The sequence below is a fragment of the Pinus tabuliformis genome, chromosome 1_2 (genome assembly GCF_031772625.1).
Source record: "Pinus tabuliformis cultivar Carrire ecotype Pingquan chromosome 1_2, CPIR1, whole genome shotgun sequence".
Classification (NCBI taxonomy): Eukaryota; Viridiplantae; Streptophyta; class Pinopsida; order Pinales; family Pinaceae; genus Pinus; species Pinus tabuliformis.
In genome coordinates, this window is record NC_142298.1 from 957,171,164 (window position 1) to 957,315,342 (window position 144,179).

Genomic DNA, 144,179 nt, shown 5'->3' on the forward strand with positions numbered 1-144,179 from the left:
CACTAATCAAATCTCAAAAACTGACTCACCCCCCTTGCAAACATCTATATATGGATCCCTCATCCCAGAGATCCAGGGGCTGGAATTTTGTATCTTGTAAGGAAGTTCTGCTGGTTTCTTGGTGCAACATCATAGTGTTGGGTGATCTAAGATTTTCATGAGGTGAAGAAGGGCTTTCTTGCTGAGAGGATGACGCTGGGTCAGAACAATTGGTTGTAATCCTCTTTGCTATTCTTGATTATTAATAAAGCTATTCAAGTTTTCCTCCACATTCTTGTATGATTGATGATATATGCATTTGTGTGGTCAATATATATCTGGTCCTATATTGTTTATGATAATAGATCTATGTTCTTGGATAGTGTTATGCTGCTTTGATTCTACAGGTGCTATTTTAAGCTGGGTAGATGAGGAAGCGAGTAGCAAAGATCTATCAGAAGGGAAGGGAATCAAGCAAGGAACCAAGCGCAAGACAGAGGTTGGTCTCCTTTATTCCCCTCTTATCTATTTCTCATAAAGGAAAACAAAAGTAGTTTTAGTTTGTTTGTTTCTAAGGTAGCTACTAGCCTTAATGGGACTAGCAGCTCTACATAGACACTAGATTTCCTGATAACAGGAGTCTTGACTGCCGCTTGAGAAATTTCAGCAGTTTCTTGAGGGTTTTCTGCTGTTGGTTGAGGGATTTCAGTAGCTTCCTGGTGTGGGTTGTTAAGGGGACGAGGGTTCTGTAGGGCAAAGCCCCTCAGGATTAAGAGCTGAACTAGGTGATGGTGAGTAATGGAGAGGAGTGGGTACTTTGCATCCTTGGAATAATGGGACATATTCTTTAGACATCCAAGCAGATAGTATGGCATATTTAATAAATGACCATGTCTTAAATTATTCAACAACACAAAGTCATGTTGGTACACTACCTAGTAACGTCCTTCGCAGGTAAGATAGTGCTTGACAAACTCTGCAACCTTTTTCCATGGAGGTGGTAATGAACGCAGTGCAACACCTCTGCCTTTAGGTTCGACCCTCTCCCCAGGTAGAAGAAAATCTTGCTGTGCATTCAGAATTATGTGTTTACGGCTGAACCAGTGGATGCCATTGGCCGGTAATCCTGAAACCTGCGCTATATCCTCCTCTGTTACCGGAATTTGCACTCCCCAAACAGTAGAATAATCTTCCTTTAAATTACGTGCGAATTCCAGGAGTTGCTAAGAATCAAATTCCTGGAGCCTTCGGAAGTAATCCACCTAGCCCACTTGTAGAAAAATTTGATATGCTTCTGGGTAAAGTTCCAATAGAGCTGTTGAACCAGGTTCATTTCAGATAGTGTTACCTCCCATAGTTACTGGTTCGGTAAAATGCACAATACAGAGTCGAGTTACCGTAGCCGAGACAGAGTAATATATTGCAAATGGGGTTATGACATAATAAAACAGAGATGGGGTGACGAGACTTGATCGTGTTAAAAAATGACGGTGATTACCATATTGGTTAATGATTGCAAAACTTTGATATTCCCCCCAACTGCGGCTAAAATGATAAATTTTGAGTGTACGACAATTTCGGCAATCATATCAGAATCTTCTCATTAACTATAGTTTAATATTTATACATTAACATGCATACCTCATGTTTTACCTTCGATTGCTGTGCTGAAAGTATATTTTGTCGTTTAGTGGATCACCAATGGTTACTGGAAAGGGTTATAAGATATGAGGGTATTTATATAAAAGGCTTTCTCTATTCACATGAGGTAATGGTGAAGGAACTCAATTATCAGGATGAATGGTTGATTCTCTGAAAATGGAAAATGTTATGTATTGATCGTTTTTGAGAGAAGTTGATGCCTCAATTACGGGAAAAATGGGAAAATTGACGCTTTTTTGGAAAGATGGAAAAAGTCGGTGTTTCAGCAATGGAGAAATTAGTGTATCAGCAATGGAGAGAATGGGGAAAAACAGGGAAAATGGGGAAAGATTGGTGTTTCAGCAACGGGGAAAATGGGGAAAAATTGGTGTTTCAGCAACAGCAGAAACTGGTGTTTCAGCAACGGCCGAAACTGGTGTTTCAGCAACGGGAAAAAGAGATGCTGCTATTAAAGAGATAGGAAAATGTTGCTGATGGATAATGAATTGAAATGGAATGGCCATGTTTCCCAAACTGAAACCTGATCCTGCTTGTAATGCAATTATTCCTTCAACCAGCCTCCGAATTAAGACCTGCAAAATAAATTGTAATATGGCAGCCCTTGACAGGGATTATTAGTTAAGTAATCTAATCTAATACTAATACAAAAATAATGCAGAGATTAAGTGCAATGAGGGGCAAGAGGCTCCCCCAAAAAGATGTAATGTGAATCTGCCATGCAAGTGGCCTTAAAATCCTCCTTAGAAATTGGTTGCTAGTACGGACGAAGCTGATAGCCATTTACTAGCAATGGAGTTCTAGAACCATCAATTATTAGGAGACTTACTGTTCCATTGGGAAAAACAGTATCTATTTCGTAAGTTCTCAGCCACCTTGTTCATAGTTTTCCTTTAAAATTTTCAAACCTGGAATCATATAGTAAAGCCCAATTACCTTTTTGGAACTGCTTATGTTTAATAGTTTTGTCATGCCACTTGGTTCTTTGCTGCTAAATCATAGTTGTTTGATGGATGGCATCCAACCTTTTTTCATCCAATTCTTGTAGCTGCTGCAACCTAGCTGTCTATGCATCAGTCAAATCAAGGTTAACAGCTAAAGCAGTTCTTAAATTTTTAATTTCAAATTCCACAGGAAAAACAAAACTTTTACCGTAAACCAATTCATAGGGTGAAAAACCTGTAGTGTTCCTCCAAGTAGTTCTGTAAGCCCATAATGCCTCAGGCAGTCTTTGAGACCAATCTTTCCTATTCTCCTTCACAGTTTTTGTTAAAATAGCTTCTATGACTTTATTTGTACTTTCCACCTGACCATTAGCTTGGGGGTGGTAAGGTGTAGTCATTTTATGATTGATATGATATTTTTGAAGCATATCTTTGAAACCATGTGAATTGAAAGGAGGTCCTCCATCTGTGACTAATTCTCTAGGCACCCCAAATCTAACAAAGATTTCTTCAAATAAAAAGGTTAAAACAGATTCTTCATTAGCTTTGATTAGTGCCTTAGCTTCCACCCATTTAGTCATATAATCTGTACAAACCAATATATAAACTCTTTGGTTGGATGGAGGGTTGATGGGCCCTACAAAATCTAGAGCCCATATTTCAAAGGGTTCAAGTATTACCTGAGGGTTCAGTGGCATTTCATCTCTATGATTGGGTTGGCCCATGCTCTGACAGCTGTCGTAGGCCTTGACATATTTCTTTTCATCCTTGAAAAGTGAGGGACAATAATAACCCATCCTGAGAATTTTATGTGTTGTTCTCTTATCAGCAAAATTCCCACCACAAGGGCCATCATGAAAAGCCTTCAACATGTCATAAACCTCATCTTCTCTAATGCATCTTCGGATCTCCTGATCAAGTCCTATATGAAAAAGACACCCACTTATCCAGCTGTACCTAGCACTTTGTTGAATGATCCTTCTTTTCTCCCTATGTGATAGGTGTGATGGTAACTTCCCTGCAACCAGATAATTGGCAATTTCTACATACCATGGTGAGTGAGAAAATACTACAAACAAATATTCATCAGGAAAGGAATCATCTACTGGAGTATTATCATCAGTTTTTATCCGAGAAAGGAAATCAGTAACTACATTTTCTTTACTTGGTCGATCCACAATTGTAATATCAAATTTTTGTAGTAACAATAACCACCTGGTAACTCGAGCATTTGTAACAGATTTATTCATTAAATACTTGATAGTTGAGTGGTGAGTATGAACAAAAGTAGGATAACCAGTAATATAATGTCGAAATTTATTAATAGCATAAATAACTGCTAAAAATTCTTTCTCGGTAACTGTGTAATTAATTTCAGCAGGGGTCATATTCTTACTAATGAAGTAGATAACATAAGGAAGATTGTTTTCTTCTTGACCCAAGACAGCTCCAATTGCAGTATCCGAAGCATCAGAGGATATGTGAAAGGGAAGTGCCCAATCAGGTCCCCTCAGAATAGGAGCTGTAGACAACTGATGCTTAAGTTCATCAAATGCTTTCTAACAGGCATCAGTCCACTTAAATTCAACATTGTTCATAAGTAACACAAACAAAGGAGAAGCTATTTTAGAGAAATTTTTGATAAATCTTTTGTAATATCCAGCATGTCCTAAAAAAAATTCTTATATCAGTTTGTGTTTTAGGAATAGGAAGGGTCTGAATTACCTGTACTTTGGATGGATCCACCTGAATCCCAAGGAATGAAATGAAGTGCCCTAGTACAATTCCTTCGTTCATCATCATATGACATTTTTCAGTACTCAAGGAAAGATTAGCTTGTATGCATCGTTTAAGTACTTTCTCAAGGTTTTGTAGCGCAACTTCAAAAGTCACACCATAGGGAGTGAAATCATCCATAAATATCTCCAAAGAATCATTAAGCATATCAGAAAAAATTCCTATTACTGCTCTTTGAAACGTTGCTGGAGCATTACATAGTCCAAATGGGAGAACTTTATAAGCAAAAGTTCCCCAAGGACTAGTAAAAGTGGTCTTGTCTTGATCTTGAGGTGTAATTCCGATTTGGTTATATCTACTAAAACCATCTAAAAAGGAAAAGAATTTCTTCCCTGACAAACTGTCCAACACCTGATCAATAAAGGGTAAGGGGAAATGATCTTTTTGGGTGGCTTTGTTTAAAGCTCTATAATTTACACACACTCTCCATTTCCCATTTTTAAGTACTATCACCAATGGAGAAACCCATTCACTGTCAGATATGGGATATATAAACCCTGCATCAAGAAAATTTTGAAGTTCTTCCTTAACAATTTTCCTCAAGTTGGGATTCATTCGTCGCTGGGGTTGACAGACTGGTCGGGCTCCCTCCTTAATATAGATACGATGAGTACATAATTTAGGAGAGATCCCCTTCATGTCTGTATAGTCCCATGCGAATGCTTCCTTGTTTTCACGGAGCAACTCCATTAGCTGTTGTGTTTCAGCATCAGATAAATTGGGGTTTATGTTTAATGTTTTGCCAGGTTCAATTTCTACTATTATGCTTTTAGAGGAGATAGCAGTTGATGTTTGAGGTAAATCTTCAGATTTAAGCTTTTGCTGTGTTTTAGGATCCAGAATTGCAATTAACTGATTATGTGCTTCAGAAGTAACTGAGGAAGGTTTGGAAATAAAATTACTAATTACTTCATCTTCTGTGGTATCTTTAAGAGTTAAGGCTTGTCCAATGGTCAAGATGGGTTGAGTATCATTATCCTCATAGTCTAACCATACAGAATCATCATTATTAATCATAGGTGTAGCATGAGGGTACAACGTAAGCTGCTTAGTTTCACAACCATTAGAAATTGTCATTGAACCTGATCTACAGCTGATAAAAGCATCTGCTGTAGCCAGCCAGGGTCTCCCCAAAATCAGAGGATGCCCCCCCAACTTTGCTTTAGTCTGTAACACCACAAAGTCAGCTGGGTAATTCCAGGATTCAACTGAAATGATCAGGTCTTCAATAACCCCCTCTGGTTTGATTGTGGAATGATCAGCTAATTCCAGGATAGTTGGTGTTTCTCTAATTACATTTTTCAATTGTAACAGCTGTGCAGTTTCAAGGGTCATAATGTTTATAGAAACACCTAGATCTACCAGAACTTGTGAAACAATAGTTTTTCCAACCTGCACTGTGACCATAGGGTGACCAAGATCACCATATTTTACAGGAGGAACTTTGCCTGACATTAAAGTAGCTAGATCTCCCATCACATGAATTGTAAGGGGATCTTTAGCCTTCCTACCAAGTTTCTTGATGCAAATGTCTCTAACAGTTTTGGCATAGATTGGTACATCTCTGAGTGCTTGTAAAAGTGGAATTTTAACCTACAGATTCTGCAATTCCCCTAAAAGGTTAAAAGCTGGTGACTCAGGTGTCTTAGTGAGAGCCAAGCGCTCAGGGAACGGTGGTTCTGTTGTTTCAGCAGTTCCATTAGAAGATGGCTTGACTGTTTCAGCAGTTTTATTAGAGGGTGGGTTGACTGTTTCAGCATCCTTATTAGATGATTTACTCTATTCTGCTTCTTCTTTATCAGAGTCGGAAGAGGTAATATCATCTATAATTGGCTCGACTACTCTCCCAGATCGTAAATGAATATCATTACATTGCATAGGAGATGTAGGCAGGTTCTGAATGTCGATAACTTGCACAGCTTTATTGTTATTAGGGTTAGGGTTCGGTTGTACAGGCAGCTGAGGCTTCATGGTCTGATTATTCGGCGGGGTACCTGATGGAAGAGAAAGTTGTTGCTGGAACTGAGGAAATTGGTTTGTGAATGGAGTTCGTTGAGCTCTCCAGTTTGGGTTCCATTGGTTAAAATAGGATTGTTGTAGAAGCCAGGGAGTCCACATTGTAGGGTCTACAAAGGGAGGGTTTGTTTGCTGCATGGGTGGGAAATTCATTTGATTAAAGGGTGGGTATTGCATTTGGTTAAAGGGTGGGTAATTTTCTTGATTAAAAGAAGGATAATTATTCCAACGATTAAATGGCATACTAGAATTCGTACCTTGTCCTCATGGTTGCCATTGCCTCCTTTGTGTCAACAGATAAACTGCTTCAGCTTCTTCCTCCGTTGGTTGTAACGCTGCCTTTATCCCTAGTAAAAAGGGGCATTGTTGAGTTTCGTGGTCCTTTTCTCAAATGGTACAGATTGGCACCTTGTCCAGTGGGCATTCCCTCAATGGATGTTTTTCCCTGCATTTAGAGCAGAAGATGGCGAAAGAAGCTTTTGCCTCTGCCTGCTTCTTTTTAACCTGCAAGGTATCAATCTGTGAAGCAAAAGAACTTAACATTTCAGTCTTGAATTCCTTAAGTAGATTACCTATTTCAGCCCTTGTTGCTCCTCCACTAGCTGATTTCTGGACCCTTGAATAAGTACTATCCCTGCTCTTTGATTTATTTGAAGCTCCTCTTGAACACATCTTACAAAGGTTAACAATTTTGTCATACAATTCTTTAGATATATCTCCTTTACCAAGCATATTTAACATATCTAAACAATCATCCCTTACCCCTTTCAATAATATTGTTTTGAGAATATCTTTACTTACATCAGGATGCTTAGATCTCTGCAGATTATACGGGAGTCTTTCCACAAAGTCCTCCAGATTTTCATCCTCCTTCTGAACCATCTTGAATAATTCCTCCCTTTTTTCTCTCGTCCAGCAATAGTCTTGGTATTTGGCCAAAAATTTCTCCTTCATCTAATCCCATGTTGTGATCACATGACCTCCCAAGCTCATAAACCATCTTAGTGCATTTCCTTTTAATGTTGCTGGAAACAACTTCAATTTTTGAGCATTATTAACATAATCATAGCTTCTACACAGTCTATCAAATTCGAAAAGAAACTCATCAGGGTATTTGGAGGATAAACCATGGAAATTGGGTAATGCTGAAAGTGGGATATTCTTCATAGAAGTTGTTCCTCTAGGGAGTTCACTAATAGGGAATTCCAGGGTGGAGAGAGAATTCTCTCCCCTTCCTTCTCCTCTACGACCTCCACCGAAGATTCCTTCATTGTTGTCTTCCATTGGTTTTTTTCTTGATGCACTTGCCCGGTCTTCAGTGTTTTCTGTTGGACTCTCAATGTCTTGAACTGGTTCCTCAACTTCAATATCTTCTATTGGTTCTTCAATATTTTCTACTGGTCCTTCGACTTCCTCCACTGGTTCCTCAGTGTGTTCTGTTGTTTCTATAATCCTTTCAGGTCCCACTACTTCCTCTGTTTGATGGTCCATTTGGAAAGAGTGCTGGGTTTGTGGCCTTCGAGAGCTTAACCTCTGGGATGTCTTAGCTTTTGAAATAATATCATTGATGAAAGTTTTTCTTCCTTCTCTTCCTTTTCCCTTGCCACCTGTAGGATTAGTTTTCTTGCATTCTGCATATCTACAGAAAAATCATCAATACTTTTAAAATCTATAATTGCCTTCCCCGGCAACGGCGCCAAAATGTTGGTCACTTTAATTGCTTATTGAATTAAACAACAAAGTGCGACATTAATTGTCAACCCAAGGAAGTCTTGTTATTTCAAAGGCAACTGCATACTATATGCACTCAATTTTAAAAGCAACAGAAGTTGTAGTACAAACAAATCGTTCCTTAAATTAACAAACTGAAGCTCCACTCTGTATTACAGCAATTACACTCTGTTGCAGATAGCTATCAGAAAAATGCTTAATTTCACGCAAAGAAATGGAAAGAATCAATCTGCAAAAGAAAACAATGGCTGTGCTGTAACAGAGAGTCAGGACCCTATCCCCAGAGCGGGAATCTCCAGCACCTGCCTCTGATTAACTAGCTTGCCAATTCACTCTGTAACTTAATCACCGGTGAAACACTCATACAACAATCAATTGAGAAAGAAACAGAGTTTCAGCAAAGGTATTATAAACAATGTTCAACAAATAGTACTTGTTAACAAGGCATGAATAAAAGACACACTTAACACACTGTAGAAATGTAATGGGTGAATCTTGTGATGAAGGTGGGCCTTGTCCTTCTCACAAGATTCCCCAGGAAACAAGAACTAGAAAAAGATGTTCAGAACAAAACTTTATTCATCCATCAATATGTCATATTACAAAAAGAGTTCTAGTCCTGTTCCTTCAGCTAAGCCTTTTCCACAGTCTGTTCATCCCCTTCTAATGTAGATGTCTCCTCTTTATAAAGAGGAGACATCTATTACAAAAGATTTACATTGTTTTAACCCATTATACAAAAATAGGGAAATCAATTCCCTGTCAACAAAATGTTGTTACAATAATGTTGTCTTTAGATATAAGCATTACATCCAGTGTAACAGCTTCCTCGGTGATCAGTTCTGGTTCCTTTGCTACTGTCAAATTTAGAAGACAAATCTCAATTGTTTCAGCATCACGATTCGCGTGTTGTTTCTGTTGTTTCAGCAACTGCAAAAATAGTCTTCCAGGCTGTTTCAGCATCACAGACTGCACATCATTTTTTAACTGTTTAGCACTTAATAATTCAAAGATTAACTATGAATATGTCGTGATTATATGCTAAATAATTAAACGTATAGTGATGAGAAGAATCATTACATACCTTTGAGATAATTGGGTTAAAATACTAACAAAGGCTTTTAAATATAAGTTGAAAGGGATGGTATCATAGCAAAATATATGGTCAAAAAGGGACAATATGAGGTCCTAACAACCATGATGATGAGAACAATGATGCTGATTTTGATGATCACTCTGAGGATTGATGACTCATGAGTCATGAGCTACCTACTGCCTTGAGGCTTGTATACTTGTAATTGTTTTGTATTTTCTATTTCTATTTTCCATTGGCATTGCAGTACCTATGTAACACATTTTGAATTTGATGAATTAATAAGAAAACTACAGTTGTTAGTATCTTTATCTTACTATATTGTCTTTCTTCTATTGAATCATTGATAAATTGAATATGTATTATGAATTCAGAATTTATGATTTATAATTTATGTGACATGTCACAAATTACAATTGTATTTGTATGTACTATGCATAATGTTACTTTGTAAACAGTAAAATTTACATCTAGATGAAGATCTCTGTTTGAAATCAATGAATTTGTATCATGAATGAGAATTTGTCTAAGAAATATCTAAGTTTTAATATATATATATATATATATATATATATATATATATTCAAACGTGTCCTGTTCCAGGGGGTTAACGTGTCTGTATCTGACACTCGAATCCTTGTATCCATCGAATCCTAAATCCACGTGTCAGGTGACTTAGATCATTAGATAAATCTACCCTCCTTATATCTCTGATTATTCTTCTGGAACCCTAGAAAGGTTCATTGTGAAAACCCTAACTTAAGGGTATGTCAATGATTATGTGAGATACCCTAATATGCTTTGGGTTATTGTTAAAATAAAATGTTTGATGTTTTGATGAAGTCATGTTTGGGATTTCGGTATGGATATGGAAACCCTAACTTGTTAGGGTTGAACGATAATGTTTGAAATCTTGAACCTTTTATGTATTGATAATTTAGGGTTTGTTATGTTTTTTATTGAAACCCTAGAGCATTAGGGTTTGGTAGGATGTATAAACAATACCCTTATAATGCCTGGCATGTTTGTGTTTGTTCGATCAAACCCTAGTCTAATCAAGTTTGTTATATGTCTAACTCTTATTGATATTTGGGTAGTTGGGTTTGACTAACACATGTTATGATGTGTCGTTGCATGATGATAAAGTCCTAGATATATGGGTTGACATAATTATTGATGGTCATAAACCCTAGGGTTTGGGACTAAGCCTTAGTCAAAGTTTGAATCTCTAGGATGATACTAGTTGTGAATTCTAGGGTTTTGTAATTAAACCTTAGTAGAGGTCCAAATATATGACATACTATGACAAGTGATAATGTGATATTTGTGTAAGATTGTTGAAATATGAGTTTTATTTGTGATTGATGTTTAATTGAGAAAATATAGGGTTTGAAACAAACCCTAGTGGAAGCTAGTCATGTTGTTGATTGAGCTATGATTGATTTTGATTATTGAAATTTCATGTATGAAACCTAGGGGTTGTATTAAATCCTAGTAGGAAGTCTAACATGTGAATCCTGAAGTTGTTAGATATTTTTTGGATCTATTTTTGTTTGAATCAGTTCTAGGGTTTGCTATATGTTGTAGTAGGGTATGTCATACCTTTGGAAGAAACATTGAAACCCTAGATGTAATGAAATTTGTTATTGTGTGGGCTCGGAGTCATCTTTTTTCCCGCCGTGAATTTGCATTGAAGCCTCATTCTTCTTCTTCTTCTCTATTTTATGGCCTTAAACACTAGAGGCTCCCATTTGTTAAGTTGTACTACTGCATTGCATTTTGACTACTTGTACCTCTTTTGGGCTTACGACGACTTCATTTGGACTCGTGTATAAGCCACTTTTGACCATGACCTTTTGAAAGTTCAAACCATGCATTCATTAATTTGCAACTTGAAACCTATTTTTTCCATGGAGAGAACATCCCCCAAGTGTCGATGACCAACATCTGCCACCTTGCATTGAGCATAGGATTGTTCCAGTACCAGGAACTAGTAAGCATAGATTGTTCCAGTACTAGGAACTTTCCTTTGACACTCGTTCTCTCCATTGTACTATAGGAATTATTTTATTGTTTTTTAGGCTTTAAATATGAAAAAAAAAGTTTCCAAAAAGGGCAGGAATGGTACATTTTCTTCATCATTTCATCGCAGCTAGAGTCAGTCATGTCAACCTTGAAAAAAGCACTTAAAATGAGTCTTTCCTCCATTGGGATGGGACATAGTCTGGCTTCAAGGAATCCTTATCCTTGTTCACGACTTAATCCTCCTCAGGTTGGTTATCTCTTCGAATCATATGGAGAGTTTATTAATGCCTCCTACATTAGAAACTTATACAAAGTTATCTTATGCTTCCATAAGGTCACATTGAGTCATGCTTTTGTTCAAGGGAAGTAAAGTTCTTGTTGTCCATTCTGCAGTGTCTCTTGACTCATTTATGTCAACCATACCCAATATGTCAAGTTATCTTCAGTATCACATCAGTTATTTGTTCCTTCACTCATGCTATTTACAGAGGTCCCCATTTACTTCTTACTGGTGGGTATGCTTTTATCGACTATGAAAAATTGCTCTGAGAATATACCTCGAGTCGCAGCCTAGCCCTCTTTACATCATTAATAGGTGGCCTAGTGCTCAGCATTGATCAATATAATGGGGCTTTGACTGAGTGGTTCTCCTTGTGTTCGACATTAGTTTACATTATCACACATTGGGACACGTGCAGTACCTTGGTTTCCATTTGACCCTATTGGTGGATTCCTCAAAATAATAAAGAAAATATTTATTATTATTATTATTATTGTGACTTATTAAAGCATGGGTTTCATGATTAGGTCACCATGTTTTATGTCAAATTACCCACAGAGGACTTCTAGGATTTATTCTGAGTCAATAGAGTAATTGTACTTTTAAAGAGACCCTTCTTGGGCTTTTGAATCATGTAAAAAGGTTAAGTATTGAGTCAAATATGATTTATGTATCCTCCACACCAAGTTGGCCTAGAAGAGATCAAGTCAACCTAAGGACACTAATTCTACCTCACATGGAGCCAATAAATACAAGAAAATCGAATTCATTAAGAGCACGATATCTCTTGTAGTTGGGAAAAGTGCAAAGTATGTTGTCGAGAAACCAAAGGAAGTACGAGTTGGGTGGATTCTAAGGAGAAGAAGAAAATAAAAATTTTGGCACCTCTTTCTCTTTATTTCGTGCCCTAGATTGGGAGATCGAAGTCTTCCAAGTTTCACTATTTCCAGAAGTTCTTGCCTAATCGAAGTTGCTAGAAAGGGGTTGAAGATCTAGGAGGCAGACTTGGTTTTGAGGGAAGGTCTGTTCTTTGTCTAGGGTGAAGAGTATCAAAGAATACTATTGAAAGGAAAATTTTATTGACAAGGTTTTCCCCTCAAGGGGGTTTTTACCTTCGCATAGTGCTTACATTTGGTGTCTATTGTTTTATGTGTTTCTACTTTCATAATTGCTTGATGAGCTAAAAGAAAGAAGATATAAAGAATCGTAATAACAAGAAACATCACAAGCAATTATCAAGAATAAGAAAACATTTTTTCCTTTCTAATTTTCTAACATGGTTTTAGATCTTTGGTGAAGAAGAAAGGAAAAGGCAGTCTAAAGCACTTGATCAAGGAACCATTCAAAAGGATTATCTCAGGGAAGGAATCTACTATATTCAAGGAATATGTCTAACACAATCAAGGGAGAGAATAAATTTGAAGGAGCCTCAAACTATAGGTCTTGGAAGAAGAGGATTGACCTCATCCTTGAAAAGAACAAGGTACTAGACTTGGTCAAAGGAAAATTAAAGAAGCCTACAAAGGATTCTAGTGATGTTGATAAGGTGAAATTCAGGGAACTAGAATTGGTGGCCATGACTCTGATGGTAGAAGGAATAAAGGACAACCTTGTTCCATTCATAGCTAACATCGATCATGCTCAAGAAATGTTTGAAGCCTTGTCAAAGTTATTTAATGTTAAGAACATTGTTCAAGTAGCAATTTTTAAGAATGAGCTAAGGACCACAAAGATGACTAAAGAAGACACAGTGGCATCCTTCTTTGTAAAGAGAGAAATAATTAGGGATGATATTTTGGCCATTGATGAAATTGTTCTAGACAAGGAACTCATGATCACTGCACTATTAGGATTTCCACCTACTTGGGGTGCATTTGATGCAAGACATAACAATTGGAAGGTATCTCCCACCTTTGAATAACTATGAACTACCTGCAGTCAAGAATAATTAAGGATATCATTAGTTTCCAATCTTGAAGGAGTGTCAAATGCCTACATTTCTCAACATAAAGGAAAGAAATCGAAAGGACCAAGGAAGAAAGTTGATATGTCTAGGGTAGAATGCTATCAATGTCATAAGAAGGGCCACTATAGGAGTGACTGTCCTGACAATCCAAGAAACAAGAAAAGAGAAAGGGATCAAGCCAACATTGTCGAAGAAGGAGACCCAAAGAAAGTCAAGCCTGAAGAATCTGACATTAGGGACTTACACTACTAATTCCTTTGCTTGTAACCTTAGATATCTTATTTTATATTTTTTATGTTTTAGAATTTATAGTTTTTAACATATTTTGAAAAAGACATTTTTATTGTTTTTATAAGTTTGTAGGTATCCCTCAATTTTTGGAGGGAGCCCCCCCCCAACAACTCCCAAAGTATCTCATTTCCTTTCAATTTTTTTTTTTCATGTACTCATTTAGTTTTGATTATATTAAATACTAATCACCATTCGCCCTCTATTGTCTTGATTAGGAAGACATTTTCTATATCCTCAAGGAGTATGGAAGGAAGCCACTCAAGATAAGGTTTGTCAAGAATTAAAGGTATGCCTTAAACTACAATGACATTGACTTCTTTTGAAAATGTTTATTCATTTGGAAATCTATTACTAATATTGTTGTGTCTAGCTATATTGAATCATATTGATTCTTATTTTGGGTGATTCATCACTTGATAAATCTACCCTACTCCTATTGTTAACTAATTTTATAGAACCCTAGACAGGTTCTCTGAAAAATCCTAACCTAAGGATATGTTAACAATGTTTGAAACCCTAGCCTACTTAGGGTTACTGTGAAATGATATTTGAAGTTCTTGTTGATAAAGTCATGTTTTGGATTTTGGTATGATCAACATAACTTGTTAGGGTTGAATGATAAGGTCTAAAATCCCAAACCTTTGAATCTTTGATAATTTTTGGGTTTGCTGTGTTCCTATATTGAAACCCCAACTCATTAGGGTTTGGTGGAATGTGTAAGAAAGACCCTTATAATGTCTTATAATTGGTTTCCTTGGTATATGTGTGTTTGTTCGATCAAACCCTAGTTTAATCAAAATTTTTATATCTCTAACTATTATTAATATTTGTGAAGTTGGGTTTGACTATCACATGATATGAAATGCCTTTGCATGATGATGAAACCCTAGGTATATATATGTGTGTCCTTTTGGTTAAAACCCTAGCTTAGTCTAAGTCAATATATTTCTAATGTATTTGGGCATATGATATTCTTATGCATGATTAATGAATTAATAGATACATGTATTGACCTGGTTATTCATGGTATTAAGTTTCAGGATTTAATATAATTCCTTGTATGAGATTCTAGGATGATTATATTTAGAAATCTAGGGTTTTGCAGCTAAACCCTAGTAGGAATGAAATTCTCTAGTATGTGTGATATAAAAATTTGAGATCTATTTGTATAAGGATTGTTAAGATTGTGAAAATGAAATTCTAGGCTTTTAAACTAGTGTTCCACAGGGACACGTCCCCCAGGGTCGGGTGCGTGCACCCCTCGCACCCCATGTACCTGGGATAGGGGGACATATGGGGAAATGTTTCCCCAGTGTGGGGGATGCGACTCCAAAAAAGGGGGATGCCTGGGTGCCCCCCCTTAAATTTGCTTGTAAACAATGATTTATGAGAGGGAAAACCTAGTATTTGACCATATTTCCCTACTAATGCTATGCAATTCATGGTAATTGTTAAATTCTTAAAGTAAAAGTGACATTCTCCTTTATCTTTCATTTTCATCCTTTTACTTAAATTTTTAATGTTACCATGAATGACTCAGGATGTTTGAGAGTGGTTCCGACCTCATTGGATTTCATATGGAGAAAGTAGAATTTTAGATCTCACTCAAAATACAGTAGAGTTAATAGTTTTTTTAGGAATTCAGAATTCGATGGATTGCAATATTTTCATTGCATTTTGTCATGTACAAGGGTATGGAATTAGTATTTAATCAAGAGCACCAAGTCCTCTGTGTAATTTAGAGTGACTTTTAGACTCATCACTCCACTGTTTTTGAGTTTTAGCTATATCGATTTACTATTCCAGACTTCAGATTTCAGTATCTATTATAGTCTATTTTTCTTAGTACTAATTATATTCTAGAATGATGAATGATGAATTTTAATTTTAAATCAATTTGAATCTAGAATGGTGAATAATGAATAATGAATATGGATCAGAGTATTTCATTATTGAATCTCGTGGTCTATGGATGAATCATGTATGTATTAGTAAGGATGATGAGTATGGATCAATGTATTTCATGATTTAATTCAAATATGTATGTCTTATTGTATTTATGCTTTCATTATTGAATATGAATTTGATATATATATATCTATATATATATATATATATATATATATATATATATATATATATATATATATATATATATATATATATATATATATATATATATATATATATATATAGATATATAGATATATTAAAAAGGAAAAAAATTATATATAGAGGAGGATATATATTAAAAAGGAAAAAAATTATATATAGAGGAGGAATGACCTGTTATAGAGTTTTGTGAACCCAACATTTCAAACTACCAAGTGAGTCCATCATTAGGGGATGCATCAATAGATATTCTCTAGATCTTAATGATGTATCCTATTATAGAGAATATAGCTCTTGTATACATCATTGAGATCTGGAGAATATTTATTGACGCATCCCCTGATGATGGACTCACTTGGTAGTCCAAAACGTTTGGTTCACAAAACTCTATAACAGGTCATTCCTCCTCTATCTAAAACTATCTTCACCACATGGATTCATTATTTAAAAATTATATACCCTAACGTCCCCCTGTCCCCCCTAAATTTCCCTAAAAGTTGAGGGTACTCCCACACGTCCCCCTTGTGTGTCTCCCCACACCTGCATCTCCTCATCCTGCAGTCTTGGTGGAACAATGTTTTAAACCATAGTATAAGTAAAATATCTTATGTATGATGATAATATGATGATTTGAGATATGTGAAATATTGTTCAGATCTAAGTTTTGGTTGGGATTGATGTTTGATTGAAAATATAGGGTTTTCAACTAACCCTAGTGGAATTTGGTCATGATAACGACTAAGTTGTGATTGGTTTTGATTGATTTTTTTGTATGAAATCTATGATTTGTATGAATCCCTAGTGAAAACTCTAACATATGAATTTTGAAATTTGTTAGATGCCTTTTAGATCTATATTTGTTTGAAATTTTTCTAGGGTTTTCTATATGTTGTAGTAGGGTATACACATTTGAAAGAAACATTAAAACCCTAGATGGAATGAAAGTTGTTATGAAATAGTTTAGGGTTTATGACAAAGTACTTAGTAAGAAGTTGAAGAGTATATGTCTCTTGTTTGTAATTAAATTTGGGTATTGTTAGCCCTGCTATGCAGCGCTGACTTTATAATGTCAGAGAAAAGCTTGGTCTGTTTGGTGGTGTCTTTAAAGGGGCTCACATTGGTCACTTTCTCCTTTTCCTCCACCCCGTTTATTCTCCTCTATCTCTGTTTCCCTATTTGCCTCATAAACTCGACAAAGTAACCCCTTCGGCTTGAGCCCCAAGCACAAAACCCCAAACCTACTATAAGATCCTACCATATGTCTTCACGCATTCATAACTCATCGCGCCTCATCCCCACCATTAATCACCCCCGCTGTTCGAACGGCTCCCGTCGCACCCAATAAAGGTGACCCACTCTACCACTCCCCACCATTATACCATTTTCACCGAGATCTAACAGTCTTTGCTTTCATCGCACTAGCAATCTGATCAAGTGATGCGTGATGAGAGCATTTTTTCTCTCTCATCCGCTGCTACGTGTCGCTCGCTGAATGGAATCACGCGACCTCGGGCATTTACCACTTTATGCCTGAAAGTGGTGCGATGAAGACCTTTACCGCCCAACCAAACCGCTCACGCTCGTTAAATGCCCGTGCAACTCTGTTACCCGATGACCGTCTGATCTGTCCACTGAAGATCCAACAACCCCAACTCGCCCCACTCTCACCTTGACCGATAGCCTCTTCCAAGCCATCTCCGTTGTCCATTTTCCTGATCCGACAGTCATCCTTCTCTCTGATCCTGACTTTCTATTTGCCCATGCATCCCACGTCCTTAACCATTCTGTTTCCTGAAGAGGGAGATGACTAGCTCTGGCGATATCAGTCAAAGTTAGACCCCCAGCAACCATATTAAACAGAAAGCATGGCCAAGGGAGAAAAGGACAAGCATGACCCTGTAACTGAATTTATCAGTCATGGACTTCACTAGTACGAGCACTCCAACCGCCTAAACGGACAACACAACACCTGAACAGATCAGATTCACTCACTAAAGCAAAAAAACACGTTCAGAGACCCCATCAAGTGGTTAAATGCAGTTGGTGGTCAATTATGACCCCTCCATACCTAAACGGCCAAGTGCCCTTATAATGTAAATCTATAAATATCCAGAAGTAAGATGTAATATAGGTTGGCATTTGATGTAAGGTTCAACTTCTGGCAATTGTAGACATTTTGTCACTTGCAGCATCTCGCCTTCATTTTTAGCTAATACAAGCTTCTTTTGCTTTTACTGCTCACTTTCCATTTTCCTCTGTTCCAAGCTTGTACCTGATATGCTGTGTTCTTGATCTCTTGATGTTTAGCACTAGATAATTGTCATCTTATCTCTGTGTTAGAATCTTGTATGCATCATTGAATAGGTTTCCCAGGTTTCTTTCTATCTAATGCAGGAGAGCTTTCATCCTGTCTTTGCATTAGCAAATTAGATTTATAGGTTTATTTACTAGTTGCAGCCGGCCATCACATGGTCTTGTGCATCTGCTGGTGTGGTTAGTATTCTCCATATTCACCTAATATCTAAAACTGTGAGAATTGGTGGTCTAAAGCCTTGTAGTTTGAGGGTGTTCACGCATGTCTGGAGTGAAACAAAGTAGAAGTGGTTATCTGGCTTGAACCAAAACATCATTCCTTCCATTAAACCTACAATAATAGTTGAATTTATATGTTACCAGGCATCTCTGAGCTACAACCTAGGAGCTTTTCTTGGAAACCTAACATAATTGGCACCATTGCCGGGGAGAGGAGACCGAAGCTCAGCTTCCCTGGGAGAATGACACAGATCTAGCTTTGATGATAGACAAAGCCTAGACACATTTCTTGTTGTAATAATCTATCTGGCGACTCTACTGGAGGCCGAACCTCTTGACGACTCCACATCACAGTTCTGACTCAGTTTGTGAGACACACTCAGAGAAATCCTCAGAAATCACCAGCTGACCTAGTGCCTAACCCTGAGAAGATTGTCAAGCAAATCAAAATATCACGAAAAGGAGCATTAGGAACAGGTAAGCCTAAACAATCTTATGTATTTCTGCAAGAAAGGCTTGTAACTGAGCATGCATATTTTGAAAATATAGAGCCTAGCACTATCAATGAAGATATACTCTCAAATATTCGTAAAGCTCCTTGATCAATAATTTCCCCTTTGGATCTCAGTCCAAAGAAAACCTCCCCTATAGTCCATTAGTTTCCTTCCACCTTGTCATCCATTTCTCAACTCCCTACCGCTCAAACTGCCAGTATCCTTCCATCCACCCTAGTCATGGCAGGCCCACAAGTACCCACAAAAATGGAAAGAATCATAGCTGCTAGGTATGATCCCTGGTCCTGCCTATTCCTTTGAATGCCATGCCTACAGGAGAATATCAGAAATACATGCCTAAGTTCACTGCTACAGAAAGAGTCACAACAGAAGAACATCTTGAGTCCTTCTATAGCTATGCTGATAATCTAGATATTAGTGAAGATAATGTTTGGATGAGGGTATTTGTCCAAAGCCTAGATGGATAAGCTAGGAAATGGTTCAGAGAATTAACCCCTAGGTCTATAGCAGACATTGAGGCCTTAGATGATGTGTTCCTAAAGCATTGGGGGGATAAGAAAGATCTACTCTACTATCATACTGAGTTTGGGAACTTACAGAGGGAAAATGGTGAGCTACTATCTGATTTCAATAACAGATTTAACTGCATGTACAACAAGATACCAACTGAAGTGAAACCCACCCCTACCTCTGCTAAGCTCCCCTATGCCAATGCCTTCGATTCTTGTTTCTGTTTACTATTGAGGGAGAGAATATGTGCTTCTTTGGCTGATATGCAAGATGCAGCCCTGGAAGTAGAATCAAACATCATGGCTATAGAAAAGCTCGAAGGTAATGTTGATAGAAGAAGACAGAGGGGTGAGCCCTCATCATCCTTAGATCCTAAGATCGATAAAATGGCTAGGATGATAGAGTCATTAGCCTCTGAAGTTTCCAAATTAAAGGTTGAGTAGCATTCAGGGAAAGGACGGGCTCCTAATACCTTTGCTCTTCCAAATCCAAATCCATATAGAAGAGCAAATGAGCAGTTGCAGATTTTGCAAAGAGACAAAGATGCCAATGAAGACCAAAGGGTGAAGACCCTTTTTCAGAATATAGTCATGGAAGAAGAGCAGTTTGAAGAAGATGATGAGATCCATGGTATGGAAGACAAGGGCAGTGCCCCTTTTTTAACCAGAGCTGCCTATGAGAAGTCATCATTTGATGGTCAGATCAACCAAGAATGGGATGGTAAAGCTATTCCACAAACTGTTGATCAACACTAATATGATATAAGATCTATGATGAATAATGTCAAAAAATCTCTTGCTCATAAAACTGTTGTCCCTTCAAAACAACAAGCTAATAAGTAGAAGAAACCAACATTCGATCCCATCATCCTCAAAGCTCCAACCATAGAGGTAAGAGGCCTTGACAAGCCCCCTTCTTCTTTAAGTTGTCAATCAGAAGGTCAGAAGCCAAGAATACCCATGCCTCTGATTGAACCAGTGAAGAATGAGTCCTTCAAGAAATCTATCCTTGAAGATCCTGAGCCTAAAGCCAGCCAAGCTTCCAATGACTATGCAAATCTGCAAATTGACCAACCTGCTGTTATTCTCAGCCCAGTGGTAAAAATTTGTGAAGTCAGCTCCCCATCATCTTATGTTTCTCTGTCTGTTCAAGAGACAATCCCTCATAATTGCCCCCTAGGCACTGGAGCCAGCCATAATTCAATGACCAAGGCTGACATGGATAAGCTCAGCCTTGACATTACGAAGCCTGCCCAGTTGGCCTCCACACAGCCTGAAAAGGCAGTTTTCCAGATCACAGAGGAAGAAGGCTCACAGATTTGGGACACCTCCTTTGATGGGACTTGTTCTAAGAAAGCTACAGGAGCAGGTGAAGTCTTTGTGTCCCTAACACAAGAATACATTGATTCACCATTTATATTAATTGTTCAGGCCACAAATGACACACCCGAGTACACAACAACATTTATTATTCAGTAGGTGTGCAAAAGCTTCCACGAAAAACATCCAAGGATGAGAGCATATAGAGAGGGGGTGAAATATAAACCATCTCCGCTTGATAAGGTCAAATGCCCTAAAATTTTTGAGGTAGGTGATCAAATCAATAGGCTTTTACAAGTATTTGATGAATTGGTTGACATGCACATTGACCAGGAGAAAGAAACCCTTCATAGAAAGGTAAAAAGGGTCAATTCTCAATATGATGATTGTTTTCTCCAATGGGATGCACTGAAGGAAAGGCAAGGAGATCCTGGTAAATTGAATGCTCTATGAACATGATCATTCGTCATTGCTCAGGTTCAAGGGAACAATACTTTCATGCTGCAAAAGTATGGAAGAAGGAACAATTTTTGATGGCCCAGTAAATGGGCGGTTTTTGAAAGTTTATGTTGTTTAAGGCCTTTAGGTCTCAGCATTGTAAATATGTTCTTTTTCAAGTTTCAGTGTAGACTTAATTAGACTCCATGCCCAATGGAACACTAGGAAATATTGCTGATCTTGTTTTTGTATGAAAGGCAATGGTCTACGTTTCTTGAAACCTCACAGGGAGGATTTCATACCCAGAAGGAGCTAGTGTTAGCCTTGCTATGCAGCGCTGACTTTCTAATGTCAAAGTAAAGCTTGGTCTGTTTGGTGGTGTCTTCAGAGGGGCTCACATTGGTCACTTTCTCCCTTTCCTCCACCCCGCTTATTCCCCTCCATCTCCATTTCACTATTTTCCTCCTAAACCCGATAAAATAACCCCTTCAGCTTTAGCCCTGAGCACAAAACCCCAAACCTACTATAAGACCCTACCATATGTCTTCGTGCATTCATAACTCATCACGCCTCATCCCCACCATTGATCACCCCGACCGATCCAACGGCTCCCGTCACACCCAATAAAGGCGACCCACTCTACCACTCCCCACCATCAGATCATCTCCACCGAGATCTAACAGTCTTCGCTTTCATCGCATCGATAATCTGATGGAGTGATAGCAATCGATGAGAGCGTTTTTCTCTCTCATCTGCTGCTACGTGTCGCTCGCTAAATGGAATCGCGTGACCTCGGGCATTTACTACTTTATGCCCAAAAGCGGTGCGATAAAGACCTTTACTGCCCAACCAAACCACCCACACTCGTTAAATGCCCATGCAAGTTCGTTTCTTGATGATTGTCAGATTTGTCCGCTAAAGATCCAACGGCCCCAACTCGCCCCGCTCTCACCTCGGTTGATAGCCTCCGCTGAGCCATCTCCTTCGTCCATTTTCCCGATCTGACGGTCATCCTTCTCTCTCATCTCGACTATCCATTTGCCCATGCATCCCATGTCCTTGACCATTCTATTGCCCGAAGAGGGAGATGACCAGCTCTGCCAGTATCAATCACAGTCAGACCCCCAATAACCATATTAAACAGAAAGCATGGCCAAGGGAGAAAAGGACAAGCACGACCCTGTAACTGAATTTATCAGTCATGGAATCCACTGGTACGAGCACTCCAACCACCTAAAAGGACAGCACAACACCTGAACAGATCGGATTCACTCACTGAAGTAAGAAAACACGTTCAAAGACTCCATCAGGCGGTTAAATGTAGTTGGTGGTCAATTATGACCCCTCCATACCTAAACGGCCAAGTGTCCTTGTAATGTAAATCTATAAATATCCAAAAGTAAGATGTAATAGAGGTTGGAATTTGATGTAAGGTTCAACTTCCGGAGACTGTAGACATTTTGTCACTTGTAATGTCTCGTCTTCATTTTCAGCTAATACAAGCTTCTTTTGCTGTTAAATACTCACTTTCCATTTTCCTCTGTTCCAAGCTTGTACCTGATATGTTGTGTTCTTGATCTCTTGATGTTTAGCACTAGATAATTGTCATCTTATCTCTGTGTTAGAATCTTGTATGCATCATTGAATAGGTTGCCCAGGTTTCTTTCTATCTAATGCAGGAGAGCTGTCATCCTGTCTTTTCATTAGTAGATTAGATTTACAGGTTTCTTTACTAGTTGCAACCGACCATCACATGGTCTTGTGCATCTGCTGGTGTGGTTAGTATTCTTCATATTCACCTAATATCTAAAACTGTGAGCATTGGTGGTCTAAATCCTTGTAGTCTGAGGGTGTTCACGCATGTCTGGAGTGAAACAAAGTAGAAGTGGTTATCTGGCTTGAACCAAAACATCATTCCTTCCATTAAACCTACAACAATAGTTGAATTTATATGTTACTAGGCATCTCTGAGCTACAACCTAGGAGAGTTTCTTGAAAACCTAACAGGTATCTGATATGTATAAAGTTGAAATGCTTCCATGATTCTAATATGGCTAAATTCATGATTCTATAGATTTGGTTGTACTTTCTATCCAAGTTGTGAGGGTACACAATATTTAGTATGGTGAAGATGTTTGTTGATGTGATAAGGATGATGAGGATGATGATAACTCTGATGAAATAGTTGGAAGCCAAAAACTATTCTCCGATGAAGAAAAGATGAATTTGATCTCCCTAAGAAAGCTTGAATAAAAGAGATCTCCTTAAGATTAAGAGGGAGTCTAGATAAATAGATGATCCCTGTTTGAGAGGGAGGGCATAGCCTGGTTTTGATTGAATAATGAATTTCGAAGGATACGTTGTTGCATGAGAAGTAGGAACTGAAAAACCATGATTAAGGAATCTTCTTCTAGAGATTCGGTTGATAGTCCTACTATGAAAAGCTAAGAAGCAACATCAAGTTGTCTGGAAGACCCGAAGGTTTGTATTTTATAATGTACATATGATAGTATATTATTTATTGGGGTTTTGTTTGTATAGGTGAATATCTCGACGGTTTTGATAACATAATGGTTACCAATCAGTTTGATTGGGAGATATTGGTCATTCGTGTTCTGTTGGATGAAGGAGTGTTGAGGCTTTGTGAGTGAAGCATTTCCTAGGAGGACATCTGGCCAACACTTTTGTGTTGATGTCTAGATCCCGAAGTTGGAAATGGTGGTATTAATTATAGAGATTTTTTTTGTATATATGCCTGAATCTTTGGTTTGGTGGTTAGCAAGTAATCATGATAATACCTATAGGGGTTGAAAGCTTGAGTCCACCTTATTCCCACTTGGATAGATTTCCTTGGTCAAGAATCTAGTCCATGGCATTGGGATGCCTAAATTTCTTCATTGTTTATATAGTTTGAGATCTTCCATTGTACTTCTATATGATTAATACCTCCCTAGTTAAGAGGGAGTGTTGGAAAATGTAATTAGGTTCAGTCTTCATTTAATGTATTTGAGTCATCTTGTAAGTTACTTGTCAAAAGAATAAAGAAAAGAATTATTATTATTATTATTGTAACTTATTAAAGTATGGGTTTCATGCTTGGGTCACCATGTTTTAGGTCAAAGTCCCCATTGAGGACTTCTAGGATTGATTTTGAGTTAATAGAGACTTTGTACTTTTAAAGAGACCCTTCTTGGGTTGTTGAATCATGTAAAAAGGTTAAGTATTGAGTCAAATATAATTTATTTAGCCTCCACACCAAGCCATCCTAGAAGAGATCAAGCCAGCTTAAGGAAACTAATTCTACCTCACATGGAGCCTATAAATGCAAGAAAATCGAATTAATTTGGAACACACTCTCTCACAAGAAGTTTGATATCTCTTATAGATGGGAAAAGTACGAAGTCTATTACCAGGAAGCCAAAGGAAGTGCAAGTTGGGTGGAGTCTAAGGAGAAAAATAAAATAAAAAATTTTGTGTCCTTCTCTCTCTATTTCATGCCCTATATTGGGAGATCGAAATCTTCCAAGTTTCGTTGTTTCCGGAAGTTGCTGCCTAGTCGAAGTTGATGTAAAGGGGTCGAAGATCTGGGATGTTGACTTGTTGTGGAGGGAAGGTTTATTCTTTGTCTAGGGTGAAGGGTCTCACAGAATACTATTGAAAGGAAAATTTTCTTGACTGGGTTTTCCCCTCGAGGGGGGTTTTTACCTGGCATAGTGTCTACATCTGGTGTCTATTGTTTTAAGTGTTGTTGCTTTGGTAATTTATTGATGAAATAAAAGAAAGAAGATATAAATAATTGTAATAACAAGAAACATCACATGTAATTATCCAGAATAAGAAAATATTTTTTCCTTTATGATTTTCTAAGATGTGTTAGATTTCATTATTGATTGGTTCAAAATATTTCTATCGTGCACTAGCTACATCTTGTGTACGCCAGAAATGTACTTCGCAATGGTTACTTCATCTCTCTCCATACAAGTTTTTCCAAATTATTGGCCTGCTGGTTACATGAATGATGGTTGATGTGGGATTCCTAATGCCTTCCTTCCAGCAGATATTTCCCCATCGACTTCGATGCATTGCTCTAGGGATAAGGTATAGAATCATTTTTTCAATACGTTAAGTTTGCAATCATTAGTCACAGACTCCTTCACTATCGATAATGAGAATACATCAATACCTCCTGATTGATGGATTCTTTCAAGTGTTCGACTTCAACACATTTATTCGCACTTGTTATATTGTACTGGGGTACCTTGATACTCATTATCGTTATTGGTGAGTTGACGATTACATCAATGACCGGTACTCAAACGATTTATCACATGTTTGACTTCAACTCATTTATTCCCATAGTGTATAAATGTACTAGCTGCGCTCAGTGAAGACCTTAGGTTGTGTCATCATTTTTGTTCACTTGGCAACTCCTTTAGTTTACTGCCAGTGACACCTTCCATCCTTATATGTTGTAGTACTTCACAACATAATCTTATATGTTGGCACCCAATTTTATGCAGTACCACTATTCCCTCTATATGAATTGTTACTTTTATGAGGATCAGTTATGCAACATCATTGATAAGACATTCTTCTTACATCGTTGATTGGATTTTCTTCTATATGTGATATTAAGACATAGCTCCATTGTGATCCTTTGTGGCTATGATCTCATGATCCATTATGTATTTTATAGCTCTTTATGTTCACTTATGTATACATTCTAGGTCTGATTTATACTTGATCAACGAAAATTCTTTATTACTTCTGAGCATGGATATGCCCGCCTCAGACATGAGTTTTCTTTCTAACTCCTTCCACAGGGATTCGATGAGCTGGAATTTGGTGATCTCCTCCCGGGTTTTCGGATTCCTCCTCTATCTATACTTAATATATTTCCGCCATTGTGTACCCCTTCTGACCTCATATATTAGGGGGAATATGTTATAAAATCATTTATAACTCTTGTAGACTTGATGCTCTTATATGGCCCTGGGCAACCTTTTCCCATGTAGACTTGATCTTATATTAAAAAACAATATTTTAAATTCCATATGTGACTCTTCCCACACTAAAACGCATACATACGCGAGTTTTATAACTCTATACCTACGTATACTTTTTAAAATATGAAAAACTAAAATAATATGCTATTTTTTGGGTGGGGTTCATGGGTTTCATAGAGAGCCCACCTATAGGAGCCCGTAGCACAACTGAATTAACTAATTTCAGGTGGTATATATACACCCCTTGGGTATTCCTAAAAGAGATAAGAGAAGGGCTATTGACATTATACCCATTTTTCTCCTAGATCAAGACTTATTTTATCGTGCCTCCTGCACTCCTATTCTCTATGGAAATAATAGTTTCCTTTGTAAATATGTTCATAATCTTTATAGCATCTCCTTGCACTTGTTAGAGAGGTTGACTTCATGCCTCAAGCTAGATGGATCTGGAGGAAGGCTTTGTCAATTCTTTGGCTTGGATCAGGTTGCACCTTTCATGTACCTATTGTTTTTAATCAATAAAGAATCTCATGTCTTGTTCCTCATATGTTATTGTCTCATGAGTAGTAATTTTGATGCTTATATATGATGATGTAGCATATCTTTTATGTATGCACATTGAATTATCTATCATGTATATTCTTTTATGAATTGACTTGTAGGACTGATCATTCTAGAGGAAGCAGAGCATTTGGACCCTCTAGGAACATCATCAAACATAGTACCTCCGAGTATGTTTCCAAGTTCACATATAGTAATTCATATGCTTGGCATGTTTGCTTGACTTCTCTTTGTTGATTATTTTTCTGCTCTATTGAGGTTGTCAACCCTTACCTTAGGGAACTTTTCTGGCAAACACAAGGAAATGAGGAATTAACACTTGTGGATAGTGATTAACCACTAGTTTGAAAGAGAGCAACAACTTTCTGTGAGTGCAACGCATGTCTGTTAGCGCAACACATCCCCTGTAACCTTTGCGCTGTGAACCCCAAGTAATTCCCAACAAGTTCTCAATGGAAAAATGAATGGCTTTGTGGTATTTTTGGAAGTTAATCAAGCAATTAAACTCCTAAGGTGACTAAATTTTCATTTCAAGGGATATGATTGCAATTTTTAACTTCAATCATGAATGCGTAGCAACTGTCAGAATCACAACACATCTCCTAACCATTCTACTAGTGTGATGTCACAACACAATGTGACTTGACATTCTAACTGACCATAACAAGACAAGACACTTATGAACTCACTCATGACTTTTTTGTGAGACATGACCTTAGAATCTCCTAACTCAACCTATTTTACATAATTACATTTAATAATGAAAAAAGAAATACTAAACTAATAGCTTGATCTCTATAAGATCATAGAATGACCAATGTACATTTTCCAAAATAAATTGAAAAGATAAAACTTATTTTTCGACTGCTATAATATAATACACTAACATATGCCAGAGAGCAGGTCGACCTTTACAAAAACATAAAATGTTGATGCATTCCATAGTTCCATCGTTACCATTTGAAATATGGGCTATTACTAGGGGGGGGTGAATGAATATTTCTTTTCAATTGTTATTTTTACCAATTAGATCACTTATATTTAGAACACAAAACAAACAATAAGAATAAAAGATTTTATTAATTTCTTCTTTATAATAAATCAAGTACAATATATATAAGGCTCCAACCCTAGATGAAGACACCAATCTTCAATCTCCCAGGCTCCAACATGTATTTTTCCAAGCACAGACTTGGACTTTTAAGGCTACAACCTTATCAATTTAGAGGAACCAACCTTAAGGGCTCCAACCCTATATCTGGTTCAGGTTCCGACCTGGTTTCTTGAGGACTCTAATCCTCTAGGGATGCAACCCTATCTTCCAAGGCACCAATCTTGCCTTTTTGAGGCTCCAACCCTCAACTTATGTATTTTGTTTTACTTGAAGACTCCCAATGTCTTCTTCAACGAGACCTTCCAATCTTCGCTTCATCTTCACGTTAGTCTCCACATTCCATCATCAATGACAAACTTGATTTCTTCACATGAAGGTATCACTTTTGTCCTTCATGATACCCAATCAAATTCTTCAAGTTACCTCATGATGAAATCAGTGATGCATCGTGGTATTCAATGATATATCTCTTAAGGCTTCTCAAAATATCTTCAATTTTGTTCAAGGTCACTTCATAAATAATTCAATAAAAGTCTTCAAAACCCTTCACTAACTTTGATTAGTGATGGACTTACTTGTATGTCCTTGACCAAATTCTTCATTGTTCAATCAGCTCCAAAACTTCTTGATATTGACTTCACTATATCTTCACTGTACTTTGTCCACCATTTGACTTCAATGTTGCAATCTTAGTTCATATTCCTAGTTGGAGTGACACATCATGGTCCAACTATATCAAAGGCTTCAACCCACTGTACAATAGGCTACTTCATCATAGTCAAAGAATGCTCTTATGATTCGAATCACTGTGTGAGATAATTTATTTGAGTTAGTTGCCTTCACCACTGTTCGAGATCACTCGTTCAGGATTGATTACTGTAATGAGGTCTGATTCCGCCGTTAAGCAACATTGTCCTTAATCTAAGCCACAGAGAGGGATCCTGTCACTATAATGAGGGTTGAGTCCACAGTCAAGATGTTGCACAGTCTAAGAGAGGAGATGAGACAATAATCCTTTGTTTTTCATAAACTTGTTCCTGTAGCAGTTGTCCAAAGGTTTATCACAAAACAAGGTCCTGAAATATATTATAGTGAGCCATCAAAACAAATCTGAGCTACTGTGTGACTACAAAAGTCGCAGTCTGAAATTCTGAGTTAAGAGTAGCTGTATCCTTATTGAATTTCCCAAACAATGATTTGAAGCTACTTTTCCGCTTCCAATCTGTTTTTTTCTCATTCCTGTAATTTTGACCAAAAAAGATGTTGGAAATGGAGGTCTGCGGCCATATTTATATACATTATGTTATGAAAATGAAGGGACATGACCCTTGGAAGGAGGTTGACATGAAATATAGGGTACAAGTCGGCTATATGTCAAAAATATATTTTTTTAACTTGAAAATTCATTATCTCATCAATCACTGGGAGATTCGGGGAAAATAAGGGCTCAATAGAAAGGAAAAAATATAATCTACAAGATGGTATAAGATTCATGTTGATAGGATGCCTCCAAGATGCCCAATTTTATTTTTCTTTGTAACTGTCCTTGAATTTTTATGTGCAAAATGTGATTTGGACAACAAGGGTTTCTTCATTGTCATATGTCACCAAGTGTTTTTAAGTGAGGTCTCCACTTGTTATGTCTTTAATCATAACATGTCATCAAGTGATATCAAATTCCTTAATTTTCCATGTCATCAAATTTAATGTCACCATATACATCATCATGTGTGCCATTAATGTCACCATGTCATCAAGATAGTGCAGTGATATGTTATAGTGCAGCATCATTAGGAAAGTTCCAAACTAGTCTTCCAACCATCAAATGAGATCTTCCACATCATCATATAGTCTTCCAAACATGTCATCAAGACCATCATCAAGTGTGGTCATTCATCAAGTGTATGACATCATCATCTAGCACTAGACATCTCAAGAATATTTTCCATCTTGGTCAATGCCATATTGACATCAATGACAACCTTGATTAATAATCTCCCCCTTTGTCATTGATGGAAATATTCTTGCCCTTCCAACATTATCTCCCCCTTTGACATCAATGGAAAACGGGGTGCCCAAGTACTCCCCCTGTCAAGCTGCTTCTTTTCTTCATCAATAGTAGTTCTTCATAGGTATGTTACTCCCCCTGTCATGGTGCTCTTCCTTTTGGTGTAGGAATTTACAGGGTAAGTTCCTCAGACAGAACACCAAAGGACGCCACTCACAAACAGATCACAGATCAATACACTAGTATTCTTGACGTGATTAAAACCCTCAAAGAGGGAAACAGTCCACGGCCTGAGCCAACACGACCACTTCAGGAAATTTATTAATAAAAGAATGAAAATTTACATAAGCTTCTCTCATGAACAGTTACCCTACGAATGACCCTCCATGCTCTTTAAATAGAGATCATGGACCAATCGGGTGTTAAGCCATGGATCAAGTGTCGGTAATACCGAGGAGAGAATGAACCGTCAGATCACTACATATCGTGACCGTTTGATTGTAAGTTACAAAAGTACATAGTAAAGAAACACACTTTACCTAACTCTACACTAGACCAAGTTATACTTAACTATTTCCTACGTGTCAGAATATCCTAACATCCCCCCTCAAGAACAATTTGGGATAGGATTGAAGGATGTAAAAATATGAAACAATAGGAGAAGGAAGGAGGCATTAGAGCCTATCCCCCCTTAGTGACAACTTCCTGAACTCCAACCATAAATCGAAGTTTAGTAAACTTCGCCTTTGTGAGAGCCTTTGTAAAGATGTCTGCAACTTGATCATCTGTTGAACAATATTTCATTTCAAGAACATGGTCATGAATGAGCTTTCTGATGAAGTGCATGTGCAATTCAATGTTTTTGCTGTGTTGATGTTGGACTGGATCTTTGCATAGTTGAATGGCACTTTGATTATCACACCAAAGTGTAGTCGGATGCTGCTGCTAAAAGCCAAACTCTGACAGGATCTGACGAAGCCACAGGGCTTCCTTACTAGCTTCTACGACACCACGATACTCTGTTTCTACTGAAGAAAGAGAAATGGCACTTTGTTTCTTGCAAGCCCATGTAATAGGTCTTGAACCAAGAGTGAACACATAACCTGCATTAGACTTCTGATCATTAGGGTAACCAACCCAATCGGAATCAGTGAAACCAACCAATAGAGGAGATGCTTCTACACTGTAATGAATCCCAAACTGAACTGTACCTCGAACATAATGAAGTATTCTTTTAGTTGCTTTCCAATGACTTTCATGTGGGTTTTGCATAAACCGAGCAATAAGGCCAAAAACAAAGGAAAGGTCAGGATGAGTATGGGTTAGATACAAAAGTTTTCCTACAAGTTGACGGTATAAGGTAGCATCAACTTCAGGGGAAGTACAAGTGACTAAAAGTTTGGCTCCAAACTAAAAGGGGGAAGGGGCTAGCTTACAGTCTTCCATATGAAAATGGCGTAGAAGATCACAAGCATACTTGGACTAGGAAAGGGAAATACCTTCCTTGGATTGTAAGACTTGAAGACCAAGAAAATAATGCAAGTGTCCTAAGTCTGTCATTTCAAACTTCTTTTTAAGGTTGGACTTCACATGGTTTATAAGGTTGGGATCACTACCAGTAAGGATAAGATCACCAACATAAAGAACAAGAATGATAAGAGACTTGCCCACTTTCTTGGTGTAGACAATATTGTTAGAATGACACCTAGAAAAGCCAGTTTCTAAAAGAAAGCTATCCATTTTGGAATACCAGGCCCGAGGGGCTTGCTTGAGATGATAAAGGGATTTTTAAACCGACATACAAGACTAGAGTCTGTTTGTATAAAGCTAGTAGGTTGTTCCATATAGATTTCTTCATTCAAGTCCCCATGCAAGAAGGCGGGTTTAACATCCATCTGATGGACTTCCCATTTGAAAGAGGAAGCAAGGGAAAGAACAAGGTGGATAGAATTCATTTTGGAAACAGGGGAGAAGGTTTTAGTATAGTCAATACCTTCAACTTGTGAAAAACCCTTAGCAACAAGACGAGCTTTATGTTTATATACTTTGCCATCTGGTCCATACTTGGTTCTGTAAACCCATTTTCATCTAATAAGTTTTTATCCCTTTGGAAGAGGAACAAGATCCCATGTATCATTTGCCAATAATGAACGATACTATTCATTCATAGCTGCGTCCCAATCTGGATGGCCTGAAGCTTCTGCAAAGGTGTCAGGAATAAAATTCAATGAAGCTTGAGCCAGTAAAGAAGAGGCTCTATTGAACTGAGAATGTGTACGTTATTGATTTGTAGGATCACCGGCAAGAGCACCTGCTGCATCTCGAGTATCACGAACCCATTTTGGAAGTTGAGGAGCTGAAGGAGGATCCTGAGAAGGTGGGGAAGGATTGTCATCCTCATTGTCATCATCTGAAGAAGAAATATTTTTAGAAGTAGAAGGGATAGAGGGAGGTGGCACATCCACCGAACTAGGTTCATAGGTTAATATATTTTTAGCAAACTTTACATCTCTTCTAATGATAACATTTTTGGACGTAAGTGGAATAAGTCTATATCCTTTGACATCTTCAGAATATCCAACAAAAATACATTTTTCACTCTTAGGTTCTAAAGCTTTGTGTTTCTCATTTGGAATATGGGCCCATGCTTCACTTCCAAAAACACGAAAGTGACTTACATTTGGTTTAATTGAGCTCCATGCTTCTTCTAGAGTGATATTCTTTAAAACCTTAGTAGGAGTGCGATTTACTATGTAATTTGTATAGTTAATTGCTTCTACCCAAAAATTAAGACTAAGTCCTTTAGATTAAAGCATACAATTAGCCATTTCCTTTAAGGTGCGATTCTTCCTTTCAACTACACCAGTTTGTTGTGGAGTGTATGGAACAGTATGTTGCATTTGAATTCCATTCTCAATGGAAAAGTTGATGAATTTGTTGTTAACATATTCTCCGCCATTATCAAATCTTAGCTTAAGAATTTGATGTCTAGATTGTTTTTCAACAAAGGCCTTAAAGGCCAAGAACATGTTAAATACTTCACTCTTGAGTTTTAAGAAGTATACCCAAGTGTGTCTGGAGAAATCATCAATGAAATTTAAGAAATACTTGTATCCAGAGAATGAAACAACTGGAAGTGGACCAAATAAATCACTATGCACAAGCTATAAAGGTGTTGAGTCGTGCCAAGAGGCACACGTTTCAAAACTATCCTGATGATGTTTTCTGAGTACACATCCATAACAAACACCATCTCTGCAAGATACCATTGGAAGACCTATCACCATATTTTCTTTACATAGATTCTGAAGGGAGCGATAGTTTAAGTGACCAAATTTCTCATGCCAAAGTTTGCTCACTTCATCATTATGAGCAACAAATACTAAGGGAAGATTTGATGACCCAAAGTTGTTAAAATTATACAACCTTGTAGAATCATCAGCAATGCCAGTAGCTAAAATCTATCTAGGATCTCTTAGGTCATTAACTACAACATCGTAAGGTGAAAATTCAACGATTTTACCTTCACTTAAATGAGTTATCTAATATATAGATAGAAGGATGCAGGATAAGCTTGGAACACATAATACATCATTAAATTGACCATTGTCTAGATGAACAGTTCCAGTCCCTACAACACTAAGAGATCTATCATCACCAACATATATATTTTTGGTGTTACAATCATTTAAAGAAGAAAACATGGCTTTGTTTTTGGCCATGTGATAAGAAGCTCCAGAATCAATGAGCCACTCATGAGAATGAGAAGAAGAAGATACATTTAGTGCATAACCAGACCGAGATTCTTGATAACCACATAGAAAAAGTGTTATTCCTAAAGATGAAGTTGAAGTAGAAGAGTGCTCCAAATGGATGTTATGCTTCTTCATTGCTGCTTCCAAGGCTTCCATCTTTTTAAAGCATTTGGATTCTAAGTGGCCATCTCGATTACAAAAGTGGCAATGTCTATCAGTCTTCTTCCCTTTGTTTTTATTTGCCTTATCATTTTGTTGAAATGATTTTTCATTTTGAGGCTGAAATTGCTTAGGACCCTTGTTTGGTTTAGGACCATTCTTTTTAGGATACTGCTTCTTAGGATTCTTTGAATTTGGTTGCTGCTGGGTGGCTAAGACTTTCTTAGAAGAGTTTCCAAGATTAAGAAGACCAAGATATAAGATATTTTCTTATTCTCTTATGAAAGAATCAAAAAAGGCATCGAAAGAGGGGGACTTGTAGTCTTGTCCTTGAGAAACAAAGGCTTCTCTAGTAGAATGGAAGGTGGAAACAAACACAGAGTATGTTGGTCCCAACTTAGTAAGAATGGAATAGATAAGGCTACCATCTTCTTTCTTAACCTTAACACCTTGCAAGAGAAGTCTAAGGGTCTTGAACTTGGACAAAAAATCTTCAATGGAAGAAAAATTATTGGGGTCCAATGTAAGCAACTCATTTTTGAGTTGATGGGCTCCAATTTCATTTTTAATTCCAAAAACTTTAGTGAGTTTTTTCATTGCTTCATTAGGAGTATCAAGTTTTGCGATATGAAATCTAAGTTTATTTTTGCTTGTGGAAAAACCTGTGAACAGTTATTGAACCAACTTTCGGACTAGCTTAGTGAGTCCATCATCAGGGCAATGAGATTTGTATTTTGAGAAGAGAGAGCGTGAAATTTTGGAGCTATTAATAGTTGATTGAAAAAATATTCAATGTTTTTTTATTTTGTCGACTTTCAAATGACTAACTAATTAATAATTATTTCTTTATTAATTTATATGTATATTAATTAATTAATTAATTTATCTATATATTAATTAATTAATTTATTATTATTAATAATCTTATTATTAATAATTTATTTTTATTTAATTTATATATATATATATATATATATATAGGGATTGATTATGTATATATTTAAATTTATAATTAATTATTATTATTATTATTATTATTATTATTATTATTATTATTATTATCATTATTTTTTAATAAAATTAGTTTATAAAATTAATGTATTTGTCTTAAGAAATATTAATAAATATTAATCTGGGAAAGATCTAAAAGATTAATGTTAAAGGAATTACTTTAATATTAGTAATACATTATATAACTTAATGTATAAACAATTAAATAATCTATTAATATTAGTATATTGTTAATAGTTAATTAATATTATAGAAAATATTACTATGTTACTAACATAGCACTATAATATTATATATTAATACTTATATAATGTAATATAATATATCTTATATTAATGAAGTGTCTTAAATGAATTAATGGATTAATACCCCAATATCAAGATAATAATCTATTAATTTATTATGGAAATGTATTAATAAGTTATTGTATTAAAATTAATATAATAATAAATTAGTAAATTAATATTAATGAAATACAATAACAATTTTATTTAATTAATTATTTATTATTATTAATATTATTATTATTAATTATTATTTTAGATTTTACTGTTGTGTATTTAAGTTATTAATTAATTAATTATTATTATTATTAGATTTTAATGTTATGTATTTAAGTTCTTTGCAATGTATTAAATACTATACTAGTAATGTGCTTAATCAAGGTTTATTTATGTTGACTAATTAAATTTTGTCTAAAAAGGGTTTAAATTTTTATTTTATTTATTTATTTATATATATATTTTTTAATGAATGAATGATTGTATATTTGTGTTTACTGTTTTTTAATTTTATTTAATAAGGGTTTCCAGGTGTTACTTAATTTTAGCCCGTCGTCTCTATTCATGTTGTTGGAAGATTTTTCGATTTCAATTGCTTCTTTCACCCTTCTTTTTAAATAATGGTCTTCCTTATGAATTAATTTTGCTTGTTCCATACAAATGTAGTGTGAGGAGGAACATGCATGCTCTGCTAGACCTGATTTTTCCGACCTGTTTCTTGTAATATCATTAATGTGTTCTTTTAACCTTATGCCAAAGGATCTCCCTGTTTCACCTATATATACTTTTCCACATGAGCAGGGAACCGAGTATACTCCTTTGTGATTTTTTGGGTCTATTATGTCCTTGGCAGAGTCAAGCATGTTTCTTATGGTGTTAGGGGGCGTGAAGGCAACCATGATGTTATGCTTGGAGAGAATTTTGGCAATTCTGTCTGTGGTTCCTTTTATATAAGGTAAGGAGATTCTAGGGTTTTCAGGAGTTTTTCTTTTTTGGATATTGGTTGAGGATTCTTTAATTATTTTTTGGATAATGTTTTTCTGATAGCCATTGTTTATAAAGACCTTGTAGAGGTGGTTGAGTTCTTCTTCTAAATGTTCAGGGTCAGAGATTCTAGAAGCTCTGGTAGCTAGGGTTTTGATGACACCCACTTTCTGCTTCGGATGGTGGTGGGAATTTGAATGAAGATATTTGTCAGTGTGAGTTTGTTTCCTGAAGACCTGGTGGCTTAGTTTGCCATTTTTCTTGGTAAGGAGGACATCTAGGAAGGGGAGTTGGTTTTCTTTTTCAATTTCAATAGTGAATTTTATGAAATCTAAGGTCTAGAGAAATAGACATCCCTATCAACCCACGTGCTTGATCTTGCCTATCTTCCCATTTAGTTGCCTTATCTTCATCTTGAGGTTTGGTTTCTTGGCCTGAGGCTATTTTGTAAAGACCTTTACTTCTAAGTAAATCCACAATGTAGGACCACCATTAGAAGCAGTTGGTGATGTCAAGACTAACTTGGCATGGAATTTCCATTTTAAAAGAAATTGAAGCTGTAGATGCTGAAATTAAGTGTTCCAATGGAAAGATCTCGAAAAATTAGGATGATTAAAAAAAAGGGCTCTGAAAACGACTTCCAAATGAAGAAGTTATGGCTTTTTGAAGAAACGTTGTTGAAGATGCCGATGAAGTGCGTGAATGTGTGGAAATGAATGATAATGTTATATTTAAAAAAAATCCCCCTCTTTCCAAACATAAATCTAATTAGCTCACTTTTAAAAAAAAATTATGTGACTCACTTTTATAAATAAGTGAAAGTCACTTTTACAATGGTACTTTATGAGCTACCTACTAAATTGTAACTTAAATAAAATATAAAGAGACTTTAGAATTATAAGTGACTCACTTTTGATAATGGGTGAGAACACTTTTACATAAAGTAACTTTAAAACACAAGCTACATGTGCTTTTTGAAAAAGTAACTCAACAAAAATAAAGACCTGAACCCAAGACCTCTATTCTCATAAAGTAACATTGGACCAAGTGAGCTAGTTTAAATGGTTAGTAATTTTTGGAAAAAGGAAGGGTTTTTTTTTTTAGTCACTGAACCTTTGGGGTGTGTGCTTACTTGAGAAAGCTCTTTTTTTTTTCCTACAAAACCTTATGGTTTGAAGTTAGCTTCACCTGGAAACTAAAAAATTTCCTCAATGTTTCTGATTTTCTGAGATCACAGTAAGGCGCGGTAGGAAAGAGCATATGCATGAGAAAAATCCTTCCTTTTTGTTTCTGATTTTCCCAGATTACACAGAGTCGTAGGGAAAAGAACATACGTAGAAATGAAAGGTATATATCTGGTAATAAAAGAACAAAGAGATAAATAAACCGAAAAAAAACAGAGAGAAAATAACTAAAAAATGCAACTAAACACTATATATCTCCAGATCTTAAAAATGACATAGCTAGGGCTACTGAAAACCTTTTCGCGTGAAACGAAAGGGGTTCCTCACTGGAAAAAATGCTCCTAACACAATAGAGTAGTCCTCTCAACCCGAAAGCAGTCAGAAACAATATATCTAGGAAATGACAGTCAGATGCAATTTTGCTGGATTCAGATTTGGATCACCAATGGACGCAACCCTCAAATAGCTCTGATACCATGTAGGAATTTACAGGGTAAGTTCCTTAGACAAAAAACCAAAGGACACCACTCACAAACAGATCACAGATCAATACACTAGTATTGTTGATGTGGTTAAAACCCTCAAAGAGGGAAACAGTCCATGACCTGAGCCAACACGACCACTTCAAGTAATTTATTAATAAAAGAATGAAACTTTACATAAGCTTCTCTCATGAACGGTTACCCTACAAATGACCCTCCATGCTCTTTAAATAGAGATCATGGACCAATCAGGTTTCAAGCCACAGATCAAGTGTCGGTAATACTGAGGAGATATTGAACTGTTAGATCACTACATATTGTGACCGTCGGATTGTAAGTTACAAAAGTACATAGTAAAGAAACACACTTTACCTAAATCTACACTAGACCAAGTTATACTTAACTATTTCCTATGTGTCGGAATATCCTAACATTTGGCAATGTGGTCCATGATAGATGTGTCTACATTTCTTCATGTGATGAACCAACACCCCTTGTCTGCATAAACTCCTCTACCTCAAGAACGATTACTTTCTTAGTGATCAAATGGAAGATATCCTCATCAATAGTCCACTGGATGAGTAAGGGATCATGTTCTTCAATGGAGTTTCTCCCAAGAGATGATCTATTAGAGGATGATTTTCCATGTGTGACTCATCAAGAATTTCATAGGGCCTATTCACGGATAGATTCTGCAAGAATTCTCAAGAATCACAAATGCCCCCTAACTGTATGCATGGTCCTTTTCTTTGGAAAATTATCATCATCAAATACTTGGAATATCACATCTTTCAAGGATGCCTTCATGAAATCAACAACATGTGTTGTTGGCTGGAGTGTTCAAAAGACTTTCAGATCCAATTTTCTTCTTTCTCCATATTTGTGTAACTTTCTTTTCTGGCTGGGTTGTCATGGTTCTAGCTTATGTAGGGACCCAAGTCAAATTACAATTACGTGTCATATGCCCAATGTTATGGCAATTGAAGCACTCCATATTGTTTATGAATGAGTAATCATGACTTCTTCTTGAAAAATTGCTTCTAGGAGATTGACGGGGACCATTATATTTGTCTTTGTGATATTCCCTACAATATTCTTCCATGTGCCCAAAGTTTGTACAAGAATAGAAATAACCAAGAAATATAATTTGGTACCTGGGAGATGAAGATTCCTTGATGTACTTCTAAAGTCTTTTTTCCTTGGGATTCTTTGATGATATTCTTACCTTTTGTATTCTTGACACCATCTGTAGGTCTCCTTTGAGTAGGATTTCTTCCATAGTTGTCTTGACTCTTCTCCTTGCCTTTGTTGAAATAAGAGCATCAACATTTCTTCCCTACTTCCTCACATCCTTGTTGTTTAAAGCATTATCGTTCTTGCTTCAAGATTCACCTACATAGCCAAGACCTAATTGATCAAGGGGAGACCTTTGATGACTTAGGATGTCATGTAGGGTTTGAGAACTTTTCAAGTTCTTATTCAACAAGTCAACTTCCTTTTTAAGAAAGACAATTTTTTCCTTCATTTTCTTGCATTCTTCATCCTTATTTGATAAATTGATCTCCATTTCTTCCTTCATCTTGGTTGCTTCATATGATTGTGCCTTAAGTGAGGTATTTTTTTCTCTTAACTTGATGATGTCATCATCCTTTTCTTCTAGTTTGCATGTCATGATGTTTGTTATAACACAATGTTTAAAGCCATTAGTGAGATAAAACAGCCTGGAATTCAATACAATTAGGTAGATCATGTAGCTGACCTTATTAAAGCCAACTGTCAGGATTTTCAAAATTTTGGTAAGGATATTTGTTTTCTATATTTATTAATATAGATAGCTATGAATTCGAATCCACCAGTTGGGGAAGCAGACTTCACAAAGAAATGAAAATCCCTTATGCATAATTTTAGAATCTTTTCCAATAGTTGGTCGGGGAAAACAGTCTCTAAGCCCCAATGAAATTTTTAGGAATTGGTTATTGAATATTAAAAACTTCTCTAACAAGTGGAGAGCGTCTCAGCACATCCATCGAGCCCTACCCAAGATTTCACATATTTAACTATGCCTAGAGTATTCCAAAGTCTAGTATAATAATTTGCCTCAGGCTGATCCTCTAGGAACTCCCCTACAAGCCAACTATCAACCAAATATTTGATGAACTACGTCGTCAGTCCAAAACCAACTACAGTATTCCACTTGCAGTTTTTGAACCATCCCATGACATTATCACCCCCTTAAAAGATGTCTAATTCGAAGAGGAATTTTAGGTCGCTCTGTATATGCAACCCTTCAAATTTGACCTGTCGATACCCTTACCTGATTTCTCGCACAAGTCTGTCAGGAAAGAATCCATTAACCCCAAAACCACCCCATCTAAAACCAGGTCATCTCAATGGAAAAAAGTGCTCAAAACAACTAAACTGGAAGATCATAAAAAGTCGCAACATTTGGAAGAAGTCATTAAAAAACTACAGCCCAAAGAGAAAACAGACAAGAAACCTCACAAGTCTAGAGATCCTTCCATCAAAATGAAAATCCACGATGCCATAGAAAATGCCAAAGGAGCTCTCCCTAAGAACATCCAACACAAAATGGATGAAGTACTTCAAAAAGGTAAGCATAATGTTGGATCTTCTTCACAATAGTGTCAACATAATGGTCTTGCAAACTAATCTCATAATAAAAAAATCCAGTTTGCTACAGCCACTCAAATTGAATTAAAAAAGGATACTCTTGTCCATTATCTGTCTCATATTTCAGAATAAATAAATTAGTATGGCTAGGAGAAGTTTGAAGGGGAGCACTCTAGAGAAGAGAAAACTGACAAAGAAAATTCTGAAAAAGAGCAGCATGAGGAAGAGCAATCGGAAAAAGAATACTTCGAGAAAGAACAATATGAGATACATCAGCCGGAACAAGGTCACTTAGAGCAAAACCAGTTGGAGCACACTTATTCAGGGAAATACCAGTTGAATATGAACCAGCTGGAGGAAAATTAGTTGGATATTCATAATAATTCACAACATAATTCCAAAGATAATTTATTTGAGCAGACACAATCTAACGAAATTATCAAAGACTACAATTAGCATATAACGAGTGCTTTGACTCAATTCCAACAAGAAAAAGAAGAGGAGGTTCTTGTCATCAATAAAACATTTGCAAAAAATCTAGGTACCAAATCTATCCCAAATACGCAAAAAACTACGAAACTAGCTACAACAACCATTCCAACAACCAAAGACAAAAACAAGCCTATTGATATTACTACCAAATACACCAACATTAAACATTCTAGTGATAAAAAATTCTTTCAAGTCATTGAAAAATCTATTAAAATTTCCAAGAAATTATTGCAAAAGAGAAAAAAATATACTGACAAGATTCAACAATTATAGGAAAGAGAAATGGAGACTTGGTTGTCGTGTCAAAGCTAGGCAACAAAAAATTTACACATGCCAACTCCAGCCAATATTAAGGATAATCTCTTTGTTTCCAACAGATGGTAGAAGAAATGATTGACTACATTGCCCATCTTTATGCACAGGTGTCAAAGTTTCAAACCCGACCCACAGTTGTTGCAAATCCTAGCTTCAAAAAAGCTTTGCATAAAGCCTGTGGTGAGTTTTTAGCAGCAAAAAAAACTTTCGAAGCCCCACTTGATAGAGGAGTTATTATTACTACTACATTGAATAATAAGCTTGCCTATATGGATTTTGTTTATTCAAAGATAAGGGCTCGACGGATGCTTATTATAGATATATCATTTAGAAAATATTAAGATACTAGAGCCTAGCAGAAAAATAACACCCGATTGGAACAAGAATGGGAAAACTACTTACATCTCATGCAACAAAATCGCCAGTGGTTACAAGAAGGGAATAAGTCTTAACATGAAGCCTAAAATACATCTGAATTCTTGCAAAAAAATTCTTCAACAAGTTGTTAGTATTGAAGGAACCAAGACTTTTAGTCAGAAGATAGTAGACCACACATCTATGGAAGAAAATGTGTAATTTTGATTGATCTTACAAAGTCCAGTGTTAAAGCTAGAGTGGAAATTATAGAATGGTCGATATTTAATGAACACTTGCATATTTTTGCTCTAGTAATATACCAGACTGCTTTCCCAGGCACAGTTCCACTTCCAAAAGCACGTTTAGCATCACCACATCCAAAACAACCTACCCATCAATTATACACACCTAGTGTTTCAATGCTTGCTACCACTTCAAAACAACAATCTCATGAAGAGGAAATTGACCAATAAATGAACCCATTGTCTCAGCAAGCCTCAGAGAATTTGCCCTCAACAACAAAGGCATAGGGCATTGATCCACTAGTTGTCTTAATTTAATCTTTCTTCATTGTAGTACTTGTATTTAGAAACTATTTACTTGAGATGTAAAAATTCATTTTGTCTTTTTTCTTTTTGTTTTACTCCAACTCTCCCCTTCCTCAGGACCAAGAAGGATTTGATGGTGGGGAAGATGTTGGAGGAGCTAGTCAATTTAACTGACAAGTCTGATTGAAAAAGGCTAGTCGACCTTGCCAACTAGCACCAATAAAGATGATAGTCCATAATGTGATGTAAGGTTAACTAACGAAAGATTAATTAGCATGATTAGTTAGACAGTTGGACCTGTATAATTTTTCTATAAGACTATATATTTTTTTTGCATAACAACGTAACAGGGTAATTCAATACATAATAAAGAATATATTTGTGTGTCTTAGCTATCTCTCCATTAATTTATTTCTTGTACCTTTATATGCTTACTGTGTAATTTCTCAAAGTCTGTATGTTGGTAACAATGTATGCTTTCCGCTAGATTACAGCATGAACCTTGATGTAGGACGATGATAGTAATGTGGTTGATGGTTTCTCATGTGCTAGTGATGGTTATGTTCATGTTCATGACATAGTGCATGATTCCTTCCTAGTGCAGGAATTGGAGGATGACTTCTTGTAGCAGTGTGATGGTCCGATGATGATGATGGGGATGTGCTTCAATGTGTTACATATGTGTTACAACTTGTGCAGGTGCTAGAGAAGAGTAGAGGACTTGTTGGAAGTCATGTCAACTCTTGATTATTGGCCTTTAGTTCAATTTGGCAGTGGCACATGGGAGACATGTTTGATCCATTTATAGAGGTGTCAAAAGGCTTAGCATTAGATTGGAGGCATTTATAGGAGATGGAGAAGGTGACCATTTAGGTGGCATAGTTTCTAAGCATAGGTTTTTTTTTAAATTAGGGTATGTTCTATGCTTAGAGAAGTTTACTTCAAATCTTTTTATTAGCCACTGTTTAGAAATCACATAAACATAAATTAAAGTGTAGATAGAACATTAAACAATCGACAGAAAACAAGACAAGACAAGAGACACAAGATGTGGCGGCTAGCCAAGGACAAACCCCAATGTGGGGAAACCCTTTGATGAATTCTTCTTTAATCTTCAATAGTTCAGTAGAGAGAAATAGTACAATTCCGAATTCTATAATTTTATAACAACAACAGCAAACCCTAAATCAACAAAGTCAAACTTGGTCAAAACAACCCTGGATTGACTTCTAGTCAACTTGAAGAACTTGGCCTTCAACAGCTACCTTCAGCAGCCCAAAATAGTATGCAATACTCAGTCAAATAGCAATCAAAGTTCAACAATATGTGGTCAGCCCTAACCAGTCAATGTTGCTCAAATTTCAGGCCAACGCAGCCCCCGAAAAGCCAGCACAGGTCAGCCCTTGGTCAACGCTCCATAAAATAGCCCAACACTTGGTCAACGCAGCCTTAGAAAATTCAACGCTACCCAGAAATTAAACACTTCCCTAAATCAATCAATGCTACCCTAATTTATTCAACACTGCCCCAATTATTCCTTCTTCTTGCACATGTGAGAGAAGCTGCTCCTTTGCTGGCCCAATAAGATGAGGAGAGAGAAGATGAGTTGAGATGATATGAGTTGATAATGAATCAACCTCACTTGTACTTATATGATTTGCTGGGCATGTGTGCCACACATTTAGCTTTTGGCCGACCTTGACAATTTGTCAAGTAAATATAAATAAATTCATATCTCCATAAATACTTATCGGAATCAGATGATATTTACATCATCCTACACCTATTGACAAGAGGAATCTAGGAAAAATATCAGCTGCCATAAATAAGATGACCCACATGGAGTTTGGCTGTAGTTTCCAGTTTTAACACTCCCTCTCAACAGGGAGAACTCCATCTGCTAATTTGTCTGACTGTTGTTACTATTCTTGCCATCAAATGCACTGCCTTGCACTGCTTGGCTCTGCTATGCTCTTCTCTGCTCTGCTCTGTTGAACTATGAAGAGAAGAATGATCGAGGATGTATCATACCATCCTCCACTGACCCGAAGTCAGTCTCAGAGTGTGTCATACCACTCTCACTAATCCTAGATCAATGGAGGTCATCCTAGCATAGGGAGTAAGGTAGATACAACAATGTGTCCATCGATAGTACTACTAATGGTCCCTAACCCCATTTCCCTAATCATTGATCAAATGAGAGGTACTTCCCATGAGTCCCAGACTACATGGGTAGGATGCCTCGACCGTAGAACTAATCATCCTATCCACAGGAGAATGAATCATCCTATCCAATAGTTGCCATGGGAGAACTAATCTTCCTAGTCCATAGGAGAACTAATCATCCTGTCCCTTAGTCACCACGGGGTGTCATAGGGGAAGGTTGAACCTTTCACCCTGTACATAATGCACCACCAGGGGAGGGTGAGTCGCCCTGTGGTCGCATGTCACTCCAAGAAGTACCACGTGCCCCTAGAGCTCCCAGAGCTCAATGTATGCATCATACATGACCCTCATAAGAGGGTCTCTCAATGACACCAAGTCGTTCTTGGAAAGTCAAGAATTTGACGTTTCCTAGGGGCTTCATCAAAATGTTGGTGGCCTGCTCATATGTACCAATATGTTGGAGACTTATTACTCCCCGCTGCACCATATCCTAGATATAGTGGTACCTGATATCAATATGCTTGGAGTGATCATGAAATATGAGATTCTCTAATAAATGAATCCCACTTTGGTTGTCACACAGGATCACAGTAGTATCCAATGTAAATCCAAACAGCTCATTGAAGAGCTTTCGTAACCAGACCGCCTCATAAGAGGCCATACTAGAAATAATTTACTATGCCTCAGCGGTGCTCAAAGCCATCGACTTTTACTTCGTGCTTATCTAGGATATCGAGGTAGATCCCAAAGAGAAACAACTCCCGGAAGTTCTCTTTTGGTCCACCACACTACCTGCCCAATCAGCATCGGTATATCCATATAGTCTCACATTTCTGGTAGTGTATCTCAACCCATGAATGATTGTGCCACGAAGATATCTCAACAAATTCTTGGCACCAATCCAATGTGTGTGGTGAGGCTCAACCATATGTTGACTCAATGTGTTTACTGCAAAACATATATCCGAGTGGGAGTTCACCAAGAACATGAATGCTTTGATGAGTTGACGATACTCAGTATCATTTTGTAAAATAGGTCCAACAATACTACTACTTAACTTCTTGAAGTCAAGCTCCATCGGGGTAGTCATGGGCTTGCAGTCTACCATACCAAATCTCTCCAAAATTGTCACCACATATTTCCCTTGAGATAGGAAAATCTCCCCTGGTTTTTGCCAGACTTCCAATCCTAGGAAATAGTGCATCAGTCCTAGGTCCTTAATTTTGATCTCAAAAGCCAACTCCCTCTTACTTCTGTGAATGAGAGGTTCTGCACCTATCAGAAAGAGGTTGTCAATGTATAACACTAGTATGAGAGGTTTGTAAACTTCAACCTTAAAGTAAAAGTTAGGGTTAGCTTCACTCCTAGTGAATCCCAGCTTCATCAAGTCACTATCGATCCTCTCATACCACGCTCGGGGTGCTTGCTTAAGCCCATAGAAGGATTTCTTCAACCTACACACATGTGATTCCTGATCATGAATCTCAAATACTTCGGGTTTCTCCACATAGACTTCCACTTCCTCTTTGATTAAACCATGAAAGAATGCGGTCTTGACATCCATCTAATGTAGGTTCCATCCTTGCGAAGCTGCAAGGGCCATGATTAAGCGAATGGTGGTATATCAGGAAACGGGTGAAAATATCTCATCATAGTCTATACCTTCCTTCTGAGAGAAGCCACGAGTGACAAAACAAGCCTTGTACTTTTCAGCACTTCCATCAGCTCCATGCTTTATCTTGTAAATCCATTTCGAGGTGACAACGACTTTGTCCTGGGGGTTGGGGAACACATCCCAGACATCGTTTTTCATGGTGGACTCATATTCCTTGGCCATAGCATTCTTCCAGACTTGATGCTTGACATCTTCTGCAAATGATGAAGGCTCATTTTGTATGATCGTGCTAATAATGGTCAAGTATCCTTGATACCTATCCGGCTTCTTACTTTCCCGGAAATTACCTATGGGTGCAATGTGTCCTTCAACATGATCAAGTGTCCCCCTAAGCCATGAAGGCCTCTTTCTAGAAGAGGAAGGCTCTTTCGGAGGGGGATCAATAGGATCCATAGGTTCTTCCACATCAGGCATCGTCTCATCTTCCTTTTCCTCTAGTTTCCTAGTGTCAGTTTCTTTAGATTCCCTTAGAGTAGGAAGATTGTCAACTTTACGAACAGCCATATCTTCATCAAAGGTGATATCATGGCTAATCTCAACTTCCCTTTGACCAGCCACATAGATTCTATAGCCCTTAGTATTTTCACTATAGCCCACGAAGATTCCTTTCTTTCCAGATGCACCCAATTTATTCTGTTTCTCTTTCGACACATGAAAATATATAGGACTTCCAAAAATTCTAAAATGAGATATGTTAGGTTTCTTACTAGTGAACATCTCTTGAGGAGTCTTGGAACCTAGTTCTTGATGAGGGCATCGTTTTTGCACATATACGGTGATATTTGCAGCTTTGGCCCATAGAAACTTCGGAAGTCTTTGATCATGAAGCATAGCACGGGCAACTTCCACAATTGTACGATTCTTCCTTTCCGCCACACCATTTTTCTCAGGAGTATATGGTGTTGTAGTCTTGGACTTAATGCCAGCCTCTTTGAAAAATTCATGGAACTCATTAGATTCATACTCAGTCCCATTATTAGTCCTTAAGGTCTTGATCTTCTTTTCGGTTTGATTCTTGTTCAAGGCTTTGAAGTGACGAAACCAAGAGAACACTTCATCCTTCTTTTTCAAGAAGTATATCCAAGTCTTGCGATAATAATCATCTGTAAAGGTGAGGTAATATCAATATCCTCCCAAGGAGTTCACAGGCATCACACCAAATATGTCTGAGTGAACCAACTGCAATATATCGAAGGTCTTGCTTTGGTTTGAGGGGAATGGTCCCCTTTTGAGATTTTTTGGCACATCCCGGACATACACCTTCTTGCTCTAATTTGTACTCGGGCATCCCGGTCACCATTTTTCTCACATCGGGTAGAGCTTTATATTGAAGGTGAGAAAACCTCTGATGCCATAGTTTAGACTCAAGAGATGTGTCACAAGACATGACACCCAATGGACTTCCTCTAACCTAATATAATGAATCAACTTGAAACCCAAGAGTGAAAGCATCTTTAAAGTTCTTTTTCCATACACATACCTTGCCATCGATGAAGGCCACCTTGTAGCCTTTGTCTTCCATTGCCGAAATGGGAACAAGGTTCTTTTTGAGATCAGGTACATATAGGACTTCTTGTAAATGTATTGTATTTCCCTGATTTAATTGAAGAGTGACATTCCCTATTCCTTTCATGGGATATTTTGAGTTGTCCCCAAGAACAATTTCCAGGTTGGTCTCCTTCTCTATCAGATTAGAGAGAGCTTCTTTGTAACCAGTGAAGTGCCTTAAGGCACCACTATCAATAAGCCAATTTCCCAGCAAGTCATGGGGGGCAGTAGTAGAGAGGGTTGCTGGTAGATAATATTCATATTGCTTATTGTTAACAACGTTAGATTCATACCTGGAGTTTCTTGCCTTCTTGAAGGGTTGACCTTTTCCTTGATTTCCAGCATTCCTTTTACCTCTGCCATTGGACCTGCCATTCCTTTGATTGCCTTGAAAGTGATTTTAATCATCGTCATGGTGCGAGTGCCTTTTATCAGGGCACTCCCTCGCATATTGGCCCATTTTGTTGCAATTGTAACATCATCCTTTTCTTCCACCTTTCAGTCCAGCCTTTCCTTTGGATTTAGCCCCGAAAAGGTTTCTTCTTTTAGCATGAGAAGAAAAGGCAAAGGGATTGCCTTTAAGTGCAGTCATTTCTTGCTCTTCCATGCTTGTTTCTTCTTGAATGCATCTTGCCATCAATTCCTCAAATACATGAATTACATTATTTTTTAGAAGAGTAGTCCTGAATATATACCATTCAGGTGGCAGCCCTCTGAAAGTTGTGATAGTCATTTCCCTGTAAGGAACTACTTCCCCAATAGATAGGAGGATCATTCTTGATCTCGGTGACCCTTAAGAAATATCATATTTTCCCTTCTTAATTTCCTTCAGCTTATTTCTAAGGAAAAAAACTTGATTTGCATCATTAACTTTAAATAAACTCACCAGTATATCATATATTTCCTTGGAGGTGGTCAGCTTGGAAACATATGCCACAAGGCACTTGTCGATAGAGTCCTAGATGATCTTCTTTTCTTTGACTTCTCCCCTCATCCACTTGTTCCTTGCAGCAATGGATGCATTTGATGGAGGCTCAACAATTCTACCTCTCACATGGTCCAACACTTCCTGCTCTTCTAATGTCAGATCGAGAGACATCTTCAATTCGTGATAGTCAGACTTCTCACAGAGTTTGTATTCAGCGGGGAAGTGTGCTGAGGACCCCATGACTTATTTAAGATTTCTTTAATAGCCTTCGATGATTGCTCTAGCTCTTGCTCTTACTTGGGCTTTGCCTTCACCTCACCTCTGATACCATGTTAAATTATGGTATGTTTTATGCTTAGAGCAATTTATTTCAAATCTTTTTATTAGCCACTATTTAGCAATCACATAAACATAAAGTAAAGTGGAGATAGAACATTAAACGATCGACAGAAAATAAGCCAAGACAAGAGACACAATATGTGGTGGCTAGCCAGGGACAAACCCAAATGCGGGGAAACCCTTTGATCAATTCTTCTTTAATCTTCAATAGTTCAGCAAAGAGAAATAGTACAATTTAGAATTTTGTAATTTTAGAACAACAGCAATAAACTCTAAATCAAAAAAGTCAAACTTGGTCAAAACAACCTTGGATTGAATTCTAGTTAACTTGAAGAAATACTTAGTCAAACAACAGTCAAAGTCTGCGGTCAGCCCTAACCAGTCAAGGTTGGTCAAATTTTAGGTCAACGCTAGTCAACGCAGCCCCCAAAAAGTCAGCACAGGTCATTCCTTGGTCAACGCTCCATAAAAAATTCCAACACTTGGTCAACGCAGCCTTAGAAAAGTCAACACTTCCCAAAAAGTCAACATTGCCCTAAGTCAATCAACACTACCCTAATTTAGTCAACGTTGCCCTAATTCATCCTTCTTCTTGCACGTGTGAGAGAAGTTGCTCCTTTGTTGGCCCAATAAGATGAGGAGAGAGAAGATGTGTTGAGATGAGATGATTTGATAATGAATCAATCTCACTTGTACTTATATTCTTTGTTGGGCATGTGTGCCACACATTTAGCTGCTGGCCGACCTTGACAATTTTTCAAGTAAATACAAATAAACTCATTTCTCCATAAATACTTGTCGGAATTGGATGATGTTTAGATCAATCCTAAACCTCTTGACAAGAGGAATATAGGAAAAATATCAGCTACCATAAATAAGGTGACCCACATGGAGTTTGGCCCTAGTTGCCAATTTTAACATTTTATTTATTTATTTTCCTTATGCTTTGCTTTAATCGCTAGGAGACAGACTCATGCATGCGATTGGAAGTCTCCAACCAAAATCAGTAGGGGGATTTTGAGGTCTAAAATGGGCATCGTAAGAAAAATGTAAAACCAAAATAAAATTTATAAGAATCAATAGGATTCAAGATGATGATGTCAACGATGGGGGATGATTCACCATTTTTGGAGTAAAAAATTAAAAATATTAAAAAATAATAACATACTAAAACTAATTTTTCAATTCATATTTTAAACTTATCTCCCTAAGGTTTTACTCAAATTTTGAGCAGGAAGTTGGATGTAAAATTTATTCCTCATCCAAGGATTACCCATGTTGCATACTTTCAATGGACCCTGCTACATGAAAAATGAGAAGTACATGAAAAAACATTATTACAATCACATTTTTCATGTATTTCTAATTTTTTGTGTAGCAAGATCCACTAAAAGTATGCAATATGGGTACTCCTTGGATGAGGATTCAAATTCTTCATCCAACAAGTGTTGTCGCTTGAAATTTGAGTAAACCCATAAGGAGATAAGTTGAAAATACGAGCTGGATTTTTTTTTTCTTTTTTCCCTCTAAAATTTGATGATGTAATCTAATATTATTTTATTATGTCTGCTATTATTTTATAATTTCCTTAGGAGTCCCATTTTAGACCTGAAAATTTTCCTAATGTTGGCAGGCTTGTGAGTACGGTTAGAACTGAAATCTGCTAGTTTTGTGGATGTGATTGAGGCTTAGAACGAAATTTTCTCTGCATTCCTCATGCAATTCCAGAGTATTTGACTTGTATGTTCGGATAATCTTATAAATTAATTATATAAGGTCAAAATTGGTTGATCAAGTCCTATAGTAAGTGTGAACACTTTAAGTGCACGAGTAGTGGTTATAATGGTTGGATTTCATCAACTTTGTGCACTCTTGATCCCATTCCAAAAGTGTAATCACCTTGTATTTTTTATATTCTTCACTTTGGAGTTGGGTGATGATTGTTTTAGTGACAGTGTGAGTGAAAGAAGGTTGCATAGACAAGGAATGGTTTAGACCAAGTTGCAAGAGTGATTGCTTCAGTGTATGAGTTCTAATGGTAGTGAATGGAGTAGATTGATGAAGCAAAGATATCAGTTTGTAGAGCAGAGTTGATGGAGTTGTAGTAGAGTTTGTTTTTAGTATATGGAGTAGATTTTTATAGCATAGATGAGATAGAGTGTAGAGTGTCTCATATTTATGTGACTGGTCCATTTATTTTGTAGATTTGTTGGTGTTTGTGGTTGATTATTTTGTTGTTGCAGATGTATTGAGGATTTGATGTTATGACTAAGTGTGAGCTATCTTCTTGCTACTTGTTGGATACGTTGTTGTATATTTGATGGATGTATTAGAGCCACTATTTTGCTGGAGTTGAGAGAATGTTATTTGTGGTGATTTTCACTGTTTTGTTGATGGTGTCTTGTTGCTAGAGATTGTATTGCAGATGAGTCTAGTTGAGCAGAGCATCTTTCATTGAAAAAATATATGAAACGAGGTATGCATAGAGTAGAGGAGCAATGAATTCATGAGGGTGGAGTAGTGATTCCATAGCATTTGTAAAAGGAACAATTTCTCCATCCAATCAGAGTTGGATAGTCCTATCATAGTTTGGCGAGGATCGGTGATTATGCTAGCTTTCAACAAATGGTGGTTTGTATATCCATGCAAGAACATAGTATTCTAACTTGATCAGTAGAATCAATTTTCTTTGATCTAAAATCTTTCGCTTATAGATGTGTTAAAGAATTACATGCATAAATTGTAGCTTAACATAGAAAACTTAATGTGCACATGACAGAAGAGGAGAAACACATAAAGCATGAAAGAAGACAACAAGACTTGAAAGCGGAGTTCATTCGACTTGGACTATGTCTCTAGGCCCTACTCGATTAATGGGGAGGTCTTCGTTGATTAAGTGGCATGAGAAAGAAGAGTACAAGCATCAGTTACACAAAAGGAGTTTTATACCTCCATACTAAAAAATGGCTGAAAAATGTAGAACTCTGATGGAGAAATGGACAGAACCATTGCATTCGTGGCGTCAAGAAGCGCTGAAACCATATAAAATTTGTCAAATTCTGACAAAGTGAAAATTCGGCCCTCCTACAAAATTCTGCCTCGAACTGCATGCACTACCTCCTTTGCCTGGGCGCACTGACAAACTGCGTTTAATTTTAAAATCGCCAGTGGATTCTTCAAGGAAATCATTGTAGGGTAGTTGGTTGGGGATCCGATTAATAGGGAGGAGGTTGGGTGGTCAAACCCCGCCTCCTCCTTTTTTTTTACATTATAAACCAATTTCTTTTTAAATAAATATTTTCTTGGGTTGGGCTCACCTTGGGCAGCCTGCCCACCATACCCATCTCTGCCATGGCCGTTGCATTTAATTTCATGTTGGTTTTGTTTTGGGTTGGGTCTATGCCCGAAGGGCTGGCCCACCCATTTATGATGTTTGTTGTGAACGCCGTTCCGTGGGACGGTTGTGGGGTGGCGGGTTCATGGCTGCCCAAACTCATTTTCTTGTGTTGTAACTGTTCCGTGGGAGGGGGAGGGGCTAGGGGTCATGTCCCACCCCTCCATTATTATGTGTTTGGTTGGGGTGGCAGGGTTGGTGGCCTACCACCCCCCTTTTTTAATATTTTTTTGTTTAAATAAAACAACTTGCGCATTTTTGAAAATTTGGTTTTGGATTGAAGGAGTATTTTTAACGAGGCAACACTTTTTCTCGGAATCTGGCTGGCGTTGGCCGCATTCCATCCACCGGAAAAAGTCCAAATTGCACCTTCATTAATCTTGCCCAGTCATCAAAAGTCAACCCAACTTTGACTGCTTCTATCTCCTTCATCCGGACTCGGATTGGAGTGCCATTCACATTGTTGGAATCAGGGCGATGAGAACTTTGATCTAATGTCAAGTTCAACACCTTTCAACCACTTTGAATTCATATATTCTTCCATGCCACTGTGTCTAGAGATCCACTCAGATCAATCCTCCCCATTGAGGAGCTTTTGGACCGCCAAAAGCTTTATCAGTCAATTGGCAAGTGAGGGAATTGTTCCCTCACTCGTTCTTTTTCTAACCATTTTTCCTTACTAGCGTGCATCCCCTTGAAACCAACTCGAAGGTATTCCACATCTCCTCGTCGTGAAGTCTTGGTTCTTTTGTCAAGGATGATGTCTTCAAGTAACTCATTGAGATAATCTAGTGCAAAGCCATCAACTGTAGGAACTGTGCCCACCTCCTCGGTGTCCATAATGAATGGTGGCTCATACAACTTTAAGTTTTCCACATTCACTACAGAGTACATCTGCATATATATTGGCAAATCGAGATGAAAGGCAATGTTTTCAATATTCTCCAAGATGGTGAATGGACCATACCAGATTGGTCGCAACTTCTTCCCTTCTCCCTTCATCCTATCCTTGCTGATATGGAACCACACTTTGTCTCCTACTTGAAATTGATGGTTGACTTGGTGTTTGTCATGTCGAGCCTTGTACCAGGCTTGAATTTTCTCCAACTATTCCTATACTGCTTGGTGAATCAACTAGATCCACTAAATGAACTGATGCACTTTGTCCCTGTCATCATGCCCACTGGAGTCATCTTCCCTCCCAAAGACCATATCAAAAGGTTCTTTTGGCAGGTAGCCAAAACATGTCTCAAATGATGAATGATGCGTAGATGAGTGCACTGCTCGATTGTAGGAATGTTGCACATATGGAAGATGCTCATCCCACAACTTAGGATGTGTCCCACAATAGCCTCGTAACAAGTGTACTATGGTGCAGTTGAAAGCCTCTGTCTGTCCATTAGTCTGTGGATGGAATGTCGTGCTTCTTTTCAACTTGGTGTCCATCATCTTCCACAAGCTAGTCCAAAACTCTCCGAGAAAGTGAGAGTCCCGATTTGACACAATCGATGCGGGAAACCCAAAATGGACTGTTTGGTCAATTTACTGTCCTAAATTTCTCTACATAAATTATCAATCCGGGTATAGTAAACTGATGAAGTGTAGTGCATTGTTTGTGCTAGATGACCCTTCTTGCTTCATTGTTTTTGTGTTTTATGTTGTTTTGGGGGTTTTTGGTCCTTTAATCCCTAATGATTTACAATGTAACTAACAAAATCTTAAATCTAACTTCTGTAAAGACTGCTAAGAACCTAAAGAAATGAGAATTAAAAGAGTTTAAGTAAGATTTGGAAGCAAATTTTAATCAAGAAATGAAAACATAGTTTCTATTTCTGCTCTTATCATTATTTCCAAATCATGAAATAAAAAAAATTAAAAAGTAAAATTGCAACTATTGTCTAATAAATTACAGAAACAAAACTAAATTAAATACTAAAAACGAAAAGTGAAATTTCAACTAATGTCTAATCTATTACAAAAACAAAACTAAATGAAATACTTAGTTACTCTGCCTCTCAATTTTGGGAGAAAAATATCCTTGTGATGATTTTTTGAGGAATTCTGTACTTCATTACTCTAAGAGAAAATAAATGCAAAAATGCAGAAAAGACTCATTGTATGAATGAAGTATTCAACCACTTAGTTTAAGATGAGTTATCAACTGGAAGGGCTCTTCAAAAAGATTCTTTAACACCATGAGCCAATAAACTAGTCATAAAATGGCATGAACTGTAATGGCACTAATCAGTCTAATTAAAAATTTAAAGACTGGTGAAACAATAAATGAAACAAACTATGTTACACTACTGAATTTCAACTTCTAACTACTGATAAAAACTAGAAATAAATTGAACAAAAAGAATCTAGATATCATTTTTGGGATTCAACTGCGTTAAGTAAGTCATTCAAACGTATGACCATTTCCATGAGAGGTAGTCGTAACTGACTAATTTCTCATGATTTTTGAATAGTTCACTTATTCTATATTGAAAGAAGCTATTTTGCATTAGTAAAGAAATGATAAAAGTTTTATTATAAACAAGGTTAGTACAAAAATGATTATGAACACTGTGAGAAGAAATGATGAATTTACAGTTTAACTAGAAAAGACAAAACAAAATAAAATAAAACCTCAGTCAGCGCAGGGGCCCTTTGCAACTGATTAGGTTATGTGTGCTTAATCAATCTCCAAGAAACTCTTTCATATATCCATAAAACATGCGGTCTTCATGTTATCGGGAAATCTAGTGTCCACTTGGAGCTGCTAGTCCCACTAAGACGGGTAGCTATCTTAGAAACAAACAAATTAAAGTTACTTTCGTTTTCCTTTATGAGAATTGGATGAGAAGAAAGCAAGAGTACCAACCTCTGTCTTTCGCTTGGTTCCTTGCCCGTTTCTTCTCCCTTCTGACAAATCTTTGCCGCTTCTTCCTGGCTTACCCCGATTCAAAGAGTACCTGTAAATTCAAAGCAGCATAATACTATCGAAGTACAAAGATCTACAATCATAAACAATATAGGACCAGATATATATTGACCACACAAATACATATATCATCAAACATGCAAGAATGTGGAGGAAAACTTGAATAGCTTTATTGATATAAAGATTAGAAGAGAGGATTACAACCCATTGATCTGACCCAACGTCATCCTCCCAACATGAAAGCCTTTCTTCACCTCATGAAAAACTTAGATCACCCAACACTATGATGTTCCACTCAGAAACCAACAACACTTCCTTACAAGATGCAAAATTCCAGCCTTTGGATCTCTGGGATGAGGGATCCATATATAGATGATTGCAGGGGGGTGAGTCAGCTTCTAGGATTTTTATTAGTGTCTTCTCTCTAATAGTTCTTGATTCCACTTGGAGATTGATGATCTCTTACTCATCCCTGGGTGAATTCAGAGAGGAAAGTGTCACAGGAGAAGTTTCTGGAAGATTCCATGATCATCCACTTTGCAAACTATCTCTGCCATTTGTCTACTCTCGCCCATCACACCCTACAGAAGGGATTTCCAGTATGCATTGCACTTTTTGCACTGAGCAGGTGAGATGCATCACACTCTTAGCACTGAGCAATCTGTATGGTCTAGTTTTGACCAGTTCTGAGTAGTTTTCTGTGGAGAATTTCTAGGAGATGATGTAATCAACTGACCTTGTTATTTTAGGGTATGAAACAACACTTTTAGGAACTCAGAAGCCCTTGGTTTATGGACATATATGATTGGGGTTGCAGTGCCCAAATATGTCTATAACAGTTACCCCCTAAAGCATGAGGTTGAAAATCTTTTGATGTCGGGTGAAATGCTTTATCATGAGGATCCGAGGTTTTTTGAACTGGAAGGCGACCTGTAATAAGATACAATACAATAAATTATCTTCATAACATTTTTCATGATCTAGCTGAGGTGGGCATTCTCATGCTTAGCTTTATAAATTCATTTTCATGTACATAGGACAGACAATCGTCTATGTGGCAGACTGATGATTCTGATAGAGCCATCATCCTTTGATTTGGATGATCATCTGTGCAACAATGATGTACATTTGATGTATTTATTTTCCTGAATATATCGCAGCCTGGATGGATGAAACTAGATCCGGGGTCTTAAAACTCGTCCAATCTTCGCCCGAAGTACAAGTTGATCCATGTGAAAAATGTTCTGGAGTCGAACATGGAAAGACATCGCCTGATTACCAGACAATGATGTAAGCTGTTAACAAGCGCAAGAGGAATCACCGATAATGATGATGACCCTCAAGGTACTATAGTACAATTCGCGTGGTGTGAAAATGGGACCTGGCGTCGAACACTACGCAAAATCTCTCAGTCGAAGGCCATTGATGTAAACCTGTCGCCGGAAGTGAGAAACTTGCCATTGAGACATGCAAGCTTCATGGTACTGAAAGGGTTGTTCCTAGGTCGACTTCTTGGATAATGAGCTGATGTCGACAAGAAGTGACCCGTCATAGGAGGGCCTTAATGAATCCCACATATACGACACGGAACGGAGCAAATGACTTTGCGGAGGTGAAAACGATCTGGTGATACAAGGTTTAGGGTGGCGGTCATGAAAGAATGGAGTGTGAATGTATTGCAGTGGATGAGACACAAGATGGGTTGGTGAATTATCTGATCGACTTCTCTTGAACATATCGGCGACACTGAGATGGATTGGTAGCATTAACCCCAAAGATGGATGGTACGACGGACCAATGGTAGTATGACTAGTGAACGGAATAACCCAACCCGACTCAATCATGGTGATGGAGTGAAAGTGTCATGTTAAAGAGCGACTTTGCTACCAATAAAGTTTCTTCAAGTTTTGTTCCCAATTTTTCCTAGTCATTGCTGACCAGTACCTCTTTATTTTTATCAATCTTGAGGAGGATAACATATGCTTGTTCTATAATTTTCCCTTCGGGCAAACCCGTTGCTATGTTTTAACGAGCCTAGCGACAGTGAAACTCGTTCTTGTCTCTATGGAAAAGTTTGTCGCTATTGGCTTTAACGAGTTTAACGACACAGACAACTCGGTCCTTTCTCAATTTTAGAGAGTTTGAAAAGGGACGAAAAGGAAACTCCAGTAATCCTTTTTCGTCATATAATCCCTTAAGTCCATAAAAGTATAAAACAATATGAGAGGGATGAATTTTCGATAGTTTTAACTAGCCAAACAAAACAAGCGCTTGATATTTTTGTGTAATAATCCCTCAAGTCCAAAAATATTAAAATCTAGAGGAGGGATAGCACTTCCTGTAGCTTTAACGAGCTGGAGAGGCCAGTTTCTCAACAATCTTTTCATATTTTACGAGTCAGATGAAAAGAGCTTAAAGGAGACTTGTTTTTGAGGAACGAGTGACATTTTCGGGTAGCTGTTAATTCTAGGTAAGGTTTGGAATTTTCCAATCACGACAGTGTCACAAGGATGCCTAACAGAATCACTCTTCGCAGTTGTTCCTCAAAAGGGTAAACAATCAAATGGAGGCGTATGATCAGCTAAAACAGAGTGGAGGTGATGGTAAGAACACGACCAAGGCTCAAAAAAAGTTGATGATAATGAATTTACAATGGTTATTACCGGAGGTTTGTTCATTTTTTAATGAGCTTAAACTCTGGGGGAACATTTGCTCATTGCTTAGGTTTAATTTTTAACGAGCTTGAACTTTGCATAAAAACTTCCCGTGCCAGTCATATAATAAGGATGTCTCATCGATAGGTTCAATTTTTAAGGAGCTTGTACCATTCGAAACTTTGATCCACATCCTTCCATTATGCAAGTTAGGAACGACCAATCCTACGAGTTAAAAGGGTTTGAGAATCTAAAAACTAAGAAAATAAATGGTCGCTCTTCACTTGCATGCAAAAAGGTTTGCATGCCCCCAGGTATAGTGAAGTAGAGTTTCCAGGTTACCCTTCAATTTGCAGACAAAAGATTTTCTCTGTCGGGAAAGGCCTACCTTTTCCAGGTTACTCTTCAATTTGCAGTCAAAACATTTGTTCTATCGGGAAAGGCCTACCTTCTAATGGAGGTATTTTATTCCAGTCTTATACCATCTTCCTATACGGACGGGTGTTGGATCAGTCATATATCCTTCTCGGACACCTACCCATACCCAAAGTTTCCCTGTCGAAGCAGACTAGGGTGCATGCCCCCTCGGTTTGAGTCATGGCCACCGAATTACTCGCGCTCTTCAGGTGGATGAGCTGGAGATTGATGAGACATTCCTTGCATGAAAAGACCAGTTAGGGATGGCATTTGACTATTAGCTATGTGTGAACCGGGGAACGAAAGCTGGTCTATGATCTGGACCACTCGGCCTTCATGCGGAAAACACATTACTCGAAAGAGTGAGGAGACAATGGCTCCCGTGCTATAAATATAGTCACGCCCAAGGAGTAGATTATAATCTAAATGTCCTTAGACTACCATTACGTTCAGATACATGGTTTTCCCTCTCAAAGTTATAGGAAAACTTGGAAGGATCCCTAACGGTCGATTGGTTCCTTTGTCGAAGCCTGTTAGATTTCGCATCTTAGGCAGAAGCGATGGCGAACCAAGCGCTTTCCAAGTAGTTGAGGAAAGGATACTCAAAGAAGCCCTTTCATCTATGATGGTACCGACCATGACCATTCTGTAAGCTTCTACAATGATTTGGAATGGTACATTAGATGGTAAACGGGGTCTGCCTAGTAGATTCCAATCGAAGGAAACAACTAGGTTGCTTGGAGGTGGGACCGAATAAACGGCCAGATATGACCCTGGTGAACTTCCTTCCCGCGGTAAAGGAACGGGTAGATTGCTCCCATGTTCATCAGAGTCTGTGCTTACGAAAAGAATTTGAACGGTGTCGTTCTCATTCTCTTCAGTGACTGTATCATCTGAAGATGGACCTTTCGAAATCAAGATCGGGTCGACTGCCGCCTCAACCTTTTGACTTTCGTTTGGTATGGATTCAAAGGGTTTATCTTCAATGATAGATGCATCAACCAATCACAGAGTTGTGTCAGTCAGATTTTCAACTAGCGATGGACTTGGCAAGAGTTGTTAAATAATGAATCCATACAGGTGATGATGGTTTTAGATAGAGAGGAGGAATGACCTGTTACAGAGTTTTGAGAACCCAACGTTTCGGACTGCCAAGTGAGTCCATCATCAGGGGATGCGACAATAGATATTCTTCAACATTAATGATGAGTCCAAGAGCTATGTTAGGGTATATATATAGGTTATTAAGGATTGATGTGAGGAATTAGGTCGGCCATTTATTTATTTATTAATTATTGTTATTTATTTATTAATTAGGTCAGCCATTTATTTATTTATTTATTTTTGTATTATGATTATTATTATTATTATTATTTATTTTTTTATTTTTTATTTTTTCTCTTCAAATACCCTATATTATTATTTCTATTCATATTACTATTACTATTATTAATTATTTAATTAATTAATTTTTATTTTTATTTTATTATTGTGTTTAATTGCTATTATTAAGATAGATAGGTGGATTAATTCCTTTAATAAATAGCTTAAAGGGATAAATAGATTAATTAATTAATTTTATATTTTATAGGTTTAATTATTATGTTTACTAAATTTTTTATATCAAATTAATGATTTTGTTTAATAAATGTGTTTTCTTATGTTTACTAATATCTTTAGTAAACATAATAATTAATATTACTATTACTATTATTAATTAATTATCTTACTATTACTATTACTAATTTCTTAATTATTATTACTATTATTATTATTCATATTACTATTACTATTATTAATTAATTAATTAATTAATTTTTATTTTTATTTTATTATTGTGTTTAATTGCTATTCAGTTAGGTAGGTGGATTAATTCCTTTAATAAATAGCTTAAAGGGATAAATAGATTAATTAATTAATTTTATATTTTATAGGTTTAATTATTATGTTTACTCATTTCTTTATACCAAATTAATTATTTTGAATAATGATTTACTTAATTTATTAATGTGTTTTAAATTAATTATTTATTTATTTAATTGTTTTAAATTATTAAATTATTTATTATTGTTATTATTTATTATTTTATTTTATTTTATGTTATATATATATATATATATATATATATATATATATATATATAGATTTTATGTTATATTTTATATTAAAATAGTTGATTAAATAATATTTATATTTTTATTATGCTTACTGATTTATTAATTTGATTAAATAAATAATTAATTGATGAGATATAAATTAAGTACTTAATTTTATTATTTCTTGATTTAATTATTATATTAATTACTTAATTTAATTGTTTAATTATTATTTTTATGTAAAAATTATCAATTACTTAACTACTGTATTTGACTTAATTGATAGAAAATTAGCTTATTTTAATATTTACTAATATTTATTTATTTTCTTACCAATTAAAGTATTTATATTTGGTTAGTTGGGAAGTAATCTATTACTGATTTATGTTTTAATTAGTCCAATGATTTAATGTTTAAGGAGGATGATTAAGGAAAATTTCTTACTGATTTTAAGAGAGGAGGGAAGGTTAATATAAGGGATAAGAGCTGATTATTGTTTTTTTAAGATTTCAAGTAAAGGTTTCCAAGTGTTACTTAGTTTTAATCCATCATCCCGGTTAAAGTTGTTTTTCCTTTTTTCTATTTCAATGGCTTCTTTAATTTTCCTTTTAAGATAGTGTTCTTCTTTTTTAACAAGTTTGGCTTCTTCCATGCAGATGTAATGAGAGGAAGAGTGAACATGTTCTGCTAAGGCTGATTTAGAAATTCTTTCTCTTCTTAAGTCAGCAGTGTGTTCTTTAATTCTAATATTAAGAGACCTACCTGTTTCACCTATGTATTCCTTCCCGCATGAGCAAGGAATCACATAAACACCTTTATGAAGGTTAGGGTTTATGGGATCTTTGGCAAGAGTTTCTTGTACTTAGGAGGAAGTCGTAGCAGTGAAGTAGGATGGTTATCCAAGACTCTTTTAGCTTCATCCAGGAAGGGACAATGGTGGATGGCATGATTGCCTTCACACAGTTTGCAAGGAAATTTACATTTTCCTTTCTGTCCAGAGACTTCATTTTCACTAGTTGACAGTGTACTCTCAACATGATTGTCAGAGGTTGATGACACTGGATTGTGCAAACGAGGAGACCAGTCCCTTAAGATCCGAGGGATGTAAGGACAATCTCAATGATAGTGGTCTCCCTTGCAAATGACACATGGAGATTTAGGATTGGACGGTGCAGTGTGTGGATTTTCTCTAGACGACGGATGGTTTCCCCTTTTCACCTTTGGCTCCTTCTTCTTCTTTTCTTTCTCCTTCCCTTTCTTCTTCTTCTCAGTTACTTGGTCTTTAGCTTTAATGGCTTTACCAAGCGAAGAGGAATGAGGGGAGGGAGAAACAAGTGAAGCAGAAGGTTGGGGGATAACTCTAGTATCATCTAGTTGCTGACTTGATTTCTCAGGAATCGCGGTGGTTTGAATGACAGTCGTCGAGAAGAGCCATATTGGCAGGTCGATTATCAGTCCTAGGAGGGACAATGTGGCCATATTAGGTGCACCAACATCTCCCCAAGAGGAGAAAAGACTAGGATTTTCCCCAAGGGGAAATCCTCGGTTGGTGGACTCCATTTTTATCAACCTAAGACCAATGAGGGAACAATGATGTTATTCCGATTAAAATAAATTTTAGATGCTTTGACACAACTTGCTTTTTCAATTTTTAAGAGTCGAGAAAAAGCTAAAGATGACTCTAGTCACCTTCGATTTTTAATGAGCCTAAAGTGACAAGTGCTCAGATGGACCTTTTCCTTAAGGAACGAAAGAGATTACTCTAGAAATCTAGATAGAGGGATTACCAAACCAATCACAAAACTGCAGAATACTTTTTGCAGTATGGCAATCAATCTTCCTGAATGTTGTGTTCAGTGCATTACGATCAATAGGGCGACAGACACGGCTTCCTAAGGATAAAGGATATAACCTATTGTGGTCACCCAATATATACTCGATGGTACATGGAAGCACAAGTCCATACTGCCACTTGTCGTCTCAAAGAGGAGGAATCACCCAACCTACAACGAAAGCGATAGTTACCAGCTTTACGATGTCGTAATACGTCTTTAGCCTAGACTTCTAAATGTTGTGCATTAGGTTCCAAAGCATTTTTATGTTCATTGAATTTATTTTACAGTTGATCTTTCTTAAGAAATTTACCTTTCAGGTTCACCACGTGATGTAGATATACAATTCCTAAAATGCAATCTAAGATGATAAACAATCGTTTAATCTTATTTTTGCAATGAAAATCCTAGCTACTAAGGAAAGAGAAGCGGGATTCTTTCAACATAGAGCAGAGAGCACACACTAGATGCACTATCCTAAATCAAAATCAACAAGCAGTCTAAATGCAAATGCACATGCATGTATTTGTTTTATCTTTCTTAATGTGTGAATGATAGAAAGAATGCTGAGTAAAAATCTGAATCGTTTCAAGCGACAGTACTAACGATTTTCTCTTCAAAAGACGAAAGGAAGATAATGACGACACTTTGCGATTTTTGAATTGAAAACTGCTTTCTACACTTGAAAAACTACTAATTCAAATCAAATACAAGAGTAACAATGTAACCAACCATCAAGAATAATAGGATTCTTTTCTTTGACTAAAAACGACACTTGCGACACTTCCAAATCAAAAGATGACAGATGGATTACGCTACTTCTTTGTAAAGCAGAACCGTAAATGGTGAACAATACATGAAAACATTTACAGTTCTTTGTACAATGGAGGTTGAATCATGCAAAGGAAGGGAGTTTCCACAACGGTATACTGATCATAGACAGGAAAACTCCTGAATAAAGCTGAAGAGAGTGAACAAAAACCAAAATCTGGAGGTAGAAGAAGTCTTATCTGATCATCGCACTTGTAACACAGGGAAAGAGCGATGCATCTCACCTACTGCACATGGGAGGTGCGATGCATCCAGATTCCTAAGAGGAGAAGGTGCGATGGTCCAGGGACAAGACTTCAACTTGGTTCTTGGTCACAGTTTGCAGCTCAGTTCAGGGATTTAGGCCGAGCTAATGATAGTTAGTAGATGTAAATCACAGGGGCTGATCTAATGAGGCTACTGGAGCCACCACAAGGGAAATTAGGATGTTTGCAAATCGATTGTTCAGTTTATAAACAAAACCCAGAGATAGACTGAAGCAGCATTGATCTACTTTGCACTTGCATAGCAAATGCAGTTCGAAGGCTAGCTGGCTTGACTTCACGCTCCGTCTGTAAGTTTATAGAGAAAACAAATATAGACAAGCAAATAAGCTATTCGCCCCCCAGTGGAGTTGCCATTTTGTTATCAGGAATCTAGTGTCCACTCGGAGTTGCTAGTCCCACTAAGACGGGTAGCTATCTTAGAAACAAACAAATTAAAGTTACTTTCGTTTTCCTTTATGAGAAGTGGATGAGAAGAAAGCAAGAGTACCAACCTCTGTCTTTCGCTTATTTCCTTGCCCGTTTCTTCTCCCTTTTGACAGATCTTTTCTGCTCCTTCCTGGCTTACCCCGATTCAAAGAGTACCTGTAAAGTCAAAGCAGCATAATACTATCGAAGTACAGAGATCTACAATCATAAACAATATAGGACCAGATATATATTGACCACACAAATACATATATCATCAAACATGCAATAATGTGGAGGAAAACTTGAATAGATTTATTGATATAAAGATTATAAGAGAGGATTACAACCCATTGATCTGACCCAGCGTCATCCTCCCAGCATGAAAGCCCTTCTTCACCTCATGAAAAGCTTAGATCACCCAACACTATGATGTTCCACTAGGAAACCAACAACACTTCCTTACAAGATGCAAAATTCCAGCCTTTGGATCTCTGGGATGAGGGATCCATATATAGATGATTGCAGGGGGGTGAATCAGCTTCTGGGATTTTGATTTGTGTCTTCTCTCTGATAGCTCTTGATTCCACTTGGAGATTGATGATCTCTTACTCATCCCTGGGCGAATTCAGAGAGGCAAGTGTCACAGGAGAAGTTTCTGGAAGATTTCATGATCATCCACCTTGCAAATTGTCTCTGCCATTTGTCTACTCTCACCCATCGCACCCTATAGAAGGGCTTTCTAGTATGCATCGCACTTTTTGCACTGAGTAGGTGAGATGCATCGCACCCTTAGCACTGAGCAATCTGTATGGTCCAGTTTTGACCAGTTCTAAGAATTTTTCTGTGGAGAACCTCTGGGAGATGATGTAATCAGTTGACCTTGTTCTTTTAGGGTATGAAACAACACTTTTAGGGACTCAGAAGCCCTTGGTTTATGGACATATATGATTGGGGTTGCAGTGCCCAAATATGTCTATAACACTTCATATTAAAACAGGAAAATGAGTTTTTTAAAATTACAGAATAGTAAGTCTGAGCTTAATACATGAGGAAATTTGAACTCCTTCTGAGTTATTTACACAGGTATTTATAAGAAAATCATGCAACTGTTTGTGGAGAAAAATAAGCTACAACCAAAAACACGTAGAAGACAGGCACACAGAATTTTCTTCCTCGGCTGCTGGAGACATAAATCCAAGATGGTGGTTGTTGGATTCGATTGCACAGATGGCTGTTGGAGTCCATGGGTTCAGGAAGTTGTTTCGGATAACGCTTCCCATCACTGTGAAACGTGTTGATTATCCGTGAAATAGAGTCATGTTGCCTTCGGTCTCTACGTTTGACTTCTCCATTGACCGTATTCTTGTACCATCTTCCTTTTTGACTTGGGCTAGGTTAATAGGACACGTCCATGTCATGATGATTTCCAAGCTACCCATGTAGCTATTTTCTCCTTCTGACACCTGGAACCTAGTAAAGTATGGAGGTAGATGCGGAACAACCGATTAGCTACAGAATAGGCTGCATTCCGTAGGTAAAAGAAAAAAAATTATTCAAATAGCAGAACATAAAAGCATAACATGTAAATCACTAAATATCCTCCTTAAGGCAATATATATTGGTCATTGATGATAAGAATGCATTTTCTTCATGAAAAACAAAGAAAAGGGATCAGAAGAGTTGCTAGGGAAAGAGCAGTTTTGAGGCTAAACATACCCCCACTGCAAAACCATTGCATGTCCCCATGCAATCAAAATTCTGAACTTCTTCATCCTATTGCATTTGTTCTGACACTTTTTCCAACACATCCAACTTCCTCTTCTTGCTTTTCTTTGCACTGACTGCCATCCTTGGCTTCCTCATAAGAAGTCTGTATTTGAGGTTAATAAGTGTTTTGCTCAGCTTCTTATTTTCCTTTTCAGCTTCCTGTTCTTCTTGTACCATAATCCCAAGTGTAGCATTGTGTTGTCATGAATAGCTCTATCCAGCTTATTCTGTTCCCTCAAGGTTTCATTTTCTTTTTGGATGTGTCTGTTCAGAATTTCTAGCTCAAAGATCTCTTGTTTGAGAGAGCTAGTTAGAGTTTCTTGTGGGGTGATAGGCTTCTCTAGATTAGCTGAAGTTCCTAGATCTATCGAGGTATTCTTTTTCTCTAATGACTCTATGTAGTCATAGATCTACTGTTGTATTGGATCTATGCCAGGAGAAGCTCTACTTGGGCTGCCTTCAAAATTCTGTGGAGGAGAGTTCTGTGGACTTTGTTCAGATGGAATACTATTAGGGGACTGAACTGGGGTTTCTTCCTCTAAGTTTATAAACTGGGCCTCTTTTGATTTCACCCTCTTCACCTTACCTCAGAGTCTAGAGCTCCTCCTCAAGTTTTGGAAGCTTATGGTTTCTTCTTTTGTGTCCTTTTTCCTCTTTCCTTTCTCCTTATTTTTCTTGATTTGCTCCTTGATCTTGGTTAGTCTTTCAGAGAGCAGTTGTTCATCTTCTTGTGGTGATGAAGGTTCAGGAATGTCCTTATTGATTTCTTCAACCCTTTCTTTCATTTTTCTCTTCTGTTTGGTCTGCTCCCTAACCTCTGGTTTAAGAGCTATCTCTGCATCATCTTTTTGTGAGGAGCTTTTAATGCTGATATTTCTCCTTCTACTTCTTTTGACATGACTTCCCTAAGATAAATCTAGAGCATCCTGGAAGAAATTCCTTACCAAAAATTCTTCCCATGTATCCCCTATACTTCTCAAGTGGAATTCAACTAGAATCTTCACTAATCCATGATGATATAGAGTTGTTTCTATTGATTCAATTTTCTTTTGGACATTTGTTGCCATTCTTCTTAGACTATTCAGAAGGAAAAAGGGAAGATTGATGGTTCCATTCTCTAGAAAATTCATTAACAAGCGTATATGATAAACATACATAGACCCAAACCTTCCTTCACATGTAATGAATTTTTGCAATATTAATAACATGTTACTCCATTTGTTCTTGAGTGCTAAAATTGGAGTGTCCTTTCTAAATACTGTAGCATCCATACCTGGGTTTTTAAGGATCACCTTCCAAGATTTAACATGAAATTATTTGTTTTTAAACCATCTTTCTCCTAGTCTTGGGAGTTTTGTTGCTTCTGCTATGAAGGATTATGTGACTGCAAATTTGATATCCCCTATTTCCACTTTCGTGCCATCAAATGACCTTGCAAAGGATTTAGTGATTTCCTTGTGGTAGCCATCAAAATTTTCAATAAAACATAACCATCTGGCCTTCTGTAACATCCCCTTAAGCTGTGGATACCCCTCCATATATTTTACCCCTACGGGCTCAGTTCTGACAATAAGCCCCATATCCTCTATTCTCGGTTACCCTTCAAAACTACTCTCACTGTCTAAGAAATGGAATGACTGCGTATATGGAAATGGAGTGACTCGGTATATGGAAACAAAATGACTATGGATACAGAAATAGGATGATTGGGTATATGGAAACAGAACAACTGTGGATATGGAAACAGAATGACTATATACACGAAAGGGTTGCGTAAATATGAAAGAAAAACTTAAGAGTTGGTATGTAATAAATAAACAGTCAAGGTTTAGAGAGTCGTAGATAGGTAGGTCACATCGTTATTTTGACTGTTAACAGGTGTAGCTGTGGAGGACCGTTTAAGTACAAGTTATGGAGTTTGAAGTGGAGATCAGTTATGAAGGAATCATTGGACTGTTTGTCATTGAAGGTGGAAGATATGGCAGAGACATCGTAGCGGTCAAATCACATGATGGTTAATTAAGGAGACATGTGATCATACATATTATACAAGCTTATGTTTTCAAATTGCTTTTTGAAATAAATTTTTTCATTTACCTTTGGAACTTTTACCTTCTGCTTGCTAATATTTTGATGTTTGATCCATAGGCACTTTAGGCAAGATTGGTCTTCAAAGTTGATTTTTTCTTTGATTACCTGCATACAAGATTTTATTATGAATTGGACACTTGTGCCTGAACTGATAAACAAATTGTTGTTGCAGAATTAGATTAGCTGCAGAACAGAATCAGCTGCAGAACGTGAAACAGATGCAGAACGAAAAATAGAGAGTGAAATATGGCTTATGAATGAATGAAATGGAAATGGTTGTGTAAGTGAAAATAGGACAAGATGATAAATGAAAATGGAGATGAAAGAAATACTGAGTGGTGAGATGAGATAATGAATTTTACAGAATGCATGGTGACTGTGGCTTTTTGTCACCACTTATTACAGAAAGGAAATGGAAAATATAGGGTGTTAGAAACTTCTGATTTTCACCCTGTATTTTCTGTATAAGCATGCCAATCAATGATTGGTTTTCAAACTTATACAATTTTTTTTTTTAGATAGGAAAAATAAATACTAAGTTGGTGGAGAAGAAGCATTCTTCTTCACTAGCTTCATTTTAGAATTGTTCTGGAAGATCTTGATGAACTCCTCCTTTAAAATTGGTTTTTGATATATTTTTAATTTATGACCATTCACAAGAAGAGGAGTTTGACTTTAATCTATTGTTTTGATCCTCACTGCTCCATTACTAAAGACTTTTTCAATCTCATATGGCCCAAGCCACTGAGTTTGAAACTTCCCTTGAAAATCTTTAAACTTTGAATCAAATAATAGTGCCCAATCTCCTTCTTGAAACCTCTTGTTCTTGATGTATTTATCATGCCATTTAGCCCTCTGTTGCTGGACTATACCAGTCCTTTGAACTGCCTCTTGCCTGATTTCATCAAGTTCATTTAATTTTTCCAGTTTATGCTTTTGAGCTTCTGATAAATCAGTTCCCAACTGGACTGCCATCTTGAAAGTTTTGATTTGGAATTCTATAGGGAATAGGACTAGTTTCCCATAAACAAGTTCATAGGGTGTATGTCCCGTTGTGTTCCTCCATGTAGTTCTATAAGCCCATAAGGCTTCAGGAAGCCTTTATGCCCAATATCTTCTATGTAGATGCACAGTCTTGGTGATTATTCCTTCAATCACTTTATTTGTAGACTCCACTTGACCATTTTCTTGTGGATGATAGGGAGTAGATTTCTTATGCTTGATCTTGTACTCCTCCACAAGCCTTTCCACCATATTGGATGTGAATTGAGATCCTTGATCTATCACAATTTCTCTTGGGACACCAAAACGAGTGAAGATATCCTCAAAAAGAAAATTAACTACATATTTTTCATTAGCAAAAGGTAATGCTTTGGCTTCTACCCATTTGGTGACATAATCAGTGCATACCAATATATATTTTTTCTGCTTAGATGGAGGATTAATTGGTCCAATAAAGTCTAAAGCCCACTTTTCAAAGGGTTCAATAAGTACCTGAGTTTCTAATGGCATTTCATTTGAGGGATCAGGTTTCCCTACCCTTTGGCAGTTGTCACACCTCCTAACATATTCTTTAGCATCTTTGCAGATGGATGGCCAATAATATCCTAAAGAAAGGATTTTATAGGTTGTCCTCTTGTAAAAGAAGTGTCCACCACACGGCTCATCATGACATGCTTTGAGAATCTCAGGCATTTCATCTTCTCTGAAACACCTTCTGATCTTAAGATCTGGCCCTATTTTATACAATTTGTTAGTGATCCATAAATATCTTTCACTTTCTTGAATAATCTTTCTTTTCTCTCTAGGAAACAAATGTGAAGGTAACTTCCCTATAACAAAATAATTAGCAACATCTACAAACTAAGGAGTTTGAGTAGTTGCTACAAAAAGATATTCATCAGGAAACTTATCTTCAACCAGAGAGTCTTCTTTGATATTCTAAATCGCAGAGAAGAAATTAGCAACTGTGTTTTGTTTTCCAGGTCTATCTAGCACAGTAATGTTGAATTCTTGCAAGAGTAAAAGCCATCTTCTAACTCTGCCATTAGTAATAGGTTTATTCATCAAATATCTAATTGCAGAGTGATCTGTATGAACAAAGGTTTCATGGCTTGTTATATAGTGTTTGAACTTATTAATTGCATGAACAACGGCTAAAAATTCCTTTTCAATCATAGTATAATTCAACTCAGTGGGAGTCAAATTCTTATTTGTATAGTAAATGGCATAAGGAATCAAATATTTTTGTCCCAATACATCTCCCAGAGCTGTATCTGAAGCATCTGTGGAAATATGGAAAGAAAGTTTCCAATTTGGACCTCTTAAAATAGGTGCTTTAGAAATTTTTTCTTTCAAGGTTTCAAATGCTAGTTGGCAATCAGGATTCCAACTGAATTCACAATCTTTTGCAAGAAATTTGAATAGTGGAGATGATATTTTAGTGAAGTTTTCTATAAACCTTCTATAGTATCCTATAAATCCTAGAAAACTTCTAACATCCTTTTGGCAATTTGGAATTGATAACTTAGAGATGACTTCAACTTTAGATTTGTCAACTTTAATCCCATCTCCCGAAATGTGATGTCCTAAAACAATACCTTCTGTAAACATCATAAAACATTTTTCATGGCTTAGTGAAAGGTTTGTTTCTTTACATCTTTTAATTTCCAAATTTTCCAAATCTTCTTCAAATGTGTTTCCATAGACTGTAAAATCATCCATATATACCTCTACACAATCATGTATTAGATCAGAAAAAATTCCTAGTACTGCTCTTTGGAATGTTGCAGGTGCATTACACAACCCAAAAGGAAGTACTTGGTAGGCAAAAGTTCCCCATGGAAAAGTAAATGTGGTTTTATCCTGATCCTCAGGTGCTACCTGAATTTGATTATAACCACTAAAACCATCCAAGAATGCGAAATACTTCTTACCTACTAATGTATCTAACACTTGATCTATAAATGGAAAAGGAAAATTATCTTTAAGGGTTGCTTCATTCAATTCTCGGTAATCAATGCACACCCTCCATTTACCATTCTTTTTAGGCACAATTACCAAAGGAGAAACCCATTGGCTATCTGAAATTGGGTAAATGAAGTTTACATTTAGTAATTTTTGGAGCTCTTCTTTTACAATCTCCCTAAGATTTGGATTCAACCTTCTCTGAAGTTGTCTGATTGGTCTACTGTTTTCCTCAATATAGATACGATGGATACAAGTCTTAGGATCAATGCCTTTCATGTCGGTGTATTCCCATGCAAATGCAGCAGAATGTTTTTGTAATGTTTTGGTTAGCTCTTCCTGTTGTAGTTTCTCCAAGTTTTTGTTTATGTTCAATGTCCTACCTGGAAAAATTTCAATTGTAGAGCTACCAAACTCTTCCATAGAATAAAGATACATTTGCCTAGATGACAAGTATACAACATTAGATTTTTCTTGAAATTGTGCATGATCATATTCTAAAGATGTTTCAAAATTTTCCAATGTATTCAAAATTTGACTATCTTCACTAATTTTTGACATAGTAAAGAGAGGCTGAATATCATATTCATCATCAATGCATCCCTTTTCATCTATTTCTGTGATTTCTTTTGCTGGAGGATACAAAGTAAATTTCTTTGTTGAATTACCATCAGAAATGTACATTTCACCATATCTACAACTAATAAAAGCATCAGCTGTGGCCAGCCAAGGTCTTCCTAATATGAGTGGGTGTCCTCCTAGATTATTCTTGGGAGTTAGGATCATGAAATCAATAGGATATTCCTAAGAATCTAAGGATACTGAAATGCCTTCTAGCACACCATCTGGTTTGATTATTGATCTATCTGCAAGTTGCGGTAAGGTAGGTGTGTAAATAAGATTGGGATGTTTAAGCTGCTCCATAGTTTGTCTACTCATGATGTTTATTGTTGCCCCTAAGTCAATCAATGTATTTGGAATTTCAATTCATTTATATGTGTCTTGACAATTGGACTCCTTGGATCCACATATTTCTGTATGGAAATTCTTCCCATAATTATGTCTGCCATCTTTCCTACCAGGTGAATTCTTTTTATTTCTTTTTCTTTTCTTCCTGGCCTTTTGATGCTCAACTCCTTTATTGTTTTGGCTAGAATTGGAATTTATTTAATGTCTTGTAGTAAAGGAATTTTGATACATACATTCTTCAATTCATCTAGAAATCATAGTTGGGTAACAAGATCTGTTTTTCTACCCCTCTATCAATTTGTAATCTTTCAAGAAAAGGGGGTGTAGAAGTGGATGTTGGTTGCTCAATGATAGGAGTTGTGTTCACTGGTTCTTTTTGTTTTTCCTTTTCAATGTTTTGGTTTTGGAGAGATGTTTCCTCAAAAATTTTATTGATTTTTAGAGAATCTTCCTCAAAAGTGTCTTGTTCTTGAATAACTATAGAAGGTTTTTCCTTTTATAATACCCTTCCAGAACTTAGTTTAACATCATTAAGATCTAGAGGAGTAATCATGTAAGTTGGAAATTGTTGTCCTTCTACCATGTAAGCATTCTGGGGTTTTTATTGTTGGGGTTTGGTAATGGTTGGGAAGGTAGCTAATTTGGTTTCTGTTGAAATGGCAGTAAGAGTTGGGGATTTTGGCTTTGTTGTGGAGGTTGTCGTGGAAATGGCAATGAAAGTTGAGGATTCTAATTTTGAAGTTGTGGCTGCTGATTTTGTTGTTGATTATGTGGGGGGAGGATAATTCTGATAGGATGGAGGATATTGATAATATTGAGAAAATTTCCCATAAGGATTTTGTACCCCTTATGCCCACAGTTGAGATTGATACTGAGATTGAGGTTGAGGCCAAGGTTGCTGCCAAGAATTCCAATTTGGTGGGGGTTGAAGATACATTTGATTATTAAATCCCTGAGTTTGTGGCTGTTGGCATTATGTTTTCTGGTATGACTGTATGTTACAGATGTTGTACTTGATGGCAACTCCAGTGGCAAGGCTCTCAGTTTGTTGAAAATTAAGAAGGACGCAGGAAATCAGTTCAGGAGGTGCGTACCCGCAGGTACACCATGCAGGGTCCGCGTCCAGCGACGCTGGCCAGCCGTTCAGGGGGTGCATCCACCCAGTGCACACATTTCAAGGCAGAGAAAAAGCATGTGGGGGTTTCTTGTGTGGTATCTAGCCGACGGTTTTGTGTTTCTATGGTGTCGGCTCGTGGTATTGTTCCATGTTTTGGGGAGGAGCTTGCCTATATAAAGCAAAGGAGTTCATTTGGATTGAGCATTGTCTTTGGTTGAATATCTTATTTGGTGAGATCTAGTCCAGATCTAAGAGGGCGAATCTTCTAATGGACTGTGATCTCTATGGCGCATGATCAGATCTGTAGATCTGACTGTTTGGGTTAGTCTTGAAGTCTTCATATCTTTTATATCTGAAGGGACGCAGGTTCAGTTGAAGAAAAGTGCGCCGAGACGCAGGTACTGTAAAGGGCAAGTGCGCCGAGACGCAGCACAGTAGAGAGAGACCTGCGTGGGGACGCAGGGCGATCAAGGTTCAGGTGCGTCACTGAAGCAGAAGGACGCGGCGCGATAGTGTTTTCAGGTGCGTCTCTGTAGCGAAAGACGCGGCGCGATAGTATCTTTGGGTGCGTCCCTGAAGCAACAGAATGCAGAGCAGTCAAAGGAACAGTGCGTGGGCACGCAGCGGAGCAGAAGGATATCTGCGTGTGGACGCAGAGTAGCAGAAGGTTAACGGCGTCTGGTCGCAGGCCACAGAAAGAAAAACTGCGTCTCTGTTTTAAAGATGTTCTGTTGATTGAATTTCTCTATTGATAAGGTGTTCTGGGTTAGTTCTATTGTTGCTGATATGCTATCTGTAGTGATCTATATCTGCTATGTACTTGTTGATTATCTGATGCTTTATGAAAAGAAGTAGGGGGGTTGTAGCTCCCTTCCAGGAGTAGGCTGGAAAACGAGAGAGAGAGAGAGAGTTGTAGCTCTCTGCAGGTTGCAGCCTGCGTACTGGTAAAGGACTGCACCAGTACAAAATCATTGTAAAAGAAGTTTCTAAATTGAAAGAAGATAGAGACATATTGCAGCAGGTGGTTTTCACCCACATTGGGTTTCCACCTTACATCTTGTGTTCTTTGGTGTGACTATCTGTTTTTCATGCTCATTATTTTATGGTACTGACATGCTAAAATAATTCAAAGATCAAATAAGGAAGATTTATTAAATTGCTAGATAATACTGATTCACCCCCCCTCTCAGTATTATTTCCAACAATTGGTATCAGAGCAGGTCCTTCAGAGAAGCTTGATCGCTTGAAGGTAGATCGTTCATCATGAGCAACTACGAGAGAGAAGCATCAATCAGGCCACCGATTTTTGATGGGACAAACTTCAATTATTGGAAGGTAAGAGTTACTGCATATCTTCAATCTCTTGGTACAGAAGTTTGGGACATTGTAGAAACAGGCTATGCTTTTCCTTCAGCTACTCCTACAGATCCAGCTGAGAAAAAGAAGTATGAAACAAATGCAAAAGCAGTCAGTACTCTATTAGGAAGTATATCCCAAACAGAATTCATGAAGGTAATGCACTTCAAATCAGCAAAAGAGATATGGGACAAAATGGTCACGAGCTATGAAGGAGATGAACAGGTAAAACAAGCTAAACTTCAAACTCTCAGGATTCAATATGAGACTCTCAAGATGTATAATGATGAAAGTGTTGCTAATTATTTTCTTCGGGTAGATGAGATTGTTAATTGTATGAAAATTTTGGGTGAAGAAATAAAAGAGGCTATAGTAGTTCAAAAGATTCTAAGATCATTATCCCCCAAGTTTGAATCTAAAGTATCTGCAATAGAAGAAAAGGAAAATCTCCGTGTTCTCACTATGTCTCAGCTACATGGAATTCTAACTGCTTATGAAATGAGAAAGGGAGGTCCATCAGACAGAAGGGAAGCTGCTTTTAAGGCATCAGGCAAAGAAGATTACTATGAAGCAAGCCATGTTCCAGAAGAAGAGGAAGAAGAATCAAATTTTGTCAGAAATCTTCAAAGGGGTTCTGGAAGGTTCAGAGGTAAGCTACCTTTCAAATGCTTTGCTTGTGGAAGAGTAGGTCATTATGCTGCAAAATGTCCTTATAAGGATAAAGGAAAGGAACCTGCTAGATGGAACAAGAAACAAAGTGCAAATAAGAAAAGCTACTACACCCATGAAGATAGTGATGGTTTATCAAACAGTGATGAAGATGAACAAGGTAATAAATATAAGTTGTTAATGGCATTTGAAGATGATGATTATGAGGATGCTGTAGATGTGAATAACCTCTATGATGAAATTACTAGACTCAAGAGATGTATAGAAGAAAAGAATGTGATCATTGATACTCTACAATTTCAAATTGATGAAAAAGAAAAACATCTTGAAAAACTAGAAGGTGAAATTGTTGGTCTCAGAAAAGAAATTGAGAAAACAAAAGCTATTAATCTTAAGTTTGTCAAAGGATCTGAAACTTTGGATGAGATTATCAATGTGCAGCGGTCTCCTCTAAACAAGACAGGTTTGGGTTACAATGGAGAAACCTCTCAAGCATCCACCTCAAAAAGTTATCTTGATGCGGCAAGAAGAAATGAGCAAAAGAACAATGAAGATAATCAGGTAAAGCAGGGACAAAATACAAACAGAAACTATCAGGGGCAATCCATCTTAAGGGTGAACAAAAGCTACAACCAGCCACAGGTAAAATCTTCTCAGTTTGGTTCAAGAATAGATGAAAATAAAATTACAATCAGTTGGCAGGTAGATTCAATAACCGCAGAAGCTTCTTCAATGGACAATGCTTTTCTTGCCATAATTTTGGTCACAAAGCAGCTCAATGTGTTGCATATAAAACAATCATGACTAGGGAAGCTCAAAAACAAAGAAGTATGACAGGGATGACAAAAAGGACCTATAACAACTTTTCGGTTCTTGAAAATGAAGTCGAATGTTCTATTTGCAATAACTTTGGTCATGAAGAATCTGAATGCAGGAGCAGGTTTCAGCAGAAAAAGGAGCAAGCCTCAAGCACCAAAACATGGAGAATAAAGGAACCTCAAACAGAAAGATGTGGAATAGCATTTTATGCAGAGGGACAAGAAAATCTATGGTACATTGACAGTGGATGTTCGAAGCATATGACAGGTGATAAAGAAAAACTTGAATCTTATTCTGTTCTAGAAAAAGGAAAGAAAGTCTCTTTTGGAAATGATACTCCTGCAACTATAAAAGGAAAAGGCATTGCTCAGTTAAAAGGAAAGGTCAAGGCTGGAAATGTTTTGTATGTTGATGGATTGAAGCATAATCTTCTAAGTGTCAGCCAGATGTGTGATCAAAGGACCGAGGTTATTTTCAGATCAAATGGATGTCTTGTTCGTGATCTTGATACAGGTAAAACAGTTCTCAAAGGCAAAAGAACTCCAAATAATCTGTACATATTTGAAGAAGGACAACAACAATGCTATCTGAGCAAGGATGAAGAGCACTGGTTATGGCATCGAAGGTTGGGACATCTAAGCTTCTCACAAATAAGGAAAGCATGCAAATATCAGGCAGTTCGCGATCTTCCAGATATCAAAATTCCTGACAACACCATATGCAGATCATGTCAGTTTGGAAAACAAACCAGGACTAACTTTCCAGAGAAGGAAGGATCAGCTAGCATGCCTCTTGAGCTAGTACATACAGATACATGTGGTCCATTCAGGAAAAGAACACCTAGAGGAGAGGAATACTTGATATTATTTATTGACGATTTCTCCAGGTTTGTCTGGTTAGGACTTATGAAGCACAAAGATGAAGCTTTCGAAAAATTCAAATCCTTCAAAGCCTTGGTTGAAAATGAATCAGGTCACAAAATTAAGTGCCTCAGATCCGACAGAGGTGGGGAATTTACTTCAAATGAATTTTTCGATTTCTGTGATGAACATGGCATAAGGAGAGAATTCTCTACAGCTAGAACTCCTCAGCAAAATGGAGTTGTTGAAAGAATGAACAGAACAATCCAACAAATGGCTCGTGCTATGCTTGATGAATCAGGAACTCCCGCAACTTTCTGGGGTGAAGCTGCACATGCTGCTGTTATTATTCTCAACAAGACAAATGTCCGGGTAAACAACACTCAAACTCCTCATGAGCTCTGGAGTGGTAAAACTCCTTCGGTAAAGCACTTCAAAATCTTTGGGAGCAAATGCTATATCAAGAATACTGATGAGCAGCTTGGAAAACTTGAACCTAGAGCAGATGAAGGCATTCTTCTTGGTTACTCTCCACATAGCAAAGCATACAAGTGCTACAATAAAAGACTTGGCAGAATTGTTGACAGCATTGATGTGGTGGTTGATGAGAAGGGATACATTCCTAGGCAAGTACATCAGGAAGATATCGAAGAAGATGAAGGCTACCCTCAAAAACAGAATGATGAAGAAGAAGAACCTCAAGAAGAACCAGAGGAGCAGACAAGAATAGAAGAGAAAACTCCATCCAGATATGTTCAGAAGAATCATCCAGAATCTCAGATTGTGGGGCAGAAAGAAGCAGGTGTACAAACAAGAAGAACAGTTGCAGAAGCCTCAAGCTATTTGGCATTACTATCCTCTACTGAACCACAAAATGTGAAAGAAGCATGCAAAGATGAATGTTGGGTAAAAGCAATGGATGAAGAACTTGAGCAAATCGAAAAGAACAACACTTGGGAGCTGGTTCCTAGACCAAAGGATAAGAATGTTATCGGAACAAAATGGGTCTTCAAAAATAAATTGAATGAAAATGGAGAAGTAATTAGAAACAAAGCCAGACTTGTTTGTAAAGGGTATGCGCAGCAAGAAGGAATAGACTTTGAAGAAACTTTTGCTCCTGTTGCAAGACTTGAGGCCATCCGAATGTTCCTTGCTCTCTCAAGTTTTCAAAACTTCAAAGTATTTCAAATGGACGTGAAATCAGCCTTTCTGAATGGAGACTTGGAAGAAGAAGTGTACATTGAACAGCCAGATGGGTTCATTCTTGGAAATGATCCAAATCTTGTATGCCGATTGAAAAAGACTCTCTATGGTCTCAAACAAGCTCCAAGGGCTTGGTACTACCGTTTGGACAAATATCTTCATCAACAAGGTTTTTCAAAAGGTTCAGCAGATAGCAATCTGTATATAAAAGTTGAAAATGACAAATTGCTAATACTTGTTGTGTATGTAGATGACATTATTTTTGGCAGCAATGAAGAAGCTATGAGTCAAAGTTTTGCCTCGGTCATGCAGAAAGAATTTGAAATGTCCTTACTAGGAGAACTGACATATTTCCTTGGTTTGCAAATCCAACAAAAGGAAGGAGGAATCTTTTTATCTCAAACCAAGTATCTCAAACAGATTTTGAAGAAATATGGCATGGAAGATGCAAAACCAGTATGTACACCCATGGTCACAGGATGTAGTCTCAGTGCAAATGATGAATCTGCAGCAGTACATCAACCAACCTACAGATCTATGATTGGAAGTTTACTATATTTGACAGGTACCCGACCAGACATCATGCATGCAGTTGGAATAGTTGGAAGATTTCAGGCAAATCCGAAGGAGACTCATCTTCAGGCAGTAAAGAGAATCTTCAAATATCTTCAAGGGACTCAAAATTATGGCTTATGGTATCCTAGAGATACAGATCTTTCTCTTCATGCTTATACAGACGCAGATTGGGCCGGAAGCGTGGATGACAGGAAAAGCACAAGTGGTGGTGCGTTCTTTATGGGTTCCAGACTGGTATCTTGGTTCAGCAAGAAACAGAGTTCGATCGCCTTGTCTACAGCTGAAGCGGAATATGTTGCTGCTGCATCTTGTTGCACCCAACTTCTTTGGATGATGCAGACTTTGCAAGATTTTCAAATCACTTGTACACCACCAATCCCCATCTTATGTGATAATACAAGTGCAATCAGCATCTCAAAGAACCCTGTTATGCATTCAAAAACCAAGCACATACCAATCAAGTACCATTTTCTCCGGGAACAAGTGCTTGAACAGAAAGTCAAGTTGGAGTATGTTCCTTCCAAGGAACAAGTTGCTGATATTCTCACCAAACCATTGCCCAGGGACACGTTTGAATACCTCAGGCAAAAGCTGGGGGTTGTTGATGCATCATCTTATTGTTGAACATCTTCTTATTGGTGGTACAGGCTCAGGGGGAGCACATAATGCATTGTTGGCATTATGGAGAAGGAGATCTTGGAAATAGCTGCAATATGTCTCTATCTCTTTCATGGTGGATCTCTGGTTATTTGTTGCAGATCTGGAGGAGCATGAGCTTAGGGGGAGCATATCCTTTGCCCTTGATGTCAAAGGGGGAGAATGAAGCTGAAGTTTGTAAGGTTGCCATCAAGTCCAAAGGGGGAGATTGTTGGCATTATGTTTTCTGGTATGACTGTATGTTACAAATGTTGTACTTGATGGCAACTCCAGTGGCAAGGCTCTCAGTTTGTTGAAAATTAAGAAGGACGCAGGAAATCAGTTCAGGAGGTGCGTACCCGCAGGTACACCATGTAGGGTCCGCGTCCAGCGACGCTGGCCAGCCGTTCAGGGGGTGCGTCCACCCAGTGCACACATTTCAAGGCAGAGAAAAAGCATGTGGGGGTTTCTTGTGTGGTATCTAGCCGACGGTTTTGTGTTTCTATGGTGTCGGCTCGTGGTATTGTTCCATGTTTTGGGGAGGAGCTTGCCTATATAAAGCAAAGGAGTTCATTTGGATTGAGCATTGTCTTTGGTTGAATATCTTATTTGGTGAGATCTAGTCCAGATCTAAGAGGGCGAATCTTCTAATGGACTGTGATCTTTATGGCGCATGATCAGATCTGTAGATCTGACTGTTTGGGTTAGTCTTGAAGTCTTCATATCTTTTATATCTGAAGGGACGCAGGTTCAGTTGAAGAAAAGTGCGCCGAGACGCAGGTACTGTAAAGGGCAAGTGCGCCGAGACGCAGCACAGTAGAGAGAGACCTGCGTGGGGACGCAGGGCGATCAAGGTTCAGGTGCGTCACTGAAGCAGAAGGACGCGGCGCGATAGTGTTTTCAGGTGCGTCTCTGTAGCGAAAGACGCGGCACGATAGTATCTTTGGGTGCGTCCCTGAAGCAACAGAACGCAGAGCAGTCAAAGGAACAGTGCGTGGGCACGCAGCGGAGCAGAAGGATATCTGCGTGTGGACGCAGAGTAGCAGAAGGTTAACGGCGTCTGGTCGCAGGCCACAGAAAGAAAAACTGCGTCTCTGTTTTAAAGATGTTCTGTTGATTGAATTTCTCTATTGATAAGGTGTTCTGGGTTAGTTCTGTTGTTGCTGATCTGATATCTGTAGTGATCTATATCTGTTATGTACTTGTTGATTATCTGATGCTTTATGAAAAGAAGTAGGGGGGTTGTAGCTCCCTTCCAGGAGTAGGCTGGAAAACGAGAGAGAGAGAGAGAGTTGTAGCTCTCTGCAGGTTGCAGCCTGCGTACTGGTAAAGGACTGCACCAGTACAAAATCATTGTAAAAGAAGTTTCTAAATTGAAAGAAGATAGAGACATATTGCAGCAGGTGGTTTTCACCCACATTGGGTTTCCACCTTACATCTTGTGTTCTTTGATGTGACTATCTGTTTTTCATGCTCATTATTTTATGGTACTGACATGCTAAAATAATTCAAAGATCTAATAAGGAAGATTTATTAAATTGCTAGATAATACTGGTTCACCCCCCCTCTCAGTATTATTTCCAACAGTGGCCTCAACCAAGGTCTTTTTGCAACAAAACAAAGAGATTCTACAGAATTTGAGACTGTTTCCTCTTGGAAGACAACCTTACAACCTGGGATTGAAGGACACACCTTGGTTTCATAGCTTTCTGAATAGATCATATAAGTTTCTACAATTTTTACATCTAAAGGGCATTCCCTTAGAGCATGTTTCTTTCTACATTTTGGACAAAAAATGGCTAAAGCATCAGCCTCTGTTTTCTACTTGTATTGAATTTTAAGGGTGTCTAGTTGCTCACTAAGGCTCCCTAGAATGTCAGTTTTAAACTCATCAAGCATACTGCCAATTTCTTCCCTGCTTACAGATCCAATTGCAGATTTGTTTGCTCTAACAAGAGAAGGATCTCTTGGCCCTTTCCCCATTTTAGATTTCTCTCTTGAGAGATGAACACACAGTTCTCCTATATCACTCAATTGAAGTTGAGAGATATCTCCCTTCCTTATCGTGTTAAGGATATTTATCCAATCATCTCTAATGGCTTTTAATAAAAGAGCTTTCAGAGTTTCTTCCTCTAAATTGTTCATCTTTGCTCTTTTCAAATTATAGTTGAATCTCTCAATCAAATCTTCTAAGTTTTCATCCTCTCTTTGCATCATTATGAATACCTCATCTTTATGATTGGTAGGCATGCAATAATCCAAGTACCTATCCAAAAATGCCTTTTCATGTCATTCCATGTTCTAATGGATTGAGTGACTAACCCCATGAACCATTTCAAAGCAGATCCTTTCAGTGTTGAAGGAAACAATTTAAGTTTTTGAGAGCCTTCTAGATAGTCATAAATTCTGCACAAGACTTCAAACTCAAACAAAAATGTTTCAAGGTCCTCACTTTTCAACCCATGGAAGTTTGGGAGGACAGATGATGAGATATTTTTCATTGTGGCATGTTTTTTCTCATCCACTATATGGAATCCAAAAGAGTTATCTATTTCCCTATTTCCTCTGCCTCCTCCATTATTACCTCTACCTCCTCCATTATCTCCTCTACCTCTCCCTCTACCCCCTCCTCTATTGGGCCCCTATAATACTAGTGATTACCCCATTACTATTGTAGTTATACCCCTTATTTATATTGTTTTGCCCCTATTACCCCCATGTTGTTATTTCTGTGCCCCATGGAATCCCTCTATTGTTATTTTTGTGGCTTTATATTATTATTGTTAGGTCGGCTGGATTATATTGTGACTCCTTAGACTCCTATATATAGAAAGGAGGTTTTGTCATTTGAATCATCCAAGAATTGTTCATTTATGTAATGTAAAGGAGGTTTCCCCCTCGAAGAGGCTGAATTCTAAGGCGTTGATCTATCTTTTCTATCTTTTCTTGAGCTGGTTTCATAACATTTGGTATCAGAGCTTTGGATTCTAGGGTTTCGCTGCTCCAAACAGGTCATCGTGGAATTTTTGCTATAACGTTTTTTCTGTGATGTTTCAGAAGTCACAAAAAAAACCCATTTGAGAATAAATCACGCTGAACCTTGAGTATGAATTTCAGAGCTTTTTTCATGATATTTGCGGAGATATGATCTGAGGAAGTTGGTCTTTTTGCAGACTCCTGAATTACATTCAAAAAAGGTGACCTTGGGAAAATCATCATAACTTTCTTTCTAAGCATCGGATTGAAATTTTGTAAGAAGGTATAGAAAGAGGACGGACTTTAGTTTCTTGTATGCATGTTTCAGATCCAAAGGTCGAAACAGTGACTCGTGGCACGTCGTACAAGTTCGCTCTACTGAACTAGTCTATAAGCAAGTCACTGTGGGAGATTTCACATAACTCTTCCTTGGAGAATCCAATTTGGGTCAGACTTGTGGCATTGGAAAGAGGACATAGAGGGCTACTACAGGTCACAAATTCAGAACTAGATGATTGGAAAGTACAGAGATACATCAGAGGCAATATCGAGCTCCTACAAAGTGAAAAAAGGTGTGTAGATTTTCTTAAATTTTTGCTTAAGCTTGGTTTGAAAATTTATTTTGAAGGAATTCAAAGGGCATAGTAGAGCATTATTATCGGTAACTGATGCCCCGAGGAAAGAAAATGCAAACACCTAGTAAGGAACCTGAAAGCTCTAGCATGACTCATGAAGAAGAGGAAGAAATGCAACATGATATATCAAAATTACAAGAACAAGTGCAACAAATGTCCCTTGCACAAAAAGGAACAGAATCTAAGATGGATGGTTTAAAGAAAGATGTAGAAGCTAAGATGGATGGTTTAAAGAAAGGTGTAGAAGCTAAGATGGATGTTTAAAGAAAGGCATAGAAGCTAAGATGATTGACGTGGAAGCTAAGATGGATGATTTGAAGATAGATTTGAAGACAGACATGGACGAATTGAAGATAAATATGAATAAGTTGCTACAAGAAATGGTCACTAATGGTGAAAGGGTAGTAAAGGAAACTCATGATGAGAACAAAAGAAATGTTAATCATGATTCCATAGACGCTAATGTTGGATCGAAGACTCACCATATTCCAAAAATCGATATGAGGAAGTTTGATGGCAAGGATCCCGCCACATGGATATTACAGATGGAGCAGTTCTTCGATCTCAATAATGTGCAAAACACACAAAAGGTACGTATGGCAACTGTATATTTGGAACCAAATCAGTTTGTATGGTATCAATGGCTTTGCTCTCGTAAACAATTTATCACTTGGGCAATTTTTACGGAAGAATTGATAGCACATTATGAGGATACAAAAAGCAACACTTTTTTTAGCCAATTGATAAGTCTCAAACAAAAGGGTTCAATAATGGAGCACATTGAGGAGTTCCAAAAATTGAACATAAGGGTAAAAGATATTCCAGAGGAGCATAGGATTGATGTGTTCATAGGGTCTTTAAAGGATAATATCCAACATGATGTTCGCCTTTGGGAACCTGATTCATTAGAGAAGGCATTCAGGTTAGCAAGCAAAATTATGGCAACCAGGAAGCATACCACTCACAACTATAAAGAAGGAAGTGTTGTTGCCCCTAGTCTTCCACAACCTATAAGGTTGACACCACAACAATTGGAAGAAAAAAGAGCAAAAGGGCTTTGTTACAGTTGTGATAGCAAATACACTAAAGGTCATAAGTGTGCTGAGAAGAAATTATTCTACATAGATTGTGAAGAGGAAGAAGAAAAGGAGCAAGAAAGGTCAACAGAAGAAGATATACTCCAGGAACAAAGCCTAGATGAAGAACAAATAAATCCGACCATATCTTGTAATGCATTGGCGGGAATTACCACTCCTCAAACCATCAAGATAGAAGGACAAATCAAGAAGAAAAAGGTAATAGTGTTGATTGATTCAGGAAGCACCCACAATTTTATTCATTGTAGGGTAGCAAAAGAATTGAATTGCTTCCTATATCCAGCACCAGAGTGTCAAGTGATGATTGCAAATGGAGGAACAATAAATTGCTCTGGAAAGTGCCATAATATCAAGCTATCCATGGGAGAATATGTATTGACTAGCCCAATGCTTTCCATTCCAATGGGAGGTGCTGATGTTGTACTAGGAGTCCAATGGCTACAATCCTTGGGTACAATAGCTTTTAATTTTCAAGAACTTTTCATCAAATTTTCTACGGAAGGAAAGGAAGTTGAATTAAGGGGTATTGCAGGGAAACCAGGAAAGATAATCAGCTCTAATGGTATGACAAAGCTTCTAAAAAAGGAGCAAAGAGGTGTAATTGCACAATTATGTTCGCTAGATGTTTCCACATTGGAATCATCTATTTCTCCAGATCTCCAAAAAGTCCTGGACAATCATTCCAAGGTATTTGAGACTCCCAAAGGTCTCCCACCTATGCGTGATCATGATCATGCTATTCATCTGATTCCAGGAAGTGTTCCTCCAAACATCAGGCCGTACAGATATCCCTATGTCCAAAAAAGTGAAATTGAACGTATGGTTGCAGAAATGCTAGAGGCTGGTATAATTCAACCGAGTCAAAGTTCTTTCTCTGCTCCAGTAGTATTGGTGCACAAGAAGGATGGATCATGGCGCATGTGTCCGGATTATAGGGAGCTCAACAAGCTCACTATTAAAGATAAGTTCCCCATTCCTGTCATTGATGAATTACTGGATGAATTGCATGGATCAATTTACTTCACCAAGTTGGATCTTCGTTCGGGATATCATCAAATCAGAATGAAGATTGAAGACATTCCGAAAACGGCATTTAGAACTCATGAGGGTCATTATGAATTTTTGGTCATGCCTTTTGGCCTTACCAATGCACCTTCAACATTTCAAGGTTTGATGAATTCAATTTTCAAACCATTCCTTAGAAAATTTGTGTTAGTATTTTTTGATGATATACTAATCTACAGCAAGTCTTGGAAGGATCATGTTGAACATGTTGACAGGGTGCTACAACTATTGGAGGAGAAACAATTATATGCAAAAAGATCCAAATGTTTCTTTGGAGTCCAGGAGGTGGAATATTTGGGTCATATTGTATCTCATGAAGGAGTTAAGGTAGACCCTAGCAAAATTAAAGCCATTAAGGAATGGAAAATCCCCACATCCATAAAGCATCTGCGAGGATTTCTTGGGTTGACAGGGTATTATCGCAAGTTTGTTAAGAATTATGGGAGAATAGCAGCACCTCTAACAACATTATTGAAGAAAGATGCATTTTCATGGACTCCGGAAGCAACAAAGGCCTTTGAACATCTTAAAGAGGCAATGTGCCAAGCACCGGTCTTAGCTACACCGGACTTCACAAAAACCTTTATTGTGGAATGTGATGCTTCAGGAAATGGAATTGGTGTTGTTCTAATGCAAGATGAAAGACCCATTGCTTTTGAAAGTCGTCCAATCAAGGGAAAGTTTTTAAGCAAAGCTATTTATGAGAAGGAAATGTTGGCAATACTCCATGCACTTAAGAAATGGCGACCCTACCTAATGGGAAGACACTTCAAGGTAAAAACGGATCATGATAGCCTTAAATACTTTTTAGAACAAAGATTATCCTCTGAAGAGCAACAAAAGTGGGTCACAAAGATGTTGGGTTATGACTTTGAAATCATCTACAAAAAAGGGAAGCAAAATGTGGTGGCAGATGCACTCTCAAGAAAGGATGAGGATGTGGAAGCATTGTTGTGTGCCATTTCTATTATCCAACCAGATTGGATAAACGAAGCAAGGGAGGAATGGAAGAATGACGAAGAAGTGTGGGCACTTATTCGAAAGCTACAACAAGATTCCAGTACGTCTGATACATTTAGCTGGAAAAATGATTCGTTATGGTACAAAGATCGCTTATACCTCTGTAAGAATTCCCAGCTAAAACAAAAGATTCTTATGGAATTGCACACTTCTCCCTTAGGAGGGCACTCAGGATTTTTAAAAACTTACCACAGGGTTAAGAAGGAATTTTTTTGGGATGGCCTTAAATCAGATATTCAAAAGTTTGTGGCGGAATGTTTGGTTTGCCAACAAAATAAAGTTGAAACAATTAAGACACCGGGTCTATTACAACCTTTATCCATTCCAAGCCAACGTTGGGAGGAGGTTTCAATGGATTTTATCACAGGTTTACCCAAGTCTGAGGGAAAGAGTGTCATCATGGTGGTAGTTGACAGACTTACCAAGTATGCACACTTTTGTGCATTATCACATCCATTTAAAGCCAGTACAGTTTCTACTGCATTTATGGAAACAATTCAAAAGCTACATGGAAACCCAAAGATTATTGTAAGTGACAGAGATCCCATTTTCACTGGAAATTTTTGGACAAAATTATTTTCTTGTCTTGGTACTCAGTTAGCTCATAGCTCATCTTATCATCCTCAATCTGATGGGAAACTGAGATAGTAAACAAATGTTTGGAAGGATATCTTCGTTGCTTTGTATCTGATAAACAGACACAATGGGTCAAATGGTTGCCTCTGGCTGAATGGTGGTATAACACTTCCTTCCATACAGCAACAAAAATGACCCCATTTATGGCACTTTATGGGTATCAACCACCATCCATCACATCATATTTAAGAGAAAATTCTAAGGTTCAGGCAGTGGAACATCACATCGAACATCAACAACAAGTCCTCCAACTCTTAAAGGATAACCTCGTGTTGGCACAAAATAGAATGAAACAACAGGCAGATCAACATCGCAGTGAAAGAAGTTTTGATGTAGGTGATTGGGTATTCCTACGGCTACAACCATATAAGCAAATGTCCCTAAAGCAAGCTAAGAAGGATAATAAATTATCACCAAAGTATTATGGTCCGTACAAGGTGTTGCAAAAGATTGGTACTATGGCATACAAATTGGAGCTTCCTGCAGCTTCTCGATTGCACCCAGTTTTCCATGTTTCATGTTTAAAGAAGGTTATAGGTGACAAGCTCCCAGTTCAAACAATATTGCCAGAACTTGACGAGGAAGGAAAAATTATATTGGAACCGGAAGCAGTCACAGAAACAAGAACTCGACAGCTACGAAATCGATCAATTTCAGAGTATCTTATCAAGTGGAAGAACTTATCCGCTGAAGATTCCACATGGGAGGATGAGAATTTTATGCAGAAGTATCCAGAACTACTCAAGCGTTGAGGACAACACTTTTTTGAAGGAGAGGGGCATGTTGGGTCCCTATAATACTAGTGATTACCCCATTACTATTGTAGTTATACCCCTTATTTATATTGTTGTGCCCCTATTACCCCCATATTGTTATTTATGTGCCCCATAGAATCCCTCTATTGTTATTTTTGTGGCTTTATATTATTATTGTTAGGTCGGCTGGATTATATTGTGACTCCTTAGACTCCTATATATAGAAAGGAGGTTTTGTCATTTGAATCATCCAAGAATTGTTCATTTATGTAATGTAAAGGAGGTTGCCCCCTCGAAGAGGCTGAATTCTAAGGTGTTGATCTATCTTTTCTATCTTTTCTTGAGCTGGTTTCATAACATCCTCCAAACAGTGAGAATTCTCCATCTTGTTCCTCTTCTTCCATTATAGTTTCTTCAGAGTCAGTATAGGGTTCAACTTGCAAGGTTATTTCCTCCTCCTCTGGTTCATCGATTAATGGACTATGGGAGAGAATTTCTACTTCTTCTTCCCCACCAGGTATTCCTAATTCCTCAACTACAATGGCCTCCCCTGTGGAAGTGAAAAAGGATATTCCTGCTGTTGGAGATTCAAAATTTTTCTCTCCTAGAACTGTCTTAGTAGATGAAGTAGGAGATTCTTCTGATTGGATTTCTGCCCTTGGAATTTCAAGAATCCTATGGCTGGGAGTATGAGTTTGGGATGGAGGTGTGTCTTTTCTTCCTCTCGATGGAGTAGGTGGTATTGTAGGAATCAAACTTCTACCCCTAGCTATAAATCTACCCCTAGGTCTCTTTCTCTATGCATGTCATTGGTTTTTTTTTTACTGTAAGAGATAAGGCTACCTAGTTACACTTCCCCAGCAACGACACCAAAATGTTTGGTCACTTTAGTGTCCTAAATTACTCTACATAAATTATCAATCTAGGTATCGTAAAAGGATGAAGTGTAGTGCACTGTTTGTGCTAGATGACCCCTCTTACTTCATTGTTTTTGTGTTTTATGTTGTTTTGGGGGTTTTTGGTCCTTTAATCCCTAATGATTTACAATGTAACTAACAAAATCTTAAATCTAATTTCTGTAAAGACTGCTAAGAACCTAAAGAAATGAGAATTAAAAGAGCTTAAGTAAGATTTGGAAGAAAAGTTTAATCAAGAAATGAAAACAGAGTTTCTATTTCTGCTCTTATCATTATTTCCAAATCATGAACTAAAAAAAATTAAAAAGTAAAATTGCAACTATTGTCTAATCAATTACAGAAACAAAACTAAATGAAATACTAAAAAGTGAAAGTGAAATTGCAACTAATGTCTAATATATTACAAAAACAAAACTAAATGAAATACTTAGTTACTCTGCCTCTCAATTTTGGGAGAAAAATCTCCTTGTGATGACATTTTTAGGAATTCTGTACTTCATTATTCTAAGAGAAAATAAATGCAAAAATTCAGAAAAGACTCATTGTATAAATGAAGTATTCAACCACTTAGTTTAAGATGAGTTATCAACTAGAAGGGCTCTTCAGAAACATTCATTAACACCATGAATCGATAAACTAGTCATACAATGGCAAGAATTGTAATGGCACTAATCAGTCTAATTGAAAATTTAAAGACTAGTGAAATAGTAAATGAAACAAACTACGTTACACTACTGAATTTCAACTTCTAACTATTGATAAAAACTAGAAATAAATTGAAAAAAAGAAGAAGCTATTCTGTACTGAAAGAAGCTATTCTGCATTAGTAAAGAAATGATAAAAGTTGCATTATAAACAAGGTTAGTACAAAAATGATTATGAATACTGTGAGAAGAAATGATGAATTTACAGTTTAACTAGAAAAGACAAAACAAAATAAAATAAAACATCAGTCAGCGCAAGAGCCCTCTGCAACTGATCAGGTTATGCGTGCTTAATCAATCTCCAAGAAACTCTTTCATATATCCATAAAACATGCGGTCTTCATATTAAAATAGGAAAATGAGTTTTTCAAAATTACAAAACAATAAATCTGAGCTTAATACATGAGGAAATTTGAACTCCTTCTGAGTTCTTTACACAGGTATTTATAAGAAAATCATGCAACTGCTTGTGGAGAAAAATCAGCTACAACCAAAAACACGTGGAAGACAGGCACACCGAATTTTCTTCCTCGGCTGCTGGAGACATAAATCCAAGATGGTGGCTGTTGGATTTAGTTGCATAGATGGATGTTGGAGTCTGTGGGTTCAAGAATTTGTTTCAGATAACACTTCCCATCAGTATGAAATGTGTTGATTATCCACAAAACAGAGTCCTGTTGCCTTCGGTCTCTATGTTTGACTTCTCCATTTACCATAGTCTTGTACCATCTTCCTTGTCGACCTGGGCTAGGTGAATAGGACACGGTCCATGTCATGATGATTTCCAAGCTTCCCATGTAGTTAGTTTCTCCTTATGACACCTGGAACCTGTTAAAGCATGGAGGTACTGTGGAACAGTCGATTAGCTGTAGAATAGGCTGTGTCCCGTAACTAAAAGACAAAAATTTATTCAAATAGCAGAACATAAAAGCATACCATGTAAATCTCTAAATTTCCTCCTTAAGGAAATATATGTTGGTCATTGATGATAAGAATGCATTTTCTTCATTAAAAACAAAGAAAAGGGATGAGAAGTGTTGCTAGGGAAAGAGCAATTTTGAGGCTCAACATGGACCCAAAGATGCTGAAAGAAAAGATGAGTAGTCTGCTCTGCAGTGATCTACTTTTTACAAGGCATTAAAATACACATTTTACTAAAACGATCAACGATGACATACAAATAGTCGTGACTTTTTCTAGACAAAGGAAAACCTCCTACAAAATCCATCGACACACATTCCCATGGACGACGTGGAATAGGGAGTGGTATGTAGAGCCCAAGTTTTCTATTAGAGGGCTTTGAAATAGAACACATCACACACCCCTTTACATGGCAAGTCATAATGTTTTCATATGAGGCCAAAAACAAAATCTGTGTACATGACACAAAGTTTTTTCAATGCCAAAATGACCAAACGCAAGGGAGGTGTGGGTCTCCCGGATTACATGTACCCTTTCTCCTGTGGGTATGCGCAATTTGCCAAGGTGATACAACAGTTTCCCCTGCAAGTGATAGTTTTCCACTTGTGAACCATGGGTTAGTTTTGCATAAATCTCATTAAAGTCATCATCGTTAGCATATTTTTTAGCATAAGTTTCAAAATATAATGAAGCATTATGCAAAATAACATCAGCAAAAATAGGAGGGCGAGATAGCATATCTGCCACTTTGTTGCTAGTTCCCTTCTTATGAAACTGCTGAAGAAAACCCATCCACCTGAAATGACGAGATTGCTGCAACTTGGTTTGTGATTGAAGATACTACAAGGGCTGATGATTCGTATGGGTGATGGTCTCCTTGCCGATCAGGTAGTCTTTCCACTTTTTCACACTCTGGACCAAGGCATATAATTCCTTGTCATAAGTGGGATAGTTTATCAGATCCTGAGAGAACTTCTATGAATGGTAACATATCAGCTTCTTTTGCTGCATAAGTACAACTCCCATGGCATATCTGATGGCTCCTATCTCGATCTCGAATGGATGTTGGAGATCTGGTAAGGCCAAGACTGGTGCAGTGTTGATCTTTTCTTTCAATGTTTCAAAGGACTTCTGCTGCTTTCCTCCCCATTGAAAGACTTACTTTACACTTGTCAATGCATGTAAAGGTGCTGCAATAATAGGGAAATTGGCAATAAATCTCCTCCAATACTGTACTACACCCAAAAAGTTGCAAACCTTGGTTACACTAGTAGGCTTAGGCCAATTTACAATTGCTTCAACTTTAGAAGGATCGATTTTTAGCTGACCATGATCAACAATATGACCTAGGTAAACCAAAGAGGTTTTCCCAAACTTGCACTTTGACAATTTTACATAGAGTTTTTCGTTTTTCAATACATCAAGTACTTTCTTCACATGACATACATGTTAATTCCAACTTTTACTAAAGATAAGAATATCATCTAGATAGACTAGGACAAATTCATCAATGAAAGGCCTAAAGAGATCATTCATGACCCTCATGAAAGTGGCTGGAGCGTTGCAAAGTCCAAATGGCATCACCATCCATTCGAAAAACCCCTGTTTGGTCTTGAAGGCAATTTTCCGCACATCCTGATCTACAATTCAGACCTGGTGATAACCACTATGCAAATCCAATTTGGTGAAATAGATAGCATTCTTTAACTGATCTAGTAAGTCATTAATGTGGGGAAGAGGGTAACGATTTTTCAACGTGATTTTGTTTAGTGCTCGGTAATCCACACACATCCTCCATGTGCCATATTTCTTCGACACTAATACAATCGGTGAGTAGCATGGAGAAGTTCTCGGTCTGATGACCCCTTGGTTCAATAATTCTTGCACCTGCTTTTTGATCTCCTCCATCATAATGGTCGACATCCTGTACATGTCAATATTTGGTAAAGGAGCATCATGCTGCAAATGGATCTCATGTTGGATTTACCTCTTCGGAGGTAATCCCCTTGGTTCTTGAAACATCTCATCATAGTTAGAAATTAATTCACATAATTCATTTTTATGCACATGATCACAACCCTGGAAAGCATTGGATAATTCTGCATCTTTTCCCCTTACAACCATAAGCATGCAACCCTTACTAGAATTCACCAACCTTTTCATTTGTCCTGCACTTACAAGGTTGGCATTGATTTTAGTTTGATGAGCCCTTACAATATATTCTACCCCATATATTGTGATTTGTTATTTGTTTTCATGACGGAAGAATATTGCCTTTCTATCATATAGATATGGACTCCCTAACACCATGCCATAGATATCCAATGGTATCACATCAAGTTTTACCTCATCCACTAACTTAGAAGCGATCACAAATTTAACCTTACACTGCTTAGTTACATTCAGTTTTGCTTTATCATGTATCCATCCAAGTGGGTAAGGTTTTGGATGTGGTTTGGTTTCCAAGCCTAGCTTCTTTACCAAGGACTTTGAAATTAAGTTTGCTTGGGATCTGGTATCAAATAGAGTTTCCACTTTTGTATGATTTATGATAACTCTAATATGAAATAGCTCAATTCTCTTTCATTCATTAGGAAGAGACTCATCTATTGAACTAGTGCCTTCATGTGATTCAGAATTAACATGAGGTGTAAGAGTACCTTTTGTTCCTGCTGCTGTGATCAATGCTTCATCTCTAGAATCAGATCCAAGGTCTTGCTGCACAGTTGCCACTGTCTTCTGCTTGCCTTTTCCTCCATACTTTGGTCTCTTTTCCAGGTATAGTTTCCAACAATGATCGTCATCATGACCTTCCTTTTTGTAGTGAGTGCAATAAGGTTTTTCTCCTTCATCTTTCTTGGTTGATTCCATCCTCTTCTCCTTTCCTTTTCCTTTCACTTTGGGTTTGTCATTTGGAGGTTTGAAACGTGGTTTCTTGAAATGAGCATCTCTTTCATTTTTGCTCCTGTTCTCAAGATGGATTGCCTTCACACTAGCGGAGTCAATAGTAGTTGGTTCAAACAATAATAATGAATGTCTAAGGTAACTATGTAATGATCCAATATACTTAGTTACTACTTCAGGTGAGTCAAGTGCAATGCCCAAATTAAGTGTCTGTTTTATAAATTCCTCTGTAAATATTTGAACATCCTAACCTCTACCTTACCTTAAGTATTGCCAATCCATTAAGGCTTTTTGTTTATAACCCAAGGGATAGAATTGTTCCTTTAATGTAGAAATGAAGTTAGGCCATGAGGAAAGAAGATTACCCACACTCTTACTGCTTCGCAATTTGCTCTCCCACCAAACGAGAGCAGTGCTACTCAGTCGAAGAGAGGCCAGCTGAATATTTGCCTTGTCCTCTTCGATCTACAGAATCCTGTAGTAGATTTCAATCTGCCTTATCCAGTTGTTAAGATTTTCTGCATTACTTTCATCATTAAACATGGGAAGATCAAATTTGACAACTAATTTAAAGAAAGGTTTCTTAGATGCGTCCCTTGAATTTCTATGATTATGGTGATGAGAGGAAGAAGAACTTTCACTCGTGGAAGGAGAAGTAGGGGGTTCTTCTTCATAATTTCCATGCACTGAACCTTGTTATTCTATATTTATCCCTTCTACTTTCTCCAACCTTGAAAGCAAATGACCGACATTCTCTGCCATTGTATAGAAGGTTTTGCGGAAACTGCGCTCCTCTTCAAGACGAGCCTCTTCATCTGCCATGTGTCTCCTTCGATGTGCACACCCTGCTTTGGGATTGAAAGAATTTAGTTTCCCTTCGCCTCTTTGGAGCCTATTTCTTGTTAGCATAAAAACATGGAATTCACATCTAAAAATACCTGCTCTGATACCACTTGATCCAAAATATTTTGCTTATAGATGTGTTAAAAAATTACATGCATAAATTGTAGCTTAACATAGAAAACTTAATGTGCACATGAGAGAAGAGGAGAAACACATAAAGCATGAAAGAAGACAACAAGACTTGATAACGAAGTTTGTCTAACTTGACTATGTCTCCGGGCCCTGTTTGATGAATGGGGAGGCCTTCATTCATTAAGTGGCATGAGAAAGAAGAGTACAAGCATCAGTTACACAAAAGGAGTTTTATACCTCCATACTGAAAAATGGCTGAAAAATGAAGAACTATAATGGAGAAATGGACAGTGCCATTGCGTTCGTGGTGTTGAGAAGTGCTAAAACCATATAAAAGTTGTCAAATTTTGACAAAGTGAAAATTCAGCCCTCCTGCAAAATTCTGCCTCGAATTGCGTGCACTGCCTCCTCTACCTAGGTGCACTGACAAACTGTGTTTAAGTACAAAATTGTCGACAGATTCTTCAATAAAATCATTGTAGGGCAGTTGGTTGGGGATCCGATTAATAGGGAGGACGTTGGGCGGTCAAACCCCGCCGCCTCCTCTTTTTTTTACATTATAAACCAATTTTGTTTTTAAATAAGTGTTTGGTTGGGTCGGGCCCACCTTGGGTGGCCTACCCACCATACCCATCTCCACCATGGCCGTTGCATTTAATTGCATGTTGGGTGTGTTTTGGGTTGGGTCCATGCCCCAAGGGCCGGCTCACCCATTTATGATGTTTGTTGTGAGCCTCGTTCTGTGGGACGGTTGTGGGGTGGCAGGGTCATGGCCACCCACCCTCGTTTACTTGCATTGTAACTGTTCCGTGGGCGGGGGAGGGGCTGGGGGTCATGGCCTACCCCTCCATTGTTATGTGTTGGGTTGGGGTGGCAGGGTTGGTGGCCTGCCACCCCCCCTTTCTTTAATATTTTTTGTTTAAATAAAACAACTTGCACATTTTTGAAAATTTGGTTTTGGACTGAAGGAGTCTTTTTAACAAGGCAACAATTTTTCCTAGAATTTGGCTGGAGTTGGCTGGATTTCTTCCATCGGAAAAAGTCCAAATTGCGCCTTCATTAATCCTACCCAGTCATCAAAAGTCAACCCAACTTTGACTGCCTCTATCTCCTTCATCCGGAATCGGATTGGAGTGTCGTTCGCACCATTGGAATCAGGGCGACGAGCACTTAAATCTCATGTCAAGTTCATTGCCTTTCCACCACTTTGAATTTAGATCTCTTTCCCCACCCTTGTTTCTAGAGATCCACCTAGATCAGTCTTAGCCAATGGGGGTCATCTAATTTTATATGGGTTTGTATCTCCTAGCTGATGGGATTCAACTAATCTATGTAAAAGATATTTTTCTTGACATAATAGAGATTCATAGCAGTGCAACAATAGTAAGGGTGATTTTTTGTCATGGTGGGGTTTTCCACTAGATATATTGTGTCTCATGTGTGATCATGTGATTTTTCCTTGATGTGTTTATTATTGTTTCTCTCATGGTTGCTTGATTTAGCTGCTTACATTGGTTATGCTTATGTGATGATTTAATGTGTTGCTAGTTATTTGATGCATGATTCAATAGAGAAGTTAAAATTGGAGAAATTTGTATAACAAATGCTAATGATTCACACCCCCACCCCCCGCTGCCAATAGTGCTCAAGGTTTCCAACATCCATAACAATTATCCTTATGATTTTGTACTTAGAAATTTATTGGTGTTTTCCTTCCCTCACCCTCTAGCTAATTTTTATCGGAGACTAAAGGATAAAGTGGGTAATACTGAGCCTACTTGGGATAGGTAGTTTTCTCTAAAACATTAGCTCATAAAGTAGCCTAACTTGATAGGCATATACAGCAATTAACCTCCTCTCACAGGATATATATTTTAAGATGTCGTAGGCTACTTCATCCCATGGGTAAGGTAGAATTTCCCTTCTGACTCCATTTTGTCCTCAATTAGCTTTTCTTCAAGGAGGAAGAAATTATGTTTAGCTTTGATGGATTTTTTCCTATCCTCCTTGCACCACCTAACTACTAAAGATAATGTGGTCACCCTGCTAATGATTTTTGAATTGATATGGAAGACAATTCCTCTTACAATAGTGGTGGTACTATCTTCCCCTAGAGAGTGAAGGGCCATGCCAAATTCATGGGTTATTTCATCATCATATCCATTGATTTTCTAAAAGAACCCCATCCATTGGTGGCTTATGAATATGTGTCTAAAAAGAGGATGTTGATGGATTCTTTTTTACTTTTTGGGCTCCCTTCTATTGAAGCCACGTCCCATGTTCCTTAGTATGGCTCTTCTAAGTTTTTTCAAAGAAATTTATGTTTGTCAATTGTCAATTTTTGAGTAGCTTGGGCTTTCAAGACAAATATGAGAGGGATGGTGTTCTTCTTCTGACCAAAGGGAGGAAAATTACATGCCAAATTCAAAGAAAATTAATTCTATTGCTACCTTGCTTTCATCACATTAAAAAAAGTTTTTGGAAAAAAAATAATTTTAAGGGTTTTCTACAGGATGTCTATATAGATGAAAATTGACCAAATCATCAAATTTGTTGTGCATGGGAGGTGAGTAAAATGTACTAATTACCCCTCCCTAAGAGACTCCTTCATGGTTGTGGGGGTTTCGAGGAATATTTGCACCAAATTGAACCCTTTTCCACCTCTTGGGCCGATCTTTTAGCAATTATCTGCAATCCTGTAGAAATTGTTTGTAATCATGTAGGAACTATCTTAGATCTCGCAAGACCTACCGTTCGACCGTGGATCTCCTTTGTAGCATCCTAGGGGACCACTTGTTGTAGCAAGCTTGAATCTCGATGAAATAGTGTGCCTCTATTACCGTTTTAAGAATGAACTTCTTTATGCAAATGAGGTTAGGGCTTATCCTTTTATTCCTTTTGTAGTTTTGGTAGTGGGCTCACCGTGTTGTGTGATCTTTCCTGCACCTACCACCTATGTATTATCCTTATAGACCCGTTGGTACACTAAAAATGATCACCCTCCTATTTTACCGTTTTCCATGTTACAAGAGTGAGGGATTTAGCTGCACTTAAATATTTAAGGGTGGTCGAGACTGTTGGCCACCTCCAACCTACAAAAACCACATTCCTCATATATCTAAAACAGTTTTGAACTACCATGTAGTTAAAGGAAGAGGTGATGAGTTTCATACATGTGCCTACCTAATGGTCTCTGGATGCTTTAATGTTTGCATGCTACTTTAAAATGGTGGTTGATCTTCTGACCTTTTGAGTTGTCATCTTCCATACTAGTTTCTTTGTGTTATGGCTCTGCTTTTGGAAAATAAAAAAATTGTAGATATTTTCTGATATGTGTTTGAATAAGCGAAGTTTTTTAATGCATGTTCTTCTAATGGTGGATGAGGCTACTATTTTTAGAGATGAACAATGATCTTGTATCATCTTTGCAAGATTTTTGTGGCTTCCCAAAATCACAAATATGATCCCTCAATGCTTCAGGATGGCTAAGTCTTCATTATGGTGCTTCTAAGTGCTTCCAAATGTGGTCATGTAGGGTTTGTGCAGGCTAATACAAATTTGGATTTCTTCGTGAAGCATTCATACTAACCCCTACATGATGGCAATAACCCTCATGCAATGCATTCAAAATATTTGAGAATTGATGGTGAGCTCATGGACAAGAATCAGAAACTTTCGTGGTGGTGAAAATTGTGGAAGAAGGGGTGAAAATCGACTTTTTTTCATGGAGAAAGATTGGTTTTTGGATGGACAAGTCTCTAAATGGTGTAGAGGAAGGATGGTGGTGGTGTGTTGGACTTCTCTTTTCATTCCCCAATGGAAATCATAAAATATGAACCCCCTCTCTATGTCGATCACAATCCTGTAGAAATTATGGTTAATGTTGTACCATTTCAAGACAATCTTGTAGCACTTTAGGACTGAGGTAGAATTGAGTGAGATAGGTTTCTTGATGATGGAGGAACATGGGGAGGTTGATGGAATGATGAAGGACATGCAGATAGCTAGCTTGGTAGGTCTAAAAGTGGAGTGTTGAGGTTGCTTACTATGATTGTTTTCCATTTTGATCGTGACAGAAACCTTGCAAAAATATGTTAGCAAAACTAATGTAAAGGCTCCATTTCATTTCCTTTGTTTTTTTCTTTTTCATTTTCCTTTTTATTTTTTATTTTTTATTTCTTATGTTTTATATCTCTATTTTGAGACCCACATGTTGCCTAAAGGAGGTTTTGAACCCATGGGACTACCACATATGCCTCAAAGGAGGCTCTTGTTAGAGCCTAGATTGACCTCAGGCTGAAGGGAGGTAATCTTAGGATAACCACAAACCAAGCTTAACATGGTAGCTGGCCCTACCAGGTTGGGAGAGGGCTCTCTCCTTGTCAATCTCAGTTGAGATGACTACAAATATGGATTTTAGGCTAGGTATAGTAGCTCTAGGGGTTTTTGATTGATTTTGATGGTTTTGTTGGATTCAATGGAGCAGGCAGCTTTGGGTTCGGGAAATCAAGTTAGGAATGCAGGGTGTTCTATGGGGCGAGGTAGGTAGGTGTTTTAACACTTGAAATTGAGTGAGATGGTAGGTCTAAGACTGGTGAGGAGGTAGGTAGGTGTTTTAGCACTTGAAATTGAGTGAGATGGTAGGTACAAGATTGGTGAGGAGCTGAGGAGGGCATGCAAAGCTCATGAGTCCTCTTCAAACAGTGGAAAACATCAAAAACTAAATGGATTCCAAAGGCAGAGCACTATAACCAATGTATTCTACCTATCTATCTTGATTTCATTTAGTTAGAAGAATGAATAATATTGTGGCACACATAACACATGAGAAAAACTAATAATAGAAGAAGAAACTATGAAAAAACACTTTACCACAAGTATCCCACAAAAATAGTTGCAAACCTTGGTTTATTTCCTTGCCAAACTGCAGTAGAGATGTACAATGTAGCTCAGAGCATCCAAGAGAGTCCAACCTTTGCTAATGACTGAAAAAGTAAATAATATAGACAATCAAACCACCTATGCTAGCCATTAGGGGTCGAATCCAAGAGATAAGAAACTGTTTCAAACATATCTAAACAAGGAATAGGAATATAGGCAGTGGAACAACTTGCCTCTAAAACCATGGAAACTGATTCATTGACCCCCAAACCACCTCAAAATCATGAATCTACCCTCTAAGATCATTTCACAATTACATTTACATAGAATAGCATTGATTACAATCATAAATTCATCCATGAAAAGAGAAAAAGTCATTTTGCAGAGAAACTAGGCGAAAACTGGATTTTTGGGCAAACAGGTTCTATGCGTGGTGCCACTGGGCAGGTGTGTAGTGCAGCTTCACAGCCACTTGTGGAGGCCTTCCCCTTAGCCAAATTGAGCCCACAATAGCTCATTGGAAAGGTCTTCCTGTCTAGTTTCTAGAAAATCTTGAATTTTTTCATTTGGATATCATTTGCCCCCTCAAACGTGAAAATATCCTAAGGCTGCTTCTGTGTCCAAAAAGAGGTAGAGAGGTCATTTTTTGATAGTTTTTTGACCCTTTGGTGACCAATTTTTGCTCCAAAATTGCTGATATTTTCTGGGTTTGATGTTCTCATCATGATGAATCCAGATATGTAAGCCATTTCTTCAAAAAGTCCTCCAATGAAAAGCATAGCACCGGTGGCGCTACGCACCTAGGGCAATTTTCTATGTTGGAAAATTTCAAAATTTCAAAATGACAAAAACTTATCAAAACTTGCCCAGATTTGGCACAAGGCACCACCATTAGTTGCTTTGATGGGCTAGTGAGGCTTCAACCAAGATTTTCAACTTTTCTTGCTCCTTTTTGCTCCTTAAGGCCTTCCTCAACCTAGCCTTAAGCTTCCTTATTGTTATGTTGCAGATTTCGTTATGAGCCATGTAGTGGTAGGCCATGTGGCGAAGCATCTTCTTGTCTCTGTTTGCCTTCTCAATCAACCCCTCAAGGTGTATATTTACCCTCTAAAACCAAGTTTCCTGGCCGTTCTTGATCTCTTGTTCAATTGAAGTCAACTTGACCTTGGCCTTCTTAGCCTTTTGCCTGTTCTCCTTGATCATTTGTAGCTCCATGAGGACTTGCTTGTCACTTAATTGTTTGTTTTCTTGCTCTAGATATTTGATGACACACTTAGCCCTTTCTAAGTTGTTAGACAAAGCTTGTATCTCAGCCTCTTGTTCTTTAATGATCATGTCTTTGGCAATTTTTGGATCTTGAGCTTCTAATTCAATGACAATCAACTCCTTGTGTCTCCTCATGATCAACAAGATCAAAATCTATTTCTTTCCCTTCTCCAAAATCCTTCTTATGCATCTTTTTCTTGCCTTTACCTTTACCCTTGTGTTTCTGCTCAACCTGTACCTGTTTCGCTGAAGAAGAAGGAAAAGCCCTTTCCACTCCTTGTGGAGATAGAATTTTCCTGTAGCCTGATGATGAAGGTGAGACCCCTTCCACAACTTGTGGAGATAATACTCGCCTGGCAGCTGCAAAACGTTTCCTAGTGCCTCTCCCATATGTCATCAACACTGGCACTCCAACAGTTTCAGTCTCTTTGAACTTTTCAGGTCCTGAAGTTCCACCTTCTTCATGAGGAACTGATGAAAATATTTGAGGGCCTTTGAAAATCTCATGAGAAATGAAAGACTCCCATGGCATGTTAAGAAGGTTCAGCTGATGTAGAACAATGATTTTAATCAAAGAGAAGTGGTAAATGCTAGTCAACTGCTGGGGATATGGTTTCTTCTTTACAAAAAGTGCCATCTTCTCAATGTTTCTGAACATGAAGTAAGGGATATTCATCATCCTTACTCTAGTAAAATGCATCAACAGTCTAATGTGGTAAGCATACAATCGGGAGAACCTACCTTCACAAGTAAAGTACTTGATGATGATCTTCATCAATGGAGCAAACCTGTCTTCCAAGAACTTAAAGGGGAATACTCTCTTGAGTTTGTCTTTGTACCTAGCCTTGATGTAAGGCTCATAGTACTTCCTGTCAATATCCTGACCTTTGTTCCACTTTTCACCCACATCTGGAATACCTGTAGCCTCTAAAATAACAGCTGGTGACAAAGTGAATGTAACTCCAACAAGGTTTACTTCATTGTTGTCCAAATGTGTCACAAATAACCTTGCTAACTCATGATGAAATTTAACCCTTTCCACCATTTCACAAAAACCAAAACATGACTAGTGTTTAAAACAAGAAATGGAAAATGGGTATTCTTGCAGATCCTCAAACTGGTAGGCTCCTCTCTGATATATTTTCCTCCTTTATGAGGCTTCCTGTGCTATATGTTTTTCTCCCTGGAACTATCACTAAGGGTGTCTTCTTCAAGCTCATATTCACTGCCCCTCTCCATTGTTTTTATAGTTGTATTCTCTTGTTGTAAATGAAGAAATAGGGGAATGAATGTAAGATGAGTATGAAGAGATTTTATAGGTAAGTAGGTGAGAGTGAATGAGAGTGCGAATGGGATTTAGGGAGTGAGTAGGGTTTGGGGATAGTGTAGGGTTTGAGGTGTATGTATAGGGTTTGGGAATTGGGGGAAATATATGAGGGAATGATGTTTAGGGAATTTTATATGAGGGAATGAGGTTTAGGGAACATCAAATGGATGAGATAGCAATAAATGAGTGAGCTTTAAAATTTATGAGACAGTTTGGTGCAAACTAGGGTTTGGCTTCTTGAGAGACAAAATCACCAAAGACTGATGCAAAAACCCTTTCAACAAGAATGATTTAAGTTACTTACTTGAAAAGAGGTAATTTGGGAGTTTTGAGGCAAATTTGGGTGATTTGGAACGATTTGGAGCTTTTTTGCCAAGTGCATAGTGCCTCACCCAGGTGCGTAGCGCCCGTTCACTTCTACACTGTGGAAATTTTCCCGCTGCGTAGAGCCGACCTCTAGTGTGTAGCGTCGGTCTGAATTTGTCGAAAAACGTAGCACTTGCACACTTTTGCTCAATGTCACTTCAAAATCGCCTTTTAGCTCTTGATTTTCAACTCAAACAATTAAATGATCAATAGAGGGATAATCTTTATATAGTTTTTCCACTTTTTAATTTTTGATGTAAAAAACCCACTTTATAATGTCTATTTTCCTTTTTCAAATAGATATATATATATATATATATATATATATATATATATATATATATATATATATATATATATATATAGATATATATATATATATATATTTATTTTTATTTTTATTTTCTTTTATTTTCTCATATTTGACTTTTTGTTTGGATAGATGGACTAATGCTCAATTTCTTTGATTTTTTGCAGTGGCATGTACTTGGTAATATCACCAAGTGAACAGGAGCAACATGGAACCATTTATTACATATAGGATCAATAAAATTACATGAAATTTACAATTAATATACCAATGCTCTGTTTTCACCTTAAAATTAGTTTTGAGGTGAGAACTTTATTAAGCTTAAAAATTAAGAAATTAGTACTATTCTGATGATTATTGTCATCCTCATATGTCTGCTGACCATTATTAATCAATAGTCCTTGAAAATTAATCATGGTAAAATCCTAATACCTAATGAGACTGAAACCTTAAGACCTGAGACTTATTTGATGAAATGAACTGAAAATAAACATGAACCATTGACTGAACAATATGAAAAGAAGTCAGCAGATATGTGTCATGAGGGAGAAAACTAAAATGGACCCTACCACTAGTTGATCTATGACCTAATGGAATGCAACTCATCAGAATGGAACTCCTAGTATGACATACAAAAGAGTAAATTTTGATCACTGATGGTAGTGTGAAGACACTGCGACTAACATTGGCTCCAATGGGGATGGTAGCTCCTTGTAGGTGCCAAGAACCATAGATATCCAGGACAATTAGACTAGTGCCTTATCCATTGGCTAATACGGTCAAGATACTTCAAATACTGAAACTGACACTATGAAAACTGACTCAAGACTCAAAGACAGAAATAATACATAAGCTGATATAAATCACTCAACTTTATAGCCTTCACTTTGGGCCCCAAGCTGAAATGAATTGTACATTTTGAGCACTTGCAATGAAAGGAAAACAGTATATACAATGATCACCTCATGATTTCAGAAATCACCTTGGAAGAAATAGCGCTTCAGGAGCCTACCATTAACTGGTCCTCCTGAACAATCTTGTCCATCCATCTCTTTGAGCAGAAATGCATTTTGTCCTTTGTATGCAACAATCTTATAGGGTCCCTTCCATAATTTTTCAAACTTACCATGCTTGCCTTTATCTTCATTCCTAGCATCCCACCGCAACACTACATCCTCAAGCTAGAATTTATCTGATTTTATTTTCCGGTCATAGATCTTTTTGATATTCTCCTGCAATCTGAAAGTGTTTTGGAAAACTTCCTCCCTTGTCTATTGTAAATGGATCATCTGATTGATTCTTTTATGATATTTGAGTTTTTGTTTGGATAGGTGAACTGATGCTCAATTTCTTTGACTTTTTGCAGTGGCATGTACTTGGTAATATCGCCAAGTGACCAGGAGTAGCATGGAACCATTTATTACATATAGGATCAATAAAATTACATGAAATTTACAAATAATATACCAATGCTCTGTTTTCACCTCAAAACTAGTTTTGAGGTGAGAACTTTATTAAGCTTAAAAATTAAGAAATTAGTACTTTTTTGATGATTATTGTCATCCTCATGTGTCTGCTGACCATTATTAATCAATAGTCCTTGAAAATTAATCATGGTAAAACCCTAATACCTAATGAGACTAAAACTCTAAGACCTAAGACTTATTTGATGAAATGAACTGAAAATAAACATGAACCATTGACTTAACAGTATGAAAAGAAGTCAGCAAATATGTGTCATGAGGGAGAAAACTGAAATGAACCCTACCGTCAATTGATCTATGAACTAATGGAATGCAACTCATCAGAATGGGACTTTTAGTATGACATGCAAAAGAGTAAATTTTGATCATTGATGGTAGTGTGAAGACACTGACACTAACATTGGCTCCAATGGGGATGGTAGCTCCTTGGAGGTGCCAAGAACCATAGATATCTGGGACAAGTAGAATAGTGCCTCATCCATTGGGTAATACGGTCAAGATACTTCAAAGACTGAAACTGACACTATGAAAACTGACTCAAGAGTCAAAGACTGAAATAATACATAAGCTGATACAAATCACTCAACTTTATAGCCTTCACCTCGAGCCCCAAGATGAAATGAATTGTACCTTTTGAACACTTGCAATGAAATGAAAATGGTATATACAATGATCAGCTCATGATTTCAGAAATCACCTTAGAAGAAATAGCACTTCAGCAGCCTACCATTAACTGGTCCTCCTGAACAATCTTGTCCATCCATCTATTTGAGTAGAAATGCATTTTTTCCTCTGTATGTAGCAATCTTACAGGGTCCCTTCCATAATTTTTCAAACTGACCATGCTTGCCTTTATCTTCATTCCTAGCATCCCATCGCAACACTACATCCTTAGGTTGGAATTTATCTACTTTTGTTTTCCGTTTATAGATCTTTTTGATCTTCTCCTACAATCTGAAAGTGTTTTGGAAAACTTCCTCCCTTGTCTGCTGGTAATGGATCATCTGATTGATTCTTTGTTGAAAATCATATTCCTCACTCCCAGCCTCCTGTAAAAGTTTCAAAACCGGAACTGTAAGAGATGTCGGAAAGATTGTGTCAATGCCATAAACTATTTCAAATGGAGACATACCTATGGACTTCTTTTGGCTCACCCTATCAGCCCACAAGGCATTAACTAACTTTTTATGCCAACCTTTCTTATTTGTTTCCAACAACTTCTTGATGATGTTCACCAATGACTTATTGGATGATTCAGCCAGACCATTACCTTGCAGATAATATGTTGTAGAATGACCCCAAGTAATCTTATACTTGCTGCAAAAATCGATCAACTTCTTGGATTTGAATGCAGCCGCATTATCTGTGATGATTTTACTAGGACAACCAAAACAAGATAAAATATTTGATTCCAAAAATTGAATGATTACCGTGTCTATTGCTTTTCTAGTCGGGATTGCTTCAATCCACTTGGTAAAATAGTCGGTTGCTGTTAGGATCCATTTGTGCTGAGCTGACGGGGTTGGATGGATTTCCCCAATAAAATCGAGTCCCCACTACTGAAAGGGTGCATTGACTTCAACCGGTTTTAGAGGAAGAGGTAGCAATTTTCTTTTACCCTGAAAGACCTGACATTCATGACAGCTCATGATTGTTTTGTAGACATCTGAAAATAAGGTTGGCCAGTAATAACCTGCTCTCAATATTTTGTTTTTTGTTGTCTTCTAGAACAAGTGACCACCACAATCACCCTTGTGAAAGTCACTCATCACCTACTAGGCTTCATCTTCAATTAAACAGTTCAGCAAAACACCTCCTGGATCTTTCCAATAAAGGGCATTATTCAAAATGCAGAATTTAGCAGCTTTAAGTTTGAGAGTTCTACCTTTGTTTTTTGTCATTTCCGGAGGTGGTGAGAGGTGCTGAAGTACATACACAATATCTGAATACCACGGTGACTGAAGGAACATTTCAGACACTTGAATCAGGGAGCTTTCTCCTTCATCTTCGGACATGGCTGCAATAAGATTGATATCTAAAGCATGAAAATTTTATTCCTCCATTAGCCTTGCCAGGCCTTTTCCTTTGATTAGATTTGTAGGCTTGATCTCTAGATCGTATTCTAACATTGTTGCAATCCATTTTCCTTGCCTTCCTTTCGGATTGGTTTGTACCAGCACATCCTTAACTGCTGCGTTAGGAACGTATGCTATGATGTGGGAGTGCAGAATATACACTCGGAAGTCCTTTAAATATTTGACAAGAGAAAGAGCCCATTTCTCAATTATATTGTACCGCAAAGCAGCATCTCTAATGATCCTGCTAAAGAATGCAATAGGCTTTTCTAGCTGATCTCTCTTTTGCATTAAAACTACTACCATGGTATCTCAGATGCAAATGAGAATATAATGAAATCTTGTGTATAATCGGGACTAATCAAAACTGAGGCTGTAGATAAAGCATACTTTACCAAATTAAATGATTTCATAGCATCCTCCATCCATTTTACCACGCTATCCTTCTTTAACATATTAGTAATTTCTCTCAAATGCTCAGCTAGATTGGGAACAAATCTTCGTAGGAAATTCATCTTACCGTTAAAATCTTGTATCTATTTCTTGTTCCTGGGAAAATCTATCTATTGAATTGCTTCTACCCTGGTAGGATCAATGTGAATTCCTTCCTTTGAGATAATATGGCCAAGCAGCTTCCCCTCATCCATGGCAAAGAGACTTTTCTTCGAATTGAGTGATATCCCAAATTTCCTGCATCGCTGAAACACAATCCTCAAATGGTGAAGATGCTCAACATATGAATTTGAAAATGATATCAAATCATCTAAATATATGGCCAAAAATACATCCTTTTCATTAGAAAAAGCGATGTCCATTGCACGCTGAAATGTGGCTCCAACATTTTTCAAACCAAATGGAATTTTAGCATAATAAAATGTTCCCCAAGGGGTGGTAAATGCAGTCTTATCTCTGTCATCTTCATGCACTAAAATTTGATTATATCTTGAATATCCATCGAGCAGTGACATGCACGATGCTCCAACCACTCTTTGGAGGATATGATCCATCTTCAACAACAGATAATTGTCCTTTAATAACACTTTATTTAGATTCTAGAAATCGATACACAATTTGATCTCCCTGGTCTTCTTTCTCATAAGAACAAGATTTGAAATCCAATCAGTAAATCTGATTGGGACAATTATACCAGCGTTATACAATCTATTTACCTCTTTTTCAATGGATGGCAGCAACTTGGGATTGATTCTTCTCAGCTTCTCTTGGAACGGCTTCTGGTTTGGCTTGATGGGAATAGTGTGTTGAATTATGTCTTTTTTATACACCTTTAGATGTGAATAATCCCAAGAAAACACATCAGAAAATTCAGATAACAATCTAACATATTTAGGCTTTACCTCGGGAGACAAGGTCTTTGACAATTTCACAAACTTGGGTTTACCCGCTATTCCAAGATAACATCCTCAACACCTTTTTCTGTGGGCGCCAAGCTTGGCTTCCTAGCCACGTCATCTTGATCAAAAATTTCTTCTAAAGGTATGATACCTTTAGGGATAATGTTGTCCTTCAGTTACAATATTTCCTTCTGATTTACCTCAATTTTCGGTTCATCAGTATCATAATCAACATCTATGGAAGCATCCTTGTAGTTTCCTTCATTCTGCAAGAAATTATTGATCTCCTTATCATCCCAAAACACCTGCCAATACCTTAAGTTGTCCAGAACAGCAGGGCGATGCTTGACATGAATCTCAAATTTATTATTGGAAATCATTGGAATCTTCAAATTACTTGCAGCAGTGGCAAGTGAATTTGCAATAACATTTTGAGCATGAGGTATGACTGTCAAGGTATAATCTGGAAACATCCTTAAGATATCTAAAACTGCATTTTGGTAGGCCCTCATCCGTGGATGTTTGGCTTGATATTCACCCTTGACTTGCTTGATTATTAGCTCTGAATCTCCATAGATTGATATCATTTTTGCATTCAACTTTTTGAGAATTTTCAAACCTGCAATCATTGCTTCATATTCAGCTTCATTATTAGAACAGTCCAAGGCCAAATTATATGAACAAATTTTAACATTACTAGGGACTTTATTTGGCTGGAAAACAGGGCTGTGAATCCAAATCCCTATGCTGGCACCATCCTTGCCCATGGCTCCATCAAAATCCATGCTCCGTAAACCTGCTTCTTCTTCTAAATGCTGAAATTTTGTTTCATCCGCTTTCTTACTTTGACTGATCTCTTTAATTTGTTGTTGTTCATTACCTTTTCGTTGCTACCGGTATGTGCACTGCTCAGAGGTACTTTCCATTTTGTGTCTTTCTTGATCAAGGACTGCTCTGAAATTTTTTGAAATCTCTGGCACATCTTCTACTTCAACTAACTGGCTATCAACATTATTCAAACCACTATCTGAATATAATATAGATGACTCTAAATCTGTATGTACAACATTAATTGGATGATTAAGCAGTTTATCCTTGCTTGTAATCATGTACTTCATTTTCTTCTCCCTATATAGTTTTCTCAATTGGCCAAACACAGGAATGGTAGCATAGGATAAATCTAGTTGTAAAGTCCCTTTAAGCTTTGCACCCCACGATCTGGACAAAAGCATACCAAACCGTGGCAGAATGTCCACAACAACCACATCCATGAGAACATTCTTTGCCGGGATTTGGTCTAAAGACACCACCAAGTCTTTGATAACGCCAATACAACGGACCCTACCCGAATCAAAAGAATAGGTCATATATTTTCAAGTAATGTCAAGGCCTAATTTCTCCATAATGTCTTTTGGCATCAGATTATGGGAAGATCCGGAATCAAACATGGCATTATAGAGGACATACTCATGCAATCTAAGGCTTATATAGAATGGAGGAACTTCACTATCCTCAGAGTCACCTTCTAAGGCAGGATGAAAAATGAGCTCAAGGTGATCATCTTCTACATTAACCATATCAGATGAAGGATCTATGTTCAAAATTTTGGACACTTGGTGTTTATAACTGCTATTCTTCATCAACTCAGTCAAAGGAATTGAAACTTTTATTTTAGCAATATCATTTTCCAAACTAAAAGCTGAAACTTTATCTACCTCTTTGATTGGAGGGTCCTTCTTTTTGACTTTCTCTTTTGTTGCACCTTGTTGATTGGTCTTCTCATTTGTAGATGATCCTTTGCTGGAAGTTGGGTCAAAAAGCTCCTTCCCTTTCTTTTGAATGTTTGAGGAGTAATTTTTGGGTTGTGCTTCCTTTCTCTTTTGAACTGGACTGACTGGTACATCTCTGCTTTTCAATGAATATTGTTTCTATTGTGCTATCAATGCATTCATATATCCTCACTGATAATCATCTGACTCATCCTCCAAAACTGTTTCATTTGCTAGTATGTAATCTTCATCCTTTTGAGCATCAGTGATCTCTGAATATTGTTCATCTTCCATGAGATAGATGGGCAAACCATCAGCAGTAAAGAAATGATTCACCTCAACCACCGGATCATCATCATCCTCAAACTCCATTCCATGTACATAGTTTTTCTGCAAAGGAGTTTTGACCTGCTAGTGAGATGACTGATCTTGTCCCTTCTGCTCCCTTTGTTTAATCTTGAACTGAGGTTGCTTCTGTCCTCTGAAATTGGGATTTTTTATTGTGGTTTCAAGATTGTCTGTAGTTGTTAACTGATCAAACATCTTCTCAATTTTCCGGAGAATATGATCTGCCTTAACATTTGAGGAAGATGCTTCTTCCTTTATAGTGACCTTCTTTTCAGTTTTCATTCTTGCTCTCTTGGCCAACAAATTTGCCTCTACACTCACTGTGTTCTTCTGCATGTCCTCAAGTGTGGTAGGATCTCTCTCTTGCAACTAATATGCCATATCGGCATCGAAGCCGTCTAGAAATTCGATCAATGCTAACCCGATTGGTGGTTTAATATCAGCTAGAATATCATTATAAACTACATTGAACCTTATGCAATAATCTTGGACACTTTCACCTACATTTCTTTTAATATTTTCATACTCAGATAGAATTTGGAGAGGATTTTTCTTTACCTCCCATTGGTCTAGGAATTGTCTATGGAGAACCAACAAATTATTGATAGATCCTGCTGGTAATGCTCTGAACCACTTTCGAACCTTGCCTCCAAAACTCTATACAAATAATCTCATGGACATATTTTCAGCATTTTCCTCATGAAGATCAAAGAAGTCATTCATCCTATCAATGCACTGTTGCGCTATGATACTTTGAGTGGCATCGAATAGAGGTATCTTCCTTTGGTAATCAGTGGGCATATCATCCAAATTCTGAGGGAGAATGAGAGGTGCATATCTGGCAGCCATGACTCGAGGCGGATTTGAAATTGGTCTTGGGGAAAGAGGAGGATTTATGACAACAAGAGCTATTGATGTAGCAGAAGTGATGGGTATTTGAGGGGTAATGATAGGTTGATGAGGGAGGGAAGGTATAAAGAAGATGTTGGATGATTCTTTGAAATATGGAGAAATGATGGAGAGACAAAAGATGTTGAAGTCGAATTAGAGAGTTCAGGAATTCGATCAGTGGTAAGGGATGACTGAGGAGAGTTCTGAAGATTTCGGTTACTCATCAATTTGGCCTTTTCAATTTCAAGCTCTTTGGTGAATTCTGGGTCTATGACTATGTCCAACAATTCACTATCAGATGTGGTTCTAAATAGGGAGAGACCAAAATATTCGTCAAAAGGGAGATCTTCAAGGAACAACCACTCTACTGGGCATGAATGAGATCTGAACACCGGTCTAGGACTTGATAAACTTTCTTGTCTAAGTATCCGCGGGATAAGATTAGGATTTTCAAATACGGGAGGAGGATCGGGATTGGGATTGGACCTGGTGTATCTTCTTGAAGCCAGTGTGTTCAAAGTTCTCAAGATTTTTATATTTCTTTACAACTTTCCACTTTTAAGCCTACTAAATTCTAAACTTATCATACAAAAGTTAAGAACTTCTCAATTGTACTGGGGTGATTTATCTCTTTTCCCCAGTATGGTTGCCACTATGTTAGAGCCTAGATTGACCTTAGGTTGAAGGGAGGCAATCCTAGGATAACCACAAACCAAGCTTAACCTGGTAGCTAGCCCTACCAGGTCGGGAGAGGGCTCTCTCCTTGTCAATCTCAGTCGAGATGACCACAAATATGGATTTTAGGCTAGGTATAGTAGCTCTAGGGTTTTTTGATTGATTTTGATGGTTTTTTTGGATTCAATGGAGCAAGCAGCTTCGGGTCCGAGAAATCAAGTCAGGAATGCATGGTGTTCTATGGGGCGAGGTAGGTAGGTGTTTTAGCACTTGAAATTGAGTGAGATGGTAGGTCTAAGACTGGTGAGGAGCTAAGGAGGGCATGCAAAGCTCATGAGTCCTCTTCAAACAGTATAAAATGTTAGCTACCTATACCAATAGGTTTCATATTTCATGATTGGCAAAGAAAGGTCCAAATATGCTCTGCTTTGGTGATGCAAAGATCCCATATTTCCAAGAGAAAACATGTGTACATAGCTTGATGTTGACTCAATTTTGATGGATGGTCCAACAGCCTAATCTGGATCCTGCCATGTTTCAATTTTCTGTTATAGAATAGAGAAAGAAGTCTGTCCAAACTGTTTAACCTTGGCAGACAAGTAGCTAGGTAGAGAAGTAAGGCTCCCAACTGCTTAATCTGGGACCTTGGAAGCAATAAGGGTAGTTCTAGATAGAAAATCAAAAGAAAAGCCAAAAGAAAAGAAAAGGCACATAAGGGTCTGCAAGTCTAAGTGCACCCTTCATGAAGAAACAAAAAATGCTAGGAAATAGAGGGGTAGGCAGATGGGGTTGCAGAAATGTTATTCCTTTCAAGTGAGTGCTTGATAACCTGTTTGCAAAGGAATATCAGTGAATAGAGAAGCTCCTCTTCTCTATTATGTTACAGCAAAGCAAAGGAGCATCACTAACTTCCTTTTCCCCCCTTTCACATTCATTATTAACATCCCTTCATCAGTTGTGATTCATGAAAGCTTTTAAGGTGTTATGTTGGTTCTTATTCCTGAAAAGAGCCACATTTCTTGTCTAAAAATCTTTTTATTTTGATCTACTCTCTAAACTAAGTTGTTTTCATATAAACTTAGTGTTTCACCCTCTCATCCCTTCCCCCCCCTCATATTAACCCCTAACTTCTTATTATCTAAATCCCCTATGTTCCACTTTTCCCTACTATTGTAACACCATGGTGTATAAACCCCAAAACATGTATAATATCCCCCCTTGTTAGCACTATAGCTGAATAAGTTTGTCTAAGGGAGACATTAGTCCACCAGGGACTATGGTCAACCCTGTCATGGGATTACTCTAACCTCTGGTTAGGAGTAATAACCTCCCCCTAAGCCCTCACTTCCCCTCTTTTCAAAAAATTCCACAAAAAACCCCTTTCCCTCTGCTCAAACCCACTATGAACCCTTTTTTCCTACACATTAACCCAAAAACCCGAAGAAACCCACAAAAAACCATTAAACCTATAGTCCCGCGCCCAAAATATTAAATGGAATATTTTAATGGTCGGGCGGGACCCAACCCAAAGCTGCGCCGTTGACCACAGTACCCGCCAGCCGTCCGATGGCCGCCGCCCCCGATCCAACGGTGGGCGGTCGATCTCACATCCCGACCTGCCTCCCTTTAACGTCCGGGGAAGGGCGGTATTGGGGGCCGTACCCGGGACGCGTGGCACGCGCTGGGGTTGTTCGGAGCCCCCCTCCCCGATACCGCCTATCACCAAAAGCGGTGCGGGGAGACCGCTTACCGCCTCCCCGATACCACCCCTCCCGCACGTCAGCGCCCACGTCAATATGATGTCATGCCACTCCATCCGCCCCCGCGCCCCGTGGCCCTCCACGTGGCCCTGCCACCGCATCCGCCTGCCACCTCGTCCAGCCACGCTGGCCTCCAGCTCAGCGTCCACGTCACCTCCGTACCCGGGCCCGCCATGACGTCATGCTGACGTCATTGGCGGAAAAGGCGCCAATGACCCTTTTTGCCCAATTTTGTCGTTAAAAACGCCCGAACTAGCCGTTTGTGGTCATTTTCACGTGAAAACGACGCAGCCATTGTCGACCTGTTTGCCGCGAAATTGCCTCCAGCCATCAAATTCGAAGTTGCGGCCGCTATAACTTGGAAATTCAGCTGCAGTGAGCTCCCCCTGTTCGGCCCGAAGGCGTCCCGTGCTTGTTTTCCAGGTATTCACCGCAAGTTCCCTGTTTCGCCCCTATGCATGCCATTTCTATGTGAATTCTCCCATAAGCATTGGTCAAATCCTAAATTGCACACTGTCTGCCACTTAATTTGCCATTAAATCCACCTGCATTACCCTTTGCCCCGAGAATTCGGTATTAAAACGATAATTCACGGTTGAAATTTACAAATTCGGCCTCGAACTTGCCCGGCATTGTTCCCTTTTGCCGGGTGGAGGCCCAAGGCTGCATGTCACCAAATTGAAGCTAGCTCACCCTCTGCAATCATCCCCATCAATTCACAACCCCTGTTAATTTACTAAAAAAAAAAAACAGCAGAAACAAGTCTGCCAAGCCTGCCTTTTCCACTGTAAAGAAGATTTCAAGCATTGTCTACAGTGAGCCTGTCACTCAAGCTCTGAACAACCTTGCAAACCATTGCACTCACCTTGTTCAAAATCAGATTACACAATGGCTGCTCCTGCACCCTCAGCCCTCAGTGTTGCTCCTTTAAATGCACCAAACAAAGACCTGGAGTCCTTGCCTCTTGCTGACAGGGACTACCTCATTGAAGACTTTGTGGGTAACAGGGACTTCTTGCAGACCTTCAGGCAATTAAGAGATGACTACCTGAATGGTCATGATACATATGGGATATGGGAGTCAAATCTGCCATACTACTGTCTCCCCTCTGTCAATGTTTTTCCTGAGATTATTCGCCTATGTGCTGAAAACTATGATGTGCAGCAAAGAGCTATTAAGTCTCCATCTGGGAGCATCCTCTTTCACATTAATCCTGAAACTATCAATAAGATGCTCCACTTTGATCAAACTGAGCTGCTGTTCCCATTTTCCATGAATTATCTGCTAGACACTGGTGCCAAGATGACCAATGAGGATATTCAGAAGGTCACCAGGACATTTATGAAACCTGAATGTCAGCCTGCAGGGCCACCTCCCTACTTGGATGTCTATTTTACTGAGGTAGGCAGACTGTTGCTAGACATGATTGCTTATGTGTTGGGATACAGAACCAGTGAGCATGTGGATGAAACAATGCTGGTATTGCTAGTTGCTTACAGCCCAGGCCAACCCCCTGCCCGCAAATATAACTTTGCCAAGTTCATAGCTAACAAGATTCATGATCAGCTGTGCAAAGTAGACAGACAGGGTGTCTTCAAGTACTCATCCTATATCTACCACCTTTTTATGTACTATCAGTCTGAGGTTTTTCCATGCTACATCAAAAAGCTGGATTATAAAGGGGAAAGAAGATCTGTTATCTTCTGGACATCTGTCTATCACCAAGTCCAAAATTCACCCTATTCCTATTGTGAGTTTATTGACCAATTTGTATACCCTGTCTCTTGCTTATTGATGAGGTCCCCTCCTCCCAGAATATCAACTGAAATACAGAAAGTCCTGCAGCTCTCCAAAAATTACAAAATAGGTGATTGGTACCTATATGAGGAGCATACAGTCATCAGAGTCTATGGCTGTGAGCTCTGTCCATACAGGCTCCCAAAATATGTGCCTATGAGGATATTTGCCTTGGAGTATTATAGGCAGTTAATTCAATTTGACCTCACTCACTTTCACAGCTCCAAAAAGAAAGCCCATCTCAAGTTCAAGCACCAGGTGGGCCCCTTCATCATGAATAAAAAAGAAGGATGGGAAGATGCTGACCTAATCCTCAGAAACAAATACAAGCTATCACATAGTTTCCAGTGGGTCCCTTATGACCCTGAAGGCTTCATTACTACTAGAAGAGTCAAGTACAGGCTACTAGGTTATAAGCATTGCAAATATCCATACATTGAAAAATATGCCAACCAGCAAGAATGGCAGCAGGATACTTTAATTGAAAAATTAATTGAAGAAGAGACAATGTTAAAGAATGTCAGAGAACTGGAAAAGACTCTTGACCTACATTCTGTGCAGCAGGTACCCTTCAAAAGACCGCATTCAGCAGGAGAAGGGACCTCGGCCTCAAGAACAGCACCAGCCACACAGGCACCGTCTACAGCAGCACCAGGAACAGACAAAGGTAAAGGGATAATGGGTGCTGAAAAGGAAACCGTGAAAGAAAAACCTGCCCCTTCAAGTGAGCAGCAACCAGAGCAGCAACAAGAGCAGACTCCCCCTCCACAAACTGAGCCACAAACAGCTCCAATTATGCAGACCCCAGCACAGGAGGAGAGGGGTACAAAAAGAGACAGAGAAGAGTCCACTCCTGCTAGTGGATCCTCCCAACAACCTCAGACCAAAAGGCAAAGAGCTAATTCCCCAGAGGTAGAAGACATCACTGAAGAAATCCTTGATAGTTCAAGGAAAGATAGGGAGGGCAGCCAGCATACAGGTACAAGCTCCTTTCAGCAGGAGCAAGGATTACAACTTGGTTTGGAGGTGTCCTCCTCCTCTCAGCAGAGCAAGAAGCCCAAAAGCACTAAGGCTTCTTTCAAGCAAATTAAGGCACAGAATGAATTGCTTAGGGTGGAAGTCTATAAACAATTTCTTAATGCAACACCAGCCCAAAAAGAAAGGCTAATGTCTGTATATGACATTCAAGAGGAGAAAATGATCCTCAGCCATTTCAAACCTACAGTGCCCAATCCAAAATCAGGGGCAGATTATGTGAAGACAAGGGTGGAGGTCCTAGTCAAAGACATCCATCCCATGGACCAAATTGAACTCCACAAGCAGGCAGGAGAAATGGTCTATGCAACCTTGGTAGATAGGGCAACCATGGCCCATGAGCTAAAAGAATCACTAAAAAATACCAACACTCAGTTGGATTTTGAAAGAATGTCCTCCCTAGCCAAAGACAACAGAATAAAATCACTTGAGGACATTATTATCGACCTAGGACATGATCCTAAGGATCCAAAGGGTGTAAAGGCCCTTATGAAGAAAAAAGAAGATGACCTCAATGCATTAAAGAAGAGGTTGAAGCTGCTGCCCACAGAGCACCCTCAAACAGCAGAGCTACAAAAGGAAAAGCAGGTCGATGAGCAACTGGACCTCATAATGCAGCTAAACCAAAAGGTCCTCGATTTGGAGAAAGAGCTTGAAGGAGCATTACAAGATAAGCAGGGAGAATCTACATCCCAAGCTCCTCCAACTACTTCAACAACAGCAACAACTACAGAGGCAGCAGTGGCCCCCACAACAGAAGCAGCAACAACAACAAAAGCTCCAGATTCCAGCACAAGCGTAGAAGAATTGACTAAGGCCATCAAAGAAATGGAGCTCCAGGCAAATGAGATAAAAAAGGCCAAGGAAAAATTGGCAGAACTGGATGCCAAGTATGATAAATCAAAAGTGACTGTAGCAGAGCAAGGCAGAGAAATAAAGGCCCTAAAAGAAAAGATAAAGGCCTTAGAGAAAGAGCTAAATCTGGAGAGTGCCATGGCTGAGATAAAAAGAATTCTATGGGCCAAAATTGGCCAATCCATCACTCAACAATGGAGGTCAATCAAAACTATACATGAGCAGATGGATTTAATTGGCCAAGCACAGACAGAAATTCAGAGGGCCAAAGCATTACTGGGAGACAAACCTGAACAAGCAAACATAATGATTGATTTTTTGAACAGGCAAGAAAAGGAGGAACTGGCAGCCATCGGCATTGTCAACAGAACAGAGGCTGTCCTCACAGCCAAAAAGGTGCTAACTCTCAGAAATTATGTACAAACTATGGAGAGGAAGTGCTACGAGATACAAGCTAATGTGGAGGAATATAAAGTCAAGATGGCAGTGCTGCAAGCAAAGGGACTGCCCAGCCTACTAAGTGGTGCAGGAAGACTGATCTCCCGAGATCAATTTACCAACAGGATGGCAACTTATATTGAAAATCAAATCACTGCATCTGGCAGTACATCTGAGGAAACAGGGCCTCCAACAGGACAGAGCCTATACAACAAACTTGAAGGCCTATTTTTTTATTGAAAATGAGGTAAATCACCTTTTTGAAACTCCTCCAAACTTTTACAGATATACAGAGGCCGACGAAACTTTGATAAAAATTAGAAGACATCAGCTGCCCAAGGAGGATTGGTGGCAGGCAATGCTTCAAATTCTGCCACGATAGCTCCAGTTGCTCGGTCATTGCCAGCTCCAATTAACTAGAAGACAAACAGCAGAAAAAGTTAGCATTTAAGGCAGCTGAAAGGTGACTAAGCACATGGAGAACGACAGCTAGCCCAAAGGATAAGAAGATACGTGGATTTTTGACAGCGTACCCTCAACCGACTCCAACAGCCACCAAGTCAACAGTTTCTGACTATTTTGGACAGCTAAAGCACTGAAGAGTTATTACAGCATTAAATTTCTCAGCTACAAGGCTCCAGGAGTTGGCATAACATTAATGAGCCATTAACTCATTTCTTTGATATTTTTCTTATGTAAATTTTGTATATATACCCCCCTTAGCAACGCATAAGGGGTTGGTGATTTTCACTCTGAGGCAAATCTATTGTACACTTTCAGATTATCTAATACAAAGGGCTAGACCAACTCAGTGATTTCCTGGAACTTTGATGTCTTGCTGATGACATACGTGCTGTTGCAGAATTCTTGTGCTGTCTGATGAAATAATAAGTTTTCCTTAATCTCTGTTTTGTCTTCTTATGTTATTAACTCATGCTCATGTTTCACTAAATCTAGCAATAGGGAAAAGGGATAGTGCAGGATATGTTTGGTTACACCCTGTGCTCAATCTTTTATTGCTGTAAATGTTTTCTTCAGAATTAACTATGGACACGAATTCTTAAATGCTCATGTTTCATTAATTCTATAAATGTGAATGTTATCTAGAAATTCTTCACTGCTTCTAAATAATATTCTCACTTCTTTTGCATATCAGTTTACTGGAGGATTCTTAACTGCCTTTCATGAACTGTATACATCACACTCAATCACAATTTCAAAGCATTATTTCTCAGACACTTAACCAGCTCTGCAGCACCACTACTGTATCAACACAGCACACCAAACTACTAAAGGACCACTGACTCCATGCCCAATGACCTAGAACATATTAGTGAACACATATATATCTTGATTGAAACCATCACCCAACCAAGTCCAAAAAACAAACCTTGAGCCTCATAGCTAGCCTAAAATTCTTCTCAAAACAGAGACAAACCATAAAGAGAGAGCCCTCTCTGATTACAGTTGGGCTAGAATCTGTAATCCAAAGATTGGTTAGTGGTTACCCCGGCCGTATTCCCTTGGGAGTCAAAGGGAACAACCTGGGTGTTAACATAAAACATCAAAAACCAAATGGATTCCCAAGGCAAAGCACTATAACCAATGTATTATACCAATATATCTTGATTTCATTTAGTTAGAAGAATGAATAAGATTGTGGCACACATAACACATGAGAAAAACTAATAACAGAAGAATAAACTATGCAAAAACACTTTACCACAAGTATCCCACAAAAATAGCTGCAAATCCTGGTTTATTTCCTTGCCAAACTGCAGTAGAGATGTACAATGTAGCTCAGAGCATCCAAGAGAGTCCAACCTTTGCTAATGACTGAAAAAGTACATAATATAGACAATACAACCATCTATGATAGCCATCAGGGGTTGAATCCAAGAGATAAGTAACTATTTCAACCATATCTAAAAAAGGAACAAGAATATAGGCAGTGGAATAGCTTGCATCTATAACCATGGAAACTGATTCTCTGACCCTCAAACCACCTCAAAATGATGAATCTACCCCCTAAGATTATTTCACAATTACATTTACATGGCATAGCATTAATTACATTCTTAAATTCATCCATGAAGAGAGAAAAAGTCAATTTGCAGAGAAACTAGGCGAAAACTGGATTTTTGGGCAAACTGGCTCTATGCGTAGCGCCACTGCCCAGGTGCATAATGCCACTTCACAGCCACTTGTGGAGGCCTTCCACTTAGCCAAATTGAGCCGAAGATAGTTCATTGGAAAGCTATTCCTGTATAGTTTCTAGAACATCTTGAATTTTTGCATTTGGATGTCATTTTCCCCCTCAAAAGTGAAATCTCCAAGGCTACTTCTATGTGTCCAAAAAGAGGCAGAGATGTCATTTTTTGATAGTTTTTTGACCCTTTGGTGACCAAGTTTTGCTCCAAAATTGCTGAGATTTTCTGGGTTTGGTGTTCTCATCATGCTGAATCTAGATATGTAGCCATTTCTTCAAAAATTCCTCTATTGAAAAGCATAGCGCTGGTGGCACTACGCACCTAGGGAAATTTTCTGTGTTGGAAAATTTCAAAATTTCAAAATCACAAAAACTTATTAAAACTTGCCCAGATTTGGCACAAGGCACCATCATTAGTTGCTTTGATGGGCTAGTGAGGCTTCGGCCAAGATTTTCAAGTTGTCTTTCTCCTTTTTGCTCCTTAAGGCCTTCCTCAACCTAGCCTTAAGCTTCCTTATTCTTATGTTGCAGATTTTGTTACGAGTCATGTAGTGGTAGGCCATGTGGCGAAGCATCTTCTTGTCTCTGTTGGCCTTCTCAATCAGCCCCTCAAGGTTTATATTAACCCTCTCAAACCAAGTTTCCCGGTCGTTCTCGATCTCTTGTTTAATTGAAGTGAACTTGACCTTGACCTTCTTAGCCTTTTGCCTGTTCTCCTTGATCATTTGCAGCTCCATGAGGACTTGCTTGTTGCTTAATTGTTTGTTTTCTTGCTTTAGATATTTGATGATCCACTTAGCCTCTCTAAGTTGTAAAAATTTCTCATTTCCCACCCCGGTTTTTAGTTTCACTTTATTTCTCCAAAATAGTTAAATGCCCTTTCCCATATCCATACATTCAACAACTGAAAAATAAATTTTGCTGAAGCCTAAACTCCATTATTGAAAACACAAATTCTGGAAATTTTACAGAATGCTGGAAAATGCAGAAATTAAAAATCAGCAGGTACAAACAACCATTTAACACATTTAAGCACAATAATTTTTGGTCAAGATGACCTTGGAAAAACCCCCTACAACTCTTGGGGAAAACTAGTTCAAGAGCTCCTTCTTATTTCTGAAAAAATGTTTTTTTTTTTACAGTGAAAAACATTCAGCAAAAAAATCAGCAAGCAAATTTTACAACTTATCTCGTTTTCCGTGCCTCACAGCCAACTGGAAAACTTGCCAACAACAAAACAGAACAGCAATAAATGTTGTATGGCCTCTTAGAAAAGCGTGCAAGATGCCATTAAATACGTTGTACAGATTTCCTCGATTTGTGTATAGAAAAAAACCAGCAATCCAATTGTACAAATTTGCCTCGATTTGCATGCCAAGGTACAGCCACTTGCTGTACGGATTTCTGCTCCTCGATTTCTGTGCACTTGCTGTACGAATTTCTAGAAAATTGTGCCCAATATCTACCTTTCACTATGTGCTCACTCAACTGTACGGATTTGCTAAAATGCTGCCTTGGAATGTGTGCCAAGCTGCTGCCTCCTTCTCCTCTCTATCCAGAAATCTCCCTTGCTCTCTTGCTCTCCTTCTCCCAATCTGCTCATGAAAGAATGAATGACCTTTTCCTCCTTTTCCTCCTTTAATCTAACCCAAAGTGACTTTTGGGTGATCCCTAAATGCAATGGCTAAAATAGATTGAGATCTAGGGCTGAGATTAAATGCTCATTTAAATCTCACTTTCTATTTTTTAATTCACCCAACTCTAATAAAGACCCACTTAGTCATTTATTTCCAAAGTCACTTTTCCTTTCTAATTTTATATTGACTTTATTAAAGTCACTTTAAAATTAGACTTTAGTAACTTTATCACTTAAAGTCACTTTTAAATTAGATTTGACTTTATAAAAATTATAAAGTCACTTTAGGAGAAAAATTAAATTCTTTTGGACACTTTTCCCTACGCCAAAGATCAAAGCCTTAGGGAACCACCTGTCCTCTAGTACCAAATTTCAACACTCCCTCTTACCGAGGAAGGTGTTCCTCACCACACCCATCTTGTCTCTGAAGTAGTTATGCTTGCCCCGTGGCAAGGCTTTGGGAAGAAAATCTGCAACCTGCTCATCAGTGGGAATATACTCAAGCTTCACAGCGCCCTTCGGAACATAGTCTTTGATGAAATGATATTTGATCCCAATATGCTTTGACCTGTTATGAAATACTGGATTCTCTGTGAGTTTAATGCAACTCTGATTATCACTGTAAATCACTGAAGGTCTCAACGGCTGACCAAATAAGCCAAACAACATCTTGCGAAGCCAGATGGCCTCACAACTAGCTAGACTGGCTACCATATACTCTGCTTCCACTGAACTCAATGCTACTGACTGCTGCTTCCGGCTGAACCATGACACTACTACTGAACCCAACCCAAAACAACGCCCTAAAGTGCTCTTCCTATCAGAAGCACAACCTGCCCAATCAGAATCAGTATAACCTGCCAATCTCACTCCATCCCCCTGCTTGTAGTCTAGACCATAATCCACTGTCCCCTGCAAGTACCGCAAAATGTGTTTTGCAGCCACCCAGTGAACCTTCCTAGGCTCACACATAAACTGACTCATCGTGTTGACTGCAAAACAAATATTTGGTCTAGTGTTGACCAAATACATCAAGGAACCAATCAGCTGCCTGTACAATGTGGGATCCACCAACTCAGAATTCGAAGCATGAAGCTTCTTCCAGTTGGTGATCATCGGTGTCGACATGGGTTTACAATCCTCCATGTGGAATTTTCCAAGGATGTCCACAATATACTTCCCCTGCCCCAGGAAGAAATGCCCCTCCTCCTGCCACACCTCCAAACCCAAAAAGTAATGCATCAAGCCGATGTCCTTCATCTCAAACTCCACCGCAAGATCTCTCTTGCAGTGCTCTATGAGTCTCTCTACACCTGTAATGACCAAGTCATCCACATACAACACCAGAATGAGAGGCTCCTCACCAATCACAATAAAGTAAAGGTTTTGATCTGCCTCACTCTTTGTGAAACCCATCCCCTGCAAGTATGTATCTATCCTAGAGTACCAAACTCTGGGAGTTTGCTTCAGGCCATAAAAGGCCTTCTTCAGTCTGCACACATGGGACTCCTTCCCATGCACCTCAAAGCCCTGTGGCTGCTCAATGTACACCTCCTCCTGTATGAAGCCATTGAGAAATGCAGTCTTCACATCCATCTGGTGGATCTTCCGACCCATCTCTGTTGCTATCGATATAATGGAGCGGATCGAAGTATATCGAGCCACGGGAGCAAAGGTCTCCTCATAATCAACTCCCTCTACCTGGGAGAACCCTCTAGCCACAAACTTCGCTTTGAATTTCTCAATGCTGCCATCTGCAGCATGCTTTACCTTGTAAAGGCATCTGGAAGTAACCACGGATTTGCCCTCAGGCCTCAACACCACCTCCCAAACATCATTCTTCATGATAGAAGAATACTCCTCCTGCATGGCCTCTCTCCAGATCTTCTGGCTAGCCGCCTCCTCATAGCTAGAAGGCTCAGAGTCAAGGATGCTGGTAGCCATTGCCATATAGCTACAAAACCTCTTAGGTGGTCTACTCTCTCTGACCGGCCTCTTAGGCTCAGCAACAGATGTGGCATCTCTCAAGGTGTCTTTAAGCCACTTCGGCTTCCTCTTCCCTGAGCGCACTTCTCCCGTTGGAGAATGAAACTCCTCCTCATCATCATCATCAGGAGCCTGAACTCCTGACTGTCTGTCTGCTGTCCTCCTGCCTGCACCTGAACCTGTAGAAGCTGAGATACCATGTGAACTGTCCATCAGTGGACCCCCTAGTGAACTGCTCTGTGAACTGCTCTGCATGCTGCCCGAAGCACCACCCCTCTGGCTTGGCGAGCCACTGCTCACTGACGGACCTGACATCCTCATAGATGTACCTCCTGATCCTCCTGATCACTACCCACTAAATCCCTGCGACTAACTCAACTGCTGCTAAGGGTCTGGCTGATCCAGATACTCTAACTCCCGTGACCTCCTAAAGGCCCTGTCCTCCTCAAACTTCACATCCCACCTGACAACAACTTTCCTTTGTGCAGGAATGTAAATCTGAAAGGCCTTTGAGGTCTCACTGTAGCCCACAAAGATACCCTTCTCTGCGGTGGGCTCTAGTTTGGTCCTCTTCTCCTTGGGTATGTAGGAGTATGTAATGCATCCAAAGATACGAAGATGACCAATATCAGGCTTCTTCCTAGAAAAATCCTCCTCCGGAGTCATGTTCCCCAAGGCACGATGCGGACTCCTATTCTGCAAATAAACAACTGTGTTGCAGGCCTCTGCCCACAAGAACAATGGCAACCCCTGATCATGTAACATAGCTTTGGCAGCCCCTATGATGGATCTGTTCTTCCTCTCTACAACCCCGTTCTATTGGGGGTGGTAAGGAATAGTGAACTCCCTCCTAATGCCTGCCTCCACACAATAGTCAACAAACTCTCCAACCATGTACTCTCCCCCATTGTTCGACCTCAGGGACTTGATCTTCCGACCTGTCTATGTCTCCACAAGAGCTCTAAACTCCTGAAATCGCTTGAAGACCTCACTCTTGGTCTTCAAGAAATAAATCCAGGTCCTCCTGGAGTGATCATCAATGAATAAAACATAATACTCATATCCACTCAAGGAAACATGAGACATCCGACCGCTCACATCAGAATGAATCAAATCAAGTATCCCAGTCACTCTGCTGTCACTGTTGGGAAAAGGGGATTTGGCAAACTTGCCCATCGCACATCCTCTGCAAGTATCAAAGTGATCGGTACTAAAATCTGGCACACCTGTAGTGATCTCCCATAAGGTCCTCAAGGCTCCATGATACATATGTCCCATCCTGCGGTGCAAAATCTCACACAGCTCAGAACTGCTAGCTCTACTGTCAGTACTACTCCTCAATGCCAAAAAGGGCTGGAATGCAAACTTGTACACCTTTGCATGGCGTACACCTATCTCTCTAGCTGAATCAGCTGGAGTGCCCCTGGGATACATCAACACCTGTCCTCCCCTGAAAAATACTTCATATCCTCTGTCCTCCAAAGCTGAGATGGATATGAGGTTCTTCCTCATCCCTGGCACATAAAGAACATCTGACACCTTCAAGGGAAGTTTGGACTCCCTCTGAAATTTCAGTGTCCCCACACCGTCTGCTCTAACAACTTTGTCATCACGGAGTACTACCTCTATATCAGTTCCACTCTCTGAAAGCTCTGAGAAGTACTCACGGACTCCTGTCATGTGACGTGAAGCCCCACTGTCCACATACCAGATACCCGAAGATGCTCCGCTAATCGAGGGAAAAGCATGCTCCCTCTGAACCTGTGTGGCAAGTGATCCTGCACTAGAGGACTCATACGCAGTGAACCCAAACTCCCGGTCAAAACAAACTGCAAAGTCCTCAACCTCTGCTGAAGCTGCCACACTCTGGTTCTTCCCCTTCTTCTTCTTCTTCTCCGGACACACAACTGCATAGTGTCCCATCTTTTGACAATTCCAACACTTCACCTTGGAATAGTCCTTCTGTGTGTTACCCTATTTACCTTTACCTTTGCCTTTGCCCCCACCATTGCTTGTGGAAGCCTGCTTCTTCCCTTTGCCTTTCTTTCCTCCTACCAACAGTGCTACATCCTCATCCTGCTCAACTGGCTTGGCTACCCCAAGCTGACCTTTCTTGATCTCTGTCTGAATGCAATCATCCCAAAACTTCTCCCATGTGGGAAGAGTCTCACGTGCACAAACCCCATCAGCAAAGTTCATCCATGAACGGGGGAGGCCATTCACTGCAATCCGCACCAACTCAGTGGGTGGAATGTCCTCTCCAACTGCTGCCAACTCATCTCTTACATTAGTAATCTTTGTGAGATATCTAGCTACACTATCATTGCCCATCTTAATGGTCTTCAGCTTCTCCTTCAGGACCATTTTCCGGTTCTCATTGGTACTCTGGTAGAGATTGGACAATGTTGTCCACATCTCATGGGCATTTCTCTTTCCTCTCACATGAGGAATGCAATGGTCTTTGACTCCGTCTAGAATCAGTCTCTTACCCTTGTTCTTTTTATTATACTCAGCCAACTTAGTAGCATCAGTAGGCACAACAGGTTCTGTGTGGTATGCACCATGATATCCCAGACTTCTGCCTCCTCAAAGATACTCTGCATTCTCTCCTTCCAAACGTTGTAATTTGTATGCCCATCCAGCCTATCCTCCACCCTCAATTTCAATGACATCCTACTGTCCTAAAACTGAAAAATAACACTGTTGTAGTAAAGATAAAACTGTTGTTTGTGAAAAATCAGCTTGCTGGAATTTTCTGAGTGAAAAATCAGCAGGCTGTAATTTTCCTCCTTGCTGTCCCAAACTGCACTTCAGCACTCAAGCTCTGATACCATGTAAAAATTTCTCATTTCCCACCCCGGTTTTTAGTTTCACTTTATTTCTCCAAAATAGTTAAATGCCCTTTCCCATATCCATACATTCAACAACTGAAAAATAAATTTTGCTGAAAACACAAATTCTAGAAATTTTACAGAATGCTGGAAAATGCAGAAATAAAAATCAGCAGGTACAAACAGCTATTTGACACATTTAAACACAGTAATTTTTTGTCAAGGTGACCCTGGAAAAACCCCCTTCAACTCTTGGGGAAAACCAGTTCGAGTGCTCCTTCTTATTTTTGAAAAAATGCTTCTTTTTTTTACAGTGAGAAATATTCAGCAAAAAAATCAGCAAGCAAATTTTACAATTTATCTCGTTTTCCGTGCCTCACAGCCAACTGGAAAACTTTCCAATAGCAAAACAGAACATCAATAAATGATATACAGCCTCCTAAAAAAGTGTGCAAGCTGACATTAAATACGTTGTACAAATTTCCTTAATTTGCGTGCAAAAAAAGCCAACAATCCAGTTGTACGGATTTGCCTCGATTTACGTGCCAAGGTACAACCACTTGCTATACAGATTTCTGCTCCTCGATTTCTGTGCACTTGCTGTACGAATTTCTAGAAAATCGTGCCCAATATCTGCCTTTCACTGTGTGCTCACTCAGCTGTACGGATTTGCTAAAATGCTGCCTTGGAATGTGTGCCAAGCTGCTGCCTCCTTCTCCTCCCTGTCCAGAAATCTCCCTTGCTCTCTTGCTCTCCTTCTCCCAATCTGCTCATGAAAGAATGAATGACCTTTTCCTCATTTTCCTCCTTTAATATAACCCTAAGTGACTTTTGGGTGATCCCTAAATCCAATGGCTGAAATAGATTTAGATCTAGGGCTGAGATTAAATGCTCATTTAAATCTCACTTTCTATTTTTTAATTCACCCCACTTTAATAAAGACCCACTTAATCATTTATTTCCAAAGTCATTTTTCCTTTCTAATTTTACATTGACTTTATTAAAGTCACTTTAAAATTAGGCTTTAGTAACTTTATCACTTAAATCACTTTTAAATTAGATTTGACTTTATAAAAATTATAAAGTCACTTTAGGAGGAAAATTAAATTCTTTTGGACACTTTTCCCTAGGCCAAAGATCAAAGCCTTAGAGAACCACCTATCCTCCGGTACCAAATTTCAACATAAGTTGTTAGACAAAGCTTGTATCTTAGCCTCTTTTTCTTTAATGATCATGTCTTTGGTATTTTTTGGATCTTGAGCTTCTAAGTCAATGACATCAACTCCTTGTGTCTCCTCACGATCAACAAGATCAAAATATCTTTCTTGCTCTTCTCCAATATCCTTCTTATGCATCTTTTTCTTTCCTTTACCTTTGACCTCGTGTTGCTGCTCAACCTATACCTATTTAGTTGAAGAAGAAGGCAAATCCCCTTCCACTCCTTATGGAGATAGCATTTTCCTGTAGCCTAATGATGAAGGCGAGACCCCTTCCACACCTTGTAGAGATAATACTCGCCTGGCAGCTGCAAAAAGTTTCCTAGTGCCTCTCCCATACGTCACAAACACTAGCACTCCAACATTTTCAGTCTCTTTGACCTTTTCATGTCCTGAAGGTCCACCTTCTTCATGAGGAACTGATGAAAAGATTTGAGGGCCTTTGAAAATCTCATGAGAAATGAAAGACTCCCATGGCATGTTAAGAAGGTTCAAATGATGTAGAACAATGATTTTAATCAAAGATAAGTGGTAAATTCTAGTCAATTGTTGGGGATATGGTTTCTTCTTTACAAAAAGTGCCATCTTCTCAATGTTTTTGAACATGAAGTAAGGGATATTCATCATCCTTACTCTAGTAAAATGCATCAGCAATCTAATGTGGTAAGCATACAATCGAGAGAACCTACCTTCACAAGTAAAGTACTTGATGATGATCTTCATCAATGGAGCAAACCTGTCTTCCAAGAACTTAAAGGGGAATACTCTCTTGAGTTTGTCTTTGTACCTAGCCTTGATGTAAGGCTCATAGTACTCCCTGTCAATATCCTGACCTTTGTTCCACTTTTCACCCACATCTGGAATACCTATAGCCTCTGAAATAACCGTTGGTGACAAAGTGAATGTAACTCCAGCAAGGTTTACTGCACTGTTGTCCAATGTGTCACAAACAACCTTGCTAATTCATGATGAAATTTAACCCTTTCCACCATTTCACAAAAACCAAAACATGACTAGTTATAAAAACAAGAAATGGCAAATGGGTAGGATTGCAGCTCCCTCAAACTGGTAGGCTCCTCTCTGATATGTTTTCCTCCTTTATGAGGCTTCCTGTGTTGTATGTTTTTCTCCCTAGAACTGTCACTAAGGGTGTCTTCTTCAAGCTCATATTCACTATCCCTCTCCATTGTTTTTATAGTTGTAGTCTCTTGTGGTAAATGAAGAAATAGGGGAATGAATGTAAGATTAGTATGAAGAGATTTTATAGGTAAGTAGGTGAGAGTGAATGAGAGTGTGAATGGGATTTAGGGAGTGAGTAGGGTTTGGGGATAGTGTAGGGTTTGGGGTGTATGTATAGGGTTTGGGTATTGGGGAAAATATATGAGGGAATGATGTTTAGGGAATTTAATATGAGAGAATGGGGTTTAGGGAACAACAAATGGATGAGATAGCAATAGATGAGTGAGATTTAAAATTTATGAGACAGTTTGGTGCAAACTATGGTTTGGCTTCTTGAGAGACAAAATCACCAAAGACTGATGCAAAAACCCTTTCAACAAGAATGATTTAAGTTACTTACTTGCAAAGAGGTAATTTGAGAGTTTTGAGGCGAATTGAGGCGATTTGCAATGATTTTGAGCTTGGCTACCAGGTGTGCAGCGCCTCACCCAGGTGCGTAGCGCTCGTTCACTTTTACACTATGGAAGTTTGCCAGGTGCGTAGCGCCAGTCTGAATTTGTCGAAAAACGCAGCACTTGCACACTTTTGTTCAATGTCACTTCAAAATCGCCTTTTAGCTCTTGATTTTCAACTCAAACAATGAAATGATCAATAGAGGGATAATCTTTATATAGTTTTTCCACTTTTTAATTTTTGATGTACAAAATACACTTTATAGTGTCTATTTTCCTTTTTCAAATACTTTGTTTTTCTGATATTTGACTTTTTGTTTGTATAGGTGAATTGATGCTCAATTTCTTTGACTTTTTGCAGTGGCATGTACTTGGTAATATCACCAAGTGACCAGGGGCAGCATGGAACCATTTATTACATATAGGATCAATAAAATTACATGAAATTTACAAATAATATACCAATGCTATGTTTTCACCTCAAAACTAGTTTTGAGGTGAGAACTTTTTTAAGCTTAAAAATTAAAAAATTAGTACTATTCTGATGATTATTGTCATCCTCATATGTCTGATGACCATTATTAATCAATAGTCCTTGAAAATTAATCATGGTAAAACCCTGATACCTAATGAGACTGAAACCCTAAGACCTAAGACTTATTTGATGAAATGAACTAAAAATAAACATGAACCATTGACTAAACAATATGGGAAGAAGTCAGCAGATATGTGTCATGAGGGAGAAAACTGAAATGAACCCTATCATCAGTTGATCTATGACCTAATGGAATGCAACTCCTCATAATGGGACTCCTAGTATGACATGCAAAAGAGCAAATTTTGATCACTAATGGCACTGTCTGAAGACACTGACACTAACAACTCTCACATGAGGATATTTTATTTATTTATTATTATTTTTTACTCTTGAGCTGCCTCATATAGGTTTTCAGCCCTATAGTTAGCCTCAAGTTCCTCATGGAGGTTTTCACCTAGCATCTTTTTCTCCTCTTTTTTCTCTTTTCTTGTTCTGTTGATCAAAGATTGGATGAAATGAGATTTGTGAGACCCCCAATTGCATTCATCTCCTTCCTTATTGAGTTGGTAAACTCTTCCTTTGACAGAGGCCTCTTGCACAACTTTAACTGAGAACCATTAACCAACAGTGGAATTCATTCTTCATCAATTGTTCTTATTTGGACATACCCATTCTTATGACATTTTTCTACGAGATAAGGACCCAACCATTTGGTCATCAATTTTCATTTGAAATACTTGAACTTAGAATCATACAACAGGTTCCAATCACCCTCTTGGAAGGTCCTTGATGTTTTTATCATGCCAAATATTCGTTTGCAGTTGGACCACCTCGATGTGCGTGAGAGCCTGCAATGTTAACTCATCCAAACCATTGAGTTGGAGAAACCTTTCTTGCTAAGTTGTAGTGATGTCTAAATCCAACTATGCTACCATTCTTAAGGTGTCGTCTTCAAACTCAATTGACCACAGGGCCTTCTTTCCATAAACCAGTGCAAAGGGGGTGAGTCCATTGGTGGTTTTCCAAGTGGTATTATAGGCCCAAGTGGCATCCACAAGTTGGTTTTCCCAATATCTTATGTTTTTACTCACAACTTTAGTCAAAAAAATTTCCAAAGTTCTATTTGTGACCTCCACCTGCCCATTTTCTTGAGGGAAATAGGAAGTGGATTTTCTTTGTTTGATATGATGTCGTTCCATGATGCCCTCAATAATATTTGAAGTAAATTGGGATTCTTGATCAGTGACCAACTCCCTTGGAAATCCAAACTTGTAGAAGATATGTTCTCTTAGACAGTCGGCCACTTTCTGCTCGGTTTCTACATTTACTTATTTTTCTTCATCCCACTTTGTCAAGAAATTAATGCACATAATGATGTATCTCTTTTATTCAGATGGGGGATCAATTGGCCCAATGAAATCCATGCCCCATTTCTCAAATGGCTCAAGATTCACTTATGGCTGCAGGGGCATCTCATCCTTGGATGCAGGATTTCCCATCCTTTGGAGCTCATCACATCTAGTAGTGTATCTTCTATCATCTTGGTGTAGGGTAGGCCAGTAGTTGTCGGCTTGGAGGATTTTGAAAGATGTCCTTTTAGCAAGAAAATGGCCCCCACAAGGTGCATCATGGCACGCTGAGAGGATGTCAAAGACCTTATCCTCCCTCACACATCTCCTCAAGATCTGACTTGGTCCTAATTTGAAGAGATTTCCCCCAATCCAGGTGAAAGGGGAACTCTTTCTAAAATCTTTCTCTTCTCTTTGGAGCATACATTAGGAGGGAACTTCCTAGCAACTAAGAAATTTTCTATATCAGAAAACCAAGGAGACAGTAGTGAAATAGAGAAAAGGTGCTCATCCAGAAGTTGGTCATCTATCATCTCCTAATTTCCAATAGGAAATGTTAGTCTAGACAAAACATTTGCAACCACATTTTCTTTCCCTAGTTTATCAGAAATGGTTATATCAAATTAGTGCAATAATAACAACCATTTAATGATACTAGCATTCACATTAGGTTTATTTACTAAGTATTTTATGGATAAGTGATCAGTATCAACAAATACTTGGTACCCAATGATGTAATGCTTAAACTTTTCCAAAGAGTGCACAATAACCAAGATTTGTTTTCGATAACTGTATTATTAAGTTAAGCTTTGCAGAGGTTCTTACTGATGAAATATATGGCATAGGGAAATTTTTCTTCCACTCGTCCCAAAGTTTCTCCTACAACTTTGTCTAATGCATCTATGTGGATGTGGAAATGAAATGCCCATTTGGCTCCTCTAAGAATCAGTGCAGTGGTCAACTTCTCTTTTCGTTCTTCAAATTCCTTTTGGAATTATTTGTCCAACAAAAAATTGAATCTTTAGTCAACAATCCAAACAGAGGTGAAGCAAACTTGCTAAAATCCTTAATGAATCTTCTGTAATATGCAGCTATCCCAAGAAAACTTTTGAAATCCCTTTGATTTTGATGGATAGGGACCCTTTTGATAATGGAAACCTTATTAGGGTCAACTTGGATCCCTTCCATAGAAAGAAAGTGAACTAGGAAAATCCCAGCATTTATAAAAAATTCACACTTTTCGAGACTCAATGAAAGATTCATTTCAATGCATCTCTTTAGGATTCTACACAGATCAGAAAGATCTTCGTAGAATTTTTTTCCATAAGTGGTGAAGTCATCCATTTAGATTTTAACATTGTCATGCACGAGAATAGAAAAAATACTAAAAATTTCTCTCTAGAAAGTAGGAGGGTCCTTGTAAAATCAAAATGGGAAGACTCTATAGGAAAAGGTCCCCATGGGCATGTAAAGGTGGACTTGTCCTAATCCTCAGGGTTGTTCTGGATTTAATTATATCCACTAAATCTATCTAGGCATGAAAGTAATTTCTTCCCTACAAGGCCATATAGGACTTGATCAATGAAAGTAAAAGGGAAATGATCCTTTGTTGTGGCTTTGTTGAGTTCCCTGTAGTCAACACAGATCCTCCACTTCCCATATTTATTTGGTACTATGACAAGAGGGGACACCCACTCACTACCTGAAATGGGGTAAATGAATCCTGCATCCAACAAATTTTAGTTCCTCTTTCACAATGTCTTTAAAGGCAAGATTCATTCTCCTCTGGGGTTTGCACACGATTTTGCATCCCTCTTTGTTGTAGATATGATGGGTACAAACTAAGTGATGCACCCCTTTCATTTCCTTATAGTACCAAGCAAAGGCATCAAGATGTTGTCCCAATACAATGCATAGTTTCTCTTTTTATTCCATTGAGAGGAAATGGTTGATTTTTAGAATTTTGGATGGGTTGAATTCCAAAATCTTAGCACAATCTGGGTTAGAGGTGGTGGAGCATAGTTCAACCCATGGATGGTGCTCAAGTTTCTCTAAGCATTCTTCCACTAGCTCATCAATTGGCATGGCAGTAGGAGGTTGATTTTGCAAGAAGTGATCAATACGACCATCTTCATCTAGCTTCCTACTTCTTGCAGTAGTATATAATGTACAAATTGGGTAGAGGTATGATTGATCAAGTTCTTCCTCTTCCTCTTCCTCTACCCACACAGGTAAATCATTCTGAACAGAGGGATGAGCAGGGGGGATATAATACAAGCTTATTTGAGACATGCCCATTTTTAATGGTCATTCTTCTAGCCCTGCAATTAATGTAAGCACCATAAATGGCTAACCAAGGTATCCTTAGAATTAGAGGGTACCCATTAAACTTGGTATTGGGCTAAAGGACTGTAGAAATTCCTTGTAGATTTAAATTGCTAATTTTAATTTACTAAAACAATAGGCTTGAATCTACTCTACTCATTAGCAGAAAGAATTAAATGATCGTGAAATCACAAAGTATACAAGAGAAAGAATTCAATCAACACATTACACAATGATTTCCTGTGGAAAGACACAGCTAAAAACCCCCGCTATATGTATACTACATTAGTAAACAAATATGAGAAGAGTATAATGCTTTTAACAAGCCTGAGAAACGTCTGCACCATCTCTATCTATCTCACAGCTTCCTATACAAGCCAAGGTCAATACTTAACCAATTTTATACTTTCCCAAGTCCTTATTTCCTTCCATTGTTTCCTTGGGAATTAGCCCCCTATTAATTAGGGAAATTCATCAATATTAATTGTGCAATCCTCATAGGCCTTCCTGTACAATTCGGATGATTATACAACTCATAGTACACTATTCCTAGACTCCAATATCAACTAGGTAACTCTCATATCTAACATGCATGAGTTATTTATAAGTGAATTATTACTTAAATTCTTGATCATTGTAGGCAACACCACACTACTAGACCCCCCACTAGTTCCTCCAATAGTTGGAACTAGTTTAACTGATATTAACGCAGTTAAACTGAATTAATTAATCACAACCCAAAATAAACTCAACCAAGAATCCTATAAAGGAGACACTCTACATGACTCAAGTTAGACCCTCAAATTGAATTAATTGATCCAAATAAGTCAAATTAACTTAGTTAACTAATACAAGTTGTCATGTGATGTGGAATTAGAATTTTATTCCTAATTTAATTCAAGGAAATAATTAAATTAGGATTTTCTTGTTGCATTTTCAACACTCCTTCTCAACAAGAAAAGGATTATCACATACCTCGATCCTGCCTCTATGAAACTCGAATTTACCTCTTGAAAGTGCCTTAGTCAATATATTTGTATCTTTTTCCTCCGTAGGAATGTACTCCAACAACATGATTCTTCTCTGCACACAATCTCGTAGATGGTGATACTGGATGTCGATATGCATTGACCGATCGTGAAAAATTAGATTCTCAAAGAGTTTGATACAACTCTAATTATCACAGTAAATCACGATAGGATCCACCTGCTAACCAAATAACCCAACAAGGATCTTCCTCATCTAGATAGCCTCACACGCTACTTGACTAGCAACCATGTACTCTGTTTCTACCGAAATGAGTGCAAGTGATATATGCTTCCTATTGTACTAATAAATTGTTACTGGGCCAATACTAAAGACTCCCCCTGATGTGCTCTTCCTATTGGATAGAATCCATGCCCAATCCGCATCTGTGAATCCTTGCAACTTCACTCCCTCTCTCTGTCTGTACCAAATATAAAACTGAATGGTTCCTTTGAGGTATCTCAACACATGTTTAGCTACCTTCTAATAGATTTTGGTTGGCTTGACAATTGCTTGACTAGGTTGATTAATTGCAAAACATATGCACAGTCCTGTGTTCACCAAATACATAAGTGAACCCACAAGCTGCTTGTAAATAATAGCCTCCACTACTTCACCTGAAGTAGCATCTTCCTTCCTTAAATTACCTGCTAGAGGAGTCTCCATGGGTTTGTTTCTCTACATGTGGAACTTTTTCAGTATCCCATTGGCATACTTTCCCTAAGAGAAAAATAGTTCCTCATCTCCTTTCCATACTTCCATGCCAAGGAAATAATTCATGATCCCTAGGTCCTTCATCTCGAATTCTCTTGCAATATCCTCTTTGTAAGATTTTAACAACTTCTCATCACCTATTATAATTAAATCATCGACATATAATACTATAATCAAGGATTTACCTTCAACCACAATATCATAAAGGTTTTCATATGCTTCACTTTTGGTGAAGCCCAACCTAGTGAAATAGTTGTTAATCCTAGTGTATCAAGTGTTAGGATCCTATAATAGTTTTCTTCTTACTATTCATCTCGGGGTTATGTTTGTCAATTTTCGCCTATATGTCACTATATGGCATAGTCTAAAGGTTCCTTGTACAAAAGAGTCAGTTTGGTCAAAGGGTCCCTGTAAATATTTTTGTCAAAAAGGAGTCTATTAGCCTTAATTTGAATTTGTAAGGCCATGAAGGGTCCATGAGGAGTCATCATTTAAAATTAGTAATCATGAGGGGTTAAAGATATTATGGAAGTGTATAGGGGTCATGTCATGAGGCTTGGTCATCATAGGCTAGTTTGTTGAAGTCATGTCCATCATAAGATTTAGTTTGAAGCGTTAGTTAATGGTTAAATGTGTCGTGTCCTTTTCATTATTTCAAAAAGTGCCCCTCTAATCACATCCTTTACATCATCACGGGGCCTATTATCATTCCAAAAGGAGGATTTGGGTGGTATTAAAGTTTCAAATTTATTTTTAAGTCTCTCATTCTTAGCCCATTCGAAGTTGATACTAGATTTGAAGCAAATTTGAAGGCTGAAGAAGTGAGTTGCAGGTTGAGATAGACATTTGTTGTGAATCTGCTGCGCAAGTGGGAATCAACCATATAGGAGGTTTGCAAGTGTTGGAGAGACTATTTCAATAGTTCTACACCATCACACAGACATTTCAAGCCTACCCATTTGATCCATTTTTCTAGAGGAGGTTTGCAAACACACAGAGCATGAAGGACTACTTGACTTGCTACGAATTTGCTGCGAAATTGATGGTTTTTGTCATCATTTTCAAAAGCTTTTTTCGACCAAATAGAGCTGAATTTTGGAAAATAAAAAATACGTTTTCTTCAACCACTAAACAAATAACAAAAACCTCCTTCAATTTCTGAACAAGTGTCATATATTGGAAGATTCAAATGCATATTTACAGTTTGTATTTCAGGTTTTTGGATTTCCAGTTTTAGTTATGATGTTTGAGTGCATATTGTGAGTGTTTGGAGAGGAATATTTGGAAACTGGGAGAGGTTTCTCTCAAGGACACTCTGATATACAAAAACCTCACTCAATTTTGTAACATCTATCAGGACTAAGGATATATGAACTCGTCTTTGAACCCTATGCTTCTAGGAATTTAGTCCCCGTTTCGTAGTAGATTTGTTGTGCAAATTGAAAATGGTCATTTTGAAGGCCTATAAGCATGGAAGGAAGCATGCAGTGGGTTCTACATCAAGACCAAGTCATCTCAAGCACACCCATTTTTTTAGGTTTTTCCATAACAATCTAAAACCATACCAATTTGAATATTTATGCCCTATGTTCCGCAAACATATCAATCAATTTTATATTGGAAATTTTCAAATTTTGGAACTTCTAGAAGTAATTTTGGTTGTTGGATAATTTTTGATAAGTTTAAATTCATGTAGTTTCGGTTGTTAAAAAAATATTCCAATTTGGTTTATGTTTCTAAATTGTATTAGTCTTCATATAACAATTCGTATTTTTCTGCATAGCAAGTAAAGATGCATTGCATCTAGACCATTCAACTTTTATGAAGTGAATTCAACCACCTAGATTGGTAATCGGGAATTAATAATTGTATATAATAATGTAAATACGAGGAAAATAGTTCTGGTTGATAGTGTAAGAGGCTAGACTACATTTTTATGAAAATTTAGATCTTTTTTCCAAATGAATAAAAGAAGGCAGATGCAATTTGGACAGTGATACATGTGTCATAATTAATTGTATGTGTATCTTCTAATGGTATATTTATGCATTTTCTTGTTATCTACTTATAATATATATTTTCACGGTGTAAACATTCTTCATGCTCAGTCTTAAAGGAAATTTTTCAGAATTCACCTAGTGCTTTGATAAATTCAGTTGATCATTATATGTGACTCATTTTCTTCCATGGAAAGTTGATTTCATCCTTGTTTGGATGCTCATTTTCTCATTATTCTTTTATTTCACTCATCCTACCACTACATTGAATTTGATCAATTACCAATAGTGTTGGGTCTTGAAATTGTCATTCATTTCCATTACACTTTCACTATTATGTCCATTATATCACCTCCATTTCACTACTATGTCACTACATTCATCCCACTTTCATTATCATTGAGTCACACTTATGTTTTCCAAACTTTTTTAATTCTTAGCCTTTTTAAGTGAATTTGTGGTTAAAAATTAGAAAATAATGTGCATATGCTTATACCTAACAAGTGGGTTGAGATTGTTCACATGTGTAGGTTAAAAGGAGGCTTCTAGAAGACCTTTATGTGGCACCCTAAGGCCAAATTCGAATTTGAGCGGAGAGAATCATGGGATCATGAAGATATGTGTCACATCTCCTAATTTTATTGAAACTCTAAGAAGATATGTGTCTTATTAGTTCCTATTTTGATTAGGACTCTAGAGGTAGAGGGAGAGATTCATGGACTCTCATTAATGAGATGGCTTCTCATCTTTTTGTATAAATAGGAGATCTCTCTCCTTCATTTGGGAGCTTATATTTTTAGTTCTTAAGCTTGTAGCTTTTTGGAAGCTCTTTAGCTTTGAGCTTGAAGTTCTTCCTTGATGGCTTTGGAAAGCTTCGGAGAGCTTTGTTGCACTTTGTAATTTTGAAGAATTTGAATAAAGATTTGATGTTCTCAACATGGAAGGAGATGTGAAGTAGATGTCATGAAGCATATTAGAATGTAAGGTAGAGTAGATTTTATTTTGTAGTTTTGCTTTGATTTCATTCAAGTATGTTATTTTATTGCTTTCAAGTTTGATAATTTAGATTTTCCATTCATGCAATTTTAATTCATGCAAGTGTGTTCAACTGGTTGATTGTAGATTAATTTTCTTTACATGTTTCTTTTATTTGCTTATTAGATTAGCCTCTCATGCTATATGATGATATTTCTGGAGCCTTTAGCTTAACACCGTTTTAGAAGTTAATTGGCGAAATATTGTGATTATAGGTGAGATTATTGGCTTTTCTTTTCATTAGTGTGCAATTAGATAGTTTAGATGTCATTTCTTTCATGCTATATGATGATATTTCCGAAGCCTTTAGCTTAACACCATTTTAGAAGTTAATTGGTGAAATATTGTGATTATAGGTGAGATGATTGGCTTTGCTTTTCATTAGTGTGCAATTAGATAGTTTAGATGTCATTTCTTTCATGCCATATGATGATATTTCCGGAGCCTTTAGCTTAACACCGTTTTAGAAGTTAATTGGTAAAATATTGTGATTATAGGTGAGATAATTGGCTTTGCTTTTCATTAGTGTGAAATTAGATAATTTAGATGTCATTTCTTTCATGCCATATGATGATATTTTCGAAGCTTTTATCTTAACACTGATTTAGAAGTTAATTGGCAAATGTTGTGATTATGGATGAGATCTAAGCTTGAGAAAAAACTCGGTATCTAGCTCGGTATTCCATTGTATACCCAGTTAGTGATTAACTCAATTACATGAACCGTTTGATATGACTTTGTTACATGAACCAATTGAATACGACACTGTTTGAATAGTCAATTAAATGACGTGAGTGTTTCAGATTCGGAAGGAAAGATTATTAGTTAATTAATAAACTGATAGATGTGGCATCCAGCAAAGGAAGCTGCCAACTTTACCGCATAGGTTATTATTATGAATTTGGTTATGCCCCTATGTTGGATTGCCACACTGCCGTCAAGTTTGTTGGTTGTCGAAACCTTTGCTGAGTATCCTCCATCAGGTCGTTTTGCAGTCAGGGACATGCGTCAGACGGTTGCTGTAGGAGTCATCAAAGTTGTTGAAAAGATCATACATTTCCATTACTCTGATATATTTCCATCACTGAAACTGTTTTGCTTCATATGTCATTTACAAAGTTTTTATTTTCCAGGTAGACAATGAAGAAAATCTAAAAAATATAGCAGATCATGAATAATTGGTCCTGTGCACCAGCTGTGATCTTGGGCTCTCTCTCCCTAGTACCTGGTTGCATAAAATCTCTTTTCCAATAACTTAAATCAGAAAACTAATGGTTGACTATCTTATCGCTGCAGAATGTAGCTCTGTTCCGCAGCTAACTAGCAACTCCACAGCCATTTTTATGCTTTTGTAGGTTATACGTGTCAAGAGACGAAACAAGCCACATGGGTAGCTAGGAAAATGTCAGTACATGGATAATGTCCTATACATTTGATCCAAGTCAATGGAAAAGACACCGATCAAAGGGAAGTCAATGTGTGTGTTATCACTAAGTCGCCACACTAAGTAGTCGAATGTCAAGAAAAAAAACAATTTTGAATCAAAGAAATGAATAAGTTATTTACTCACTTTTCTGAAGGTATTGATTAATTTTGGACTGATAATGAAAAATAAATGGCTAACTTTTTATTCAAGATTTTTAGCTACATATATTGCACACATTTTACAGCTAAAGTCATTCCGTAGCTAAAGCCATTCCGCAACTGAAAAATCTCATTGTTCAAATCAGCCTAACTTTCTCATACAAAATCAGATTTTGATGATTCAAGTGTCATTGGAAAGATCTCAACAAGATCTACACAATGAGAAATCCATCATCAGAGTTTGAAATAGTAAATAATGAAATAAATTGTTGAAAAGAAGCAACATTAGACTTGAGGCACTAATTCCAAAACATGTATAAATTATTTTGATTTTCCTTTGAGAACTTGTTTCATTAATACAAATTCTTAGTTTTGTGTGTAAATATCATAACTCGAGAGATTATCCATCTCTCTCCTTTGATAATCTTATATTCCATTGCAGAAGAAGTATTAGTTTTTTTTGCAGGTTCCAGGAGGAAGGACAAATGACTACAAGTGAATGGTGTCTCTCTTACGAGACCAATTTGTTCCAAATACTTGAAAAACTTTCAAATACCATTGTCTCCATTACATCCATATTTCATAATAAACCATTCACCTCATTTCCCTCCATATTTTCCATTTACATTCACATACACCTTCCATTACTTTTTCTCCATTCATAACCTACAAATAAAAGCAAGAGGCTCATTCACGTGCTTATTGCTCATTTCCATTTCTACTCTCCATTATTATCTTCCATTTTCATCTTCTCTTTCTTATCATTTTCATTTCGCAAATAAGTCCTACTTCAATGCAAATTATTGAGTCCATAGTCCTTTGAGTCTAAGTTCCTTGTAAACACATCTTGAGGCTTGCATGACTTCATGGCAAGTCCTCATGCTGACAAACAATGGGAATAAATTAATGTCCCTTGTTCATCAGATCTTCTAGGTGACTCGACATCGGCAATTCATTCGTACCTAGAAAGATGTGTTTGGGCATCTTGACTCTCATTGTCATCAATAGTGAGAGTTCTCGTGTCGACTAGTGGCATCCATTAATGGCCACTAAGTCAAAAATTTCCTGCTATGTTCGACATCATAACATCTTTTCACATAATAGTAATTGTGCCAATGAGTTTTGAAGACATGAAGACTATTATTTTCAGCATTTTGGAGTAGATTCAGCAAGTTTTAGTAGAAGCAATAAAAATTCATCTTGACTCTTTATCCATGACTCTTCTTGTTCAGCCACTTGAAGAAGATTATGATCATAATTTTTGAAGCCACCACACATACAACTCATCCATGGGTAAGTTAAGGTACGTCATTTTCTAACTTTTGACCATAAAATTCCATAAAGCTAGAATGATAATTGTTGGAAAAACATTTATCTTCCTCATTTCATAAAATTGCCAATACCATCAGTTTAGGGGGGGAATACATTCATATTCATATCTTGCCATGTCCATATCATATTCAGGAGCCCACATACTTCCAACATATATTAACTATTACATTGATATTATGAGCATACAATGGCTTTTCAAAAGTGCTTAAAGGATAAATTGGATACAAACACAATCATGGTTGTCACACAAGAACCAACCATCATGCAATCCAATAAAGATATACTTTGCAACAATAATCAAAATATCATTATGCAAAGTTCAAAGATCAAAATAGAATGCAACAACAAAATATGGTTGTAACACAAGAACCAACCATGTTGCAATTCAAGTAAAACACTTTGCAAAAGTATGAAGTTATCAAATGATATTATGCAAAGTTAAGTCAAATCTCAAGGATCAAAATAATTAATGTAATATATATTGCATGAGGACATGCAATAGCTTCAGTTGGGGGGTATGTTGGGTCTTGAAATTGTCATTCATTTCCATTACACTTTCATTATTATGTCCATTATATCACCTCCATTTCACTACTATGTCACTACATTCATCCCACTTTCATTATCATTGGTCCACATTTATGTTTTTCCAATTTTTATTAATTCTTAGCCTTTTTAAGTGAATTTTTAGTTAAAAATTAGAAAATAATGTGCATATGCTTATACCTAACAAGTGGGTTGAGATTTTTCATGTGTAGGTTAAAAGGAGGCTTCTAGAAGACCTTTATGTGGCACCCTAAGGCCAAATTTGAGTTTGAGTGGAGAGAATCATGGGATCATGAGGATATGTGTCACATCTCCTAATTGTATTGAAACTCTAAGAAGACATGTGTCTTATCATTTTCTATTTTGATTAGGACTTTAGAGGTAGAGGGAGAGATTCATGGATTCTCACTAATTATATGGCTTCTCATCTTTTTGTATAAATAGGAGATCTCTCTCGTTCATTTGGGAGCTTAGCTTTTTAGTTCTTAAGCTTGTAGCTTTTTGGTAGCTCTTTAGCTTGGAGTTTATAGTTCTTCCTTGATGGCTTTGGAAAGCTTTGGAGAGCTTTGTTGTACTTTGTAATTTTGAAGAATTTGAATAAAGCTTTGATGTTCTCAACATGGAAGGAGATGTGAAGTAGATGTCATGGAGCATATTAGAATGTAAGGTAGAGTAGATTTTATTTCGTAGTTTTGCTTTTATTTCATTCAAGTATGTCATTTTATTTCTTTCAAGTTTGATAATTTAGATTTTCCATTCATGCAATTTTAATTCATGCAAGTGTGTTCAACTGGTTGATTGTAGATTAGTTTTCTTTACATGTTTTTTGTATTTGCTTATTAGATTAGTATCTCATGCTATATGATGATATTTTTGGAGCCTTTAGCTTAACACCATTTTAGAATTTAATTGGTGAAATATTGTGATTATAGGTGAGATGATTGGCTTTGCGTTTCATTAGTGTGCAATTAGATAGTTTAGATGTCATTTCTTTCATGCCATATGATGATATTTCTGGAGCCTTTAGCTTAACACCGTTTTAGAAGTTAATTGACAAAATATTGTGATTATAGGTGAGATGGTTGGCTTTGATTTTCATTAGTGTGCAATTAGATAGTTTAGATGTCATTTCTTTCATGCTATATGATGATATTTCCGGAGCCTTTAGCTTAACACCGTTTTAGAAGTTAATTGGCGAAATATTGTGATTATAGGTGAGATGATTGGCTTTGCTTTTCATTAGTGTGCAATTAGATAGTTTAGATGTCATTTCTTTCATGCTATATGATGATATTTCCGGAGCCTTTAGCTTAACACTGTTTTAGAAGTTAATTGGCGAAATATTGTGATTATAGGTGAGATAATTGGCTTTTCTTTTCATTAGTGTGAAATTAGATAATTTAGATGTCATTTCTTTCATGCCATATGATGATATTTCCGGAGCCTTTAGCTTAACACTGATTTAGAAGTTAATTGGCGAAATGTTGTGATTATGGATGAGATTATTGGCTAACCATTAAAAGCAGTTTCAAGTTTTTACTTTTTAATTGCAGTAGTTTTATTTTTGCTTTCTTGGATTTCATTTAGCTGTTATCATTTTTGCTTTCATTTCATAGACATTTTGTCGGCTTATATTAAAGTTTTGATTTGTTTCATTTTATCCTTTCTTTAGAAATTAGGTTCTAACATTAGAAGTCATTAGATTTAATTGTCCATTAACATTTAGAGATTTCACCTAGAAGCATAGCTTTTCTTTCTTAGATTAAGCATAAGAAACAAAACCCCCCAAAACAACAAAAAACTATAAAACAATGAAGTAAGAAAAAGGGTTAACTAAGCACATATGGTGTACCACACTTCATCAGTTTACGATACCTGGATTGATAATTTATGTAGAGCAATTTACGACACTAAATTTTCTAGACAAATAGGTTTTCTTACCTTTGCCCTGTGTGGATTGCATCATATCCCTTATTCATTTGGATAATCAATAGTGCTCTAATCCTAAGTAGTTATGCCCTCTACACTCACCTTCAATTAAAAAAAAAAAAACAAATCTTGAACTATATTTTGATCGGCATAACTAGCCTAAAACCTAGATCCTATCAGGCATTTATTTAATTGATAACACAAGACAGTGAGAGAGCCCTCTCCAAGGCTAGGGAGGTTGGACCTTACCCTAAAAGAGGTTTGTGGTTACTGTTATCACTCAGGTTGTCCCTTTTGACTCCCAAAGGGATACGACCGAGGTAACCACAAACCAATCTTTGGACTGCAGGTCCTAGCCTACCTGCAGTCAGAGAGGGCTCTCTCTTTAGGATTTAGCTTTGTTTAAGGGATGATTTTAGGCTAGATATGATGCACATGGGTTTTGTTTGAGTTTGGTGGGATGGTTGATCTATTCAAGTAGAGTTGGCATACAAAGTGTAAGAAGTTCAAACCATTGGGCATGGAGTCAATGAATGTGAACTGAAGGGTGTGTTTTCCTTGGCAGAAGAGGGGAATATGGAGCAGGATAGCTACACATGGCACAATGATTAATGCTGGAACAAGGATGAAATGGAGGTCAGGGGATGAGAGGCAATTAAGGATCTCTCATCCAGCCAAAGAGGGAAAGTGGATGAAGGCTAAATAGGAGCAATGAAGAGTTTCCTAGACAGCATTCATATGTGAAGGAAATAGCTTAAACATGATCAATTAAGTATGCATATTCATCACTAATTCGGAGGAAAACATAGAAAAGTTACAAGAATTGAGCACAGAGGGCATGAAAACCATTTCTGAACTATTCCTTCTTCCTGCAACTTAGATTATGATATATAGATGATACAAATACATATAAGCTGACAACAGAGGGAGGAAAGACTTATTGGACCATGAGCAAGCACGAGAATTCCATATCAAGCTCTTCAGCCATTGAAAGCACAACCAGCCAGTTCAGATGCAAATATTCCAGCAATCTTTGATTACAGAAGTTCTTAAGCTTATAGCACAAGTCTGGAATGAGAAATACAACCAACCAACCCTTTACACTATCCAGAGGGTGGTATAAATAGAGAAAATATCTACAAAATATCTACAACAACAGATCTGATAGCAGATCTGGAGAAATGAATGCTTCTAACCTAACATTTATTGCAAATAAATGAAAGAATTCCTATCTACCAACTGCGCAGGGACTGCAACCATAAGAATGAATAAATTATTGGTCTTTTGAGCAATGCGCTAGCACTTCTGCAATAACTGTGCCTTGGGACTTGCTGCGCTGCTCATATGTGTCTTTGTACACTGTCTCTGCAAAATCTGGGCTTTAAATACTTGAATTGCCCCTCTAGGCGGTTCTGCTGCTGTAGAGTGGCTTTAATGCTCATAACTGTGATCTGGTGGGTTTTGATGGCTCTGAGCTGCTTTATTGACTTTGATGGGGGCCTCTTTAATGTTCTGCTGCTTCGGGCTGCTGATATTTTGATCTGATACTCTTTGCTGCTTCCTCTGATACACTTTGACACTGAATCAGGCCACTTTCTCTCTCTGATACTCTTTAACTGTCTAATCGCCCCTTTATCTGCCAATTTAATGCAAGAATAACTGCTACAAATGCTTCCGTGGCCTTTTGGATGCTATCGACGCTTGGCCGATCAAAAATGATGCTTAAATCTTCAAAAAATGCTGCGAAACGGAGGAGAAATACATGCTAATAGATTGCTGAGGCAAAACCATGCATTTGGATGTATTATGGGCATGAAGCGATTTCAAAATAGTCAAGGAAACCATCATTTCCTTTATACCTGGGCGGGCACGGGCGCCGCACACAAAACATTAAAAATGGCCCTTTTATTATAAACAGGCGGAATGCCATAAAAACATGAATTTTCATTGAAAAACGGCCAAATAGCGACACTGTTCATTGAATTAAATCATGGCCGTTGCATTCGGCATGGGCCGATCCAACGGCCCAGATCTTATCGCAATATCGGCGTCGGGCGGACTGGGGGGTGGCACATAAACAATTGCCGAAACTGCGTGGATCCGATATGCTATAGGCCCTTCCTTTTATTTGGAATCGCGTCCGGCCCATCGGGGATGTCATATCGGCAGATTTACAAAAATCTGGTTTGCGGACCCGAAATGCCTTTGTGCCCATTTTTAATGGAGATCGGGTCTGAACCATCGGAACCCATCATATCGGCGGATTTACATTTGAAACGGGTCCAACGGACCCGAAATCCCTTTCAAAACTACCCTTTATAAATTATCGTCTCTGGAATATCGGAGACCTCCCTTTTCGCTGTGCTCGAGGACCTTACGGACCCGATAGCTTTTATAAGACCCGCCTTTATAATATTTCGGCTCCGCTGGTCGGAGCCATATACATGGGGTGATC